Source organism: Manacus candei, unplaced genomic scaffold (genome assembly GCF_025592945.1).
Source record: "Manacus candei isolate 608988 ecotype Guabito, Panama unplaced genomic scaffold, ASM2559294v1 h1tg000043l, whole genome shotgun sequence".
NCBI classification, from domain to species: domain Eukaryota; kingdom Metazoa; phylum Chordata; class Aves; order Passeriformes; family Pipridae; genus Manacus; species Manacus candei.
The window spans coordinates 15,333,299-15,477,477 of record NW_026138091.1 but is presented as its reverse complement, the minus strand read 5'-3'; the positions used below and the strand labels follow the sequence as shown (position 1 = coordinate 15,477,477).

Genomic DNA, 144,179 nt, shown 5'->3' with positions numbered 1-144,179 from the left:
TACAATGCTGGAATACAGTTGGTATGGGCAGGTATGTATAACTCCACTTCAAACACTAATGTAGTAGCAGCATCTATATTCTGTTCCTTCAGCTGTAAGAAATGAATTAGAATTCCTGACATCATGTGTCACATGTACATGACATTATTTGCATACTAATGGCGACAGTTTGGAGGCTTTTCTCTCCCTGTTCGGAAGTATTGCAGTTAAAGGAAAATTAATTATTTTGAAGCCATAAAAATATTTTCATTATCCGCAAAATTTTACTTGGAGGTTTGAGGTTGGTTTTTTTCCATTAGAAATGGAATCTCCACTGTTCTGTTTTGTTTCTAGTGTAAATGCTGTCTTAAGATGACGATTTAGCTGATGAGGTGGTATTTAATTAATTAGAATGTCTTTTGATAAAGAGTAGAAGAAGGAGCAGGATATTAATCAGTTATCTTCAAAGAGTGAATGATGTGTATTTTTTCTCTGCTGTCATTTTGCCATTTTCTTCCTAGTGGATGCTGTTATCTTCTAACCATCACAGTAAATACAATTGCATTTATGCTTAAAATCTGAATGGCTCTACAGCTAAAAACTACCCTTTTGGTTTAGTATTTGAGAAATATGAGAAGTAGCTTAAATTCTAGAACCTTGCTTATAACCACAAATGGATGTAAAATTATTTTTCTTCTAGGTTAAGCAATGTCATTCTGAATTTCAGTTCATTACAAATATGCAAATATTTTAAATACCAAATTGTGCTCCTTATTCTTATGGACAACAATCTGAAAACTTCCCATTTCCTCTGACAGTCTGTTAGGACGTAGCTGCTGGTGCAACTATTTTCTGTCTAAGTGTTACAGGTCAGAGTCTGATCTCCATTATTTCACTGTCTTTTTGAAAGAGCTTGAACAAACTTTCTGCACAATTGCATTTAAAGGGGACTATATTTTGTAATTGTGAAAGTAGAATACTGAATAAAGTTACGTAAAAAGTTTCTGGCACAGCTTGTGGTATTTCATTTTGATTTTAGTCATCTTTCTGAAAATAGCAATTATGTACGAAATATTCAAATAAACATATGAATTACCAGTGTATAAATACAGCTATAAATACAGGTATTTATACAGCAGCCTCCCCCCAGCTGTTTAAATGCATTTATATTGTTTGAAATAATGATGTCACTGATCTATATGTAGTAGTTCTTTGTGGTCTTCTATTATGCAGATTCCTCCAGTAGGATATATACCTTATCCATAACTTTGTCTGTGCCATGGAAAAAATATTACAGTTCTGGAAAATCTTTATTAACATATATTATAAATTGCTTAGTCATTTTTTGATAAATTCTATGCAACATTTCTTAGATTTTTTAAAATTTTTAAATGTTTGTATTAGAACACTTCTTAGCACTGGGAATGGTGCTACAAGCCTAGTGTGACAAAGCTGTTACTCAGAATGTTTGCTTTCCCCTGTCCCTGATTCCAGGTGGTTTTGATAGAGATTTCTTTTGTAAATCTCAGCATAACTCAGATAATATATGAAAGAGAGAATTTCAGAATTGTCATTACTTTAAATTCAAATTCTAATTCTTTTGGAGGCTTTTTATAACACTGATATAGTCTTTTCCCTCTGTTCATATTGGGACATGAATGCCAAAAATTTAACATTTTCACAATAAAAACAGCTAAAGATGACAGAGTAAACTGTGATTTTTTTAGTCTTGCCACACCCATATGTTGTCAAAATAAATATTTAAAAACTACCTGCATTGTGAAAAGCCATACTCCAAGTGCCTTCTGTCACACATATAATTAAAGATCTTGAGTTCACAAAATACTGATTGATCTTGTCCCGGAGGTTCTTACACTTTTTCAGAAAGTTGCTCCTCTTTTTGTATAAGTTTACCTTTAGTGAATAACAAGAGAAGGAGAAGGAAAATCGTTATTAAAAATACACACAGACTTGATCAAAATAACTTTGATGGCTAGAATGACAAGAACAGTCATTCTCTTCCTTTGACAGATATTTTTTTGTCTGAGATTTGAGGGCACCAATATTGATTTAGAAAGCTCTGTGGCTCAATTTTAAGTGAAATGTAAAACTTTTCCATTTTCTCACCTATCAACCTCCATAAAAGAGCAACTGCTCTTACAGGGGAAAGTACTATTCTCACTTTGGATAGTACAATGCATTTATGATGTGGAGCTTAACTAAACAGCTCCCCTTATGTGACTAGGAAAGAAAGACTAAATTTATTTAGGGTTGGAGTTTTGACTGTAGCAGCTGGATACAAGTCTGGATGCTAGGCTGGAATGTGCAGTCTGGACCCCCTCGAGGGCATCCTTTCCAGCAGGTACCCTCTGCTTTTCTCCTCTCTGCTGGGAGACACAACAGTAGAAGGCTATTCCCTGCTCTCCCTCTCCTGCAAGAAGCTGCACCCCAGAGAAACAGCGGCAAGCTGCATGTGCAGGTGCAGCCGCCGGGATCCTTGTTGGACCACAGAAAGTTTCCCAGAAACACACAGGGAGCTCTTACTTTCTGCCTCGATTATCAATATTACTCTTATACACTGAAAATGGTTTGGGTGCGACAGCAGAACTAACTGTAAATGGGAAACACAAAGGAAGAGGAGCTGAGGGACAGTCGTGTCTCTCAAACATGCTCAGTTCCTGTCTTTTAGTGAGAACAAGAACGACTCCAGACTTTTAAGGACGTTTAGCAGATGAGAATTAGAATATAACTCATTGCATTACTTTCTAATAGAAAGTGCACAAAGCTTGCAAAGGAGAAGGGAGTCTTGGTTGATGAAGGTCAGTTCCTGTTTCAAAGGCTGACCTCGTTTGAAAAGGGTCTCTCTGCCTAATGTTCCCATAGGAAGGGACCCAGGGGCTGGATTCACTCTGGCCTACGGTCAGGGAAGTGCTGAGCTTCCGTTCAAATCACTGTTCCCTGTAAAAAAGGCATTCATAGTAACCTTAGATGTCTGACTAAGAACAGGATGCTTTCTAAAGCAGAGTCTTCATTTGGCTGATATTATGTGTTTGAATATCTCAAAGGCTGTAAACTTCACAAAATCTGGATTCTTCTTTGCTGTAATTTTTTTAATCTTAATTTGGTGTGGTTTCATTTGGTCTATTATCCACTACACAGTGCCTTACTGGGATTATTAGTAAAATATGGGATAAATTGGTTTGGGAGAGAAAATACTATTTTTTTCTCAAATTTTTAGGTGCCAGAAAGGGGAACATATAGGATGGCAGTAATTAGACTCAGGGAGTACAATCTGTGTTGCTGAGTTTATTCCTAACCTGTCGTATACCAACTTTATTACCAAGTCTTTCAAAGATAACAATACTCACCAGGACAAAGCCTTTTGAGATTCTTAGGTAAAAGGTTCATACAGCAGGGAAGTATTACAATAATGGCATTTAAATTTAATTATTTCTCGAACAGTGATTAAAGGAAATGTTCCTAGCTTGGGGAGGGAGCTGACCTTTGTAATCAATAATGTTTATACTTTCTCACAAAGTGAATTTCTTAAACAAACAGATAAGGAATTGTATCTGGATCTCAGGGAAAAGGATGGAAAAAGGAGGGAATAAGGATGCTGAAAAAAGAATCCTAACCAGACACTTCTTATGGAAATCACTGAGGTGGAAGCCAGAAACAGGGAATAACCAAGGAGAATGTATTAGATATTGCATCTGCTAACTTGTCTTGGCCTACCAAGCAGAGCGTGACTAGCCCATCTCTTCTCTCTCCCCCAGGGCCAGGACTTCCATTTTTGTCCCCTCTGCCATCCTGATCTCCTCCATGATGGTTTTTATATCATTTGCCAGAATTTTGTCTGACTGGAGGTTCAAATGGTTTTTTCATTAAAAAAACCCAAAAACTTCTGTGAATGTTGTGTTGTTTGTGGAGCTTTGAATACATCTCAGCATCTCAAGTACCCCATGGGGGGTTAGGGTGTCCTTGTTTAGAACAGAGCTCAGATGAAGGCAAGTGCATGCCCTATTATCTCTTTTTGTTTTGCATTGCTGTGAGGATAGCAATGGCATCTTCAGCACTTAAACAAGCAGCTCAGTTTCAGTGTCTGAGTGTTTTATCTGCATGATGGTTTTGTCCTTGTTCAACTTTTGGCATATCGGATCTCATCCTTGCTTGGAGAGATCAGAAACACTGTTAACTCCTTTCAGTGTTGTTACTAAAAATTGTTAACTGCTGTTTGAACCTCAACCTCCTTGCTTTTGGTCTTGTGCATGTAATAAAAACTTGTTTGTTAGTGTGAGACCATTACAAGTATTTTTGCAGCGTTCAAGTAAAGAACAATTAAAACAGGAAAATATGACACTCATTGTATCCATAATGTGTACCTCAATACTTGGCTCTCATGAAGGGTTAGATGAATCCTTTAACATTACACAGAGAATAATAGAATGTGAGAGAAAATGTGTGTTCCCCAAACAGGACTTGGGGATGTAACTCCCACCTTTGAAAGTATTTGAATCTGAAGATTCAAATATGCCCATAGCACTCACAGCAGTGATAAAACTAGACTTTAAAGAGACAAAATTGCCTCCTTGAAGGTTTTAGTATATAAGCATTACTGTAAGAATAAAAAAAAAGGCTAAGGAAACTTAGCGTGATTTCTAGTTATTCTTAATTTGGAGGAAATAATTCCATTATACGAGCCTATCCTGATTACAAAATTTTTTAATCTCAATCCAAGGTAAACACATCTTCAACACCACACACATCTGAGTTGCCCTATTAAATACTGAAAGCCTTGATCCATATTCAAGTTTTTTTTCCTTGAGTCTCCCTACTGTGATGAAAGTGTAATCTCATCGTGTATTAATTTTGTCTCAATACACAGAATATTATTATACTATAGTTTTTGGGGCAGGTTTACTCATATATGTTTGAGAATTTTAAAACTGCTAAAGTAATACCTAGAATTTCCAGCTCACGTCCAAAAACCATATTTGTTTGTGAGAGGAAGGTGGTGTTTTGCAAACTTTGCCCTGAGCAATTGTCTTTAAGAGCTGTCAAAAGTCAAATATAGAACCAAATTTCTGGTAGTTCCTTAAGAGGCAAACCCTGTCCCCACCCTTTATAGGAAGGGAAGCAGGAGCTGTGAAACCCCTGGTGCTTGCTTCCCTCAGCGTTACTGACATCCAGCTCTTCAGTCACGTCTGCCACTCATGATGTGGGTGAGGAGCTAGGGTGAGTACCTGGTGAGGCAATTATGCGCCTCCAGAGATCATTCTGCTTCTTGGTAGTGGGGACAACCAGCTGGCAGGGACTAACCTGGGTTCAGGGACTGTAGGAGAGCGTGTGGGGCCTTGCAGCAGTGGCAGCCACCCTGGGGAGAGCCCAAGCACCCATGCGAGCCTGGTGGGCAACACCCACTTCTCGAGTGGTTACATGCGAGAGCAGCAACTCCACAACAGGACTTAATTGTGCAGTCATTAATAATCGATTTTAATGCTTGTATCTTAACTGCCATTGAAGTTGCAGTGTATTTTTGTGGCAGGAACTGGTTGGTTAAAAAGATATTTTCAGTGCCATCTGCATTTGGACCATATTACAATTAAACTGTTGTACTTCTATAGTCGTAGCACTGCACCATAGTTAATCGGGTTTAAATTAGACCAGTAACTTAATAAACTTCTTTCTGAGGAGACAAGAAGACTTAATTTCGCTATTTTATATAATTAAGTTTGTTGTACTACATAAAAGAGCAGATACTTTTTATTGCTTTATAACACAAAGCTTCTGCCGAGTTCAGTGGAAGTTTTGCTGACAAATTCAGAGCAAGACTCTATTCAAAAAATATTTACATGACACCATACTTTTCCACTGTGCATTTCACTCATCCATTTTTTATTTAATTATTAAATAATTTTTAGAACTGTAGTGACTTTAACAATCATGTATGTACAGATATTAAGTCCATGTATATGGATGTATGGGCAGCTATATTCATTCACAGTTAAACTCTCTACCATAAAAGCCTGATTCTAAATATAAGCAATATATACCCAAGGGAAAGTAAAATAAAACCCACTGATCTAAGAAAAAAACCAATAACACTCCTCTGTCTCTTAAACCTATAATTATAATTTGGTATCTAAAGAATTTAATGGTACTTGGTCTTTTTGCCTCCGCAGTCATGGACAAATCTCTCAAATTTGGATATCCAAAATATAAATGAATTTTCAGAGCCTGAAAGTGACTTAAGAGCATGGTCTACAATAAGATCAGTGGAGACTGGCATTCTTCTGTCACTTTTGTGGTCCTCACAAGAATATCCTGAATGTATATTTTCACATCAAAGTCAATATGCTCCCTGCAATGCTGAGGGGAGCAATTGACTTTTGGAGAGCTATACTCAAAGGTATTCTGACACTACCATGTCAGCTGACAGGACTGAGTAGTAATTTAGATGCCCAATTTTAAATCAAGGTTAATTAAATAAAATCGATAGTTATTTATCCCATATCATATTACAAAGCTGCTTCTAGTTAGCTCATCTTATCTGTGTCATTCTAAAAGTTTGACATCTGGACTAAGGCAGTTGTAATTGTGGAGAACCAAGATCTAGCACAGAGCAATTCACCCACCTGTTTTAGACATAATCGGGACATAACTCTCTAATTTAATCCAAAACTTGTATTCTGGAACTGACATGCACTGGTATGAAAGAAACATGGAAAAAAATGGTAACAAGGTTAGATTTGAAGCCATTCTTTTCTCTTCATATTGGCCTTTTACATGGTCCTCAACCTTAAGAATGCCCAACACCTTTGCTGAGTAGGAGAAGAAAAATGTGACCAACAGCTGTGGGGAATGACATTTACTTACTAGAGATACACATATTCTTCTTCAGGGTAACTGGTTGTGTTGGGCAAAGGCAGATGCAAGAGTGTACACAATTGTAAATGGAAATGTATTTAAGAAAACAAAGGTACAAGTTAGAAGTTTCTAAACCAGATCAGGTAAGATTTCCCTTGAACTGTGTGTTACCCTGCTGTGTTGTGTTTTAATCCATCAATCTAAATTGCTTCACCTTTATAGAGTGTTACTCCCAGTGCACAAGACTGTAAACTTCCCCAAACAGTTGTTTTCCCTGCACCAAAAGAGAACAGAACACTGTGAGGATCATTTTGCACGAAGGCATAGGAGGGCTGTATCACTGGAGTGCTGCAAAACTACCTTGAAGCAGTCAGTGAGGAGCAAATGGACAGGGGACCAGGATTTGTTTCACAGTCATTCTGTTGCTCTGGGAGGCTTCTTGGGACTGTACCAGTATGTTGCCCATCCAGACGATAGGTAAACAGGGCTGGTCAAAGTTGTGGTTAGATCTGCCTGTAACTGGCCTTGTTTGGATGGCACAAATTCAGCTGAGCTGTGAAAACACAGGGCTGCAGGCTGTTGTCGGCACAAGGCTGGGAACTGAACAAACTCTTTTCTACAAGTGGTAATTATACCACGGTTCAGTAAAGGCATGCTTGCAAAACCCAGCACTGCGAAGCGCAAAATAACCTTGCTGATCAAGTAGCCATACCCATTGGGACCTATTAACTTTTCATTTGGCAGAGACTACATAGGTGTGTTCAAAACCTGTGAGATTGATGTTTATTTCTGGAAAAAATTATGTATAGGACAGGAGAAGCTGCTTCTCAAGTCTCAGGCTACACATGTTGTAAGGAAGTATTTGTTGTTTTCCTCAGTTTTGCATGATGTTTCTAAGCCTCACTTTTTCAGAGGGTGTTCAATCCAGCTTTCTGCCTTTGCATGAGTGGGATCCCCTCTTCACCTTCCTGCATGGCTGGATGTGCTACAAAGGATTTATGGGATGAAGTGATATATTGCAGTGCAAAATAATTCTCCCCTTTTTTGGCATTTTATGGATTGTGACTTTGAAATGAAGAGTAATTCTGCTCAACTAAAGCAAGTCCAACCAAACTCAGATAAAACTTTACTTAGGGATTTGTTAAGTGTCTAAATAGCCACACAGCTTGTATTAGAGGCACTTCATCTGCCACAGGGATCCCAATCCCTCAGTCATCGCATTAGAATACACCCTCACTGTCCTGAGATAAAGTTCTTCATCATATATCTTGGATCAATTTTAATCAAGTGTGTTATTGATTTTGTCCTACTTCTCTGAACTTCCTTGTTAAGTTAGAGTCTTAAGCAATAGCTGAAAGTTTGGGGTGGGGAAGGGGAGATAAAGGATGAGAGAAGACTTCTCAGACTTTACAGCCTATTCTGAAAAAGGAAGTGTTGAAGGTTTTGCAAGATAATCAGGCCCTCAAAAAAAAAAAATTTCAGCAAGTTTTAGAGCAAGTTTCAGTTTCAGAGCCAGTTTAAGGGTTGTGGTAAGCCAATTGCAATTCCACTGCAAACCAGTTCAACAACACACCAGGACTCTCTGTTGTACTGATTTGAAAATGGCCAAAGAAACAGGGGGAGAATTATTTTTTCTGATTATTATATAATCTGATGATGAAAGTGATCAGTGGAAATTACAATCTATAGCACATGAGTTATGGGTTGGAAATGCAGATGTACCTTTCAGATCACTTTCTGTTCTTTCTCTTCATAACTTCCATTGCCTAAATGTAATCAATATGCATGAGAAGTATGAAATATTCCTCTAGCCTTGATTTTTTCAGAAATGCAATTGCTTTAGCTGCATCCTAAATGGTGTGTAAATGTAAATACAAGCAGTCACTGGTCTATATTGACAGTAGTCAGCATAAAATGTGTTTCACACTGGGGAAAAAAAAAGAGGAAAAGCAGAAATAATGTGAAAATAGTTTGAAAGTCAGGGAGCTCACCATCCAACAAAAACATGGATGGGATGGCAAACTCAAAAAATGACAATTAGGAACAATTTGCAGAATAAAAAAGAAAGATGTTGATAAAATTTCATAACATCTGCACTCCAGATGTTTACTTACAGAAAATTTAAACTGTGAATTGAGTAAATGTTGCCTCCTTGTTCTAAAATGAGTGTTCTAATAAAAAATTTCAATGTTCTTTTTCATCTTAACTTTCTTAAATCTTCAGTCTCTTGGCTTGACATGTATTTAAAAAAAAAAAGTCTAAAAATAGGAAAGTGAAATGTAATGACTTTGAGCAATAATGGCATGACTCAGACTACTTTTTCTTGGACTCCACTGTCAACTCAAACTAAGGGTGGTCTCTGTTCAGTTTTAATTTCTAACATTAGGCTATCTTTCTTGCAAAACGTTGGTAGACACAGCTCAAATTTTTGTTGTATAAATTATGATGCTATATAAACTTCAGTTGAAGGGATTCAGTTACTCAGCTACCATATTTCAGTATTTAATGAAATGAGTTATAGTAAGTCATGATCTCAGACAGTGTGACCAGTGTACAGAGTTAAGGATGGTCATTTACCTTACACATGCGAGATAACTCCAAAACCATATAATTGACAGCATCTGTAGCTCATTGGCATTAGTACAGTTAACGATAATAAAAAAAAACCTTTCCACTGCATTTTGGGAAATTTTCAAGTTTTGTTTCTGGAAATGTTCCTGCTGCTGGTATCTGTGTGCTTAAGACCCTGCTCAAGGAGGAATGTCTTGAGATGGGTGGTGATAGGTGTGAAGCTGGTACCATAGTGAGAGTAGCTGTTTAGGGAGCCACACACAGCTGGGATTGACTTTGTCACATGTGTGCCAAATGTCTTGGGGTTGTTTTCTGCTCCCTCTCAGAGTAGATGATGTTGGGGTTGTTGCTCAGGGTACCCATGAGCCATTCAAAGAAAGTTACTCTTTCTGAAAAGAATCCTTGAGAAAAGACAGAACCTAATTATCAGTTTTATCCTCTTTGGAGTAAATCATTCTGGAAGTGCCTTTGCTCCCACAGGTAAAGGGAATGTCCTTAAGTGCTTACAGACGTTTGATCAGGTCTGCAGCTTCTCTTGCTTTGTAGTGAAGGCCTTGAAAAAAGATGTCTAACCAACTATAAACACCAACAGGAATTTTATTTTATAGTTACTAAAATGATAGCAAGTTGAAACACTCCCACTTTTTAACCAAACTGAATTAATCAAATTTATCTTTTTCTTTGATGCACATTTGTCCTGTTGGTTCTGTGAAATGCTCAAAGGGTTAAATTAGGGATGAAATAGAGTGCAGTACATGCAGGAACACCTACCCCTCCTTCAAATCATATTTAAATGATAAAAAGCCTTTCTATATGGTTAGAGTAAAACTGTAGATTTCCTGTTATATTTAATAATGTAACCTCATACATATTGATAAAACTTTACTCTTGTAAATTCAATTTTTGGATTTACCATAATTATGTATACCTGAAAATAATCAAAGCAATTTATTTTCTGTTTGTTTGAATATTGTTTAAAGTTGACTATTTTTTATGCATATTTTTCCATTAGTTTTATTCAAAGGATTTTAATTTTAAAGATTTTCTTTCAAGTTAATTCTATTGATTCATTATTCTTCTCCATATTGTTATTTCTGAATTCATACAATTTCAGTTAGATTTTATTTTAAGTTATGTTACATTTGCATGTTAGAGAGCTACTGAAAGTCTAGGTATACCATTGATGTTTGCTCCTTTTTGTCGAACAGATGCAAGGAAAAATGTCAAGGAAATTAAAAATATCATGTAAACATTGTTATTTAAGATTTTTGAACATCACTTTATATGCCTATAGATGTGCAGAATTTGTGCAAGAGAGGAATATTCATAACTGCATGTTATGGAACACTAACGTAAAACATCTTCAAAGAACTCCTATTCAGAACTTCCTGTACTACCATTACTAACTTCCAGCTGGAAGTTGCTAGTCACTAACTTTCAGCTCAGTGAATCCCATACTTATTTACATTGTCTGTATGGCTCTTCTCATGATCAAATAACTTTCCTGAACACCTGAAAATGGACACAATTTGAGCCAAGTAGATAAGCTGGACTCCTTTTCCTCATTGTTGTATTAGCTTAAGTCACCTAAGCTGAGCTGGATTTGTCCAAAACTCATAGGAACTCAAGTTTGAGTGACCAAACCAAACTCTGATTAGAGATGTCTGTATATATATATTTAATTAATTAAACAGGATTAAAATGCTGATCCACAATGATGCTTAGGGTATATTTAGGAACCAGTTTTTACTGACTTCCATAAAATTTAAGTATTTAAAAAGGAGTGATCCACCTGGAACATGGAATAGGGCTCTCTTTTTCTGCTGATGGGACATAACAAACACTCTGCCCTTTGAATTAAACTAATGTCTCTAGAAAATGAAATTAAAATTGGTGGAAGTAATGTTTCAACTACTTTTACAAAGACTAGAATAACATAATGTGATAATAACTAATAAAATGCTGAACTACTGCAATCTGCATAAAAACTGACAGTGGGATTGAGAGTATGCACAAGAGCTCAATGAAGCTAGGTGGTCATTGTAGTGTCCAAAGGAGCTCTCTCTGTCCTCATCACTCATATTTCCCTTTGCATGGTAAAGATCAATACCTGACTCCTCTTTCTGCTCACATTTCCTTAAAGTACTTGTGCCTGTACAGAGTGTGAAGCTGCTACCTGCATCCAGAACAGGAGATTCAGTGACTTTGTTCTGCTATAATTGCCTTTGTTCTCACACTTTTGTCAATGTTATGTTTCTTTGTTTTAAAGTGCACATATTTTTAGGTTTAGCAAGATTAAACCAAACCAAAATCAAATGAATACTATCATGCAATTCATGTTACAGGTCACTTGAATCTATGAGAGTTAGCAAGATTAATTAATTTAATTTTGATTAAGAAATTCAAAGCACACTTACTCCCCAAGACATGAACATGTCTAGGATAGCAGAGGCATGTATTTAATGCTAGCTATCTTTGTAGGTCATGTGTGCACATGACCTCTAATTCCTGAGTTAAGGTTGTCTTATGTTCAGTCGTCCCCCTAGATAAAAGTGCTCCTGAGATTGGCCATTGCCTATGGTATTTTGTAGCCCATGAAGCTTTCCACAGTGGTGATTCTCCATACTTGTAAGAAGCAGTTCACTTGCACTGAATGTCTTAAAGAAGTGAAACATAACTTTCAAAGTACATGAATTTAAATATTTTGCTCCATCATGTGTGTGAAGTGCATTGATCTGCAACTTCAGAAGTAGATGAGAAGCTGGACATGAGCCAGAAATGCATGCTCACAGCCCAGAAAGCCACCTCTATCCTGGGCTACATCAAAAGAAACATGACAAGCAGGTCAAGGGAGGTGATTCTGCCACTCTACTTGGTTCTGCTGAGACCCCACCTGTAGTACTGCATCCAGCTCTGGGTCCTTAGCACAGGAGAGTGGGACCAGAGGAGATTCCAGGGGGACCTTATTGTGGCCTTTTAGTAATTAAAGGGGGTTTATAAGGAAGATGGGGGCAGACTTTTTAGCAGGGCCTGTAATGAAACAAGGGGTAATGGTTTTAAACTAAAAGAGGATAGAAAGAGATTAGGTATAAGAAAGAAATTTTTTACAATGAGGGTGGTAAAATACTGGCACAGGTTGCCCCGAAAGACATGATAACATGTTAGGGCTGTACAGGAAGAATAATCAGATCAGATTAAGAGTCAAACTCACCAATAACAGACACTTCGATTTACAAAAAAATTTTTATTAGATTTTAATGCAATTTAACTCAGTTCACTCACTTATAAATGTGTAAGACCAAGTTAAAAAAAATTAAAGCAATAATCTGAATACTGCAAATGTCTGTCTGTCTTTACTTTGTGCTCAGGGACAGAGCTCTCATTTGGAAGAGAGAGTGGAGAGGCAAAGGAGTAGCGAAAAAACTTCACATAAAATTTTGGATCCAAACTAGCCTATAAATGGACAACATTAGTTTGTTTGGTCTCAATTTTATTGAGTATTATTGTTTTAAAATTCCTATATTGAAAGATGTGGGTCTACAAAACTGCTGTAGTTTTGAAAAATTGTTTGCATATGTTAACCAGCAAATTAGCCATGTAGTCCTGTTGTGCAAAAGCTGGATAACATTGTGTGGACTAAGTTAAGCCCCAGTAATTGGTGTTCCAGGTGGAGTCTGAGGTGGGATGCAAGTGTTAATTGTGTTTGCCTGACTTCTTCCTTCATCTGTCTCACTTTCATGAGCAAAACAATTCACACACAATTAATTTTTTCTGTTAGAAAAGTTGAATAGTTGGTGCCAGCCTACATAATGGTTGGCTGTTATACCTTCTTTTTTATTAACAAAAGTGCTCTGAATATTCGTAAAAAGTTGACATTATTTCATTAACTTTTGCAAGTCTATGAGTAAGCCTACTGAAAAGAGTATCATGTTCTCTGCTGGATATCTCTATGAATGTTTCTAAAACATGACTTCCCACAAGCATGGAGGACCATATAGCAAGGCAATTAATAGGACTGAATGTGTATTCCCTGTCTCTGTTCCTGCTCTCTTGTTAGTTCAGAGCTGTATTTATTATTATGTCTTTCATAAATATGTGAGGCCCTAATCAAGCACTCCAGTAGACAGACAGAAATGGGTGTTTGATGAATTTCTCAGCCCTTTTGACTTCCTCAGTTTTAACAAAGGGGCTTTTGTATGTTGGATTTTTACAATCCTTACAGAAACAAAACTTTCAGAGTTTATTCCAAAATCAGTTTCACTCTAGGAGTGCAAAAAATTCCAGTCATATTCAGAAAGCAGGAAACCTGACACATTGTCAGTCTGGTGGTCACAACAATTGGCTGCTTGTGTCTCCTGAGCAACCTGTGATGTGGGACAGAGCCTGAAATTTTATTCTGAGTTTGCAAAATGTATAGCGTGAGGGGCTTCTGGCATATCATAGGATCTTAAAAGTGACGTGACTACTGAGTGACAATGGGGTACAGATGTATGGATGAAGGAGGTGGCGGGTACTGGGCTGCCAAGACGGCAGAAAATAGGCATGAGGGGTATGATGGGCTGGAAGTGCATTTCATTCCTTTTGTGCACTCTACTCCTGCTTCGTTGTGCTGCTATAATGCAATTAATAAATAATAATAAGCTGTAATGGGCACATTTGGCCTGCTGACATTTTGAAGTAGTATAAATGGGTGAAGAACTTATGATGAGAGAGTTAGGATATGCAAAAAATCACTCTGTATTGGGCTCACAGAAGAGCTATTAGAAAGAAAGTTCCATAAATCTCTGCTGTAGTAAGCATTAATCAGTCTGGGGATCTGATGCATATAATCAGGTCTCCTGGTTTTCCCATGAACTCCAATGTTTTCAAGAATAATAACTACTTTCTAAATTTTGGCCTCCTACTCTGAAAGAGTCTTCTGGTCTCGACATTGCTGAAGGATTCAAATACACTCTAACTCTGTCACATCTATAATGAAAAAGTGAGTACCCATATACAAAAGCAAATAAAAATGACACAGTAAAGACAGAACATCAGACTTTTTCTTTTCTAAATTTTGCACTTTGCAATAAAACTCCAGCAGTTGAGGTTTGTGATTTCAAAGTCCCTATGCTAATTTTTATCCATTGCTTTTCACCTCCACATGGATTAGCATCTACCTGTGAACTTTCAGCCTACAGAGCCACAGAATATGTTGTAAGAGCTGCAAATCAATAGAAAGAAGCTGCTTTGCATCCCTACATCACCCTACTCAGAGCTACACACACTGGGGGAGGAAGCAGGCATGCAGAGGGAGTATAGTGATGTTGAACATTTGTTAGCTATTCCTTGGTCTTCTTGACCAGGATTCAAGGGTCATGGAAAACATAACTGCCATAATAATGATCCAGAAGGAATAATTTCTAACCGAACTAAACCCAGAACATTTTTTTACATGTACATGAACTAAATGGCCAGGTCTCTTATTAAGGAAATTATTTGTTCTGATGCCTCCCTGTATATTGTGTTGCTGCTGTGAAGGGCAGGCTTACTCCTAAATTTTCACTATAACACTGTGCTTAAGATTAGGCTTAAAAAATAATAAAAAAAATAAATATATATATATATATATGTATATGTATGTATATACACCCCCCCCCCCAATAACAAAACTAGGTTTTAATCTCAGGTGTATCTGAACTCACTCACTCATGGCTGGGCTTCGCGAACGAAGATTTGGGAAGGCTCTATCCACATTTCTTGCAGGCACGCTGGTGGCTTATGAGGCCAATACGAGACAGACATATCTGATTGCAAAAGGCACAGCAGAAAGACTCCTTAGATGGTATATTCTGCAAGACACGGTTCTTTCTGCATTGCCTTTTCTCCTCGAGAGTGATCCTGCGTGTGTTCTCAAAGGCATCAGCAGCGTTATAGATGGTGTGTCTCCAGACCTCCCAATTGGAGGCCAGAGTAGACCAGTTATGGTGACCAAGGCTGAGATGTTGTTTCAGGGAGTCCTTGTATCTTTTCTTTGGGGCTCCTCTCATGCGGCAGCCAGTGGCAAGTTCACCATAAAGCAAGATCTTAGGAAGGTGGTGGTCCTTCATCCTGGAGACGTGCCCTGCCCATTGCAGTTGTGTTCTCATCAACATGGCCTCAATGCTTGTGACAGCTGCTTGCTCTAGAACAGATGTATTGGTCACATAATCTGACCAGTGGATGTTTAGGATTGTACGGAGGCAGCGTTGATGGAAGCGTTCTAGGAGACGCAGGTGGTGGCGGTAGATGACCCGTGATTTGGAACCATACAGGAGAGTAGACAGCACAATGGCTTTGTAAACACTGATCTTGGTACTTTTCTTCAAGTGTTTATTACGCCATACTCTTTTGTGGAGTTTTCCAAAAGCATTATATGCCTTTGCTAACCTGTTGTCTATCTTTCCGTCAATCTTACCATCCGAGGAGATAAGGCTACCTAGGTAATTAAACTGCTGGAGTATCTGAACTAGTTTTGTAGGAACTACTAGTTATTTTAGTTGGAAAACTTGTGAATGTTTATTATCCATCAATGCACTGAGTATTTTTGTATATTAATGACAGTGAGCATTAGTGAAATATTAGGAGCAGCTGATGGACTTGCTGGAACCACAAGTTGCAGAGCCTGGTTCTGGGCTTATCTGGGGCTTGAAGCTGGCCACTACTGCAGAAACTGGGCTAGGAACCATGTCTTCCTACAGTAGATTCATAATGTGTATTTTTTCCTACAGCAGGCTGCAAAAGCCATGAATTTGAACAGAACGGGCAGCTGTGCTCTGCGCAGGGGTTGAGGGTCAAGTTTAGACTGTAAATCAGTTGTGGACTTGACCACGTGGTGCTGCTGCTTGTAGAAACAAAGCTTTTAAATTCAAGTTTTAGGGTTAAACAGGAAACAAAGAATGGCATTTTCCTAATAAGTGAAGTCAACTCAGAGATTTTTGAAACACTTTTGGGAAACAGGGTTGACAGAAAGATATTTTGTGGACATGCTCCACCATTTCATAACAGACTTGTTCTGAGCTAAAAGAACTATCTACATTTCTTATTTATGAGGCCAAGTCTCAGTACTCTGTTACACAGCTCTCATATAGGTACAAAAGTGAAGACGAATAAAAAGCCCAAAATATATTTGTGTGTGTGTGTTGAAGACACTGATCTTGAAAAATAAAAAAGTGTAACTTGTCATGAGGTAAGTGGGCTTGGCTCCACTGTAGCTGCATTGAATGACACAACCTAAAGACCTGAGTGTAATTTTTTTTTCCTCTCATAGTTTTGAAAGCAAAATCACTGTTCAAGTCTTTCTTTTAAAACAAAGAATGCATGTAAAAACATGTCCTCTATATTCATCAGACATTTGAATTTGTTAGACTTATCATTTGTACGCTACATATATTGTTGCTTTAATGCATTCCCTCACTACTTTGATAAAAACCTGTTGCCACTAGCCCTTTGATGTTTTCTTCTGATGTTACAGTACCTCTTTTTTTTAATTTTTTTTTCTTCTCTTCCAAAAAATCTGTTTTGCATAAACATGAGCAGGAAAGACATTTCTAGTTAAGGATAGAAACATCAAGTTCTATCAATAAAAGGACAAAACAAGAAACTATATCCAGACCATTACATGCTCTTGTGAAGCCCTTGTAGAGGAAAAACATTGTAAATATTTTAGAACAAATATGTTTCATTAGTAAAAAAAAAAGGCAATTTTCTTGTGATACAACAATTCACTTTCTAATAACCAGGGAGAATCAGTCTTACAATGGTAAGAAAACCATTGCATTTCTAGTTTTGCCTATGAATTCCAGTCTATTAACAGAGATTGATTGGTTGTCATACAAGAGAAAAGACTGAATTTTTATATTTAGTCTCAAAGTCTTATGCTGTATTTTGAAAAATACAGTTGGTTAGTCTGGTTTTTTTAACTGCAAATAAATAAAATACTGTTGTTATTATTGCTAGTAGTAGTAATAGTAGTAGTAGTAGAAGAAGTGTTTCAACTCAAGTTCCCAGTGAAGAGGTGGTGCCATTTTCCCAAGGGGACTGGAATAATCCTTGCCCTCAAAATTTTCCAAGATGAAAAAACATACTAACAGTGATAAATAGATGTTATTACTCAAATTTATTGAGGAAAGTAGATTAAATGTTTTGCTTAAGGCCATATAAGGAAAATTTAGCAAGGGCAGGGAATATATAGCACTTCTGAATGCCAATCCGCTGTAATTTAAATTATTGACAAGTGTTGTGGAAACAGTGGTTTTCCTATGAATGGCATGACTGTTTTGGTACATTCAGGAAGAATGTAGCATAGTGGAGCCACAACAAGGTCTGGTGATTAAAGAATGTTAACTTAAACCAAGAAATGCCAGTTTGTCATCTTACTTCTTGCACGACATACATATCCTTTGGCTAGTCAAAATTTTACAATCAATTCTCAGTAATGTAAATAGGCATAAAATATTACTTTATCAAACAGCTGAAGCATGGCACCTTCTTAAAGACTTTTTTCGTAGCTCACTAATGTAGGATGCCCTTGACAACTGCTGATTAAAGTTCCAGTCCTACAAGCAATTGTCCATGTGACTATTTCCCTGAAATCAGTGAAAGCCCTTCATAGAATACAATGGAAAAAGTCTGAGAAGATGCAGGATCAGGGCCTAGAAGGGCATTCTTGTACCTATGAGCAATGATTAAACAAAACCAAACACTTTCACCATCCCACCTCCACTGAGATGGATGAAAGTAGACAAAAATTAATTGCTACTTAACTAAAGGAAAATTTGAGAGTTAGAAATAAGTAGGTTAAAAACCCCTCCTATTTACCTGTGGAATCAAAAACTATGCAACTACAAAAAGTTTCAGAGGAACAGAAAAATGGAAGGAATTCTTGAGAATTAATGTTTATTAAATATATCTTTTTCATCCCCCTTCCTCAAATCACCTGCTGCTTTTGTGTCTACCTTCTGTATTTACTGTGTTGCTAAAACTATTGAGTTCAGACTTGGGAGGATGGAGACACGGCCCATGGCCTTCAACTTCCACTGGTCACTAGTAGAGAACACCTACAAACACCCCCCTCCCTTTTTTTTTTTAATCTGCAATACTCTACATACTCTATTTTAATACCGATTGATTTTACTGTTCAACTATAAAACAGAATCTGGAATTTATATCGTTGATGAGACTGTGAACAATCTCTGTATATGAAGGCTTATATATAGATTTCTTTTTCCTACTGCTGTGCAGGCTACTTCTTGCCGCAATCCTCTTCCTGTCAGACTTTCTCTTTTGTTTACCCTTCACACATTTGCTTCAGAGACAGTGTCCAGATATGAAGCCTACAGTAAAATGACTTAGAATTTTACTATACGGCAGCCACTGGTACCATGAATCATTTTAACTTGTCTTGGTTCTATGCAAAGACTTTTTCCTCTCTCATATCAAAGGAATCCCAGAGTTTCTTATATCAGACCTCCCAGACAGTGGGCTTTAAAAGTAGGTTTAGGAAACAACTAAAGCTTCTACTCTACTAAATTCTACTCTTCTACTAAATTCTACTTTCTTCTAACACATACTTCTCATTACTGAAATCTAAATCCTAGGACTACTGGAATTGAGATCCGTGTACAGGAATTGAGAGAAAAAAATGTTTATTATGAAATTTTCTGTGGTAATGAATTCTCAGACAAAAAAAATAAAAAATCCTGTGTTCCTCACTGCTCAGTATTTGAAGTATGGTTAGTAACCAAATTAGCTGCTGTCCAGGGCTTCTCTTCCATGAGACACCTTTCCCCTCCCAACCATGGCACTTTTTGCACAGTGAACACACACTTGTCACACTTTGACATAAAATCTATTTCAAATAAGGTTCTGTGTACATCATCTACACAGTGAAACTGTACTACTGGTACTCCTCCTTGTCTGTGAGGGAACACTGGGATTTACTTTAATGAAACAATAAAAGCTTTAAATTATTTGCCTGCCTATCTACTGTCTGTTCCAAAATTTACCATCTTGAAGAAAATCCTAGCAACAAAACAACCATATCTTGTTTGGATCCATAAAATGATAAAAAACCCTGCTGAGAGTATTACTGTTTCTTGTTTTGCAGGTAGTCTTTTGTATCATTTCCAGCTCATGCTGGCAAAGAACTTTCTGGCTTATGAACTTCTGCGGTGTCTTGAGTTTCACATCTAACATTAGGATCCTTTGTTCTGTGCAAATACACAGAATTCTTCTCTTCTCAAGTTTTCCTTTTATTTTGTTAAGGCTGTTTAGTTTTCATTATGATGATGGACTAATCTTTCTTTTCCTTTACAGTTATTGTTGTTCAACCCCAGCAGGCAACTAAGTACCATGCAGCCACTTGTTCACTTCACCTTCTCTGCCATCCACTGATGGGATGGGGAGGAGAATCAGGAAAGAAAAGAAAATACAACTCATGGGTTGAGATAAGAATAGTTTAATAACTGAAACAAAGTATAAGATCATATTAATAACAACAACAATACTAATAGTACTTTTAATAATTGTAATAGAAAAGAGAGGGAGAGAGGGAGATAAAACTCAAGAAAGACAAGTAATGCACAAAACAATTGCTCACCACCTGCTGAACAGTGCCAAGCCCATCTCTGAGCCACAACTGGCCCTTCTCTGCAGGTAACTCTCCCCAGTTTATATGTTGGGCATGACATTCTGTGATGTGGAATATCCCTTTGACCATTTCAGGTTAGCTATCCCGGCCATGCTCCCTCCCAGCTTCTTGTTCAGCTCCTCACTGGCAGAGCATGACCCACTGAAAAGTCCTTGACTTAGATGACAGCTAAAACATCAGTGTGTTCTCAACATTATTCTCACACTGAATCCAAAACACAGCACTGGACCAACCACTGAGAAGAACATTAACTCTCTCTCAACTGTAGCCAGGACAGTAGTTTTATTCCAGATATTTTCTTTTCAAAGGCTTTATTTTTGCTTTCAAGTATTATGGCTAGGAATAGAGGGATACTCAAAATACCTTTGAAGTAGAAACTGAACTTAATGTTTTTTTCTGTTGCTTCATATTCTGATGGCTTTTTATCAAGACATTTTTTTCTAGTTACATTATTATAGTGTTTTCCTCTTTCATAATGGTATTAAACTCAGTTCTTGTTTGTACCTATTCATCCTGAGTCAGCATATTCTGCTCCTCCCACTACTCTGAACCTTGTCTCAAAGCTTTCCAGTAAATAGGAGGATAATATTATCTGCAAATCTCAGGTGACTTGAGTATTCTCTGTTGATAGTGCTATGCTTAGTTTCTTGCTCAAGGTTTGCAGTGACCTTCATGCAGGAGAAAAGTGGGTTGGTGACATAATTGGAAAGGACCTTTTCATTTACCTTGGTAAATGTAAATTTCAACTGAACTGCACTATAAAAGTTTTAGAAGAGAGAAATTCTACAATAATGTAAAATGTGTCTTTAGAATTGAATATGAAGCTTTAGTAGTCTATATGAAAATCTTACTTCAGGAATTGAAAATGCAGGTTAAATTAGCTGGGCTGGAGACTCATGGATTACTGTGACAAGCTAAATTCTTCTACTGGAGATCCAGCTGTGAGGATGGACAGCAGCAATTTTACACTTCAGGTAGTAGGATTTTCTAATCTTTAGGAAGGGATACTCCTGACCAATAAAGACACCATTCTGACTGTAACAGTGGGCTGTGCACTTGTGCATGTGTGGTCAAAGGAGGAACAAGGCAAAAAACCATCTCAGAGACCAGCACAGCTACAGTCTGAGGTCATGTTTACCTATGCTGTCCTTTGTGCTAGTTTACTGTAAGAAAGCCTTCCCCACTCTGGCAAGCATTTATGCATCTGTTAATTCAGTGGGATGGTCCTGAGGGCCACTAACGTAAGGATAAAATCTGGACCTGACTGAGAAAAAGAAGAGTGTTACCAAATAACAGCTGTCTTATACATATGCTCTGCATAGAGCTAATAAAAAGGTGACAAGCTTGAGTAAATCTCAGTTAATTGTGTTGTTAAACTACTTTGAGATATTGCTGAATAAACTTTGCCTGTGAACTGGGTGGAACCTAGTGTTTTATGTTGGAGATAATTATCTCATTTCAGAATAAAATAATAATAAGACTGCATTATGAAGAATTCTGCATCTGGGTTTAGCCTTTGTGGTCTTTTGTATGGCAACAGTGCTGACAGAGTGACAAAATGATTGAAGAAAACTGCTAACATGGTCATACTATTATGCTATTGATTTCTTTCAGCATCTATTCTTCAGTTAATAATGCATTTAAGACACAGATAGAAAGTTTCTTTCCTTAGAAGTGCTGTATCGTTTCTTCTTCTTTAACTGCAATTCCAACCAGAGTTAAGGAAATGCCCTTATGGACCATTTCTCCTTTCTCTCCCTTGAACAGACTGAATATACACAGACATACATTATTCATGGCCAGATTTGTACTAGTCTTTTCTTGTTTGCCCTACTGTGTTTGGGTACCCAGGCTATGGGGTGATGCTGTTGTGTAGAGGTGATAAAACTGATAGAAATCCAGCTACTGCAGGTAAGTAATGATGCTGTCAAACCAGTATTTTTGTACTTTATATTGTGTGATAAAAATTCAAGCTATTAGGTTCTTGCTTTATTTTGTGATGGAATCATAGTTTTGTCTCCCAACTTCTTAAGCCAGACCAAAGAGACCAGCACTTGCTTTCTCTCTGTAACATGGCCTACTGATTATGCTGCTAAATGCTAATTAACTCACTTGATAATTAAATAAATTTGTTAATATTAGTAAACTCACTTACTAAATCTTACCATTAACATTCACAGTACAGCACTTTGTTGCAGTACAAACACTGTGAGGTTTCCCTGCTGAAAGTTCTGTGGCAAAATACTAAAGACTCTTTAAAATAGCTATCATTATTAAATATTCTTACTTTCAACTAAAATTATTTCATGCATATATAGGTATCACAATTATTTTCCAGGCAATTCTAGCAACCTCTTTTTAACTTGTACATTCCTTTTCACATGAGGACCATTTCATTTGAAAGACTTGTTCTGTACAATACAGCTTATAAATAATGCTCTTAGTAATGGCTTACTATTAGTAAGCTTTAATTCCATATTCACACAGAACTCTCATTTAAACTAAATGGGAATTTCTCTTGATCAATCCCAGTAAAATCAATCATCTTTTGTTAACGTTTTTATTTAGTGGCTGTTAGCTGAAAACTGTTAAGTAGTTTGAGCTTAGTCTAATATCACTCCTCTGGCTCCTATTCTGTAGTGTCTACTAAGTGCACAAATGTTTGTTGTACCTAACTTGAAATGGAAATGCTGCAGAATACAACTCTAACACTGAAGGATGTGTGCTTGTTTCTGCTAGGCTGCCTTTTGATTCTATTTATGCTGCTTTTACAGCAGTTCTTTTTCTAAGAAATTTTTAAAGGCTGATTTCAGAATTTAAATAATTTTAAAAGGCATTGAATTTTGATCTGTTGCATATTAGAAATGATATAATCTTTCTTTACTTTTTTTTTTTCCTAATTGAGTCAGTACTGAATGGAACATATTGTGAACTAACATTAGTTTAAATACACGTCAAAAGGCAAGACTGCTTTCCCAGTTCAGTACTGAAAGTACCAATTATGCTATTTTTGTGAGATTTCCCATCAACTGTGGAGTACAGCAAAATATAAATATTTAGAGTTTTGCATGCTGTAAGTGTTCCCTGAATGAATTGTTGGCTTCCCTTCTCTTCAGCAGATGTTTGTCAGTGTTAGACTGAAATGTGTATTTCCAGGCTCAAATATAAAAAAAACCCCTACAGTTCAGAAAATATTCCTCAAAATAAATTAAATTTTTTTAATTAAACATTTATATTCATTATAGTTTCTTGTTATATTAGGTGTTTTTTCACTGACAGACAGGTTCCTTATTTAACACTTATTTGTAAGAATAGTGGTAAACTTAAGTGCTATGAAACTATTAAAATATTTCAAGGGTCACATAATTGATGTACTGTAAATCCACTGCTACTACTCTCAGAACGTAAGTGGAAGTGTATTGCCAAAAGATTACACCGATTCGTAGCTGTTGTTCACATACTAAAGGTAATGTTTGCAAACCCCATGAACAGCATGACAGCAGCATCCTGAAGCATGAACATGCTCAAACTCATTGCTGCTTACATCCATAACATATATTTGGACACAAAATGGATCAGGTAGATTTTTTTAAAAATGCTCTTAACGACTAATAGGAAATATTTTTGTTACTTTTTTCCCATATAGTTATCCTTGAAGTGCCATTCTTATTTTTGATGGAAACGTCACCTACTGCTTCCAGCTAACCTAATCTGCTTGCCTTGTATGAAAGCATACTTTGTGGACAGATCCTAGGCTGGCTGAAAATTATGTTGCTACCTTGATTTCACAAAAATCGTGTTGTGAAGCTGAACCTAAGATACCTGCTTTGAAGGCTTCCCCCCTTGCCCTCTTTATCATTCTGAGATTGAGGAAATAGAAATAGAAAGCACATTTCTCAGGCTGAAGCTGGTTTTGTCTGTGCCTTTACAGGAGCTATAACCCTTCACAGACTTAAAGTATCTTGTCTAACAGATTAGCCTCCCTGATGTGACTGTCTCACCATCTTATGCCTCTGGCTTTGTTTCCTCTGTTCTTGCCGTACATGGGCTCGGGGGTGCATACCCCTTTACAGTTAGTTTTCAAAATGAGGGAGGACTGAAACACACAAAAAAAAGGTTAGTAATGAGCAGTGCTGTCATCTGGTGGCGAAATTCCCACTTTGAACAAACTGACTATGCTTTTCAACGAATGGGTTTCAGTTTTGGGGGATGTTGATATAGTCTCCTTGGCATACAGACATGAATCTTGTATATTAGAAATAGGCAAAAACAGTGATTTTGCCCAAATTCACTAAGCCTTTTGAACTTCATTTTTGAAGAAGAATAGCACCCCAGAGGTAGGTTCACTGTGTTCAGGCTTTGAATTTTTCTTCAACTTCTGCAGCCAAAACATGACAATGTTATTGCAACATGCATTATAAATGTTACTTGTTGTGTGCAAATAGTAATGGAATGGAACACTAATGGTCAAATGGAATAAAATAAGTGCAAAAAGAAATTTCTCCGAGAAATATATTAAATGTCAAAGTACTATTTACTACTCTTACAGTTTTACCATTAGTACTTTTTTGCCACATTATACTTGATGTCCATACCTTTACATACCAGGAAAATACACTTTTTAGATCTAGCTTCAAAGGTTGTTTGTCTGTCTGTAACAGAACTGTAACAGTAACTGTATTACTGCCATAATTTAATCTCAAATAATACAGTGTCTGCTCACCTGGGGAGTCAGAAAAAGTGTACAGCAGTGACAAAATTGTTGCCTAATAATCCCTCTTCATACTTTTTAAGGCTGACTTCTTTTTGAGTTCTCTTAACCTTTAAAGTTAGACACAAGTGAAGAAAACAATCAGAAATCAAAGAACAGACCAAAATATTTTGCAATTATTCTTATCTACACATAAAGGTAGTATACCTGCCAACTGGTTTTCTCTGATATTAGACTTTTATTACAAACTTTATGAATGGATAACAAAATAGACTATGTGGATTTCATAATATAGTCATCTTTTGTCTTTTCTGAGTGCTTTCGTCTGAAGCTAAATGGTTAAAAATGCTGAAATTAAAATATAAGCTTTCATGTCTGCAAGAATTTTCCTTATTGCTGATCCATGTATCAGTCTGTGTTATGTACATCCTATATTTTGGAGTAGATTTCTTTTAGATGTATGGCACTTGTCAGAAAATCTTAACTTGCTGAATAAAATGCATCATTCTAGTTATGGATTTCCCATGCTGCTATAACTGTAATTTCTATGGGTCTGTGCTAATTATTGCAGTTGATAAATATGGAACATAGCTAACCATACAAAAAGTTTCTTTACATTCTTGAAATGCAAGAGTCATATTCACTGTCCTGTAATAACACCAGCAATAAAGAGGAAGTGAAACAGTAAAGATTTATTGTATTAAACAGATCTCAAGAATCAGTGAGAGTATGGACAGGGTAACTGTTCAGAGTCAAAGTAAAGGTATTAGCTGGGGTTTCATAATTTGATTGCAACCCATTGTTACACTTGTGTGGTCTATTAACTGTAGTGGTTGGTTTTCTTCACAGTTTAGATTTGCAGCTTAAATTCCAACTTAAATCAAAGGGATAGTTTTGTAAAAATACTTCCTGTAGTTTGCTTTGCTTAACTTTATAACCTGTTTTTATAGTTCAGTGTTAAAAAACTTGATTCTTTTCTGCCACTGAAGACCACAAAGTCATTGAGACTCATTGTTATTTTAAAACATGACAAGCTGGCCTTAAGACCTTAGGGATCCTTTCTTCAGAAGTCAAGCTGGTGATGGATAAGGAGCCATCAGAGCTATGTGTATCTTAACTGCAGGAGTTCAATTAAGAAGCCAAGAGTGTCTCAGGTATGCTGGCACAAATGGAAGCACTTGCTTTGATAATGTCTCTGTAGTTGCTCATTGCAGGTAGTTGGCTTCCCCCAACTCATTTCTGATTGCACAAGGAGGTTAGCCCAGAGGAATAACTGAAAGGACTGAGCTCCATCAATGCTCAGTGAGTGCTAGAGAATACTACAATGGGGAAATGCTATCAAAATCCTTGTGCCTGCATGAGGATTTGTCAGGAAATGGTGAGCTGTAAGATCTAGCATCTATTAGCCACAGCCCTGAGAGCTCTGCTGCCTTTCTCCTCCTTAGAGAAACACTGTTCTGCTGCCTATGCTGTGCAAAGAAAGTTTCCTTAGCCAGCGTTGATTTCTGCAAAGTCTGTTTTGCAGTTATTTTGCTACCTCATTCCTCTTGGTTTCCATAATGTTTGGCAGTATGATGGAGAATTTCCAATTGCTCCCACTTTACCCTACATCTATACTTATCAGCTCTTTTTAGATATTGAGATACCAAAACACACAAGTAATAGCCATTCTTGAAGACATGGCCTTTGTCAATGAACTTTTGAATATTTCTTCTTCAGTCCCTTCACCCTTGAAAGAATATTCACAAGTTCCTGATGGATATGATGTCAAAGATTAAATAAGATGAAAAATAGTGCATTAGAGTCACATGAGAATTTTTTCTTAACTTGAAAGCTATTCTAAGGCATCAACCAAACACAGCTGTAAGTTTCCAGACTGGATGTCTTTTACTTTGTATTTTCTCTTCATGCATATTAATAGGAAGGTCTTATCTAGTCAGATCAAAGTTCCTATAGGAAAAATACTCACATTTAAAAATTAATTACTGTGTTTAGCTTAAGTAATTAATTGGCATAATCACACATGCTTTTATAAACTAAACATTAACGTGAATATTGTATTTGGTGATAGTTCTTAAGATAGAACAGAAGTGTATAATTCCTAAGTTAAATTGAATTTTCATTTTATTATGAAATAGTTTTACAAATAGTGTTTCCTGAAAAAGTTTAATAAAAAGAGTAGGACAAACAAACAACTGACATTCATTTGTAATAAATTAAAAAGGGTTATTTCATAACTAAAAATGCTTTTTTCCTAACCCTTAAAACATGTTTGAAAGCCCTCGGAAATAGACCAAAAATTGTGTTGTGACTGTGTTTCATATCCTAAAATGGAATTAGACTTTTCGGGTGCTTGGAGAACATTTTAATAATTAAAAGTTCATAATTAGATGCTTATTTTCTGATACAGTGGTTGAAAAGAACATGAAACCCCATAACTCATTTGCAGAGAAGTGTTGCATTCAGGACTGATGATAAATGACACGATCCCCTCAGGATGAGAAATTTTGCTTCAGAAGCTATTAAAAACACTGGAACAAATTAACATTCAGCATAAATGGCAAACTATAGTGAAGTCTGCTGAGTTCTGTCCAGTATATTATGATCATCTTTAAGTGTATTATTTTGTAGCAGAGATTTAAACATTTATTACATTCAGAGTAAATTTTCATCAAAGAAAATTTTGCTATTAAAATAACTATTTCTCAGATCTCAAAATCCATAAAATCTTTACACAGAAAGGGTTATTAGACCACTCATTCTAATTCTTCTAAAATCACAGACTTTCGTGTTCCATTCAACTATTATCCTAGTACTCAACTTTGAGTCCGAGAATGTCTACGATAAAAATATATTTTGGATTTGGCTACTATATCTCTTCCAGAAAGTCATCATTCCTCAGTTTGAAGAAAACAGCAGTTAGAACATTTCCTTTTGAGTGTTTCAGTGTTTATGCACACAATTTCTGATATGTGCTTGTCTAGCATCAGCTGGTGGCCAGTGGCTCTTACCACAGCTCTTCTGTGCTTGCTGAAAGTCCCTTTTACATTCAGGATCTCTCAAGATTTTCACAATTTTTTTTCACAAATTGACAAGAACATAGCTGAGTTTCTTTAGCTTTCATTCAAACACCCTTTTCTCAGCCTACAATTACTTCCATAGTTCTTTTCTACATACTTTCTATTTTTCAATATCTATGTTTCAAATATGTTTAGAGTATTTAGGCTTCCATTATTGATCTCTCCTGAGCCATAAATAAAAAGCAGAGTTAAGCCAGGATCCTATTCACTACTTCCTTTATGTTATTTTCCCTTTCTTCCTATAGTATCAGAGGGACACTCCTGCTGAGTTGCTGGTTTGTTATGATGCCAAATTCTTTACAGACAGACTTATTGCTTGAAGTGTTTTTGTCATTGATGGCTCCTGTATTTCTTCCTCCAGCATATGCAGATTTGTATTTTTCTGACTGGGAACACTGCTCTAAAAATATTTATTCTTTTTAATCTGTTATATTTTCCATTGGTCCCAAATCTCTGATGGTTAAATTGAGTAGTACAAGACTGAACAGCCCCACTTTCTGATGCCAAGCTAATCACTTTCTTATGCATGTTTGCTAGCCAGTGTTTAAACTGGTTAAAACACGCTTTATTGATATTGTGTAGTGCTATATTTTTAATTAGAATATTGAATGATGCTAAGTCAAAAGGCACACAAAAGTTGAAGTGTATTATACCTACATCGTTACCTTTGGCAATCTAACTTAAAATCTCATCAAAGAGCAGAAGTAGATTTGTTTGACAAGGCTTATTTTGCACAGAACTATGTTGACTAGCATTAATTATATTCCTATCTTTTAATAATTTATTAATTAAATCTCTTTCCAGTTTTCCTATTATTTCTCTTGGGACTGATGGTGGGCGAAGCAGCCTGGGAGTACAGATATCATCTGTTTGTTCTTAGTGGAACGCCAAAAAAGATGTAGCACTGCTGCTAACTGGAAAATCAGTGACACTGTTCATGCCTCCTTTAGGTCCCCTAAATATGTCCTCTTTCTTACTTTTGACATGTTACATATTCTTTTACTAGCAGAAAAAAATCCCATCAGAAAATGTTGAAGGCCTAGTTATGCCATTGTGCAACATATTAGAAACAAAAGTAAACTTAGTGTGACTGTGGGAAAAGACATTGCACAACTCTACCACAGTTTTACAACATGATGATGTGTACTCAAGTTAGAAAGAGCAGTTGAAGAAGCTTGAATATGCATCTGTAACTCTTAAAGGCTGCTATGTTCTTGTTCCCAGAACAGACTTGTCAATGAGGTATAAAACAGAAAGGGGTACAGTCAGTTACATGTGCATTGGGATCTTTTTCTGGATTACAAAATCCATCTCAGAGTGTTCATTTCTGTTTCAGCTTTGTGGTACTGGTGGAGTTATACTTACATTTGTGTTGGATGCTTTCGGCTTCATACTTGGTGTTTCTGGTTCTGAATAGACTTTAAATTCATTGTGATTAGGAAAGCCAGGTAATAGACTACAGAAGTGCCTAGGAGGGGATGGATAATCTACTAACCATTAGATTTTATGATGTCCTTCACTCCTCAATTAATCTGAAATAATGTCTGCTGCTGTTGATATCATTTGAAGTTGGATTATATTTTATTATATTATATTTATTGGTTGGATTATATTTTTCTTCATGCATTTATTTACTCTTTCATGTACAAAAGAGTAAATACATTGTGGTATTAATTTTAGAGTACATATATGCTTGTAGATATGATTGTAGTAATCTCAAGAAAGATAATTTTTAAATTAGAAGAGAAAAATGTGTAGCATATTTCTGGTCTTTTCTCAGGATCATGGTTATCTTTTCTAATTATATTTTTCTTTATAATTATTCAGAGGGTTTGCTCAGCTGTGTAAGGGGAAAATGGTACACAAATAGGAAATGTGTGTGTAAAACTGAAAAAAAGATTAAGGTTGTTAATTCTATCCAAGTGTTATTAAAACTGAATCTATTGTTTTGAAGTGTTGTTAAGTAAGCATATTGGGAAATACTGATACTAGCAACTTGAAAATTCAGCAATTATTTCTATTCCTCCCCAGGTACAAACACACTTGGAAAATCAGTCTAGATACCACATACAGCAGAGCCAGAGGCACCAAGTGAAGCAGTACTTGACCCTTGATACCAAGCTGTCCAGCCAGACACTTTCCCTCTCCCACTCTCACACAATCCAGCCTGTGGGAGTGACCTCTATTCTCAGAAACGGACACATGCCTCCAGTCAGTGATATTGGCACACCGGAAAGCCCCGTTACCAAGCTGCTGGCCCTTGGAGGCGAACACGAAAATGCGGTAGGGCAGGGCCGGTGAAAGGAAAGGGGAACTGGGCTTTGTCTACTTCTACAGAAACATCACATGACCCATCTTGTACTAGTAGTGGGCAAGAGATGACTTTCTTTACTTTCATGGGGCCTTTGGTTACAGCACTTGCTTCCTGCATTCTTTTGGATTATGTGGGTTATTCCCTTGAATGCCTGTGAATAGCTTATTGCATGGTCAAGTTTTTAAGCTGCTGCCATCTAAAATGTACTGTAGCATCTTTTAATATATGTGTTATATGTTACTATATGTTTTCTGAATATGGACTTTGCAAAGGAAAACTTTTATTCCAGATGAGAGTTATTTCTGTCTAAAACTATTATTCTAGCTAAAAAGTTAAATACTAATTACCTTCAAGATGTAACTGAAAGAATCACTCATTCATTTTTCAGTTAGCTGATATATTTATACATGGGTTATCTTGAATAAATTGACATATATATGCTAACTTTAATGCCACCATTGACTTTAATAGAGGGACAGCTATTATACAATATTACATTCTCAGCCAGTGTGAGATGTAGATCGTTATGTCCTTTAGTACTTCAGTAGATTTCAAAAAAGACTGCTTATTAGGTAAAGGGGGAATTCCTACAGAAATGATACATGGAGATGTGTATTATATCTTGGACTCTAACAGAATAGAAGAATCTTACAAATACATTGTGACTCATCTGAGCATTTGGATGTTATGCAGCTAAGCATGAAGGAGCTGAAAAAATCCACAAAACTTCCTGGAGAGTTCTTCTGGGACCTCTCCATTCCTTCTGCATTGACAACCGATATTTTAAGCCAGGTTTATGGACTACTGGAGCTACTAGTCTGCAAAGATTATTTTAAATGGCCTCTGTGGAGGCCTTTATGGTCACTTCTGTGCTGGCAAGTGCAGTTGCTGGAACTACTGTCAGGTATTTTGGGTATCTGACCAGGAATAACTGGAGCCTACCCTTGTACCACTCTCTGTCCTGGCAAGCAAGATGACTGCTTGCAAATCCCTCTCCAGACCTGTGCCAGGTGAAGACTGAGTGATAGTTGGCACTGGCCAAAATTCTCATGGACATCTTCTTGATGATTTGAATAATCCCATCCCAGAGTCTCAGGGAGATGACTGGTACAGTGTAATTTCCTAATGTGGATATGCCTTGTGGTTGAGAGTAGGCTAGTGTTACATTAGTAAATAATATAGAGCCAACACCCAGGTGATGCAGTAAACAGTAGTCATTCCCATTGTCTAATTGCTGACATTTCTTGGCATCCTTTTGGCCTTGACAATGCTTTCCTAGGTAAGTCTGGGCACAACTCCTGGCAGAGCACTTCTCTGGTTTTAGAGAGGGAGGTAGAACCTCCATTTATATCATGGTTTGAGAGCCCTAAAATCCAATTCTTGAGTCCAGGCCCCTCTCCCACAACTCAGAGCAGTGTGAGATGGGTTTTCCAGACAGAAACATGAGACTCAATATGGGGGAAAGGGAATTATATTACAAATACTGTACAAATAAATATTATAATCATCATATACAGTCTTAACTATCTCTCCTATAATAAATCAGTGGATCCATTACAATAAATCAATCTCTTCTCCCTTCAATAAAAGTCCAGAAGGGAAAAGGAAAGATCCTCTCTACTCTCAGAGCAGCAGTCTCTCTAGGGCAGTAGTCTCCCTTCCTCCATGCAGCAGCTGTAGCTGGATTTCTTTTCATTACACATGAGGGGGGTCTCCAAGCCCCTCACAGCCCTTCGATTCCAGGCGAGGGTCTTTCTCTTCTGTGCGTTGTGTTCACTGGGACAAAGGTCACTTCACCACATCATATCATGAAGTGCAGGAGTCTCTGTGACAGTCCCTATCCTCAGGGGATTCAAGCTCCCTTGCAGAGTTCCCATGCTCTGTCATCAGGCTGCTAGCTTAGCAGTGGCAGCAGGGCGGGGGGTGAAGCCCTCCTCCGCATTCCTTTTGGCCGTCCCAGTCCAGCTTTCCAGGACTCCTGAGCTTCTTCGCTCTTCTCCGTCTCTCTGGTGCTGTATTTTAGGACTCCTCTCAAGTGCGAGTCCAGCACCCCTCCTCTCTAGGAGAGGTCTCCAAGGAGTTTGGGGAGTTTGTTTCAGTTATTACCCAAACTCTCTCTCTCTGTAGAGCTTAGTCCTGCTCTGTCTCCATCAGACATTTCTCTGTGTCTCTCCTCCTTGGCTGCAATGCCAGCTTTGCTGCTTCTTCAGTTTTTATCTCTTGGCTTTCAGCCATAGTCTCCGTTCACTGCTGTTTCTGTTGCTGCTTCTGCTGCTGCTTACAGTGGAGAAACATCCCCCAGCTCTTAGCTACAGATACTTAGCCCAGTCTAACACTGTTCCAAGTCCCTGTAGCCACCCAGCCAGGGGCTGGGGGGGGCCCAGTCCCCAGTGCAGTTCCGGGCCCCTTCTCCTCGTGGCCTCAGAACATGGCCACCTCTCCAACAACAACTATAACATCACCTTCTTTTCTGGTCTGCTTGTGATATGTTTATATTTTGCAGGAGCGCTGATTGGGTCAACCTCAAGAGAGACGCCACTCCCCTCGGGGATTACCACTTTTTATAACTCCAGGGGGGAAAATGTTTTTCCCCCACCACAGCTGTGCTGGGCCATGTGGCCTAAAAGTCTGTGTCAAAATGTCTCATGGCTGTGTGATACTTTCTTTTGTTGCAGAGGACCCTCTACACTTCCTTCAGCTCCCAAGAGCTGCACACAATAGAGTTAAAAGCGACATGTTCAGCATGGGATCTTTCCCAAAGTGATTTTTGTGAATGGAACCAGACCACAATTATCATTGAAAACTCGTGCTTTACTTTGTCCAAATCTGTATAAGTCTATGAGTCTGCAAACTATTCACGTTTCATCCCAAGTAATTAATGAGCTATTCCATCTGCTTCGGTAGTTTTTAACTCAGATTAGAGCAAAAATGGGAGCAGAAAATGTCTGGAAAAGTATCCAGTGTAAACACAACACAAACCTCTGCCTGCTAAATCTTGAGATCAGCATCTAACACCAAACCTTGAGAGACTCACACTCTTGCAGAACCACAGGTTCCTTTCAGCCTTCCTGCACTGTTGCAGAAATGCACTGTGGATATGATGCATTTGATCGAGATGACAGGTCACAGTGACAACATAGCAGTGCACTCCTGTCATCTGGTCATGATGTTGAAATAAGGGGTTAAAATAGGAGAATAGACTGATGCTTAAGAGGAAAGATGTGACTTGTTAAACCACAGCTGTTTTCATAAGAAGTAAAAAATGTGAATGTTGTGTAGACCTGTTTGAATTATTTGAATTTTAAGATATAAACTTCTAAAATTCAGTTTCATTGATGTAATAAATACTCAAGATTAATTCCTCTATATTTTCAAAATAACTTTTTTCCATTATTATTTGTAATGATTTGTCTTAAAATATTATTTTATCAGATGGAAGAGGTGATTGAAGACATAATCAATATGGAATCAAATTTTAATGATGAAGGCATAGGTTGTTCTGAAACTCCTTTACTAATGCAAAGAACTGTAAGTATTTTGTTGAATTCGTCTTGCTGTTTATACTAGAAAAAATTTTTGAGTGATTTAAGCACATCACAGTTCAGAAACTAAGGCATAGTATCAGTGGACTATTCTCATTTCTATTCAGTTGTTTGTCCTTTTGTCAATGTTAGAAAAGTTAGAAATGTAGAATGCTAGAAAAAGGGCTTCAGTGTGGTGTGACACAGCTGTTTTAATTGGTTTGAATAGCATTTAGGGTTCTAGCCCAGGAAAGATCTGGTGCATAAGCCATTGGAGTTACTAATTCCTATGCAGGACCATGGATAAAAGGAGTCTCTGAACACTATAAGACCTTTTAGAGTCTTGCTGAAAGATCCTTCTACCTTGACTAAAACAAAAGTCAGATCTTCCCCATGTAACAGTTTCTATGGTACAATGTCTTATGCTGAAGCAAGGATGGGCTCTATTTCTTGATTTTCATACAGACAAGCTGCATTTAGTCAAATAAATTCAAGGAAAAATAAGAGAAATGTAACTTTTCAAATGAAGTACTTTATGGGAATTAATGTAACAAACTTTAATTTTGTAATGTCTTTTTGTAAAGAAATGGCAGAGGACTAACAAAGGCTACTTATGTTTCCATAAATGTTACATCTTTGAAGAGGAAGGATGGACCTTTTCTGGACACAACAAAACCAGAGCATTATTATTTATGAAAGTAATACCTATCAATAACTGTAATGCACTTTATAGAAGGATGTACCCTGTACTCTCAACCCTAATTTAAAATGTACACTGATGTACACAGGGTTTTAAAATGTACACTGATAAAGGGAGACTTGAAACTTCACTCTGGTGAAGGCTGAAGGCTTTGACAATCTACCAAGTTAATTTCAGAATACGGTGTCAGGTGCTTGCTCTTAATCACCCTCTGGAGGAACATCTTTTTCTGACTACAGAACATCACTGGCTACAAATATACCTTAGGAGATAAGATCTCTACTGCTCTGTGTTACCCACCATACAGTCCAGTATTGATGCCAATTAATAGTTCCATGAACACCTTATATTTGCATGCCAGCTAGAGAACTAATACAGCTTGACTGATTTATACATATCTCAGTACAGAACATAGCAAAGAAATACCCCCTGGGAGTGAATTAATATTTTGTCTCAAATTAATGTGAGGCAGGGGAGGATTCTTTCGGGTGTGGTACTGTGGGATGGTGATGAGAGGCATGAATTCTGAGTTTTGGATTGAAGTCATACTCCCTTAATACCTTTTAAAATTGGATGATGTTAATCTATGCTAATTCCAGGCTCATTAGCCTTTATCTTCAGCCATGAAGGACATATCTCTCTAAAATATATTGAATATCCTATTCTTGATGAGCAAGGAAATATGCAATGACTTTTAGGCCTTGCTGATATTGTATTTGCAAAGATTTGGGACTCCTGCAGTGCCTTTGGTCCAAGCAGTGGTATTTGGATTTTTGTTTGTGCTGAGGAAATCATCAGGTAGGCAGGTAAGTCGGGGAATAGCATGCATTTCCCAATCTCTCTGTTCAATAATACGGCAAAATAAAGCCTGCCTTCAACAAGGCAAGTGAACTGTACCAGTGTGGAACAAATTGAGCAGTGCCTCTGCCTCTTCTGTCTTGTTTTTCGGTATTGTGTACTCCAAAAATATACTAAAGAAATATGCATACAGAGGTGATCTCAGGCATTTAGTTCATGGCACATGGTTTTATGGCACCTTTCAGGCAACATTCTAAATTTGCCTGCAAAATTTTGGTCATAAGCTGTGCAATAGAGAATGATAGAGAAGCAGGTGAAAAGTAAGTTTTTTAGATACAGTTTTTCATTATCACATTAAGCATAATGAAGTTTTCTTTGTCTGAGCTAAAAATGTACCAATTACAAGAGTGTTGGACTAGGAGACATGATCAGGAATAAGAGAACATCTAATTTCCCTGAGAAGGCATGCTGGGTTTGAGCTGTACTTAAGCAAAGACTTAAATTAGCTCTTATGTACTTCTGCACAAGCGCCTTGCTGTGGTGGCTGCCATCAATGTAGAGTGAGTGAGACGATAGGTGAGATTGAGTTGCTTGTGCAACTGTCTGATTTGGTGTTTGCTTTCTCTTTACACTTCTCCAGTGTAATGCTTAAGTATTTTTAGAGTTTCATCTTATATTTTCCTTACTTTGGATTGTCTTGATTTTTCAAACTCTGCAGAGTAGTCACCCTGAAGTTCTGAAATAATCTGACTGTCTTTCAGAATGTGTTACAAGACTCGGGTGTTCCAAATTCACAAAACCATTTTCTTTTCTCATTGTTCTCAATAGACAGTGGCTGACTAATCTTTCCATTTTTTACAGTACTACTTGTTGTGTGTTGCAGTGAATTAATGTTGCTTTAGTTAGATGCACCCATGTACCATTTTAATGGCACATTAAATGAGGACATTGAGTTCTGTGAGACCACTCATGTGAATAATTGCTCAAAGGCTCATTGTCTGACCCTGAATTAATGAATTACAGTTATGTATTAGTAGAATCAGAGAAGTGAAAACAAGAACATTCCTCCATCTCTCATTAAAATAATTACAGCTTCTAAAGCTGTAATTCTGGATTATGTGGCTTTTATTGTCTTTGGACCCAAATTTATAATTTCATAAAACTGTCTGGTCTTGGGTGGTGTGGCAGTTTGAGCCACATTAGAAATCCAAAATCCAATTTCCAGGCTTCCCCCACCCCTTCCCACAATTTATCTCAACACTGAAGAGAAAACTTTCAGGCAAGAGGCTTCTACAGGGGAAGGGGGAAGCATATATACATTTTATTTACACAAATAAATACTATACAAGCTAAAAGCAACTATATATATATTATTATACATTTCTATCAGTCCCTTCAAAGCTTCTCCCTCAATTAGTCCACAAAAAGCCTTTTCAGGCTGATAGGTAACCAGTCTCTCTCTTGTGGGAGTGTTCGGGGCCGCTGAACACTCCCCCACCAACCTTCAGCTGTTTGCTGCAGTTCTTTCTTCTTCATGAAGTCCAAGAAGATAGCTTTGAGTCTGTCCTCTCATACCTCGGTTCGTAGGCTGCTGTAGTGTAGTCAGTTTATCAAGTGTCCTCCAAGTCAGTTTTCGGCTGCCCTCGGTCAAACCTCGGCAGGGCAACTCCTGAGCCTCTCTTTCTGGCCCGTCTCCAATTTCGCCTGGGATTCTTCTCCCTGGCACCGAGCTCCATTCAGCCCGTCCACTTTGGCTCCGCTTCAGTGCTGAGCCTTGCATCCACTCGCTCCTAACAGTGAGAGAGGAAAGCCCCCTAGCCTTGGCCACAGGCAGCTCGGTCCAGTTATACACTGTCCCAAGCGTCCCACAGCTGCAGGGGCGGGGAAGAGGGCCTGGCCTCCTCCCTCTTACCTCAGGTGTTGTGAGTCGCGTCCCTCACAAACACTCACTCCAAATGCTGCCTCTAATTCTGGCTTAGGCAGAATTGGGCAGGGCTCCCCTCCCGCAAAGGGGGGAAGAAGGAGGCCCAGCCACCCCCTACACCTTCTACACCTACACGCAGCAGCAGACACAGACAGAAAATTGCCAACAGTTTCCAGTGGCTCTGTATATATGACTTTTTTCAGCAGAAGCGAACAAGATGAGTGGTGACTGGCTGTCCAGGGAACACTGCCCTGGCACCCAGTCACCTCTGAGCCCCCCGGCTCTCAGGGGGGCCAATCTCAACCCATGACAGGTGACAACTTAAGAATTGTTTAAAATAGGGAATTCTCTGTCTGTGTTTCTGTTTCTCTTCACAGTACACTAATGGCAGAAACCTACTTTTTATAACAAGTTTTTAGAAGTTCAGTTAAAATATAAGACCAGGTCCTCCCTATATGCAAGAGTTCTTGATTCCTCTGAAAGTATAACCCCCATGAAGATGACACCAATTTAAAGCCATTTTTCCTTGTTGTAATAATTACTTTCATGATACTTTTATTAACAGACAGAAGCATATTTATCTATATTATAAGAAATTAATTTTTTTTCTAAATATCAAATTAGGAGGAACATATTTATTCCCAACCTTATATCAATCATTAGAAAAATGAAAGAAAGAATATATGAGTGAATTTTAGAAGTGAACTAATGCCATGTGTGTCAGCTATGGTGACAGACATTTGAAAAGCAAATACTTTTCATTTTTATCAGAATTTCATTTTTATTCAAAATCTTTACTGTCTATTCAATATTTGGTAGTGAATTTAAAGTTTATTAACTTTCAAATGTTCAGAACATAGTAAATTTAGATATTTAGGTTAATGTAAAGTGTATATTACACCATCATCAAAAGTTCAGGGCAGGTATTAAAAAGCTGTGCTCTACATTGCTTTTAGTATCTGAAAAAGAGAAATTTAAGAACCATGCTGTATTAAAGCAGATTTGGAGAGCACTAGTCACAGTGAAGAGAAACAGAAAAGGGCAAAGTTGAAAAATAGGATCTCTGTTTTTCAGGGTGTGATTTAACAGTGTGTGACTTTGTGAACCACTTCTTGGCACTAAATGTTGTTTTGTTTTGACAGTATATGTATACAGGCCTAGGACTCACCAGAAAACCCAGTAATCTAGCAAGCACAGTGGAGATCTGTATGAAAACAGTTGGCCTTTTACCAGTACTTTCATTCAGAAATAACTGTTGCAGCCCAGATAATCACTGTAAAACTGTGATAATGTCCTCTGCTTGACATGCAGTCCACTAAAACTTACATCAACAGTATTAGGAGATTGACTGGCTAGGAATAAGAATGAAAGGAGAGGATATTAATGTTTTGCAAGGGCACAGGCCTCTCTTGCACAGTACTGGGTGGGACCAGCCAGGAAAACAATTTAATTTTGTGAACATTTTCAAGGATTCTAAGTTGTCATTTTTCTGGCAGACAAAAAAACATAAGCTTTCAGTAGTATTCTTGAAGAAGCCTGAGGGGAGAGGCTCTGTAGCAGGTAGATGGCTGGTGATGAGAGCTAAGGAGTAGTTGCAGAGCAGTGCTTTGGGCAGAGCACTACCATGAAACTGGACTTCAAGAAATTGAAAAGGAGCAGGTTCTTTCAGATTGCTTGGTAGAAAATTGAAAGCTTCTCTATGGAAAACCTTTTTGTTGATTTTTTTTAACATGTCCAGTACTAAATAGAGCCAAGAAAAAGTGTTTTCATGTTGATATAGGAAGAAATTCTTTACTTTGAGGGTGCTGAGACACTGGAACAGGCAGCTGTGGATGCCTCAACCCTGGCAGCGTTCAATGCCAGGTTGGATAAGGACTTAAGCAGCCAGGTCTAGTAGGCGATGTCCCTGCCCATGGCAGGGAGGGTTGAGACTACATGATCTTTAAGGTTCATACCAACCCCTTAGCATTCTACGATTCTATGATTTATTTGTAATATATGTTATTTAATTACCTCCTTGAATGAGCTTTCTAGCAGGAATGTTTCCTGAAAGCAATGGCTTCTATCCACTAGAAACGGGATATTGTTATTATATATATATAAATGCACCATAAGTATGATCCGAAGAATTATTCTCAGTCAGGAAGCAGAATAGCCTTAGCCCGAGACAAAGGTAGAGCATATATCATTTAAAAAAAGTTATTTAAAAAAAAACTCTCCAAAATATTTTCCAAAAAATGATTCTTTTCTTTAAAGGAAATAAATACTTAGAGATTTGAAACAGCATTAATTCCTCCAACGGTTCCAGCTATAACAGTGTATTGAAGTCATTATGGTGATATAGGTGCTTTGAAGTTTGCATCACCTCAGATATTTAGAGCTATCACAAACAACGAATCTTTTGTTGAGAACTTTGTCTATTTGTAAAGCTAACCAAATTTCTTTAGTCCTCATTTGCATCTGACTTGATGTATGTGGTATTTATAAGCTGGGAAAAGAAGAATTAAATCACTAACAGAGAAAGGAAGCAAAAGCACCTGAGCATGCTGAAAGGCAGGAGTTGTGCCAGCTGTGAGCTGGGGGGCCCACTGGGCAGGGGGAAGGGTGGCAGAGAGGGGAGCACAATGCTGTGGGAAGGTGATGCCTTGCAATGAGTCAACTCTTGAGGGGTCCTGTGAGGCTTCACTGCTTCACTTCCATGACTTCATTTCATACACTTATAGTTTAGTATTTCACTAAGATTGCGAGCTACTGTCTGCTTCCAGTCCACTTGGGAGTCAAGTCAGTGGGATTGCTTCACTTTTGTCACTCCTGCAGGAAAAGTTGCAGAGAAAATCTTCAGTTGCCCTGCGGCTTGCTTGTCTGTTTTGCTCCTATGGCATTTGAAAAAAATCTTGTGTTGTACAGGCATGGAGTAGAAGTTAGATCAGGACAAGACAGGATAGATATTTTCCTTCTTTAATTTTTATGATTCTATTAACTACAGTTGGTATAAAGTCCTGGTAAATCTGTTAACTCTACCTTTGATTTTATGAAGACACTATTTATTGGTAAAACACGGTTCACTCAGTCTGCAAATCTCACTGCCATTACAAGGTCTTTGAGGTCACAGTTTCTCATCATGACATTAATAATTTGTATTTGTATTAATTATTTGTCAAATACTGATGGTTACCATCTGGATGGATTACAAAAATTGCCGTCTCTCCTATTCTCAGAAATCATACAGAAAGAAGAAATCCAAGTAGGAATGCTCTAAAGTATTTTATTCAATAATTGCTGTGATTATTCAATCATGAAGTAAACCTGGCTTTGCTTTAGAGGTGCATATAGTATTGCTGATCTAGGCAGTCCCCTGCTGCATAATCATAAGTATATTTTATTTAGTGAATACTGATGTCATTTGGCAAACTTTATAAATTGATAACATCTGCTAAAGTTCAAAACCATTATAGAGAAAGGGACAGAGTAAACATTAACAACCTCGTTTGCTTAGGTTGGGTAACTTGAAGAGGCTGCATAACATCCATGAAAATGCTTTGTCAGTCACAGTCTACACTAGATTAGTCTTAAAGTCCAAGGAAGCATCAAAGTTCACCTACATATAGAAACTTCTTTCTAGCACTCTCTGGCATAATTTCCAAGTTTAATGAAAAAGAAAAATGAAGGAGAAGGAACAGTCAGTAGCTATTGAGAAAATAATAGACTCCTCAAAAATAAAACTGGTGAGCAAATATTTTGTTTGTCTTTCTTCAATGCTATAAAGATACTAGTTAGGAAATTGTGTCTTTCAGTTGCTTCAGTTGCAAAAAACTAACAATGAAAGGCACAAGTGGAGAATTCAGGCTAGTTTCCTGCAACTGGAGGTGTCTTTTGTTAACACTGCCTCTGCAGTTTTGAATGTCATATGAATGTCAGATAAAGGTTTTCTTTTGATATTTCACACAATTTAGTAGTTTGAGGCTGAAATGGGCAGTGTACAGCTCTCATGCCTGCTCTAAATTCTCCAAATAGATTAGGTATGAGTGTCTGAAATTTACCTTATGGTGTAGAAAAGGTATTCATAGCACACAGCATACATTACTTTGGGTCAGGAGAAGAACTGTGGTCCACTTTTACATAGCTGCAGCACTCAACAGCTATGCAAAATGCCCAAATACTTAATCTCTCTCTCTAACACTCTAACATGGCCAATGTCTACTAACCCTTCTCTATTTTGGGGGTAGAAGTCTCTGGCTAAAGGGAGACAAGACTCCATAACTCTGAACTGAAGGGAAAATTCCTCTTTGGTTTTCTCTTTTTAGAAGGTAAATAGACAGAAATGAAAGTATTATTCTAAAATATACAGTTGTTTGTATACAAGTATCTCTTATAAACATGGTCTTTATCTCAGACCTTAATGTTTATTGGACAGAGGTAAGTGAAAAGGATAGTTAAAACAAATTTCTAATTCTCCTAATATTCATACCTTACTAATTCTAAGCAAATTCCTGCTGTTTGGGGCCACCAAGCAGATTCTGTCATATCCCAAAGCCTCTGCTGCATGTCTCATGCTGTTGTCTGCATACAGCAATGCAAGACTTGAAGTCCCTAGGAGACAACAGGGAATAAAGAAGGCTACATTAAGCTCATTGGGGTCCTCAGTGCATAGGTTACAGTCACTTCTGGAAATAAACTTTATGAATTTCTGTCAATGGCATTTATATAGGTTGAATAAAAGACTGAATACTCAGAGGTAACAACAATGGCCATTTTGTTCTCCAAGTGCAGTCAAGCTTTTTACTGCAAGATAAAGCTAACTTGCAGAAAAATCCAGATTTTTTGAAGTCCATTTTGAGAAGCAAACTTCTGAAAAATACAATAGGTTTTCTTAGCACTTCCTTCTCTATCAGCCTAGGCCTTCTACGACCTTTAATATATGTGTGCAGTAGTTTATGAAGTATTTGACTATTATATTTATACTAGAAATAAGCATTTGTGAAAATATCTGAAATCAACCACTACACCAAGGAGTTTCAATCAAAACTGAACTCTGCATGGTACATCCATGTGAACACACTGGGTCGTTAAAATCAGTAAATACCTTACTGTAATATATTCAGATATTTAGATGATAAGTGAAATCTAAGAGGATATAATATAAAGCATATATATATATTATAAATACTGGCAATAGAGATATTAACACACACATACATATATATATATATATGAGCAAATGCCTCATATTCTAATTCTGAAAAAAAATCTCTTTTTCCCTTCTTCCTCAGCCTCAATTTTTCACTTTTTTTGTATTTTCGTGCTTATGTTAGGTCATTGTTTTTAGAGGAAGAATTTGAATGGTTTGGTATATGCATTTATGTATGGTATCCAGCAAAATTGAAGTCAGATGGAACCAGGAATTAGTACATTAGCTGGTGTTACTAGTGAAACAATCTTAGTAAAACAGGTAACAGATCTGTCATTTAATTGTCATCTTTAGGTTTCAGAACCTGGGGGTTAGTGGGTAGTACTCCCATTTCCAGCTGGATGTTGGATGATGACATAATCAGAGCATCACTTTACTTCTGGACTGTGTGTTATGCTAATTTTATAATCAGAAATGCCAAGAATATCTAAAAACATACGATTAAGAGATAATAATTGAAAGAGAAGATATCTCCTGCAAAGGGTTGATTCTCCAGAAAATTCCTTTGCATGGTCATATTTGATCAGACATTTATCTAGACAATGGACTTGTACGTATATGATCAGGGCAGGAAGGTACTGTGACTGGGAATATGAACAGAGTTCATTTTTCTCTGATGAATAATGAACCAGCTTGATGATCATTATTTGAAGATAAAAAATGAACCAGTTTTCATGCATAATATATAATATGTAATATAATATATCTGAACATTAAGTCCCTGGTTGAGGAGTCTGTAATTATGAACCATGTTAAAGATAAATATAGAAGAAGATACAATTTATTCAAATGAAAACAAGCCTGAGAAGGCTAGAATATTCTGCTGTTCTCCTTAGATAATAAAAAGAGAAACTAGAACATTTGAGTATTTGTTACTGAAAACCATATATTCTCAAATATAAGTATTTCGTATTGCAATTACAAAAGGACCTAAAACATTTAGCTGTGAATGATATCTTCTTGTTCTAGACTTCAAAACCAGTGTACTACAACTTCTTTGGCAACTGAGAGTGTAAACAAATCCTTGCAAATAGAAAGGATAACAGAGCTTATGTTCAGCTTTCTTCAAGTAGCACAGCAACTGAAAAAGAAAGCCAGAGGCTGAACCCTAGTCTTCTCAGCACAGGACTTGCATTGACTCACAAGTTTGCACATCCTGTCTGCAATATCTTTGAAAAGATGAAAATCACAATTTACTGGAACACACATTAAAGATACAAGAATTACCCCAGTTTTCCTACTGTTTAAACTTGGAAACACCCTCTATACCATATCTTGCTATTTAGCAAATGGATTTTCGATGGATGGATTAATATACGCTTATTGATCAACCACTATTTGGTCAAATTCAGTGCACATTTTGATGTCAATCTGTGAACTTGAAAGACAGAAAAAATGTTTTGTTTACCTATCATGAATAAATAGCAAAGCCATGAAAAGCAATTAACTGTGTTCTTATGTTTTGTACCCCAGTAACACAAATACTGAACAAACTTTTACTCGATGCGTAAAATGAACTGTGGACACTATTCCAAGTTTAGATTTTTATATTTGGGATGCATATATGGGATAAGAATATAAAAAATTTACAAAATCCTTTTTTTTTTTTTTTAATGAATGAGAAAGAACCACATTGAAATAGATGGGTGCTAACATATTTTGGGGCTAAGAAGAGGAAGCAGCCTCATTTTACAAAACCGTTCTTGGAACTGATGCTATCAACTAAGCTCATGAAAACATGATTGAAGTTGGGATGTATTTAGGGGTGGGAAATGATGAAGTATTGCACTAATCTTGTTTTTGATGCAGTCTGAGCAAGTACCAATTTTTATCTAGCACAGAAAGAAATTTTCTCTTGCAGATGCAGTACTCAGCCTTTCAGAGTAGGCAGCTGCATAGTCTCAACTTGTGACAAGTAAAGCAGCATGTGTTGTGGTTCACTGTTACTTGAGTTTGCTGAGTCTGCTGGTGCAGTACAGGCAATCTGATCAAGTGTAATAGGGTCAATGATGCTCAGAATGGTCTGTACTGCACTGCAGCTGCTGTGGATGCGTGCCATACTTCTCTTACTGCAGGAAACATAGGCATGCAGGCACACATCGTAGGTTGTGTGTCTGCAGTTATTAGGACTGGAAAAGAGAGTAGCAAAGGAAGTTTCTGCAGGACTATTTCTGCAATATGCTTCCCACTTGTTTTTTTCATGGACACTTCTGACCTGGGCAGAATGAAGACCTCTGATAGAGACAGTCTGGTCCTTACCTCTGTAGCTGGCACATCTTGACCCTTCTGATCTTACATGTGGGCTTTTGAGTGGAACTGTGAAGAAGTAAGGCTCTGGGAGAAACGGTAGAGGAAATAAGCCTCCACTAATAGGACAGTCCATTCTGCTGTATGTTCGCAGGTTCCTCAAGGGAAAGCAGGCTAGCTGATGAACTGTTTTGACCTGTTAGGACAGTCCAGATACCTTTGGTGAAAAGCTCTTGCTATCCTAGAGTTTAGCCATTTTTGACAACTAGGAGACATGTGGTGTCTGCTCTTTAAAAATGTACACCCTCCATCATCCTTGATTACTGGCATCCTTTGGATATATGGAGAGCTGTTTCCTACTGGAATTAGTCTTTCTTGTTAGTCCTGCACATCCAAGGTTTGTTGATTGTAACCTTCTTGTATGAATGAATATTAGTAAAATTCAACACAGATTATCTAAAAAGTAACCGAACAGAATTGTTTTTAGGTTAAGGAGCAAGATAAAGAGATTATAAAGATTTTTTTCTGCAAATAAAAGATATTAACGAAGTGCACCAACAATCAATCCTCGGCCTCAGTTTATTTAATATTTTTACTAGTGATATAAAAATACATTTATGCTGATGAAATTCACTGAGGTAGCAAAAGTAGGAAGTATTGCCAATACAAAGGAGGATGAGGATATCATAGGGGAAGAATTATGTAAGAATATAAGACTGTGATGACAGAATGGTCTAAATGGAAGGAGTGTAATAGTATTGAGTGCAAGGTCATTTATTCAAATACTAATAACAGAAATGTCTGCAGTAAGCTGAGAGCTCATTAACTGGAGATGACAGAAAAAGATCTGGTTATATTAGTTGCCCAGAGGATAACTGTAAGCCATCAAAATGATGGGAGTGCAAAACACAGATAAATATGATCTTAGTATCCATCATGAGACATATTTCCAAGAGACATAAGGAAATATTCACTGTGGGATTCACTGAGCACAAAACTTCTGGAATGTTCTAGACAGATAAAGGTGTCCACCCTTCAGAAAAACTAATTCAAAGCAGGAAAGGTAGAGAGAGGCTTGTTAGTACATATAATATCATGGGAATTCTGTCTAAAGGAGCATGACCTGTTTTATTTAGCAAAGCAAACTCTTAAGGGAGCTATGTTCACTCACAGTAGTCACATGGGGATGTTGAACAATGAACTATATGTCTTAAAGGAACACAAAACCAAAACAAAATTTGTCTGCAAATGGAAATAAAGGGAAAGCTTTCTGACAATAACTTCCAATCATTCAACTTTTGTAACATACTCAAATTAAAAATATTTGAGATGTAAAACCTAATTGATCTTAGAATATTATTGTCTTATGAAATAGATTATGTGATAACACATTAAATGAACCCAATATCCATGAAATGTTTTCTAGTCCAGACTGGGCATTACCACATTCAACAGAATTTTTAAATTAAGAAAAGTCTAACTGACTTTGGAAAAGGGTTGGACTGATATTCTCTAGCTGTGCCACACTGATTCTGATAGAGCTATGATCCTTACAGACTTGAATGCTAGCGTGAGGCAAACACATCATATAAAGATTAGCCAAAACGGAAAAATACTTAAATAATATGTGATCATGCAAGTGAACACTGTTGAAACATAGAGCTCTAGGGGCTACAGATGAACAGGCACAGACAACTTGTATCCATAGGTCTTATCATCACATTAAGAATCCTTCTCTTGGAAGGTATGGAAATGGCTTAAATCTTCCTGGAAATAACATGATGTTTACCAACAGCTATCATGCTATGGGATTTGGAATACTACATTATTTACCTTAATAAGGTAGTATGTTTCATATCTTAGTAATGGTTTCCTTCAAAGAAAAAACCCCAAAACTTGGTATTAGAGACTGCATACTGTGATCACAATTGTCCATTGGCAATTATCCATACTAACAAACCCTTAGTATTTGCTACACTTTCCTGCCTGCATAGCAGTTCAGACCCAAGTATGAACGTAACAACCTTCTTTCAACTAGACCTTCATAGTACTTGCCTTGAACACTGCCAGCAAGCACAAGGTCACAGGCTCTTGTGAGGTGTACTCACTCAGGTACTGCAGCTGAAGTTTGCTTTTATAATTGGTCTAAGCTTCAAAATTGAGCATCTTTCAGGACTGAGCCCCATAAATGGAAATTCTCATGTTCCAGTCTTTGCACACAGGAATTGAAGATCCCATGACACTTTATACAAAAGGAAGAATGTTAACCCCAGTGTCCTTGCCAAATGCTAACTTTGTTAATTACAGTCTTTAATTCTCCTTGCAGTTTTAATTAGATATGGTATTATTCTCTTCCTATACCACATTGTAACTGGTTATTCCCACTTGACCATTTGCTGTGCTAAAGGTAGTTGATCTTTTCTCCAAAGCTGGCTGTATTTTAGAAGTAGGAAAGATGCCTTATTATATTCTGTTATTTTTAATATTTGTCTACTCATCCCTTACAAGCTGCTAGCATCTAAATTCTCAGATCCATATACATAAATATATGTATCATGAATTCAAAGTTTGGAAATTATGTGACTTACCAGGACTTCTCAAAACAACACAGGTGTGAATCAATACAGGTTATGACACCTGCGGGGTAATTTCCTGGGACTTATGAATTTTCATACCCAAATGTCTGTTTTCACATCTCTAAACTGAAAGCAAGAACATGCTTTTGATGCAGTAGAATCAGCTGGAATTTTAAAGTGTTTTGGGATTCATCAGTTTTGACAGTGCTATAGAATTTATTGTAAGATCTTCACTGTACACATATCATATAATTGTGCCATTGCAAATGATTTGTACTTGTAGTAAGATTGTGTTGGATCTTTGTGAGATTATGTACACATATATACAGATAGATAGATAGATAGATATAGATATATCCTGTAATGTGAGACTGGAAGCTATTTGAAGCCTCAATACTACAAAAACTTTCCCCATTTAAATGACACTGTAAGAAATAAATTGCATTATGGTGTATGAGTTTTAGTGCACATCCAAACAACTAGATAGCACATTTTTCATGCTGGCTAACTGTGAATGAAGACTGTATCAAAGGGATATAGTGGCCCTATCCACAAATCCACTTATCCTTCATAGTGTCCACTACAATATACTTGATTTCTACTAAATTTGCAAAAGAAAGAGGCAGTTGATAGTGCAATTGGCACTAACTTTCTATAGCATTTCCTGTCACTTAGGTCAGGATGATAGGCCTGTAGTTCCTCCATCCTCCTTCTGGCCCTTCTTGTAGATGCGTGTCACGTTTGCTAGCCTACAGTCAACTGGCACCTCCTCAGTTAGTCAGGACTGCTGATAAATGATTGAAAGCAGCTCAGTGAGCTCTTCTGCCAGCTCCCTCAGTGCCTTTGGGTGCATCTCATCCGGCCTCATAAATCTGTGTGTGTCTAAGTGGTATAACCATTTTCCTTGGATTATGAGGTCTTCGTTTTGCTCTCTGTCTTCCAGCTGAGGCAAAAAAGGCATTAAGCACCTCAGTCTTTTCCTCATCCTTTGTCACTGTGTTTCCACCCACTTCCAATAAACCATGGAAATTCTCCTTAACCCTCCTTTTGTTGCTGATATATCTATAGAAACACTTTTAATTGTCTTTTACAATTAATTTCTAGTTGCAGCCCCTGCCCCAGTGGTTTTGCTGATGGAAGAGGGTATATGAACTGTTATCACTTCAGACAATGGCAGCAGTTACATGCAATTGCTTTCATCAACTGTGTAATCAAATTTATCTGAAATGTCTACCTGTGGTTTTAGGTTGAATTTACTCATGTTCTTTTGAATGCTCACATAATTCTGAACTTTCAGGTGTGTTGGTTTTGTTTTTTTTTCATTAACAGTTAAGTAGGCCTTTCATGACCTTTCGTCTTGGATTTGGACATTGTCATTTAAATTCACACCTTTGTGAACAGACTGTTGAGATTTAACTATCTTTCAAGGATAAATGTGAACTATAGTTTGAAAATTAGAAATGAAATATGCAAAATACGATAGATATGCATTTCTTATTTGTTAGATTATTTATTAGGTTATATTATTTTCAGGGGTTACTATTTCCTAGCATTTCACAAAAACAGTAGCCTAAGTCATATAACAACCCTATTGGAAGTCCACTGGAATGAGTGTAGTGGTCACATTGACTCTCAGTTTTTTATGTCATTCTGTTTTCATATCATTTCAATAAGCCAAATTCATTTACATGACTGTAGGAAGTAACTAAATATGTGTCTAGAGCTAATATCCTATCACTGGAACAAAGGAAATGCAAAGGTAAAGCTGCAGTGAATTCTGTAATACTTGTCAGTTTACCCCTCTGGAATGAAACAAAGGTGCTTAATGTGTGAATACTCTTAGCATTCAAATCCTACCTATTGCACATTGCTTGTTCTTGAGTAATACTCATCTGAATTCCAAACATTCTTTTAAAAAATATTTTCATTGAGAGGTCAAATATGTAAGCAGATTTTTAAAACTGACTTAGTGTTGTGATTTTTAATGGTATTCAAGAATTATCAGTTTTCTTAAGTAATAAACATCTACTTAAAAATAGCATGCTATTTATGTACATTCAAAAAGAATTCTGATTGCTTCATTTAATTGCATGAAATAGAACTGGGGGAATTTAAACTAGGATCTCAGATGGTCTAGTAAAGTTATTAGTTAATTTAATAAAATCATTATTTAAAATTAAAACATTTAAAATTTCAGATTTAATATAAAAATACAGGCAGAACTGCTGTAGAACAATTTCACACTAAGTAACTGGGAAATTGTCTCCATTCAAAATAACTTGTGGTGAAGCTCACAGTCTCTACAAAAAAATAAATTATCAGTATAAAATAAGCTAATTACCAATATAATTATGTTTGGTGTCTTGGTGTCCTGCCTGGAAAATTCCGGTGTGTTTCAGGATCCATGGCTGTAGGGCATATCTTTAACAACGTTTGCTTGTCTATGAAAAACTATTTCCTTTACTAGCTCATAATTTCCTTTCACGCCTTTCTGTCTAAAGTCAGTAGTTTTACCCACATTTTTTCACCCACTTTTTTCACCCACTTTTTAATCCTTTTTCTTTTTTTTCCTGTTGTCTTGGCCAGCTGGACCTAAATTCAATTTCTGAGTCCACGTGTGTTGGCCACAAAAGAAAACAAATATGTCATCACAAATTTTATATGCATGATAAAATAAAATTGTCATAGAAGACAAGAAGAATACAAATCAATTTTTTGTGAATCTGGACTTGGATGTTTTCATATAGTTGTTTTCACAAGAACTTACAGAAATAATAAGATATATAAGATAATGATCAATGCTGAAAACTTAATTATAGGGTCATTGAAACTGAGCAAAGCCTGAGCTGTTCTTTACTAAACTTTTACATATTTTACAGTTATTATATATATGTAAAAATATTCAAGTAAAGGTAATATTTATGTAATTATCTGAAATCCGTAGAAACATACTTTAGCCTTACTTCTCTTTGGGTGCATTCTATGGGTTTATTAAATAATGTTATATTAAAATTTTGAAGGTAATAAGGATACTGGTATACGTGGTTGAGTATGTTATGCATGTTAAAACCATCAGGTTATCTGGCCTATCCTGACAACAGCACAGTTTCTTTCCTTAAAGCATATTCTTCGATGTTCTGTCTACTCTAATTTTAACTATTGCATATAACTGGGTCCCTGAGTCTTTATACTGCTAAACCAGGCACAGTATGAAGTACTAATTCAGAGTTTAGTGATGTGGTGAAAAATCACTGAGGAGTATGTCAAAATCAGCAAGGTGATTTTGACTTTCAACCTAATTCATGTTTGAAATGCAGTCATGGTTTTAGAGAATATAGTATAGAAACAATTGAAAAGCAGAGATGGGAGCCTATATCTTGCCATCACTTTGCATCTGAAACCCACTCACAACACCTAGAAAGCTGCTTGTGGATCAGTGGCAGGCTGTGATCCTTTGCTTTCAATTTTATACCACAGAATGGTATATAATTTATACTTAATACCACAGAATGGTAAACTTTCTCTTTAGACACATATATACATCTCCTTCTATAGAGCACCAGACTCACATCCAAAGATGTTTGCTCCTTGAATTTATGTGGTTTTTTTTTTAATCTTTTAAGTCTTTAACTTATTTTAATATTATCTTATTTTTCTTATTCTTCTTTCCTTCTATACTCCTCAAGCTATCTAGCAGCATTTTGGATATATATAACAGTGACCAGGGAATGGCACCAGCTAATATGAGTCTCACAAATGCTTCTTGCCCAGCTAATCTACCAGTAAAAAGGGAACTCACAGGTAAAAGAACTCTGTGATTTTAGTATTTTATAATTGCAAAAGTGATAGTGTGTCTCTTAAAAGTTGCATAAATCTTACCCATGAAAAAGATATCCATAATTAAATTCCTGAGAATTTTGCACTTTGTAGTTTTGTTTAAGAGAAAGAACAAAGAGCAAGAAGAAATGTTTTCTTTCTGTTCTTGTGTTTAGAAGCTCAGAAACCAGGTTTTTCTTCTGTTTTTTTTATGAACATTATACTTCTAATAAACCTTAATATTTAGAAAACATAGTATATTCTTCCACATGTTGGCTCCTGACCCAGAGTATAAATAAATTATCATCCTTTTAATTTGTTCTAGGGTAGAACAAATGATTCTTTTAAAACTTTACAATAAGTCTATTCAAGGTAAATCTATATTAGTGGATTAAGAACTTTAAAAGTTGCATTCAATTAATCCAAAGAATGCTAAAAATCATGTACAGTTTATTAGTGTCACTCAGAGGAAACAGTGAGTTTGTTCAATATCTTACAAATCTGATTAACTCTTGCATTATGGGATATAGAAAATCCATATTCACATTAGTGTATTGTAAGTTTATCTTGATGTAAAATAGAGCAAATTGGAGAAAAATACCCCTCCATGATATTTCTATGTTCCTAAATAAAAAATATTGTGCAATAAAAAGAGCTTAAGCACCCTGCTAGCTTGTGCAAAATTTAGTATTGGTAGAATATAGATTTGCCTATTATCTGCTTTAATAATAGTAATGTAGTAAAAGGACTGGAAGTCTGGTCTTTGTGACAAGAGGCCATTTTGGAAAGGTGAAAGAAGTACTGAAATTTCATCTTAAGAACTATTTTAATAAATGTTACTTTCTGTCAGAAGCAGATACAAGAGCAATGGCAAAGGAGAGACAAAAAAAGGATAACCACAATCTCAGTAAGTATATGTTAATCTTCCATCTCATTAATTGGAATGTATGGAGAATGCAAAAATATTAGACATTAGCTACCCCATTTCTGCTCATCTTCTAGATCAGCATATTACTAGGCTAATCAAATTGAACTCAGACTCCAAACACAGCCAACCACAGAGCTTTCTTTCCTGAAATTAGTTTCATTCTTTGAATATTGTAATTTATTTATTTCCATATAATCGCCTGCTATTATGTTTTTATCCTATGACTGTACACTTGATGTTGTCTCTAAGAATTACAGTGCAAAACAGACAAGAAAGGAGAGAGATGATGAGAAAAACAACAGTGAACATCAAGTCTTCATACATTATTTACTGAAATGTACAAGAAAGAGGCTCTATCTCTCGATGGGTGATATGGAGGGAAAAAAAATTGCATAGTATATCAGATAATTACGAATGGTTGTTAAGCACTTAAAGTTACGGAAATTGTACGTCACAAAAGGAGATCAGGGTAGGACTGGGTGAGACTCACAGTGTTCTGACTGACACAAAACCCCTGTAACCTCTGTAATCTGGGATACACTTCTGTTTCCTTTGTGGAGAGCAGTGCATCCAGGTATGGATGTTAGGTGTTTTGATTTAGAGGAATTGTGTTCTTAGAACATAGTGAAATTCATAGTTTAGTGTCTAAATACAGTTTATACAGAATAGAAGAAAAAAATCAGTTTTATTATTGAGAGAAGATTGCCTATAAAGTTAGGCAACTTTTCCCTCTAAAGGATAATTTGAAACAAAAAGCCTGAAGGATTCTTTTTGGAAATTTGGAAATTTCTGTTGAATAAAGTAGTTACATTTCCCAGTTCTCCTTTCCACTTTTTCCAGCAGAAATATTATAGGAGTTGCATTTGATGATCCTTTTGAATCACTTCCCACTCAAGATATTCTATGATTCTATGAATTTAAATCCAAATTAGTAATTACTTAATAGCCACTATTTATATCTTTATTCTCTTATTTATATCTTAGTTCTCTGGCCATTCCAGTAATCTTAGAGGCTTTACTTGCATGAAATTACATGCCTAAAAGTGCACATCCACTGGCATAATGTGCTAGCAACCACTGTGGACAACTTTCTGCTACTCAAAATATCTGGAAGGCATCCTTATGTCTGTCTGTAATTTTTTTGTGTACTACAGACAGACCATGTAGATTGTTAGAACTGTTGCTAGCACGTAATCTCTGAAATACTAATGCAGCTGCTCTCTGTCTTGTTTGGGCAGGAATGGGGAGTTTTTGCTGGTCTAGGAAAGGTGGTGGGTAGGAGTTGTCTGGAACTACAAGGGGAAAGACAGGCTCATACGTACATTAGGGATGGCTGGTCCTACCATTTCCTCCATTGTTTATTTTGGCTCTGAGGTCTTCCTTCCTAATCTCAGGAGAAATGTCTGAGAACTTTCCCTCACTACTGGTGACTAAGCTGAAGGCAGTATGCCATGATGATAGCATCGCAGACAGGCAGCGTCTGTTTTGGTTTAGCTCCAGTCATACACTTCAGAGCTCAAAGTCTCTCTGGAGATAGCTGTACTATCTAATGGCTTGGACATAATAATGTGTTGCATATAAAGGCTTTATTAGTGTAATTTACTCTTTTATAAGGACCAGGTTTCTTAGACATGATCTGAAAAATCTGTTTGTAGAACTTGATTGGAACTATACAAACATTCAATATTCAGGTTGAATTTAAGTCCACATTTTGCAAAAATGTTCTTGTACATTCTCATACCAAGGAGAACAAAGGAACTACAAAAAATTTCCCGTTGAAAGGTTATATCCTCAATGAAACCATGAGAAGGGATTTAGATTTAGGAAATTGAACCACGTCACACAACAGCAAGAGTTTAAACCATTAGAAAACACTTCCTTTTTTTTTTTTCTTCCAAGTAAAGAATGTTTTATTGTCATCCTGTCCATGTAGTTTGAAAAATCATTTTCTGGTTTGGTTTATGTATAATTTTGACCCTTGAAATATTATTGATAACTCAGGATATCACTGGAACTCTAGTAGACATATATCAGGAAAACTCTATTGAAACATGTTTCCAAGTTTCAAAATTTCCCCCTAACTCATTAGCACAACCACTGAAAGTTTCTTTTCAGGAAAACATAAAAAAGAATAGAAATAAAAAAAATTCTGTAGGTGTCCACTTGTAAAGATAATTTTTTTTTACCTTGTTTTTTAGCCAATATTTAGTTGACCATTTTTTGATGAGTATCTTGCAGAGCTTTTCCACATTGTAAATATTAATGAAACAACAGCTATTATGCCATAGGACTTTATAGCTAAGGCACATTCCTTAACTCTGTTTGCCCTGCCATTATTTTGCCAACATAACTGAAATATATATTTTAATTTTTTCAGTTGCTATGTGCTTTTGTACACTGTGCTCTCCTACAAGATCCAGCACATTCATGTCAATGGGATACAAGAGTTCACTTAGCAGTACACTCAGGAGGATTATATTATCTGTCTTCTGCACGTGTGAATCATGACTGCAAAACCTGAGATGCTTTAATTTGTTGAGTGAAATTCCTATTTCTAGAGAGATCAAGACAAAATACATCCCACCAAGGTAGAACACTTCATCAGAATAAATAACAACACTCAGGGAGTTCCTGGAGCTGTAATCAGCTAGGGAGGAAACAACAGACTACTGCACAAATCTAAGAGCCTCACAGGGACAGGAAGAAAACACTTTTATGTACTGGAAGAAGTAAAGGACTAAAAGTGATCTAAGTGGTGGGTCTGAGACTGGAAGCAACATGCTCATGTGACCCTGAGAAGACTGAAGTCAGCCTTGAAAGACCAGCTAGAATGCCCTTGGTTGAACACGTATACTTTAGCTCTACTGGGCTTTTTGTATTTATATTTAAAATTAGGACATTAAATTTTAAGTGAACATCTCCATATGTGGAGCACTGATCTGTTTTGCCCATGTTCTAAGCTGGACAGGGCTGGTCTGACAGAGGACAGTGGCACTAGCATATTGAGCCCAAGGTAAGGTCTTCCAAGATGAAAAGGATGAAAGGAGCAGCTCAATGTGATGTTAGTGATGGTCCAAAACTGAATCCTGCTCATTCAGTGAGATTTGGATTGAGTTAAAGTATAAAGTGGAGGGAAGGGACAAAAATGCGAGTTCACGTCAGTAGAGACTGCTGGTCTTTGACAGCCAGCAGTACCCCAATGGGACTATATTCTCACTGAATATACTTACCATGTCACAATTATATACAATTAATCCCCCAAAGTGTTGAGATGTCCTTTGTACCTATACATTAGAAAATGTTAAGTTTCTCAAGGTCACATACTCCAGCCTGGATACCAGTACAATGCTGGTAAAGTGAACTGAGAGCACAGAGAGTCAGACACAATTTTAAGATGCTTATCTTGTGTTTTTCTCTTTCTAACTAAACTACAAAGTAACCTGAGATATCCTACATAGTTTGTCTTAGAAGAAGCATAAATTTAAATCCATAAAATATATATTTATTATTTAAACTGTGTTTTTATTCATTTTCTGTGTGTTTTAAAAGTTATTGTAAACATGCTTCTGCTTTCCATACCCAAAGGAAAGAGATGTGCTGGGGATGAAGTGTTTCTGAAACGCAATATTTCTCTGTTTCAGTGAGGGGATATGGTTGCAGTTATGTCCTCTTTCTGATCTGAAATGCTGGCAACTGTAAATAAGGGATAGTGGAGCTCTTACCTGCGATCTGTAACATGAGTTCTGCCAAACTATGAATTGCTAGATGAGTTGTCTTGTGACCCTGTTGAAGTCACCAGCAAAACTGCCAAACTGAAATCTCTGTTCTGTACAAGCATGGTGGAGAAAGGCTACAGAAACATTAGGAAAAGGAAGTGTTAGCTCACATTTAGACAATATGCGACTATTTAATTCTCTAGAAGTCTAGCGGCTAATGGAGGAAAAAACTGATAGGTAAGGTAAGATACAGATGGTACTAATCAGGCGGTTTGTCCTGAGAATAAGTCAGAGACAGGTAGGAGCTCATGTTGGGACTGCTATTTGAGGAAGAAATTTTCTGTGCATCAACTGACTGACTTGTTTAGAACTAATTAAAATGTTCTATGTTGAATTTCACCAAGAATATTTCACTATAAATGTAGTAACTGTTTCTTTTTAACAGTTGAGAGAAGAAGAAGGTATAATATTAACTACCGAATCAAGGAGCTTGGCACCCTCATCCCCAAGTCCAATGATCCGTGAGTTCAACAGTCTTTCCTAAAATAACGTTTATAGTTTAAATACAAGAATAAAAGAGACAGTAGTATATACTGGCTATAGGATTGAGTAATGGGATACAAAATCTTCCATGCCAGATCAGGCTGTTAAAGTAACAAGCCTTTGACAGATTTTTGGTGCCTGTCGGAAAAACTCATCTGAAATGATAATAAAATGAAAAAAATTCCAGGGTGTTTAAGAGTGACTGCCACATCAAGGGAATACAAGCAAACAAATTAAAACCAAACAAAACCAAAAATAGAAAAGAAAAAAAGATAAGCCAAACAGCAGAAAGTCCATCTCTCTGTCCCTGGGCACAATTGTGTGGTGTCTCTGGAGAAGGAAGGAGTGATGCTTTCAGCCCTTGCTATGGCCCTCTAGTGGGATAACTCAAAATTCACGTTGTCACTGTCTGCCCGTTGACTAAGGCAAAAAAAATCAGTACAAGAGTCTGTAGACTGAGCATTTTTCAAAAGTCCTGCACTCAGTGCAGGGAAAAACACCAGTCCTAAAATGCAAGGATTAAAGTAATAATTGATACAATTGCTATAATAATATCATATTATACTAATGTATACACTTACAGTAACTCAAAATGCATATTGCTTGACCGCTACCTGGATTCCCTTAAAGCTTATATTTGTCATCAATATGAAAAAGGTTGTCTAGTAGAAAAGCCCACTGCAGGATTAGCAATAACAGTTCAGTGTGATATTTAAAGTTGAACTTTAGCCTTAGATTTCTCACGTCACTCGGGGAAGACTTAAGACCATGCACTACCATGATTGTGACTTGCATAAAATTGATTATACAGATTTTGTCTTTATCATTTACATGTCAATACAGACATGCGTGATACTTCAAATGAAAACATCTATTTCAGCCTTTTTTTTCCTTAGCACTAAGAAACTTTTGTTTCTGTTAAGGATTTCTGGAACAATATAAAGCTATGTGAGACTTACAAAAGTGCAAGATTAGCTTCACTTGGAGTGAAATCGCCAGAGAGAAAGCTAACATACTGCATCCATTTTAGAGAATTCACCAACCTGGCTCCTTCTATAGCATTCACCCGAGATTAGATAAATGGGCATGTTTTTGTTATTAATATAGAATTAGGTATTACAGCTGAGTTAAAATAAAAAGGGCTTTAAGTACCTAAAAAAAGTTTGGGCTGTATTGCAAGCACAGACTGGTAGAAGCATTTTAATTTTGCTGATGCATCTTTCGGTATCAATACTATTTGGGCAAATAATTGAAAGATTTCTCAGATAAACAGTGGATGGCACTGTTGGTTTGCAGCTATAAAGCAATAACAGAAGGCAGTTAGACTGCAATTAGAGATGAGCATGAGGTACAAATTCCAGTTGCGATTTTTGGTTGCCTACAGAGGTGTTTCAGTTACATGTTTTGTTCTGGATTCAGGTTTAGTTTGTGAACTTAATCAAAACATTAATACCAAGAGCAATCACTTAGGTTGTTCTTGAAATGAATTATCTGGGCCTGCAGTTTTGCTCCAGCAAGTGGATGGTGGACTTTACCCACAGATTCTGGTGGTGCTGCCTGATGAAAAAGTCTCAGGTATAGATTCTGCAGTCATTGCCTTATCTTGTTTTAATCTGCAAACCCATGACTGAGTTCAACAGTGTGACAGACCCAGAGTGGTTTATGTTTACAAAAACACAAGGTAAACTTAAGTATCTCACATTCTGAAGACTACTGTCTTCAAAAGGCTGGTAATCAGTACTCCTTTTGAAAGTAAGCCTATTTAAAAGTTTTCAAGTTGGTGTTAAGAAAAGAAAGGCATCAAAAAGTGCAGGGCTTTTGAAACACTAGCTTGCAACATTACTATAGCTTTGTGCCAGGATAAATTAATCCAAAGTGTAAAACACTTTTTTTTGTATTTGTATTTTTAGATGGAAATATATAATTCGAGTATGTTGTTTTGTCGGCTAAGCAGATTAAAGTTACTACTATTTCCTTTAGGTTTGGTCCTGTGTTGCCAAATCATAACTCAATGTCCTTACCCTCTCTTTCAGTTCTTGCTTTTCCCTTCATAACACCTTACTGTGCCCCCAATCTCCCCCTCTTCTTTGAAAGAAAGAGATTTATCATGTCTTACAATACTTCATCTGTAGCATTTTATCACATATAGCATTTTTACTCTTATATTGATTTTAGAAAATTCTTCTTATAGTGGAAACTTAGCTGTATAAGGAGAAGCCTAACTGATGCTTAGACTAATGACAGTGAGAAAAATCAGCCTTTGCATTGAAGAGCAAATATTGCTATAACTAAGCCATTGTGGTTAGCATGCCTGTCCCAGATGGCTTGCTTCAAGAAGATTACATTCAGAGTCAGGAACAGAAAAGGACATTTTTTTATGCCATTTGGAAACCTTTTATGATTTATATTTCTTAGAAGTGCTTTGTGGGGTTTTTATTTCACTTTTGTTTTGTTAGTTATATAGTGAACTTGTTTGGCTCCTGTAGAGCTTCTGCAGGGACTTTCTTTTGACTGGCTTAAACCCCTATCCTTTTCACTTTTTCTTTTTTTTTTTTTTTTTTTTTTTTAATTTAACAATAAAAGTGTGGATTACATTGCTTAAATGAATGGGTATTTTAAGTTCACTTCATCAGCATTAGAAAATGGACATAAGTATGAGTTAAAAAGAACTTTGACTCTTTTGTTTAATCTTCAATGCTTAGATATCCAAGTGCTAGATAATTCAGAAATGCAAATCAGTTATACAGAAGAATTCCAAAAATAGACTTTTAAAAATGCCAGAAATAGTCATATTTTGTTGGAAAGCTCATAAAATACTCCTTTAATATACTCACTTTTCCATTTGTGTTCAGCCTTTCGGAATCCACCTTTTGGGTGGTTAACAGGACTTCACACTGTGATGGAGTCTGAAAGTGCCTACACAAGAATGGTTTTATGGTAGACAGACTTCAATTATCAGAAAACCAAAGAAGAAAAAAACCCCTTCCTTCAAGAATTCTAGTCATTTTACAGACCTAGGATGTTAGGAAAACCACTGAGGATTTGGGCATAAGCAGTGGTTTGCTCTCACTCTCTCCTCTCTTCTCTCTGCATCTGCCTGAGCCTGACCTTCTCTCTGCTCTCTGGTTGCTCCAGCAGCCAGCACAGCCACATTTCTTGTACAGGAAAAGCTTATGTATGCTCCTGCTATTACAAAGTGGAAACTTACTGCCTCTTTCAGAATACACTTTGCAATTGTGCAAGTCATCAAAACAAGTACAAAGTCCTTCAAAGTATTTTTTCGAGGAAGCACACGTTACCGTAAATTTCTCAAGAAACAGGGAAAGAAATGGTCTGCAAACATGGTTTCAACTTTGCAAATGTCTTTGTTATTAGTAACTGTCCTGTGCCTGGCAAACCCTGTGACTATCACACTCTCACAAATGCTGTTTTTGTTATTTAGTTCTAATCTTAGATGACCAAATGCTCTGGTTCTTCCTACAGGAGTTCAACTTCTTTAAATTAGTGAAGCTCCTTTGACTTAACAAAGTTAAATTAACGGAAATGAGTTGAAGATCAATCTCTTGTGTATATTTTGTTTCTCCAAAATGGGAAACTCTCCTAGGTGAGAGTTACATGTTTTGTTCTGAGCATTTGAGTTTTCTAGAGAGATTCAGATCTTAAAGTTAGGAGGAGCCAGGGTTCAGAGACAATAAAACATGGGTTTTTACTTATTTTTTACTTTTCCATGCAAATCTTCTGAAGTGTGGTAGACCTCTGTTAGTTAAACTCAAGAACACATGTAGCTTGCTAAAAATTTCAAATTATTGCACCACATGCACACACAGAAACAAAAATGAAATCTTCCTTTGCAGAGGCCATTGCTGATGACCAGACCTGCAAAAGTTCTTACTGTTTTCAAATGACTTTATTCACATGTAGAATTTCCCATGTGTTTCAATATCTACAGAACGAAGTATTATATGCATTCAATAAAAATGAAGGCTAAGAAAAACAAAAGCAAAGCAAAACAAACCAACAACAAATAAAACCGCACACACAACCCCCTAAAAAAAAATCCCCCCGCCCAAAAAAAGAAAACCAAACAAGAAAGGAAGTAATAGACAGTGAAAGAGTAAAATGGAAAAAAATTCCTGCCATCTCCAAGACTCAGTAGATCTATATCTTACTTTGTAGATTCAAACCAGTTAAGAATGTAAGTATTTTTTTTATTTTTTCTGTTTTTATAAAGTGGTTTCCAATTAAATGAGTAACAACTGCCAATGATTGTTTAGATTTTAAAGGTTCTCAAATGGGTTTGTAAGCCTTTTCATTTCAATTTTTATCTCTATTATATATAAGCACAATATATAAATCTCTAAAAGCAAATCCCATAATTTCCTAGTGCCCCTTTTATAATTTTTTGGATAGCTTTCTTTATTTGCACCCAATTTAGAAAGCATTGTTTTCAGAGAAATAACAGAAACCTAATAACCAATCACAGAATTCCTGAATTCTTCTTACACATTTTGTGCTTTGAGATAATCCCTTTTCAAATGCTAGGTTGTTTTTATTTCCCATCATAGATTGCATTTCTCCACAGTATGTACTCGAGGCATTCTTACTCCTCTAGTGCTTTTCAAAGTTGCCATGAGCTGCTGATGGCAGTCAAAGATTTGTCCAGAAAATATGCATTATTATGCATACTAAAAACTTCCTTAACATTTACAGTTTGAATGTAAACCACATGCGAGAAGAAAGTCCTCTGCTACGAGGGAGCCCATGGGATGCTGACAGGGAAATGTTCTGTCCTCCCACCTGGGCAAGAAATTCAGGGAGAAGAAGGAAGGGGTAGAGGAACTGCCAAGATATGACTCAGCTGTCATGAGGGAGACATGTTCTGTTCTTGGCTCCCAGTCATCTCTCTGTTCTAGCGTTTTTGACCATGGAATGTCTAAATAAGAATACACACCCACTTCAGTGAGCAGCTTCTGATGTTTTGGCTTTGCAGACAGCAGGATCTGAGACAATAATTATTTTCTCTCTGACCTCCTCACCTTCTAATCCCAAAAAGCTGTGCATTCTTGGCACACATACTGAGGTGAGGGGAGGTCCTATATGCTGAAGCCCCACACTTTGTGTGCTTCCCAGAGTGAACAGACATGAGTTTGAGCACTCTTGGACCAAAAAATGTTTCTCCCAAATCTCTAGCAAATTGTCTGAATTTTATGATATGGTTAAACACTGTAACACTTTATCACAAATAATTTTGTGTATTCTTGTGAGTGCCTTAAAGCTACCAGCTCTGTAAGGTTTTATCCCTAGTAAAGTGCATCAGGAAAAGCTGAGTAGCCTGGATCCCTAAATCCTGTACTTGCCTGGCTTTTGCCCTATATATTCAGTAGAAAAACAACTGCATTGGCAGAAGTCTATAAGGGTGCTTAGCCTTGGGGTAAGGGTGAAAGGTTCCTTAGGCACTTACTCTGAGAAGCTGAACACAAAACATCTGCAATAATTTTATTCACCACAGGTGAACACAAGAGTAGGGGCAAATCTCATTAACTGAAACAACCAAAGACAATAGAAAAAAAACCCAAAACAATAAGCTATTAGAGAATGTCTGAAGGAGGGCCATGAGAATGGGGAAGGGACTAGAGGGGAAACCTTATGAGGGGCAGCTGAAGTCAATTGGTTTGTTCAGCCTGGAGGAGACTGAATGGAGACCTCACTGTAGTCTACAACTTCCTTGTGAGGGGAAGTGGAGGGGCAGGTACCAATCTCTTCACTCTGTTGGCCAGTGACAGGATCCAAAGAAACAACATGAAGCTGAGTCAGGAGATGTTTAGGTTGGGTGTCAGGAAAAAGTTTTTCACCCAGAGGTTGGTTGAACACCCAGGGATGTGGTCACAGCACCAAGCCTGTCTGAGTTCAAGAAGCATTTGGACAATGCTCTCAGGCACATGGTGTGATTCTGTGCAAGGCCAGGAGTTGGACTCGATGGTCCTGATGGATCCCTTCCAACTCAGCATATTCTATGATTCTATGATTTTATGAATAAGGGAAAGTGATGATAGACTGGAATATAATTTATATTTCTTTTTGCCTCTATAAATGCCAGCAAGTAAATATATGGTATTGTAGATATTAAAAAAATACTTGCCCCTCCCAGTGTCAGATTCTTAGTTGCAAAAATAACTTTTCCTTCTCAGGGTTGTGTTATAGGGCCAGAACCTTGGCCAACCTTGTGCTCAGCCTAAGCAGTCTTGCAGTGAATTAGATAGTTTGGATAAACCCGTATATCTGTGTATTTAATGCAGCAGATGAATTCTGTATCTTAGAATATTGAAATGTATTAGAAAGTAAACATTTTCCACAAATTTCATTCCTGTTCCAAGGCCTCCAAGACCTGAGTTAAAGGAATACATGAAAAGTTGATAAATGCATACATGAAAATCCTTGAACAGATGCATTTAAACAAGTGTTTTATTGCTGTAAGGTTGCTTGTAAGCTGGAAGTTAAACCACTATTTCCTGAATGATGGGCAGATTTAATCTAATTTTTTTGCAAGGCTTTTATTTTGAGTTAGGGTCTGCATGTAGCTGCGTATTTTATGTTGTTTCAAGATTTTTGAACATGATTTGTGTCATTCCCTAGTCATTATGGTTAAAGAAGTGTGATTTTTCTGGTCTGTCATCAATGAGGAGTGGCATTCAGCACAGATAATATTTTTCTCTACAAGCATAAAAGCAACCTCATTAGTAAGTCAGGTAAAAGGAGTAGTATATTCAAAATGATCTTTAAAAATTTAGGTTTAAGTCCTCAGTAATGTATATTTCCTAGTTCATTAATGCAGAAATACTGCACATAGATTTTAATCTTAGAGTTAATAATAAAAGCAATTTTCACTAAAAATATAAAAACTGTAATGGTAGAATCATGATATTGCATTTAGCTCTCCCACAAAAAGTCACTTTATTACTTTCTTTTGACACTTATTTTCATTCTGGGATTAATTTTACTATATAAGGGCTTCTTAACTATTCTATTAAAATTTCCATTCAGAAGCAATAATATCTAAGAGTGAATAATAGTCATGTAAATCATTATTTCATATTAATGTAAAAGATTTTGTAAGTTCTTATGAATTCTGCTGACATGTACAATTGTGAAAAGGTTATCTCTACATTCTACAGTGATATGCGCTGGAACAAAGGGACTATTTTAAAAGCATCAGTGGAGTACATCAAGTGGCTACAGAAAGAACAACAGAGAGCCAGAGAATTAGAACATAGGCAAAAGAAATTAGAGCATGCTAACAGAAGACTCCTACTCCGAATTCAGGTTTGTATAACTGTTGCCATGAACTACAAAGCTTTCTTAGTACTTATCCCTCATCAAATTTTATTAATCTATGTAATTTTTCCCCAAATGACATTTATTAAAAATGAATTGGCTTTCCTATTTATTTTTGTGTGTATTGGAGAGGGGGTATTTTTTAGGTTTCTAGGAAATTTCTTTGATAATTATACCTTACATAAAGGAATTCACGGAAAGTTAATAAAGTATTTGTACAAACAGTTTCATTATGTATGTGTTAGAGCGAGAGAAAGACAAAAAAGATAAGGAAAAAAATGTGTCCCTGTAGCCAAAAATCAATACTGGACACAAAATTCCCTTCAGTATTTTCATTTTCCCTTTGTAGCCATTTCACACATTACACTTCCTTGGTTATAGTGTGCTATATTATATCTACTTTTTACAAGAAGAGATGGAATACAGCCCTTCATAGCTTGAAAGGCAAGATTCTAATATAGACACACACGTATGAAAATGGGATGAATGGATAGGTAGATAGATAGACAGACATAAAATCGATCATCTTACATATGCTGATTTACTTATATAACTGTATATCATAAGCATCACCAAGTAAAGACTCTTCTGTTTCTCTGGATAGCAGTGGATAACAAATTTTCAAGTTGCAACATTTTTCTACCATTTTCATTGGATTCAGTATGCAGTGGGTGTAGAAGGTGTCCTATCTCTTATGTTCCTGTAGGATAGTTGCTTAAAGACAGAGGGGGAGATGAAAACACTTGAGTGGCAAATTTTCATAGACTAATTTAATATTTTAAAATGTAGTCTCACAACTGGATAAAAAGTATAATTAATTTGCATGCATGATTCCTGTACTTACTGCAATAGTTCTGAAGAAACTCTGTCTTTTAAAGTTGTTGTCTAATCATTTTCATTTGAAATGTTAGGAACTGGAGATCCAGGCACGTGCACATGGCCTCCCAGTCATGTCTTCACTCACTGCTGTCGATTTAGCTGCACAGGTCATCAAGCAACAGTCTTATCCAGAGGAGAACTCTGTAGACTACTCTCAACAAATGCCTCTGGTACATGGACAAAATTCTGATGTTTGTGATGGATCTACAGCCTTTTCTGATCCACTTTCACACTTCACGGATTTGTCCTTCAGTGCAGCTTTAAAAGAAGAACAACGTCTAGAGGAAATTTTATTGGATGACACAGTGTCGCCATTTGGAACAGATCCGCTCTTGTCCTCCACGTCCCCAGCTGCATCAAAAGAGAGCAGCAGGAGAAGCAGCTTTAGCACAGATGATGGAGATGATTTATAAAAACAGAAGTGGTCTCATACTTCTGTAAACCACTTGCTAAAAGACCGCGTTGAATGTAAGCATGTTGTTTGTTCTTACTTTAAATACTTATAAGGAGAGACACTGTGAAGATGTTACTACATGACAAAGGTTTAAATCAGCCCTTACTTCACAGGAAAATGAGATGGACATGAACTCATATCACTTTGGCCCAAATTTACCTTCTGTTCACAGCTGACATTTGCATAAATGTTTCTTCACTGGGAATATTTCTACTATCATTTCATGACTTACAGTACTACAAAAGTGGTTACCACAAAAGGAATACCCATGTTACAAAACTGTATTCAAACTCTTTTCAATCTACTTACACTTTTTCTGCTAAAAACATGAGTTTTAGTAATTTGCTAATTTCTTTCTTTTATACCACTAAAAATTCTACAAAATGTGAAGCAACAGAGAACTATTTAAGCTGGGAACTGCAGAGATGTTATAGATTTTAAAATTTAAAAATAAAGGTGGTAATGCTTTCACACAAGTAAAGTAAGCATGCAGTTTAAACTGTGTAGGCTTCTCTTTAAAAGGAGAAAATCCATTAAGCTTTCCATGGAATGCCATTAATTGTTTTTTTTTATTTCATTTGTAGAAAAAGAACACTCTTTTAATATATATTTTAATGACACAGAAGAAAAATGAAAGCTAACATAATGACGGAGACTCAAATGAACTGAGACAGAAAAAGATATGGCATTGCAGCAGAAAGGCTGTATGGATGTACAAGACAGCACAGACACTCCATGTTACAATTAGCACAATTTAAAACTACTGGTAATAGTGCTATGTCAGCTGCTTATTTCAAGAATATTCAAACTGTGTCCTTTTTTATGTAGAAGAGATTGGAATTCAGAGATATAATCCTGTGCTTTTAGATGATGCTTTCAATTCCTTTGGCAGCACAGTGAGGTTTTTCCAAAGGGACTCTATCCATATGCCTTTGATCCATTTGGACTCAGAGGTAAATGACAAGATTCCCATTCCATACACTTGAAACAAAGATAATGTAATTTCAAATTTGGCTTTAGATTCACCACAGAAAAGCTGAAAAGGAAGACTTTTCAAACTAAAGGGGATATTCAGAAACACTGACGTGATGCACTGCCTCTCATAACTGGCTTGCTAGGAGGGGGCATTCAGAAAACCTGTTCTGATGACTCAGTAAAGACTTGTCAGTTAGAGGGCAGGTAGAAGTCATATCACTTCTATACACAGTGAAATTCTGGAGAGTGATGTATGTTCCTGGAGGACATTAAGTGTAATCATTCTAATTGTAATATTAATAAATGGGAAAATAAACTGGCACAGGTCTTCAAAGCTCTTCCTCAACCAAAGCCAAAAGATCACATCAGGGAATTCTCTAATGATTCAAAATATGTTTCAAAAGTGTGTATTAATTTTACCACAACTGAGCCCGCCTCACAGCCCAGAAATGCCACAGGTTTGGAAACATTAAGAAAAAATTAAAGTGGATGGCTGTTTGTGTTAACATTTTATGTCTTTAAACTCATTAACAAAAACCAGAGCAATTGTTTCTTACTTTTCTGTTATGGGTATCTGGGTCCTCCTCACAGTCCTTGTGAGGTTCGTGTTCCTCCCATGTCATAGCACGTTCCTGACCAACACAGTTAGTGTCATGATAGTTTCATAATTGTAAATTTAGAAGCTGGATAATAAATGACATCCAGATGGCTATGAAAGATGATGGAGTGTCCTATTTCAGAAGAATATTTATAATTTTAGGAAACTCAAGGTCTTCTATGAGCCTGTGCAAACTACGTGGATATAAGCTGGTCTGTAAGCACAGATCTGACCATTAGAAGAGGTTATGATATGCTCCCACTTCATGGTTAAAAATAATAACAACAAAAAACAGGATTCTTGCAAGTTTTTTGGTTTTTTGTTTGGGGGTTTTGTGTTTGTTTGTTTGTTTTTTGGTTTTGTAGTATGTAGGAAAGGACTACAAAAGACAGATGAGTATTACCCAAAGATAATTGGATGTAGGACTGAACACCATCTTAATTGGAGTGCTTCTATAAATTGGATTAATTAAAAGAGGAAGCTTTTTGTCATAGTTTTCCCAAAGACTAGCTAATATTGACATCTGAATACAAAACATGATGAATTAAAAGTAACATTTAGGAGCATATTATGTCTAGTATAGTATGAGTATTTCCATTTAATCTGAGTATTGTCCATATTCAGGAAGGGATATTTGGTTGATATCAAATGCCATTTGTCCTTGTACTGCAGTTTCTACTACATTAGTTTTAAATACACCAGTGTGGATTGCTCATAATGGAGAAAAAGAAATTAAATATGAATGTATTACATGATTTTCCCATTGAACTTTTACATGTGAGTTAGACCATACTTCTGAACTATATTGACTTTAAATAACTCCTGAATTTCATCACTTTTATAAGCACTGTTCTAAAAAAAACATTATAGTGCACCCATTAAATTTTTTAAAGTTGATTTTCATTCTTCTGACAATTGCTTCAGTTTAAAGCACCAGAATTTTTCTCTCTCTTCTTGCATGAGAAACTTGACAAAAGATAGTGAATGTTCTTTTTGCAATATACTGTATTTCATCTATCCTCAGACATATTCAAGCTGTCTTTCTTCACACAAAATCCCCAGCCCCCTTGCTTTAAACACAAAATGCATCAATATCTGCAGGTGTTTATTATGGCAATGGTGTTTCACCAACGCTGCATTTTTTTCTAGTAGAAAGTCATCATAATTAGTGTGTTAGCTAATGGCTATGGGCTGGCTTACAGCTTCACCTTTGAAATTAAGTGGTGGTACAGGGTGCAAAACTAATCTAGGACATTCTGGGGATTAATAGGTGCCACTGAAGGTATTTAGGAGATGTGTGTGCTGGCAGCCACATCCCAGACTTTTTAGAGTAAGCCCTCCCTCTCCCATCGCAGGTTCGGTGATGCTACTGTGAAGTTGAGAGGACTGCTATGGCAGAGCTGAGTACATTCCTAATAGCTTCCACAGAGGAAAGGGATTTCATGACTATCGGGACAAATCTTGACATTCTTGATCAGGCAGAATTTCTTTGCTGTCCATGCAAGTATTATTGGGCTGAAACACGGTGCAAGTGAAATACACTCTTTGGCTATTTCCTACAGAGATCTATTCAGTGAAATCTTGTGAAAGACATGCATAATGTCTGTGGCTCTGGGACTAGAAAAGAATTTAAAGTCTTACAGAGCTTGACCTCCAGCTGGGCAGGGGGTAGGAAAACTGGATATTTTTGTCAAGATGTATTAAATGAGAAGTTCTTGCTTTTGTTTTCAGTAGCAGCTATTCAAAGTTGGTGGACATGTTCCTACAAAATACACAAAACAACAGACTGATAATTACAAAAAAGGAAAGGGACTCACAATATTAACATCTTGTTTAATTCGTGAGATGCATATAGAGCTATACTAAGAACAGAAAACTAAACTATTTCATTGTGCATAGTGTGGATTCTGTGAAAAGCTACAGTAAGTGCAAATAGTTTTAACAAACAGGAACAGTTGCTCTATATAGTAAAATAACTATAGTTCCTTCACTTAATCTTAATATGACCATTGCTATTATAATACCTTTTGAATTTAATAGGATTGTATATATGAATGGAGGATGTAAAATTATTGTAATTTAAAATTATGTTGTCTCTCATATAAGTAAAAGCATTTACATTAGTATTATGAGACTGTAGAATATTTTTATAATAATTGCCATTTTTCATTGTTAACCATATAGTATCTTGTTTTCCAAGTCATTTTATGCAGACAGAATGTACTTTATTACACACTGTACATGCAATCTTTTTACAGTTATGTTTTATATATGCTGGTATTTTATGTTTATTATATGAATATAATTAAAGGACTGAAATTAAAACATCTCTTTATATGCTGTTTATGAAACTTCACTGTCCAGACCCTCAAAAATGCTGTCACAAGACATTATAGTAACATCCACTAAGAACATCTAAGATATCTAACAGACAAAACACTTCACAACTGTTAAACATTTAGACCATTATGATAGATCATGATCCAGTAGCATCCCATTAATAAAAATAATTGATACATTCTTTAATATGGTCTCCAGCCATCTGCTTATTCCTGCTGCTAAAGCTTTGATTTATGGAAAGTGTTTTCAGAATGTTGCAAAATTGCTAGCAGGCATGATGATATCAGTTAAATCACTAAGAAGCTCTACAAAAACCTTTTAATGTACTAGATGTTCCCCAGACAATCTAGAATAAACAGAATATTGTATTTTAAGATATAAAGCATTTTTAAAGCTGATAATTAGGTAGCATTTGGTACTAAAAAATACTTTTACTTAATGAAGTAAGGATTCTGATTTCATTTTGAATTCCTAATATCAAGAGTGCTGCTTTCTTTGGAAGATATTTGGTGCTTTCTGTGCATGAAAAGTTGTACAGTTTGTTGAGTAATATTATGCATTTAATCTATCGTTTTGTAATAGTTCATTGTTTCTTATAAAATAGTACTCATTATTTGTATACATCAGATAAACATTCTATTTGTAATAAAGATTTTTCCAGGCTCTTTATTTTGACAAATCATTAAGACACCCGCATCAGTACTAAAATTGAATATTATTTTAAATATTATTTAAAGTTCAGTGATTAGTTATATAAAGAAGCTTTACTCTTTTGCATATTTTTTATGAACTTAGGATTTGACCATAAAAGGTACTCAGTTCCTTTGTGATGGACTGAGAGCCCTCCGTTTCCTTTGTAGAAAGGAAATGCTCAGCCTGTTGCAGACTCAGACACTTAATGATTAAATAAACAGCATCAGGAAATAAAATCAGAAGTTATTTCAGAGATTAGAAAAGCCTTTTTGATATACTGCTTGATTAAAAGTAGTGATGTTTGCAATTGACAGACAAACAGATTTAATGTCAGCATCATTTGTGCTGACAACCAATGGGAGATTAGAGAAAAATACATGAAGTTGTGATAATAATCAGATCAAAGGTCTAATTATAAAGGAGACGGCAGTAGTGAAGTATGCTAAGGCTTATTGGTTAAATCACTGGTACCCATCAAGTTAAATATATATCAGTTTCATTAATTGGCAACCACAAGACAAGTGTTTTATATTCAGGGCGGTGATGATTTTGATATAATCCACCACATTGTGGTTAAGTATATGATTCATGTAATAAGAAAAAGGTGCCTCCAGGCTATTGTTCCTAGCATGGATTAAAATTTACATATTGCTTCTCCTTATGTCAAAACATCTGGTGCCTGCAAATGCTAACATTTCGTTAAAAAGTTTCACAAGATAGGAAAAGTGGATTGGAAATATTGCATGTGAATCATTCAAGCATTATAATGGAATAAGAGGCTGAGTTATGAACAGGCATATTGAACAGTAGTCAAAGAAATTCATATGCTTACGAGTTTGATAGACAACACTTTGTTGAAGAAGGGGAAATGCCTCAAATCATAAGAAATAAGCAATGGGTTATTTCAAATGTCTTTGAAATATACCATCTCGGTTGCTATCCAAACTGCATTTTCCCCCCAAATAAAATCCCTGTACCTAAGTACATGTGCTAAAGTGCTAAGACTCTGTTTGATACATTAATTTAATTCATGCACTTTCAGATGTTGGCATCCCTACCTGCCATGTAGTTTCCCCAGAAAATTTCATGACTCTTATTTTTACTTTCTTATTTTACAGCAGTATATCAGTGTATAGCAGGGTAAATCTCAAAAGATTTCAATGGCCAGTTATCCTAATTATCTTGCTTCCTTGGAAAACCTATCAGTCCTTGCATTAGCACCTAGACCTAGACTTGTGACCTTTTTCCCTTTGATTTCCAGGGGGGTTGTAAGATGTTAATTTTCAATTATTAAAAAATTTACTTTTTTTGCTGCAAGGTTATCAAGAAAGCTACACGTCACAGATTGCTACGATTAGCTGATACATTACTGTTGGAAACTTTCCTCTTTTTGAATGGAGGAAATAAGCAGTGTTTTCTGTGAAGTTCCTTGATTCAAGTGAGGTATCTATTAATTTTCTGGAATTCATAAATAAACATTCCTACATGGGCATTGTGTTTGCAACAGAGAAACTACTCAGAAAATAATGGTTCCTCCAAAGTGCTTTTGCATTTTTAAAACATACTCCTTGGATTACAAATTTACTTTCCCTTTTAGGCCTCCGGAGTTCTAGCATGTAACATTTGTGTGCCCTAAATCACCACACGATGAGGCCCCAGAGATGTCTCAGGACCATGTGCCTGTGCAACTCAGACAGCAGTCACTCTATTCGGCAACCAACCCCACTGCCAGCAGATTCAAATGAACCTAGCCTCTAGTGGTGAGCCCCATCCTCCCATCTCTCTAAGGAGGGACACCTCTTCCCAGCCTCACTTTCCACCTGGATTTCTTCCTCAGGGCTGGCAGAAGTCTCCTAGTCATTCTGCCTCAAATCCAGACCTGGATCATCTTTCAACCCTGCTTACAGCCAAGAGGTTCAAAATCAGTAAGTATAAAACTGACGTAACACAGCTTGGTATTGGTCCATCAAAGCAAGCCAGGATTTGGGAACATGCTTGAGCTCTTCTGCAGACCCCCCAGACTTCTGAGCCTGAGGACATTTGAACAAGAGGGCTGCTAAACCCTAGCTCTGACCAAGAGCTGTCCCTAGTACAAACCCTGTGAGAACATTAATTCTGTGGATGGTGGTTAACAGGACTTTTGTTTATGGTTTGTTGGTTTTTTTTATCACTTTGCATAAAAACATGTTTGTACATTGTATTGACTTGTAATGGACTTGTCTTCAGTTACCAAAGATTCCTAATTATTTAAGTTTAATATTCAGAGTTGGACAAAAATCTGTTAGCTAAAGTATTTTATATACTCTTCCAGAAGTAGGTTGAGTTAAAGAAAATGTTTCTTTTTAAAACATAAAATGACAACCTTAAAAATTCTTTATGTTATGTCTTTTTATCAATTAGTTAATCTGTAACATGGGCACCTCCTGTCATCATTAAGGAGAGGAACATCAAGAAGAAAAAATCTTGTATTGCTGCAGAGTCATTTGGAAAGTAAAGTGAATAATGAAAATCGTTGCAGAAATACCATTCCATCATATTCACTGGAAAATAGTTTCTACTGTAGAACAGTTAATATACACAGCTGGCTTGCTATAAAAACAAATTGACACAAAACAATTTAGTCTTACTGCAAAGTAAAGTAAGTATGGTCAATTGTAAGCACGGACCAGAGAACTGACTTCTACAATAAACACCCAAGAGGCATTGTCTCCATTTGAGAATTTACAATCCAACTTACACTAAATTTAACTTGCTCTTTTGCAGTAGGCAGAGCATCCTTTGAGCAAGTAAAAGCACAGTATGGGACAACTCAGGTTAAGGGGCAAGAAAAAAAAGAAGGTACATTCTTGATCCCAAAATGTTACAAATGGGATCTGGGACACCCAAAGCAAGATCTCTGCTCAAAGGCAAATATCAGCCTGAAAAGCAGGCAGAGGAGTACCGGGCTGGGCTCTGGCAGAGCCTGTCCCTTCCCAAAGGAAAAGAAATGAGTTTATTTTGTGGTATTCCCAGCTTCTGGTGGGTTGTGAGTACCCTTGCTCATCCATCTCTTTCACATTATTCTCTCACTTTTCAAACTCTGCCAAATTCTGAAAGACAAAACAAAAAAATCTGCACTCCCTTGCTCACTGCTCTTCCTTCTCCAGAGGTTGGTGAAAGCGTGAGGAGCATCAGCTCCTCCTGCTTGTCAGGGACCAGCTGCAGCCTCAGTTGAACCTGGCAGACCAGTCAGTGGTTTAACAGGCTGGTAGCTGGGAAACAGCACCAATGTATGTGAAACACTGGATCAATAAAGTATTATTGAGTTGGAACCAACTTGTGTGTGTTTGAGGAAGGGCAGCCCCAGAACACATATGGAGCAGCTGTCAGCCAAAAGGGCAGCCTGGGAGCCTGTCCACACCCCCTGGAACTCCTAATCCAGCCTCTGATTGCTTACACCACCCCTCACTCTGGCTTGGAGGCACTGAGTAGTCAGTGAGCCAGCCGTTCCACCTGGGAGGAGAGAACATAGTGGTTAAAGCACACAAATACAGGAGCACATAAGCTCCATCTTGCCTTTTCTCTTGGGACCTGCCAGCGCCCTGTGGAGCCGGACCACCATAGGACTCTTTGGTGGTAGCTATTTAATCTAGTTTTCTCTTATTCCCCTCTCTTCTTCTCTTTCTTTACTTCTGTTTCTTCACTTAATCTCTTTCTTGACTCTTTTCTTAATCTCCGGGTAACTTAAAACCAGTGGGTTGGATTCTGCCAAGTTGTACGAGCTGGTGCGTGTTGGATCGGTGCTTTGTAGAATACTCTACCTTGGCTGTATATTACCCCTTTTAAAATTTTAAACTTTTGCCAAGATCCTTACTTCCTCCCATATTAAAAGTGTCTCCTGACAATAGTGTGTAGCTTCTTCTCTTGAAGTTCTCTATCAACCTGCACCTCAGAAAGTCTTCCATCATCCCCATATCACCACTGGCGAATCAGAGCTCAAATCAGTCCAGCAGTTTAGTTACCTTGGTAGCCTCATCTCCTCAGATGGTAAGATTGACAGAGAGATAGACAACAGGTTAGCAAAGGCATATAGTGCTTTTGGAAGACTCCATAAAAGGGTTTGGTGAAATAAAGTACAAAGATCAATGTTTACAGAGCCATTGTGCTATCTACTCTTGTATATGGATCCAAATCATGGGTCATCTACCACCACCACCTGCGACTCCTAGAACGCTTCCATCAACGCTGTCTCCGTACAATACATGCCATGGATTACTTCATTTTGGGGAACTAAATTCTTAAGCGAATTGAGAACAAATGATTTGAGACCATTCATAGGTTGTTTCAGTTAGACTGTAACTTTCTTATTATTCTTTCTCTCTTTGCTCAACGGTGTTCTTAAAGTGCTTGTGCTAGCCAGTAGTAGCCAGAAAATTTGAAAGTAGAAACAGAGACAGTGATCTGATTGACAGCCAAATAAGACTTTCTGTATGTACTCTGAAATAGGGACACAGATTTTGTGTACAGAAATAGTAAAGGTCCTAAGCATACTCCTCATATTCAATATGATGGTATTTTGGAGCTAAGACACTACTCAGAGAGTGGCATGAGGGACTGATCTTGTAGAAAGCATTGCAGTGCTATCATACTTTCCAAGACTTAGAGACCTACATTTCTTTCCTCCTTTATGAAGTAACTTTATAAACATCAATTCTATTCTGTTTTTGGAGCACATCTGCTATCAAGAAGGATGGAAAAGCCCTGTCCTACTTAGTACAAGGTCCTACATTATTTTCCGTGTCAATAAAATACAGGGATACTTAGGTCTGTATTATAAATAATAATACATGTATGCGATGCATGATTCTAATAGTGTAATTCAGTTTCAGGTTTTTACTGCCATTCATAAACTGCTTCAGCAGACTTCTTGTAATTTATGATATCAATAGAGCCCCTTAAATTACATCCTAGATTCTGCCAGGTATCGTCCTGTGAAAGAAAATGGTTTTATATCCAATATCACTGTAAGAGGAGTGCTAAAGGGAGAACGAACCAAAAGTCAAGTGCCCTTTGTTGAGAGTGAATATTGCTGTCATGGTGTGCAATATGTGAGAACTGAGCACTTGGAAACAACTGCTGTAATCCTCAATTTAATTGTTTGTTTTGCAACTATGTGTAGCTCCCTAAAACTAGTTTGAAATAAGATTGTCAGGATCATAAGTAAGGTGAGGGCATCTTTCACTGTGTTGTACTTTTTGGATCTGCAGCTTTTATCTCTGAGAATGTCAGGGCCAAAATACCTGCTGCAATATTTTTGCATTGTCCAGTTTGACTTGGAGTTTCTATGTCTTGCCAGGGACTGTGTACCATACCAGGACCTGTTGGGGGAGAGTAGAGCTCCCAGGCTGAAAATATTAATCATGAAACCTGCATTGCCCAGAGTAGTGATTGCACTTGTACAAGAATCAAATATTCTTGGCTGTAGCAAGAATCTGCACTGACAGTTTTGAGTATTTCCAGTCTTAACCCATGTAGAAGTTGTCTCATCTGCCTTTGTTAGGCAAGGGGATAAATCCCAATGCACCCATTAGAAGGTGAATCACAGCATGGTAGGCTATTGCCTCCACAGCTTTTTTTCCCCTTTATTCATCTTCCCCCTATAAAACCCTCTAAGGAGGTCAAGAACTGCAGGTAGTGAGGGGACTCTTCAAAACTAACTAGAGAGAACTGGCCAATTTAGCACTGAGTTATTTTAATTCAGGTGCTTTCTTCCTCTGCAATGTGTAAACCTTCCTTGAGCAGAGCACTCCTGGGGGCAGTGGCTGGAGGGGATCCATCACTGCCTTGGCTCCATCAAAGCCCTTCTGGGGACCGGGTGATGGTGAGAAGGCACTGAACCTTGCTGGGGGACAGCTCATGCCATTCTCCACCACATGAATGCTTTTATTCCTGCCTGAGTAATTATATTCTACTGTTAAAAATCATCATAAAATGAAGTTTTATAGAAGCTATACTTGTAGAATCAGACAAGCTTCTGATTTCAGAACAGTAAGCACATTCAATTGTTTGCTGTGTTTCAGCAACAAAAACTATTTGTATAAGACATTAAAACTGGATTCAGAAGAAACACTGTATGCAGGATACTGGCTAAAATATTTGAAATGTTAATAGGATTTTTATTAGGCTATTTTTACTACTTGCATGTCCCTCTGATTTTTCAAGGTATTTAAATGGAGTTTGACCTTTATTGTTACCTCTTAGGAAAGGTGGCTTTACGGCTGTTCCCTTGCAGAAGGTGCAAAACACACTCTTAGCTGGTTTTACATATGGATGGAAACTCTTGTAGTTTTTAAGACTGTTCAGCTGACATCAGGGGAGAACTATCAGTTTTATTTTGTCTAAAAAACAAAGGAAACATGAAGAAAAGACTTGTTCTGAATGCCCAGTATAAGTTGAAAAGACTTGATCTTGGACTTAACTTTGAGTATTAGATTTACTGGCACCTGGAAACCTAGAAATGCAGGAGGAAAACAAGACATAGCATGTGAAAATTTCTTGGCTTTTTAGATAGTCCTCTAATCTTATTTTACCTAAAAATTTATATAGGACAACATACCAACTCATAGGAATGTTATCTAGACTACTTTTTATTGCATTTACTGTTTTATTTTTTATTTTTATTTTTCCAGTGCAATTTGATTCAAGTGACATTGTGTAATTTTCACCAACGAAAGACATTAAATGTATACCGTAGAAAATGGATCCTGTTTTAAAATGCTCAGACCTGTCAGATGTCCATTAATCTACATATATTCTATGTAGGAAGTAGAATGCAATGTATGTTTTTGTATCCTTTGTATTTAATATTTACCTGTGGGCACATATAAAAAAAATCTAATAAATCCACAGCTACTTACAATTTACAGAATGGGACTAATGCTGGCAGTTGATCCTAAACTGACACAAACCAGATATTCTCTTAACATTACTCCAAGGAATTTTAAACTGACTCTGTTAAAGCCAAGGTTATTTGCCTTGGGGATGCCTAATGGAAGGGTTATTATAACACTGTCCACAAATAGGTGTCTTGAGAGAGCCAGGGCCATAATACTTCATTGACAGCTAATAGATTGTGCTATTGCTGTATCATAGTCATCTTTGAGGCCAAAGGTCACACCTCTTCCTTAATATTTAAATAAAGATACTTGACTAGAGCAGAAAACAGCTTATTGCCAGTGATGGCTGCTGCTCAATTTACAAGAACCTTTACAAAGTCATGCTAATTCCTGGCCTCCTTAGAATGTACGATAACCTTTCATAAATCCATCTTTTCCAGATGTCCTTGGAAATGACAGTTATAAAAGTACAAATGATTTGTAATGCAAAATGGGACTGACAGACTTGGAGATTACTTCTCAACGTACTAAAATGACTAAAGACTATTGCTAACAGAAGACTTAAACTGCATCAGTAAGTATCTGCCGAAACAGCTCATGAGTATCTTGAACATATTCAGTAACAGCCGGAAAATAAAGAATACTCATGATTGCAATATGACAAGAGGTTATTTTCCCTCTAAGGATTTCAGAGCAGAACTTTGTTTCTGTGGGTCAGTTTGGGAGGCAGACTTTGAACTGCTCATGCTTGAAATTCAGCATTTTATTTGTCTGTATCGTCGTCTTCATGAACAGGACTGTTGGTTCATGAAGCAAACAGTCATTTATGAGGTTTAAATTCTGTTTAGACTTACACTCATCACAGTTTGAATCATTTATAGAGTGTATTTAAATTTAGAAAGTCCTCCGGAAAATACAGTTGCTTAAAAAAGAAATACTCCTTCCACATTTAGGGAAAATGCCCTCTTCAAGATTTTGAAAGGGTATATGACCAAGTTTCACTAAAAACATACACTATAATTCACTATAATTTGTATTTATGGATAATTTTGTTTTCTGTTACTCCAGGGGATGTTTATAATTCAGAAAAATATTAGGAATTTTTAAATATATTTTTATAAATTATCTATGTATTCTTCAATATTTCCAAAAGTCTATAGAAATCAAAAGAAATAAGAGTTGTTGACAGGGATTCCTAGAAGTGCAGTCTTCTAGCAAAGGCAAAAACTACTTTCTAATACTAAAGAACAATAAGAAGAACGCCCCCCCCGAGGCAGGTAAAGCATTAGGGTGATGGCAACAGCTCATGGAACCAGCCTGACCTGCTATAGGAGAGCATCCTGCATTATGGCTTGTATTCATGACCTCTTTCTTCCTTGATTTTCTCTCTTAGTTTCAATGTACTTTTTTCTCAGATCCTTTGTCTAAAAGGCTTTAACCCTGCCAAGTGTTATTTTTGGAACTTGGAAGTATTCCTTGAATTAATGAATCATAGAATCATAGAATCAACTGGGCTGGAAAAGACACCTCTGAGATCATCAAGTCCAACTCTTGATCCAACAGCACCATGGTTACTAGACCATGACACTAAGTGCCACATCCAATCTCATCTTAAAAACCTCCAGGGATGGTGAATCCACCACCTCCCTGGGCAGCCCATTCCAATGTCTGATTACTCTCTCTGTAAAAAATTTCTCCCTAATATCTAACCTAAACCTCCCCTGGCAGAGCTTAAGACCATGCCCTCTTGTCCTACTGCTGGTTGCCTGGGAGAAGAGACCGATGCCAACCTGGCTACGGCCTCCTTTCAGGGAGTTGTAGAGAGTGATGAGGTCTCCCCTGAGCCTCCTCTTCTCCAGGCTGAACAACCACAGCTCCCTCAGCCTCTCCTCATAGGACTTGTGCTTCAGTCCCTTCACCAGCCTTGTTGCTCTTCTCTGGACCTGCTCCAGCACCTCAATATCCTTCCTGAACTGAGGGGCCCAGAACTGGACACAGTACTCAAGGTGTGGCCCCACCAGCGCTGAGTACAGAGGAAAAATCACTTCCCTGGTCCTGTTGGCCACACTGTTCCTGATCCAGGCCAGGATGCCATTGGCCTTCTTGGCCACCTGGGCACACTGCTGGCTTGTGTTCCGCCTGCTGTCAATCAGTACTTCCAGGTCCCTTTCTACCTGGTTGCTCTCCAACCACTCTGTCCCCAGCCTGGGTTGTTGTGGCCAAAGTGGAGGACTTGGCACTTGGCCTTGTTGAACCTCATCCTGTTGGAATGAGACACTCTCTCCAGCTTGTCCAGGTCCCTCTGCAGAGTCCTCCTGCCTTCCAGCAGATCAACACTCCCTTCCAACTTGGTGTCATCTGCAAATTTGCTAATTGTTCACTCAATCCCCTCATCCAGATCATCAATAAAGATATTAAACAGGACTGGGCCCAACACTGATCCCTGGGGGACACCACTAGTGACCGGCTGCCAACTGGATGCAGCACCGTTCACTCCCACCACTCTCTGGGCCCGACCCTCCAGCCAGTTCCATACCCAGCACAGAGTGCCCCTGTCCAAGCCTTGGGCTGCAGCTTTTCCAGGAGTGTGCTGTGGGAGATGGTGTCAAAGGCTTTGCTGAAGTCCAGATAGACACATCCACAGCCTTCCCCTCATCCACCAGGTGGGTCACCTGATCATAAAAAGAGATCAGATTGGTCAGACAGGACCTGCCCTTCCTAAACCCATGCTGGCCGGGTCTGATCCCTTGTCCATCCTGTAGGTGTTGTGTGATTGCACTTAGGATGATCTACTCCATAACCTTGCCAGGCACTGAGGTCAGGCTGACAGGTCAGTAGTTTCCTGGGTCCTCCTTACAACCCTTTTTGTGGATTGGTGTGAGATTCGTCAACTTCCAGTCATCTGGGACCCCCCCAGTGAGCCAGGACTGTTGGTAAATGATGGAGAGCGACTTGGTGAGCTCTTCTGCCAGTTCCCTCATCACCCTAGAAAGGATCCCATTTGGTCCCATAGACTTGTGAGGATCCAAGTGGCTCAGCAGGTTGCTGACTGTTTCCTCCTGGATTACAGGGGGGCTATTCGGCTTCCTGTCTCTGTCTACCAGCTCCAGAGGCCAATTGTCCTGAGGACAACCTGTCTTACTGTTGAAAACTGAGGCAAAGAAGGTGTTAAGTACCTCACCTCATCTTTGGTGACTATGTTCCTCCCCATATCCAACAAAGAATGGAGGTTTTCCTTGCCTCTCCTTTAACTATTGACGTATTTGTAGAAGCACGTCTTGTTATCCTTAACAGAAGTGGCTAGATTGAATTAAAATTGTGCCTTTGTCTCTCTAATTTTCTTTCTACATGACCTAACTATATTCCCAAACTCTTTATGAGTAGCCAGCCCTTTCTTCCATAGTCAGTAAGCTCTCTTTTTCCCCCTAATTTCCTTCAGAATCTCCCTGTTCAGCCAGACCGGTCGTCTTCCCTATCGACTTGCCTTTAGCACAGTGGGACAGCCTGCTCCTGTGCATTCAAGACTTCCTCCTTGAAGCATGTCCATCCCTCCTGGACCCCTTTGTTTTCAAGGGCTGTTTCCCAAGGTACCCGATGAACCATTCTTCTGAATAGGCCAAAATCTGCCCTGTGGAAGTCCAGAGCAGAAGTTTTATTGATGACCCTCTTTGCATCCCTGAGTATTGAATACTCTACTGTTTCACGGTCACTGTGCCCCAGACGGCCTCCGACCACGACATCTCCCACCAGCCCCTCTCTGTTTGTGAACAGCAGGTCTAGCAGGGCCCCATCCCTGGTAGGTTCATTTACCAGCTGGAGCAGGAAATTATCCTCTATACACTCTAGGAATCTCCTAGGCTGCCTTTTCTCTGCTATGTTGAGTTTCCAGCAGACATCCAGCAGGTTAAAATGAAGTATTAGATGAAACAAATAATAAATGTTATCCAGGATGCTAAGGATGTATGTTATTATGAAAGTAATTTTGTTCATATTTTCATACTTTTAAAGCTACTTGGGAAAATGATAATGTATATATTAGAACAAGTCATATAGCTTAGTTGGTCACAAAATATGTTCCTAGCTTTTGCTCATTTGGGAATTATTTCACAGTCCTTGTTTCTGCAGAGCTATTTGTAATTGCCAAGTTTTATATGGATTATCAGAACATATTTGAGCCAATTTTCTTTTCACAGACATTTTACCTCATCTGTATAGCCTTTCTTTCATGGCAATGATTGTTTGCCAAGTCATAATGATGTTGTTCCTGCTCCCAGATTGAAATAGTGAAAGTTATTAATCAGTCTTTAGTTATGAAAAACCCTATTTGTATAGATATTAAGGAATGGCATTAATAAAGAAATCCACTTAAAAAGTAGTTCTTCAGCCTTCAGTCTATTGTTGTGAGGCATGATCTTATTTTCCTCCTAGCTCTGTTTTGTTTATTTTCATAAAAAGTCTGTATTTTGAAACTCAGACACCAGCTCTGTGATGTCATTTGTTGTGATAAGTCAAGGAGATAAGGGAATAAAGCCTTGGTCCTCACTGCACCCCTGTGCAGTAATGACTTTGTCACATCTTTTCCTTTTATGGGATATGTTGATCCAGCTGGGAGGTTTTTCTCAGCTGTCACTGTTTGTTCATTCTTAATGCATATCCTTTCTTCTCTCTCTCTGGGACCTTCCAACTTGCCTTTCCACATAATTTTATTGCAAACCATAGCTAAACCAACATTGCCAAGAGGAGGGGGACATGGATTTTGAGAGAATCTGATGCTCTGTCTGAGGACCACCATGAATTTGGTAGGTGTGTGCATGTTCATGAAAAGACAGCTGGCTTAACCTTTTTTGCAAAAGAGCTACAGCTATGTGAAATGAAACCACACTTCAGACACTGGTTGTCATCCTTTGGGTTTCTGAACGTGAAGAGAAGCGGAACCCTCCAATAGTGGAGTCCAGTGAGAGGAAAACCAGGCTCACCTGAGTCAAGCTCTGTAGAGGCTGTAGTGAAGGTGACCAGCAATAGCCTCAGAGCAGCTACACATACTTTGCAAGCAAATGTCTCACCAGTGTGGTGCAAACATGTGAAGCACGTACAGACCAGGGCGACAGAGGTTTGTGAATGCCACAAAATGTTGCCCAGATGTTCAAAGAGAATTTTAGATGCCCAGTAACACTAATGTAAATTCAGTGATGACTGAGGTGTTCTTTCATATATACACTGGAATATTTGTGTCTGGTGTTTTTTAATAGTGATAAAAGGGATTAAAATGTTTTCTAGGTGTTTTCCCTGACAATTGAAGTAACGATGACATATGTTGTTAACCTAATTCCCCCCAAAAAGCATACTTCTACACATATTCTTCTCCTTTGGGGAACACAGGAACAAAGTGTTTGTCTGCATAGATGTTTAAGAAAAATATACTCAAAAAGTGAGGAAAATAATTCTCTGATATTTTAAGTTTAGAAAGTCCTATCTCTGTATTATCAGAAAGTGAAAAAGGAAAAGAGTGAAAAAATATCACAGTGTGAGACTCCTTTGGTTTGGGATTCCTTGACTCCAGAAAACAACCTCTGAATTTGCCAGATATATTTGGAGAAAGGGAGGGATGATTGGGTGGCTACATACGGAAACAGTTTTACTCTGCCAAACTGTTTTAAACTAATAATTCAATTTCAATAAGAAAATTGAAACCATGTGTCTCTTTATAGGAATGATTGTTAAATTGCATTTGGTTAACAATTTTCTTCCTACTTGTTCCCAATATGGTGTTCTTCCTCAATTTTTTTTTACCTTTTTTGCAGGATTAGCAATGAATCTTTTCATGTTTAAAAGATCAGCACATGTTTTATGCACAAAGATCACAGCGCCAAATACATTTCTGCAATAGACTACCTCCAGCAATACTCTAAATAATATTTAGAGAGTAGTCCACCTACAGGGGAAAAGTAGTCCAGACACCTATCTGATCAGAGATGATGAGGCAAAGATGATGAAGTTATTCACTAAAGTAGACTCCATAGTTCTTCTGCCACCAGCAATATATTCAAGGAACTTATTGATAAGACTTGTTTTCATGCAATAAACATTTGAAGGATGAAGAGTGAAAATTGAAGATACACCATGTAAGAGTAAATGTGATTGGAACACAAAAACAGGTGGCTCAGAGGAGATAATACAGCATATGAACTGTACCATTAACCTGTGTTTTGTCTTTCGTCTTTCAAAGGGAAAGAGAAAACAAGAAGTAAAAAAAAGGTAAAAAGAAAAAAGTTAATGCAGAAAGAAAAAAATCAAGATTTTATTCCCTTTTTAATGTCATTGCTAACTTAAACTACTATGTACTTATTCCTTTCCCTAGTGATGTACTATTTTCACCTAGAAAACAAAGCTGTATGAAGAAGCTTTATGCTTATAAAACTGAATCAATTGGAAAAGATAAATGCTCTCACTGCAAATTCCAAACTGCCAGTTGTCCAATTCCTGGGCTTGCTGAAATACTCACACACAAGTAACAAATGGGTTGTCTGGGCAAATTGCTGAGAACTGCTGGTAAAATTCCTGAAAGAACTGTGAATAACCTATGTAATGAATGGGGTCGAGAAATCTCATCGTCTTCATATATCTGAGGAGAGCTTAATTAATTCAAATGAAGAAATTAAAGGTGTATGAAGGGGATTAAAGCAAAAGCTGAAAATAAAAATAGATCTGCAAAATGTTAGATCTCTCCTAGCCTCAAAAGAGATCAATTAAATCTCTACAAGAGAAAAGGCACTGAAGAGGTCTCCTCTGGGGCCAGCAAAAGTCTAATGTGTAATGTTTTGGAAATGATGTAATTTAAGGAGAATACAATGTGTTATTTTTATATGCTGCAGAACCCACAACTCCACTTCCCTGTCCTGTTGAAAATGCTACCCAACTAGCTTAATACTGAAAACTCTTTGACAGAGTATCCTGGATTTTAACACTTTCTGTCTATTTTATTTTCCAGATCTGCAACAGTTCCACAAGTCAGTCACCTCAGTGTTATTATTCTCCATAAATCAGAGATGAGTGATTGATTCCTTTATAAATTATGTGTGCCATATGGGAGACTGGCTGGTAAACACTGCGATAGTAAACAGGCCTTCCCTTTATACCTATATTTTTGAGAACCCTGAACAAAGAGGTTAAATTTCTGATGAACTGCTTGTTCCATCTCTAATTAGCATTAAGACTAAAAGCACTATTCACTATTCATATTTGCTCATCTCCTTATCTTAGATTAACCACTGTTTAATATGTGGTTAAAATTATTCTGCACATCATCAACTGATCAATGTGAAACAGCACAGAGAACAAAAGAAGCCTAATCTTCCATGAAGCTTCAGTCAAGTGAAACTGTACATAATCCAGAGACAGTTTCTTTTTGATAACCTGCACCTAATACACACTTCATGTCTCCCCCCTCTCTCTCCCTCCATTATTTCGAATCTGCTTATTAACACAAAAAATAGCCCTGATTATTATTATTATTAATTTGCTAGATCCCACATGCTTTGGACCTAATTGTGCAAACTCTTTGCATCAGGTATGATGGTTGAGCTGTCCTAGGGACACGACTACATGTTAACAGACATGACATCAGCAGGACCACTACATCCAGGAAGAAAGAGAGATAAGACTTTCAATAGTGACTGTAGTTGCAAATGACTTAAGACAATTAGTTGTTGTTTGAGCTGGTAAAATGAAATACAAATTAAAAAAATAAACAAGATGCTTCACATAACAAGTAAAGCAACAGGATATCAATATATGGAATTGTTAAGATGCGACGGCAGAGGGTAGCCTCTTGTTAGCAAGAACACAAATTGCATCACTGAATTCTGCGTTTTTCCAAATTACTCACTTAAGTAAGTCTAAGACAGTTCAACAAACAGGTGGAGTAAAACAACTCAATTTTTCTGTAACTTGAAGTATTTTATATTTTAAAAAAAAGTCACATTAGATTTATAGCAACACTTTAATTTTTACTATCACGTCCCGCAGTGCACTGCTGCATAACACGCTAAACTAAAGGCTGCAAAGGAGTGAAAGGCAGTTCTGTCCCTTTAGCCGAACCCTCCTCTGGCAGGAACAGGACGCCGGCGGGCAGTACCGCAGAGAAGCGGGAAGCCCTTCCCACGCAGCCCCTGCCCCGCAGCCCTTCCTCCGCACAGGGGCGAGCTCTGGCGGGGCGAGGCGCGCTGCGCGATGGTGCGGTGCGCGATGCGGTGCGATGTGGGGCGGTGCGGGACGGGGCGGTGCGGAGCCAGGACAAGAAGCTCCGTCCCGTCCCGGGCGCGGGGCTCCCGCCGCTAGAGGTCTCTCTTGTTACAGCTTTCTCGCTCCTGCACCGCTAATTATTTTACTCAAAGGAACAATTCTGCCTCTTAGATTGGAATGCCTCACTTTAAGTGGTGTGCTAGAGAAAGATATAATGCCTCCTTAGCTTGTTCTCCTGCTGATGAGTAGATGTTGGGTTGACTGAATGAATCATCCTGGGTATTTTAATACACAATGGATATACTTTAGCAAAGAAGTCTGAGTTTCACCTTGGCTTCCAAAAGGTTGAAAATTTGACCAGACAAAACAATATATCCTCGGAAAAAGGGCATATTAAGAGACAGGCAGCATGATACTTCAAACTCTCATGAGAACACCTAGGATCTGGTATATACTTAGATCCCATAATTGCAAATGTGAACCCTTTTAGAGTTATTTCTATTCCTTTTTTTGGGGAAAAAAAAGGGCATGTTTTTCCCTATGAGTGACAGTAAACTTATAGTGTATGACTACTTCAACTTTCTCATGCATTTTTCTTTTATTAAAATTTTTCTTTTATATAATAAAAATTTTCTTTATTATAATTTTTCTTTTAGTAAAAAGTGGGATATTATAATTTTTTTAAATTGTAAACTTATTATGAAAAAAAGCCCTGTCAAATTTCTTTGTTTATTGTGTTCTTACTGTTTTCAATGCTTGTAGGATTTTGCTTCCCTGATGCTTGCTACACAGATGAAGCACATAATCCAACTTACAAAAAGTTATGTTATTCTGATTAATAAAAGCTAAGGACAAGAAAAAACCTGAATGAAATGCAAACAGAACCCCATCCCCATAATCAAGGCAAATCATGTTTGAAGAAAGCTCAGCAAAGCTCGTTGATGTCAACTATAAGGGAATATAAAGATCCATGGGATAGAAGAATCTTGTGATTTCCAAGGACAGTAGAGGAAGACAGATGGAGACCATTTTAGCACAGGGTGGGGAATGTAGGTGGTAAAGATGAACATACTGCAGCAATCCTTGACAGTATCGTGCTGGAGGAAGTCAGAATAAGGAAGGAGATTTCTCTGTTAAACAAAGAAGTAGGCATTGTAAAACAGCAGGAGGAAACAAAAAGGGCTTGAATTAGCAGCAGTAAGGTGATACAACTTGGTCAAAATTAGGAGACAAAAAGAAGCCAGAAAGTTATGGAAAAAGATATTGTATCAAAAATTACTGTGAACTGAGTAAGAAAGTACTATAAGGAAACCTTATGAGGCCATAATCATACCATTTGGGCTGTACTGAAAGACTCAAGCTGAAGGCTATTTCCTACTAACAAACTGATAAGTGGAGTTACAGCATGAATACATACTCCCCACAAAATCTTATTGGGATTGTTAAAATGATAGTGTAGGTCTGGATTCTGATTTCACTTACACTACTTTCACTGTAGTGCAGCTGGAAATCTCAGTGGAGTTACTGCTTGTTTACAGTCCTGTGAGATCACACTCAGTGTCTTAAAAAGCAAAGATGTTCTCAATACTCCTTTTATGATTTCAAATTGCTTGTTCAGTAAAAATAAATACCTTTCTCCTAAATATTTTAAAGGGCCTCATTTTCCATTTCCATCTCCCTCACTGTTCCCACTTTTCCAGAGTGAGTGGAGAATACTACCTGCCCAATGTTAACTCTTGGCACTATGTTTGCCTAAGCACATAAAGCTATGCAGGTGCTAGGCAGTAGAAAATCATACAGTCATAATTCTTATGTAATTGTGGTGTTTAAATGTTTAATAGACCAAACTCTGGACCGTGATACTCCTACTACAAGAGTTATGCAGAGCCGGACACCCTGATTAGGTTATATACATATTGTGAGGCTATTGGCTTGCTTTAAGGAAGCTGATGGTACCTGGGGAGATGCTATTTTACCTCTGCAGAGGGGAATGGGATTTTGCAGATGCCAACTTGTGTATTTAAATTTTGTTGTTCAAGTGAGGAAAAAGTAGGTTTTTGAAACCAGAGAGGACAAAGTTGAGAGTAAAACCAGTAGCCTGTATCACTAAACTCAGAGTTTTCCCGCAGTGAGCATGTTTTGACTCATTGTGGAGAGGTAAATCCCTCCTTCTCTGACTAATGGAAATCCTGAGGAGCTGAGAAGTTTTCAGTCCTCTGAACCTAGTGTCTGCAAGTGTCTTTCCATTACATAGGAGGAAGATGGTGGTAAGAAACCTTCTTCGTCCTCTCCTTCTGCATGAGGAGGCCATTTTTGTTTTGAAATCCTGGTAGACGTTCAATGCAGTTAATTTCACCATCATTTACAGTAGCTCCACACGGATTGTTGTAGCCTGAGGGCTATCATTACTGGTAGGGTTTACAGAAGGGGAAAGAAAGACCAGATTCATTATTCATCTGTACTGAAGGGAGAGGGAATGAATCCAGAGAGACAGAGTGGTCATATGCAGAACCTGTTTTTTCCCATTCAGTGTATCCACTGGGTTATGCTCTTTTTGGCATGCATCAGGGTAAGAAACACATTAAGTACAAGTGTCTGCTCAAAAAGCTGTGTGCCCATCTGCTGGGGCAGAGCAGCCCCACTACTGCTTTGGAGTAGGGACTGCAAAGTGGTGGTTCAGGCTTAGAGCCCAGTCCTCACCTGCTTGGGGAAACATCCCAGCCTAGTAAGTGATGGGGAAGGGCTGCCACATCTTAGCCAGAGCTGGACACAGCTGCAATGGTGACACAGAGAGAGCAGCATTTTCTTCAGCTCATGACCCAGAGTATGTGCCCCTTATTTTCTCCCATAAATCCATTGCTGTTAACTGCTGCATTAAATAGACCCATGACCTCAATATTTTTAGTTCATCTTTTCCTGGACTCTGACTTGGCTATTACTATAAATTAAGAAAATAAGAAAGGATTGGATTATCTCTGGAAGTGTCCTTGTTCTGCAGACTGCTCACCTACTGACAGTAGTAGCTACAGCTTTCAATTAGCCTACTGTGATTTTCACGGTTGTGGGGGGATTTTTGTTTGTTTGTTTGTGGCTTTTGTTAGTGTTTGGTTTTTTTTTTGGCTGCGTTTTCTTTTTACATTCATATAGGGTGAAAAATACAGGGTCAGCATGGGATGTTTATAGGTTGTGTTCTTGAACAGCAGTACTAACCAAATCATTATCCTATGTTACTTCTTTGAGAAGGTATTTCTCTACATGTTGGACTTCACAGTAGCTTCTATGATGCTTCCTCAGGAGGATATTTTTCTGAATGCTAAATCCCACAATGGCTTTGGTGGAACTTATGGGAAAGGTTGTGACTCAGAAAATCCAGTATCCAAGGATGTACTACAATAAAGTCACTTTACCCAGAGCAGAAGGGATGTCTCTTCTCAAGGTGCTGTGGAGAACATGTGTGGTCTGGAGACATGTTTTCATCTCGTAAAATAAAAAAGAAGAAAGAAGTTTGCAAATTAAAAAGCTCAAATGAGAATAGTATTTGCTAGGGAAAAACTTCCTTGTATTTTGATGCAGAGGAATTAACTCCAGAGATTTCACGCGGCTCTTTGGTAGAGCTTGGTGCTCTCTGATCCAAGTTGGTAGCCTACTCACTGCTGTACGAACTGGTAGAGTTGCTGGTCTCGACACTGGTTTGGTAGGATCAGGTCAGGTATCCATCACTGACTTTCTTATTGAAATATGGATTAAGATTTACAATTGCCAGCCTAGAAAAGAGAAAAGTCTATGTGTATATTAACTTCTTTGCCTGGGAAACACTAGATGTAATAGCTCATGTGTAATCGCCAAAAGTCCAGAATACAATACCTATGGAGAGCTTGAGAGAAAGTCCATTTTCATCCCATTTGCTGAAAGCATTACAAATTTTCTCACTAAGAAACCAGATTTTTTTCATTGCCATTCATTGTTAATGGAAGCTACCCATTCTGCCTCTGCAAAGCAGAATGTTGCCTTATGGTCACATAGTTAAGATTTTGCAGCAAATTAAAAGGATTTTGAACTTTATGACTCTGCTTCAGTAGGACATCAACACCAACTATCAGTCAGTTTATGTATAGGTCTGAATAGGTAATAAGAGAATACTATTAGGTATATATAGAGAATACTATTACAGCTGAGGTCCATTGTGAGTTTAAGGAATAAGAATTCTCTCTCTGATAATATTAATCCTGACTTAAAGGAAATATTTGGAGATGGCTTATTTCCCGGTATGAATTGTACTATTGAGACTCCTTACCCATCACATTCGCATTGTTTTCATGTTTGGGATATTAACAGTCTGTTGGGTTGGCATTAAATTTATCCTTATGAAGAAAGAGAATCAGACAAATAGAACTGCTGAACTGCTATAGAAACATCTCTCTTCAGTTTCATTTCAACCCCAAAAAATATAAAGAATGCCAGCATACTTATTTAAACTGTAGATATATGTCTGCACATTTGTTGGGACTGAGCTTTCAAAACACTCTGTCAGTAGCCATCTGATACATAAATGGCTTTGTTTACAGCAAAATGCTGGCATGAATAAATAGAAATATTGAACCAGAACAATTGCCTTTAACAGCCAGTGCTGTAAATCATACACAAGCTGTCATCATGAGTTGAAACACATCTACATACTTAGTACCATGTTTAGCTTGCTTAATCAGAACAATATGTAAACCGTTAGTGCATGATAGCTTGCCAAGTCAAAAATTATTTACAAGTTGCATTTTGTGTTTCTGGAAATTTTCAATGAAAGAGAGGAGGGGACGGGGGGGCAGGGGAGGGGAGGGAGGGGAGGGGAGGGGAGGGGAGGGGAGGGGAGGGGAGGGGAGGGGAGGGGAGGGGAGGGGAGGGGAGGGGAGGGGAGGGGAGGGGAGGGAAGGGAAGGGAAGGGAAGGGAAGGGAAGGGAAGGGAAGGGAAGGGAAGGGAAGGGAAGGGAAGGGAAGGGAAGGGAAGGGAAGGGAAGGGAAGGGAAGGGAAGGGAAGGGAAGGGAAGGGAAGGGAAGGGAAGGGAAGGGAAGGGAAGGGAAGGGAAGGGAAGGGAAGGGAAGGGAAGGGAAGGGAAGGGAAGGAATTTGTTTTGATATTATAAAAAATACATTGCATATAGCAATCAAGCAAACACAAAATGTTTTCCTTGACAATGCAAGAGTGTGGGCCAGATCCCAGCTGATATAAATCAGAACAGGCAGTGAAGCTGTACAGATTTATACCAGCTATAATTCTGCTTGTTAAATTTTTACTTTCGGTTAAATTCAGAGGAGTATAAACAAATAGTTAAAAGCCACATGTATTTTTCTTCTTGATTCCATTTATCAGACTATGGTACCTTAATGATATGTATTCTGACCCTAACAGTCTTTTAACCTGTGGGTGGGTGTAGCCTTTAAAGAATACGTATGCTGGAGCAGATTCTCAACTGTATAAACTGGATGTTTGATTTAAATTTCAGTTACTCTAGTTTGTATTCCTAAGTCTCTGTTTACAAGAAGCAGTAAAGTTCTTTTATATAACTGAGAGTAATAGGAAGCATGGGTTGCCCATGTTCCTCTCTGTACAGCCCTTGGATGTCATCTTAAACGCTTGGCCCTGACTAGGCATTAGGAATATATGGATTTACCTGGAGACCCTTGTGTTGCTGTTGATGAGAACATTTTACAGGGAAATAGCTCCAGTCACACAAGATTGTGCTTTTAGCATTGCTGGGTGACAGTGATAAGGAGTAAGTATGCTATTAATGGCAACGCATGAGGCAACATTTGTCTACAGTAGTTTTTGATAGCCCTTCAGAATCTATGTTAAAGGCCTAATTTGTTGCCTGTAGCACCAGAAGATCAGGTAGGATCTTGGATCAGGCAGGAGCTGTTCTCCCAAGAGAAGATGCTGCGATGCTGCAGACAGGCTATAGAGCAGGCCTGCCACTGGTAAAGCTGTGTAGGGAAAATGGGCAACAGATATCCACAGTGTGTGTTCTGGCTGTTCAGCTGTTGAATAGGGAGAGGCAAAACCATCAAATCTAGGGAAGATGGGATGATAATATGTACTAGTTGGGCCTTTGGAGGAGTAACATATATTCCTCTGTACAGCCAGGTCAACAAGAGGAAAGAGGCTTCAGATTGGTTTGCCTGGTGTTGGAGCTTGGAAAGAAGTACAAGAAAGGGAGAGGAAACCGTTGCCTTAAGGTTTTTGATTTTTTTTGAATTTTCTAATTTTTATAAGTTTTAGAAGTAGTTATATAGCAAATGTAGATTTTTAAAACAGCTGCATTCATTCCCTCACCCTTTAGCACAGTAGCTACACAGATTCCCCAACTCTCTTACCCCATTCCATGTTCCCCATATCAATCCCTGCCCTTAAATTCCATTTGGCCTGTTTAGTCTGTCTCCTAGGTAGGCCTTCTACTGTTTAAGAACATTTGTTCTCTAGCCTGAACTGCAAGATATGACCAAGAACTGGGTGACTGTGTGCACTCTGTACTCCGAAGAAGACCAAGATGAGGAAGAAAATGACCTCAGACCCAATTCCCAGGGGGTGGGCCAGGGGTGGACCGGGGTAAAGGCTGGGGGGTGGATAAAATCAGGGATTGGACAGACAATATTATAAAATTGAAACACTGGATTGGAGAGCTGTGCATGTCTTGTAACCCCATTGCCTTAGATGCATCATTAAACCTTCCCTCACCTTACCTCCAAAAGTTAAGTTGCCTCTGAGTTTTTTTCTCCCTGAGTTTTCTTTTAGGCATCAAAACTTTCCTGCTGTCATCATCTGACACAAGGATCAGTCATTTATCACTACACAAAACACCATGATCAAGTACACAATTACCACTGCTATGTGACCTGAAGAAAATTTCAATAACCACTCTCATTTTCATATGTTAACTCTTTATCTATTTTTATGGACTATAAAGAACACAGAATTGCAGTACATATTCCTGCCTTGAGTATTTGTTGTTTACAGATCAGATTTTCTTTTTTTTCTGAGCATGCTGTTTCAGCAGAGAATCCTTTGTAAATGTCTAATTGCTTTTTAGGCCACACACTATCTGATCCTGGTGGTCTATGAAGAACAATATAAGTAGACTTACAATAGCCCTCTTTAAATCATGCTTGGCACTTGACCATGAACATGCATGTATTCTGAGGTTTCCATTTATTAAAAATCTAGCACTTTTTATTGAGCAAATTAATGGTTCAAAATCACAATGAAATACCAATATTATAGCTGATCTCCTAGAAAAATATGGTACTAAACCTAACAAGAATGAACTGTTCTCTCTCCATTTTACATACACTCTCGACATCCATATGGGGTGTTACAAAAACTGTCTTTGGCCTTTTTAGAAAAATCTTAACGTGTATTTAAATGAAAACATAAGTGGGTTACAATCCTCTGAAGTACTTTATACAGTTAACTCTTTTTTTCTTTCCTCAGTAGAAAGATTTGAGTTATTTTATATTGTTTTGCTCCCTGAAAATATCTAGTGCGATTACTATGATGATGCCATTTGTGCCACTCTGGGTACATTTATGTCATACTTTTCATTTATAACTCCTCGTTTCAGATTTTTATGATTAAACCGTTAAGAGTCCAGTCCTGTAAAAAAGACTTAGACCTAAGTCCTGGAGAAAAACATATACATATGCTTAATTTGACTGCTCATAATAGTCCTGGTAGCAAAGTTAAGCATGGTTCATGAATGTAATACTGGGGCTTTCTCTGTTTCATTAGCCCTGCCAGTTGCAATGGGACAATTTGGCTCATAGAATTAAGGCTGGGCATATTGTATAAGTCCAAGGTAATAGTTTTCTCTAGAATGAAACCATAGGATCTTAAGTTCAAATGCAGCTGATTTAAAGAAAAAAACCTGACGTAAATTGTTTCAGTTGTTATGATGTTGCATAAATGAAAGATTCAGGAATGGTGTGATATTAGATACCTTTTTTAGCTCATGAAACTAAAAAAAAAAAATTGAAATTAAATTTTGCAGGTCATTAGTCTTTAAAAGGCATAGAAGTATTAAGGGCTATTGTGAAAATGACAGATAACTCATATTTTTTTTCAACTGGTCATTCATACACACATACACTCACAATGAAATTTTTAAAATAATATATTTCATAACTGCTCACAGATTTTTCTGTATGTGAAGCAGCCAAATAGACATGAAATGCTGAAACAGATTTAATGGAGCAGTTGTAGTCTATTGGGGTTAAAAATCTCCTGTCTACAGGAATTTAAATATGCATTTAAGTAATAGCCCATAGTAATTCAAAGAACTCCTATGCTGTACGGAAGAAATAGAATAGTTGCTAATAGAAAGTCAGCCAAGTTATCATAAAGATATTTGAAAAGCTCCGTGGCATGAGGGTTCGTAGGTCAAGGAACAATGCCATGGACAGCCAAGGTTCTTACTTAACCAGGCTGTCCACTTGGCTTACAAAGAGGAGATTCAGCAGCCAGATTTTGAATCTCCAGCTCACATTCCTCTGCGATTATTCATTCATACAGTGAGTCCTATTAAAACCAAAGGGACTCTTGGGAGAATAGCATTACTTGCCTATGGGCAATAGGTTCTTGATTTGACTCCAAGAAAGTAAGATTTAGCAACACTGTGCTGCCCAGCTGTGGTAAAGCATTTTGGCAAATTGGTTTATACTCTAGGCAAATGAGACATTCTGAAAAACATTTACACTTCTTCCAAATTAGCACATGCTTGATTCTCTCTGTTTACCAAAGAGACTGTCCTCAGTGGGGCAAATGTATCAAACAGGAGGTCATAATTCTTGCCAGAATTTTGGGATGCAGTTTTTGTAGGTTAATAGTCCCATTTGCTCCTGTTTTCTCCTCTTTGGTATATTACATTATTTAATGACATCTGGGAGCTTCTGTGTATTTTCTATTCTCCTGTACTGAAGACTTGAGCTTGCTAATAAACAGTCACACAAACGTTTCCTTGATTACAAAGATGTTAGTCACAACAGTAAAGTTATTCATAAGTTTAAACTCATGAAGAACTGTGCCTGTAGGATTAGTGCCTTAATTTAATTTTCTTTTTTTTGTTGTTGTTTGTTGAATGTTTATAATTGATTTAAGTAGTTTTTGTCATTATAATTAAACACAGGTGAAGAGAAGCATTTTTGGATACTTATCTTCCTTTCATCTTTATTAAAGTTTTTCTGTTATTGAACTCAAAGAATATTAAACTTTTCACCTTAGACAGCAGATTGAAGTATGACATTGTAATCCAGATGGGAAGCACAGGAAGACTTGGACAAAAGAAAATGAGCTGCAAAGGGGCTCAAGCCGATGAAGTTGACAATACTGTAATACCACCCTCAACTTAGTTTCAAGCTGTTTGTTTTTGCAATGAACACAAGTTTCCATTGTAACATTTTCCTGTATGAAAAACTATGGCAAGACTTTGGTTTCCATGGTGACACTTCTCTTTTTCATACATATTTATCTTTAAAAAGCAGGAAGCCCACCCTTTTCTCTCGGAGAATGTTACTTTTAGCACTTAATAATTGAAGTCAAAGCTGATTTATTTTTTATGTCAGGATGTCTTAAACACATTCCTCTATCAGTGAAAACTCCCACAGTATTACAGTCATTTACTGTAAGTAGTTCATTCCAAACATTACTTCAGAAAACATTCTCAGGTTTTAAAAGTTGAAGGTGTCCTGCCTTTCCTCTCTCAGCTTCAACAGACACCACGGGGTATCAGGGCTAAGCTTTCAAACTATTTCAGGGCACACCGCCCTACACACAAAGCTTTTGGCTTCATTAATATGACATGAAAGAGATGCAGCATTTTTGTTTCTTGCCAGTGACCAGAGAATACTTGGAAGAGCAATATGTTTTTTGAAATTAACCTTTTTGGAAACAGGAGTGCTCTGTCTTCACCTGGCTGGCAGCCTCTTGGATTTGCACAGCAACATTGCTATTTTTAACTCCTCCACAAAACAGCTGAAAATAACAAATAAGCTAGGATGGCCACAGTGTCAGTTTTTCTATTCTTCAGATTCATACTTCAGCTGGTAATTTGCTAACATTTCTCAAGTGAAAAAAGTTAGAAACTCAATCCAAAACAATTTTTCCATTCTCAGGTTCCCAAGCTGATCCCTTTTATTAGCAGAGCTTTGTATGGTGGAGGAAAGATACCCTGGTGAAATATGTTGTCTAATTAGTTTTGAATTTAAAGGCACCAAGGATATGTGACATAATTAAATATACAAATGCTACTTGAACCTAAACAGTTCTTACAGAAATTGAGGTAATATCAGAATGATACCTTCAGAAATGTGTTAAGTGGCAATGAGAATGGTCTGTGTGCTATATATAGTATCAGGAGTGGATGGAACCCCTTACATTCTTTAGCATGTCCTTAGTATTTACAGTGTTCTGTGTGATTCCCAGTGTTTCCCAGCAAACCTGAAAAAAGGATCCTCTAAATCCATTACAAACTGGTACCATAAACCCATGCTGAAATGTTTGGCCAAACTGGTGGAAGAGACTATGATTTGGGATAATGTCACCATGCAGTTATGGTGATGAGTGTGGTAATCAAATGCAGCTATTTTTAAACTTAATTACTGTGAATTATTAAGGCATTACTCAATAGTCAATAGGCATTGCAAGTGCAATGCAGCTGCAGATGAGTATTAGGGAAACGAGTATTAAAAAGGCCTTAGGAAGAGTTTTCACATGTGAAAAATCAAGGGTACTTCTGTCACTGTTTTCTTTCTGGCTTAAATCTAGACTACCTGTCTGTTCATCAGAGCTGAGCTGAGTGATAGCCAGGACACCAACAGCATGAGGGCTGCAGGGCTGTGCACACTGAGGGCTCCTCACCATGATGGGAAGGGCATGGATAGTGCAGCAGGTTCTCTGGACAAGGGCCTGTTTCACCATCTCATGTCAATTCCATCAGACCTCTGGAGACGGGAATTACATGTGGATGAGAAGAAAGCAGCAATGCAATGCTGACATCTGCACTGAACAGATGGAACTGTGCTGCCTGTGCAGAAATGAAGGAGGATGAGACATCTTTGTTTTTCTCCTCAAATATCTCCTTCCAGGTGTAGGATACTGGGAGGAGCTCCTTTTCCTGAGTGGCCTCTGTGAGGACCCTGACCCCTGATGTTGCAGCTGTCCTTAGAGTCTCCTTAGAGTAGTTTCCCCCTTCTTTAGAGGATCAGATATTGTAATTTAAATATTTGTTTTCTTTGTGATTTTTTTTTGGATGAGAGGGAGTGTGGGGGGGCTGAAATTGTATACTCTTATGCATATATTATTAAAGAAATAAAAGCTATTGGAAAAATAAATCAATCTTCAGACAGCTAGACAGATGCGCATACACATATACATACTTCCCACCCATATTGGTGGCAATATATTGGTGGGCAATGAAGAATTATGAAATATCAATAAACTTATTAATATTGGACCAACCAAACTCAGGATTAAATATACATATATTCATCTATGTGTAAAAACTCTAGAATTTGCACATATGTGAATTCAGCAGTTGAGGTTTTCGAAAGCAGTATCTAGGTTAAATTTTATAAAACATTTTTTAACTATTCCATGTTCTTACTTTAACTCTCTCCATTCTTTTGTTTTTGTATAACCCAGTAAAGACAATCTTTTTGCTTTATGGAAACTTGTTTGCCAACACCACATTCAGCTGGTTCAGTCTAGGCCTTTGTCCTTCCTTCTGGATTTGTTTATCTTCCATTGTAGAACAGAGGCGGTCTTTCATATATGCACTAATAATGTTTACATTTCTAGAATGGAACACAGACTTTCACTTGAGGTAAAAGATCACAAGGTCAAGGAAACTCAGAGATTGGGTCTTCTGCCTAATCAGGCTGCAGTGTAGTAATACTTAGGAGATCCTGATGGCTAATGCTCTCTCAGAGCTAGAGGCCAAGGCCTTTTGTGCACCAGCATTTTTCATAAAATTGCCTTGTAAAATTTCTTTTAGTAACCCACTTACACCAGTAAAACCACAACTAACATAACTAGCAATTGGGAGCATGAGCTCCCAATATTTCAGCTTCATGCTACAGCTACAGCCTGATCCAGACTTTGCAGAGAGGGATGCCATTCCACCAGCTGCCCACTCACACCTCCTGCCCACTGCTAATGGAAGTGCTCTGGTGGCCATGAAACAAGACATGTTATTAAACTCACTAGTACTGTAGGCAGGTCAAGCGTGATGATGATTTTTAGTAGAACAAATGCACCTATCAACAGCTTGGAAATGAAGAAAGTAAAAGTAAACACCTTGGAGACTGGGCTGTTTGGGTAGCAATGTCCCTAAACAATTAAGTCTGACGAGCTGCAGAAATTCTCTAGAGGTAGACTAACTCATAAGTTTTGAATTAATTGGTGGTTACACTTAATTCATTCAGATATGATGAGACTAAATTAGTAAAAATACTGAGGCTAATGTTCAAGTAGATTTTCCTAGGAAGACTTTTTATCCCGTATAAACATTAAGCATCATCTCCATAATGTGCATGTCATTTCCACAAGCAGTCCAAGTATCCCTCTCGTTTTCCTCTCAGCCCCCACAGAGTACTTTGGGATAGAAACTTGTAGGCCCTATTCAGCCTAGTTTAGTTTTTATGCTTGTGTCTAAGTCAAGAACTTGAGTTTAACCTTCTCTGTTGGACTGTTGTATCTATAATAATTTAAGACTATAAGAGAGGCAAAGTAAATGGAAAAGATAGTGTCTGTTGTTAGAGAATCTAAGATAGTTGAAAGATACAGAGAATGTAGAATAATTCCTGCTACTTTTAGTTTATTTCTTAAAAAAAACCCAAACAAGCAACCAATGAAAATGAAAAGTTTTGCCTAAATTATCATTTTTTTTTTTACTGAAGAATTTTGATGTAATTTTTACCTGAAGTAGTATTTCTAGTTTGTAAGCTGGTAACAAATGTTTCGTTTGGGCAATATCAATCTGCTTCATATTTTGAGTGCCTCATGGGAATGATAGTTCTTAGATTCTTACACCCTCTTTTTTCCCTTGCTCGTGGTTCACAGACCACTACTCTCGTCAGCAGTGACTGAATTATTACAATTCTCAAGAGGGAGAATTTGTAAATTCCCCTACTGGCAAAAAGCCCCTGTTGCTGGGCTTTGTGTAGGAATTTTTTTTTTTTGCAATGCTGAGAAAGGAAAACATTTCCTTTCCTGTGGTTAGGTCTGCAAAATTACTTGGCCATTCCCCTGAACTTTCCTCTCCCTCTTTGCAAAAAGATCTGCCTTTGTCTTGCCAGGTGCTATGTGTTTTGTGTGGTCCCTTCGTATCCCTGAAATCTAAAAGCACCTTTCTTTTTTCCTGAAGCACATGTAAGAGATACTGTGTGTGGATGTTCTAGCTGTATAACTCTATGCAGATCACAGAGGTGTCATCCAAACTTGCAGCCATTTATTGGCTAAACAGGAGAAAGTGGCTTCTGTAGGTTGTGAATGAAATGGGAACTATTAACCTTCCTGGAACCAAGTCCATGGCTACAGAATGTGTGCAGGCTGATGGAGATGAGAAAGACAGAATGGATGCCTGAGCAGAATCAGAGGCATTCATCAGTTGCAACTGATGAAAATGGAGCTGGTCACTGAAAACTCAGACAACTTCAGAATAGAGTTCTGACTCCAGCCAGTTTCTAAAAATAACATGAAAGCTGTGGTGAAAACTGATAAAAGCTTGGAAATACCAAGCTACAGCTGGTCACCGGGCTTGATTAACTGCTATATTAAAGCCCCTTTAAACATCTTTGGCAGGGCAAAGGGGCTTTACAGTGAGTGTGAATTGTGTGGTTAAATACTTGCAGGTGATTTATCATAACTTGTGTTGCTGTATAGAGGTATGAAATTAATGTTTTCTAGTCCCGTTGTCCTGACCTGTGTAGGTCTAAGGAACTCATGTATTTGCAGGATAGCTGCAGCTGGAACACAGAGAATGCAGCATGATGTGGGGAGCTCAAGCTTGAAACAAAAGCTCACACTACTCAGTATAGAAGGTTGTAATATGCCCAATTATATCAATATTTACACGAACTTATCTGTATTAAGTACAAATTAAAAATGTTAAGAAATTTAGACCTCATTCTATGTAAGTTGCTAAATCTGGCTATAGTAATTGTACATATATATGTAAAATTCAAGACATATATCATACTCTTCAGGAAGCTCTCTTTTAAAGATGGTAAAAGCCTAAATTTCACTCTGTAAATGCCATCTAATTAAATGATTTCACCTTAGTTTTAACATGATTATGCAAATTGCCCAGGCAATATTTTTCTTCGTGTTCCACATAATCTAATTGAATCTGTTTTAAATAGCTATAATTGGTGATTTTCTAGATCAAGGGTCGTACTCAGATCAATGACAATAACTTGTGTATATTGATTACTAACCATGCCTATGAAAATATCATTTGTTACCTTGGGAATGATAGTGGAATGAACAAGCTAACTCCAAATTGGAAGGGGATCAATGTGTTGCACGTAGATAAAAAGAAGCATGTTACCTGCGAGAGCATCAGTTTTTTATGGGCTGTGGACAAAACACAAAAGAAAAAGGAATTCTCCAAGTCAGACCCTTAATTACTGAGGGCTTGTACTATTTTCTTCTACCATAAGGGTGATTCAAGTTAATTTTTTCTGTCACAAAGAAGATGGAAATTCTCTAAACCATGATAAAATACATGGGGCATATCCATTAAAAGTGAAGATACATGCATTACAATCACACTCAGTGGTTTAGAAAGAGAGACTAGTGTATCATCTCATAATAAGTACTCCTAGGCAGACATGCTTAACCAGCCAGGGATGAACATAAACATCCCAGTTGTGTCCAGGCCTCCAAGAGAAGCTCACTTCCTGTTTTCCTCAGACATTTGAACTTAGGAGTAAAGTATATCATATTCAAAAAGTACACCTAATGCAAAAGTGTAACATACTGGAATGATAATCACAAATATGCTTCCTTGCAAGCAAATATTTCAGATTATTTCTTCCTTTCCTTCCGACTTTACACTGAGGTGAATTGGTAGATCATGGTATATCAGCTTTTTTGCAGTAAATGTGCAACAGAAGAAACTTAGTCCACATCTCATCAGCACCTTCTGCAGTTTCAGGGAGGATGAGATGTTCTACAAGGGAAATGGTTGTGAGGGACAAAATGCATGTTGTACAGAGTTGCTCCGCTGAAGTGCAGAACAATCCAGAGGCAGAGGAAATGAGTTTGCCTAGGAGAGGAGTTGCAGATGTCCTAGATACATGATGGAGGATACCCAGCCTGCAGACAGGTCCATGCTGCCTGCTGGCTCCGGGCAGTCACTGGGAAAGTCCACTGCTTGCTCTATAGTGAAGGGGAGAGAAGGAAGAAGTGACCTCATGTACCTGGGGAGACATCTGATGGGAACATCCCAAAGGCAAATTCTTTAGTGTTTTGGCTGTCTTGGTTGTCCTTTCCGGTACAGAGATGGCAAACACCTATTTGTTAGGCTGTGTTACTAGACTCAGGAGAGGGTAATTATTCCTTCTTCTGTGGCATTAATAAAGGTACCAGGGACTTAGCTCACCTGTGAAAATCATAATCCCCTGATGCATTGCAGATCTACCTAGTGGGATCTGTAGGAAGTTACTCATGTCTAAAGTAACACAATTTTTATGTGGTGTTTTAATTTTGACAAAAAACAATGCAGATACTGTAATCAGTGAAGAAGAGTCATGAACTGAGAAAGAGTCTAAATTGATAGCCTGTTTTCCATTACTTTTCTACCTGATCCCCAGTCTGTGACACTTCCATAACATTTCTTTCACTATTGGTGTTGAGAAATGTGTGGAATATACTGGCAAAAGATCTGTTTTCTTATTTTTGCATGAATATTCAGTTATTTTTCCCCTCCAAACAGAAAAGAGGAAGGGAAGAGGAGAGAAGGGAAGGGGAGAGAAGGGAAAAGCTTTCCAGAGTGAATTTAGAAATATTGACTATTCTCTGAGCCTAAGGTGCAAGACAAAAAAAGAAAATCTTCTATTAATTCCACATTATTATTTGCTCCTGTGATTCTGGAACCCTACTTGTAGTATTTTACTTAATTTGGAAATTTGACAATAATCAGTGAAATTATAGGCGCTATTAAAATCAGGAAAAATTGCATAGATTTCAGTCATATTAGCTTGAAGGATTTCCACTCTACAAGCTGACATAATCCTAAACAGCCTGAACCTCTTCTCAGATTTGCTTTTGACAGTGACAAAATAAATACAGAAAACAAATGAATACATGTCTTCTATTTTATTAGGGAAGGGTATCATGTAGACAGAGAGTTTGAAGATTATTCGCTACCACTTCAAATAAACAGTCTTCCACAGTGTTACTTCCCTAAAATATTTTTAGATGGATGAAACAACTCAACTACATTCATCCACTGATATAAAAGCATAAGAAGTTGAAAACACAAGTATTAACTGTGGCTCAGAGAATTTATATCTTAAAGTAAGCAAGCTAACTCCAATGTTAGTTAATCTTTTATTTGTTTTTAAAAATTGAAGAAAGTCATAAAAACAACTCACAAAGAGGAATTTGGCATCTGGGCATAGTGAATGAGATACTCATCAGAAAAGAAAGAAGTGTTGATATTAGCCAGATAAACTGGATTCATGCTGGTTTATGTTTCTGCTGCTGTTGTTTTTCCTTTGCTTCCAAGCATTAGACAAATGCTAGCTTTCTGCTTTGTTTCAGGCAAGATGATTAAATGTAGACACTGGCTAGCTTGCTAAAGGAAAGATTGTCTCAGACAATTAGCACCCTTATTATATGGTTCAGATTTTAAACCAAAATTAGAAATAAGACTGTCGTGCTATTGTATGTGAACCATAGGGCAATTTTTACATGTATAAACACTGATTAGCATTTCACTTCAATCATTAATTTAATTAAGTATTTTCAGATAGTTTAAATACTGTTTGAGTAGAGGCCTTGTATTTAAAGCTTTTATATGAAGGTCATATGGGCAAATCATGTTTTGCCAGGTGGACTGTCTACAGTGTTCAGAGTCTTGATAAAAACCAGCTGCAGTGGCCTGATACTGGTTAAGACTCAAAAATCAGACTATGCAAACAAATATATCTTGGCCCTAGATACTTGCCACATCTGCCAACAATTAGTCATATATCAGGACTAGAAAGGGGCACAGAATAAACAAGATCTGATTTCAGAATAAGCAAATAAACAAGGAATTCTGCATCATTATTCATCAAGTGGATGTGGAATTATCTAAGTTGTAGGCTTAGGTTCAGAGCTGTCAATCCTTGAGGTTTAGCTGAAAGTATTAGGTAACAAAAGATCTGATTGAAAAATACTTTGCAGATGCTCTGGGAGCACATTATCCCACCTGCTTGCCTGCTCCAGAGTGCCACCCAAACACTCATCCAGGGTGGTTCTGGGAAAGGGATGCTAGGGGCCAACTGGCTGTGGGAGCAGAATGAGCCACTTCTAAAGAGCTTCTTATGATGATTGTTTGGGTTTCCACAAATAGTGGGGACATTATGCCACTAGTGCTGCAATATCTTGCAATATCTGTCTGCTCAGAATTAGATGGGAATCTAAAACAATTGAATAGTAACATTTTGGAGCCAAAAGGAGTGTTTTAAACCGTGTTTTATGAGGATTGAAGGAGGGAGGGAAGCTGAAAATACTGATGTTTCCTGGCTTGCAAAGTTAAGTTGCTATGTAAAGAAATCCTGATTCTCATCTTGCAGGCAAACTGTTCCAAGTTTTTGAAAATTTTCCAAAACATTTTGATCGGTTACTGGAAAGCATGAAAATGAAACAATGTTGAGTTTATGTAACAAAGAAGTATTTAATGACAATAAAATTGACAGTAATAGGCCACATTTACTTTACTATCTAGACAAAGCAAGGCTTTCTGATATCATGTTTCACTTGAAAGATTGTATTCAATTAAAATCAAAGCAGGACAGGAATTTTATTACCTGCATGTAACGTGGGATATGATATAATGACCTCGATTCAAACTCGCAATCATTAAAACTCTCTAACTGGTGACCAGGGAGGACTTCAGATGCAGGTCCAATAGCTGCAAAATATGAATAAAAGCTATAGCTTAATTGAATCAGTGATTCTAAATGTTAATATACAAATGACATGAGAAAATCAGGCATGTGGAAAAATAAGATTTCGCTCTAATATATTACATTTTATTTTGAATAATTCTTAAGCTGAGTTGTGCTGGATAAAACATAGTAAGACACTGCACACTATCAGATCTCTCTGATACCCCAACTTTATTCTCTCTAGTGAATCCTCTGATGGCAACAAGCAGTAGCATGCCAACAACAAAGAGCGAACTACTGCTCCACTGCACAATGCAATTCCTGCAGTGGACCAGGACCAAAGCTTAATTATGCCAGAGCAAATCAAGAGTAAATATTGTTCTGATGCCTAATCTGAATGGCATATGAAAAAAAGCACTTTTGTGTCTATGGAATGGGAATTAATGAGCAGGTTTTTTTTATTACTAGGTTGATAATGGTCATATAATTACACAGTCAAAGACCTTGATCACATCTTCCATTGAAATCAGCTTCATGATTTCAGCTGATTCTGGCCAGTTTTCAGTCCAGTTTGCAGACAGAAAACAGGCTGAGGTGAGTAGGGTATAAGTTATTTTTGCTAAGCTTTGGGGAAATCAAATTATGTTCAGAGTATCTATGAATTAGGACATAAGCCTTAAAGGGACCACAAAAATAATTTCCTGTCCTTTTGTACAATGTTAGAGTCAATGCAGAAGCTCATAATGACCCATTTAGATTTTATGGGATAACCAGGCTGAAGGATTGCAATCATTTTGCTTTCTCATGGATCAGAAAGAAGAACATGTCCTAGTCAATAATACTGCAGTCATGTTCAAAAGGAAAACTAAGAACTTTCCTCAGAAACACGCAGAGGAGGAGATGATACCTCTCCTCCACACCTCAGGGTGCTGTATTCAAAGTTCTGAGCTCACAAGGAGATGAAACAGAATAAAACCTAAATTCTAATCTTATCCCACATTTCCTTAAAAACTCACACATATACAATGGAATATTTTGACTGAGTTAATTAAAAAACACTCTTTTCATCTTATTAACCATATTTAACCAAACCAGCGGAAAGTTGCTTAAAAAAATTTGAAACTGGAAAGAACTCATTAAAAAGTGAATTAGCATTTCACTGATTTGAGTTTAATATGATTGCATTTATACAGTACAGAAAAATTACCACTTTATTAGAAGTCATTTGTATACTTAACTGCTGTATGAATTCACCTTTGATGTAGTGGAATAGTATTTATATCAACTGTTAAGTATTACAAGGTAATTAGTCTTGCTCTGTTCTGCTTCTAAATAGTAAGTTATTAGATGAACGTGATATGATACAAGTCTTATGATTTCTGGTCCCCAAATCTCCATTAATCTATTGAGATATGCCTATGTAGTGGCTTGTCCTTATTCCAGGGAAATGATTACTTTAGGAAAAGTCTTACAAACAATGCTGATCTGGCAGGACCCTAAAGCCCAGTTTTTCTCTCTGACCAGTCAAAGAATTTGGAGGTTGTCTGCAAGAAGCTTGGCACAGTGGTTCTTCTGAGAAAAACACTGAGGCAGAGTAACTGTGCACAGAAGCCACTCCAAATCCTGAATGCTTCAGGGAAGTTCCTTTCTGAATTTAGCGTCCTAAAATAAAAGTGTAGTAGGAAAAGAAGAGTATAAATATATGTTCCATAAATCTAAATAATATGTGATCGACTTTGTGTTCTAGTTCTTCCTGATTCTTGAAAATGTAGAAGAATAACATCAAACCACATTTCAAAGTCAACTTTTCTCTTATTCAGGACTTCAAGTGGTGCCAGAGCAAAGTGCTCCAGCCTGATATAACTGTGCCTTTTAAAGTGAAGCCAGAATTTTCCATTGAGCCCTACTATCATTCATTTCAACACCACAGCATCTTCCTATAAATTCAAAGTGAAGAAAGATGGATGGAAGGAAGGAAGGAAGGAAGGAAGGAAGGAAGGAAGGAAGGAAGGAAGGAAGGAGGGAATGAAGGAGGGAAGGAAGGAAGGAATTGAAAGAGGGAAGGAGAGTGGAAGAGAAAGAGGGAAGGAGAGTGGAAGAGAAAGGGAGGGAGGAAGAGAGGGAGGGAAAGAAAAAAAAAATTTCACAATACTTTTTCTCTATGAACTACTGGGGAAAGGCTGATAAATCAGCAAATTTTCTACTGGGATTGTCTGTCTAAAAATTCATATTATTATGAATGACACAAGCAAAAATCTTGTTCAGAGATGTTGTATACTTTTCTCTGAACAGCACCACAACCTCTTAAAGGCTTCTTATTTCACTTCATGTCTATGGTTAAGGACTTTGAAAGATGCTCAACAGTGACTATTTATCTTAGGTGAAGTTCATACTGTTGCCTTAAGAAAGACCACGGAGAAAAAGACTCCAGGTCAATTTAGTGTATAAGAAAGACAAAGAGAGTAGGTCCTTTAACTAGGCCTCAGGCCAGGGGAATACACATGATGCTTGCACCTGCCCAGACAGTGGTTCTATCCTTTTATAATAAGGTCCATCCAATCCCAGATCTGTCCACACTCCGGTTCTGTCCCATTCTGCCCCCCAACATGCCCCTTCTGGAATTGAGTCTAGGGGTGTGTGGGACCCCTTCTTCCTCATCTTCATCTTCTTCCCAGCACATACAGTCCTTGGAGCTCCTCCAAAGTTCTGGGCTTGAAGGTCACTGTGTTTGTGTGATATCTTCTGGTCCAGGCTTTTCTACAATTCTACCTGGAAAAGAAGACTAAACACATTAACGGAACTTAGAGAGCTTGATAAGGAATGGGATAATAGGATTAGGTATGTGTAAACATTATGCTTACAGGGTAAGGGATATAATACAGATACATTAAAATCTGCATTTACTACAGAACTACTTCTAAAATCTACAAAAGTTAAAAAAATCCAAAAAGCTCTGAGGCATCAATACAGAAGAGCATGCTTCCCAAATGATCTTTCAAATGCATGTTTTAGTCTGAATTTACAAGGAATTGAAGCATTAGAAGCTAATGTCCATTCTCATTCACTCTTTTTTCCCATAGAATTTAATCTAAATTTTACCAGGTTTCATTTGCACCATATTAATTTTACCATGTGCCTTCTTTATAAGGAAATGTGATAGGGAATAGTAACTCATTCCTACAAGTCATGCAAAAAAATGAGCTTTTAAAAGCTCTCAATCCTCAGCAATATTTAGCCAGTTTCCGAAAGACAATTTACAGGGGAAAATCCCAAACATTACTTCTCACCTGAGCAATTTTTTTTTTAATTCAAGACTTATATTTTAAGATTTTCAAGACCTATATTTTAGAAGCAGGTAGTGGTGTGATCAGTTGCAACTACTATCATATTCTGAATTTCAACAAAGTTTGGCATTTTAAACAGTGTTTTCTTGTTTGCAAGAAAAAGAGAAAGCACCAGGGATATTATCTAACTAGAAAACAAGTCTATTGGTCTATGTCGGTGCTTATGGCTCATAGGTCTCTGAGGATCTCTTTTAGCTATTTAAAAAAAGGCAAAGATCCCAAACTTCTGCTATCTTTTTTTTTCCTCAGTCTTGAAGCAGTTGACAAGTTTTTGTGTGTCTGTGTACATTATTCAGCTATGGATGCATACTTTTGTAAAATAATGGGTTCATAAAGGACAGCTGAATTGTAAAGGTATGTGCACTTTGTTATTAAAGCCCCCCTATGTTTCCATGCTTGTTGTGAATGAATTCACAGAATCTTTCATGATCCCTTAAGACCTGAGTTTCCAGGGATTGCAAGTATGTAGTATGAGAGCTTTATTTCCGAAGGAGAAAGCAGAATCTCTCAGGTAACTATTACCAAATTCCTATAGGAAACTGTAACTCTCAGAGTGGGCTTTTATCTTTGATTTTTGTCTTAGGATGGAGAGTGGCAGCATGCAAAGTAGATCACCAGTTGTATTCACAGGGAACCACCTTGTCTAAAAGACGACCTGCTGTCTTCTGCCACAAGAGACCCTTCATGGAGAGGCCATGTTGTCTTCTCCCTGGCTTTTAAGGAATAACAAAGCCTGTGGAGTTACTGTGCACCCCATTCTATGGCAGGTTCAAACATGAGGTTTAACATGAGTCTCAAATTTCTGGTACTAATAGATGTGATGCATGTATATATATATATATATATACATGTGTATATAAAACTATAAAATTTTTGATAGCCAACAGTGGTGAGTATTCTGAGGTTGAAGATTAACTAAATCAAAGGCATATTACTTCAGTAGTGAGATGTGCTGCAGAAGAAGCAAACGCACATGTCTTTCTATGAGTTTGCCTCTTGGCATACTATCAAGTACAATGAGAGGGAAAAAATCTCTGTGTAAAGAATAAAAAGCTTGCACCCCCTGCCCCCTGGCCCCCCAGCATTCCCCACTGTCCAAACCATCTTTTACTACTTAAATATGGAAAAGCAAAATTCTGAATACATTCTAAAAGAAGGTGTTGAAAGAAGATTAATAAAATGTGTATCATCTTTTGCATTCATTCAGGGGGATCTGCAAAGACTGTAGTGCACACCTCTGTCATCTTTTCCCTAGACGTAAAAGTGTAAGGAAGACATAGATTAGAATTGAACATGTTTCAATTCTTGTCACTCGCATACAAATACATGTTGATGACATAGCACTGCTTAGAGTGAATCTGTTACAGATTTAACTTTCCTGTTTCATACTGATTTCAGCTCTACTTGTTACTGGTTTAGAGATAATAGATGTGTGTTAAACAGAAATAAGTCAAGGTCATTGTTTTGAAGCATTAGCAAAATTCACCAGACTGAGTCCATCTTCTAATACTGTCTTTGATTTGTACCAAAACTTTTCTTTTTAAATTACTTTTGTGAAGAATTCTTATAGTGTTCCAGCAGTATACTCCCATATGATATTCAGAACCCCTTAATAAGGAATCTATAGTACCTGTCAAATTGATGTTCAAACACCTTGTGCTTCTGTGAGATAGTTTTCATTTACTTCATTATTTTTTGTTTCCAAAGGGGAAGACACACTTGTATCAAGTTGAACTAAAGATATTTATTATCAAGGTATGTTAAGTAAAACAATCAGAGTATATAAAGACTGATTATTGGCTGATTATTTTGCAATAAATTTACATCTCAAAGTGAAATATTTTTTCCCTTTTCAATTCTTTGTAAAGCCATTTGTAATAAACTTGTTTTCTGAAAAGCATATGCTGACAGTTACAAGTGTGATAATGTATTATTAATGTAACTAAGCTCAAAACCAGTCACTTGTTTAATTCTTTCTTCCATTGTGGGCTGCTTTGTCTAGGATGTGGATGGAGGCTGACTGCTGCATCTATGCACAACCAGCTCTCTGACACTGCTCACTTGTCTTTAGAAGCCTAAAAATCGTTACTGGTTGATGCTTGGGCAGGGAAGGACCATGTTTAACCCAGGTGTTTCAAACAGATAGTAATAGCAGATATTCTAAGTTCATTGCTTGCGCTCCTGATTCTGAACTTGCTTTGCTTGTTCTTGACCTGCCACCTCCTATATGTTGGAACTGAGACTCAGGAGGTGTCATTCTGCTCTTCAATCTCATTAGCACAAGTATGGAGGCATTTTAACAGACATGGAGCTTTACTTTATAGACAGAGACTATTCACCTCTCTTTAATTCTTTTATTCTTCCAAAAGACATTAATAAGACTTCACATATGAAAATTATATAAAATTAAAAGGTGTTGCAAGTAAGTGTAAGGACAGAAAAATAATATGGGGTATGCATACTTTGGTAATATGCAGTGAAAATAACTTCACATAGGTGAGAATCAAAGTAGAAAAATACAAAAAACATATTAAGAGATGAAGATTATATGAAATGGAGATATGCACCAGGAGGATAATATTTGAAAAGCGACTGGGTCACAAGGACCTATTCTGGTTGAATTTACAATATGGCACAATGGAAAAAGCATCCAAAGCATAGTTGTTGCAGTGAAACTGATTTTGATAGCAGAAAATCCTTATCTGCCCTTTTGCACCTGCAGAATATCTTGAGGCAAAGCCACTGTCTCTTGTTAAGTATTTTATTCTATCTCAATTAAAACCTCAGATTTTCCACAAAAGAGGAACTTTTTAGTACTCTACATAAGAAAAGGAATAAAACATGTACCATTGTTCTTCCTGCCAGCATGTACAGCTACTACTCTTCTGAGAATTTTTAACTGCTTTGTTTGCTTATGTAATAAAGGTCTTATCAAGAATGGCTTGAAGATAAAAGTGCTAGTTTACCACTTTAGAAAGTCCAGTCTGAATCAGCATAAAACGGACTGTTTTAACCTTAATATCTTGGTGATCTGAATGTAAGATGCAATATACAGCTGGCCCAGCATGATCCATCTATAGGTTCTGTATAGTATCCAACAAATCTCAGAGATGACCCTATAGTAGAGATTTATCAATATGATTTTTTTTTTCAATCTGAACAGGTAAAATGATCTTGCCAACTGGTTTTGTTTTGTCAGATCTGATCCCATTTGCAGCCGCAATCAGATGAGATCTTTCCTGACAGAAGAAAAAGTAAATACTTTCATTCCATATGATTCATATGGGTCTGCAACGGAGAAGTAGAAATTGGGTAAGCAGTAAAAAATGTCAAGCTGTTTCAAATACAGGAGTCTATGAAAGTAATGATCAAAATGAGGTCACTGAATTATCTGATTTTGAAAACAATTGCATTTTTCAGCACTGGAGCTTGAGGGTCATAGATTATTAAAATGAAAGCAGGAACGAATACGACTGGACACCATGAGCAGCACTTGAACTTGCAGCTCCTGTGATCTTTGATTTTGGAATATTTTCCTTGAAAGTGATACTTCAAGGATTGGCATCAGAAGTCCTAATCAAAATGATTGTTTCTTTGACAAAAATCAGTTTATTTCTCCTCCCATAGCTGTTACTTCTGATTATATTTTTATGAGTCCCATCAAGAATGCAATTATTTGTAAGGTGTCTGTGCGTACTACGTACTTCAGTTTGAATACTCTCAGAGCAACACTTTTTCTAGAGTATTAAACAGTTTTAAAAGCACTGTAAAATAAAATTAAAAAAATATATGAATGAAACACTTAAAACACTCGAAGCCCCACATTTTCAACCTTTTAATTCTTCATCAGTGTAAGTGAAAATGTCTGTCACAGCTGTCTTGACTCATTTACTCCTTTATTTTTGAAATGGTGTGTGACTTCTGACATTGTGGCACTTCTGTGTGGCTATGTATGGGTAGATGGAGAGAAATTTAATCACCTTTACTGAGTTTTATCTGTTAACTTTCAATGAGACTTTCTTCTTTCCTCCTGCATTGTGAATGCAGAGACAACTGAGAAATCTCACTGACTGGGTTTTAGTTGTCCACAGTCCCACAACCTAATGAATCACAGCTGTTTCCAATGGAGCAGTTCCTGTGTGCACAGATATTCTTAAGAAGAGAGTTGTGGAAGAGGCTGGGGCAAGAGTTCCCAATACCAGAGTCTCAGGTTTTTCTTTCATTGCTGAAAGGCAGTGACGTACGTATTATGTATGGAGCTGCTGTGTAACTTCTCTGAATACATAATCTTTTAAAATCCATTAAATGCTTTCTGTAAATGAAGGAAAATACCTTGAGAAAGCACGCAAGCTCACTGAATCAGGTCTTCCAAACTGTGTTTTGGAACCTACTTGTGCTCCTCAGCACAGTGGTGAATGATGCATGTTAGCAAATCAGACCTTCAGAAAGTGAGTTGAAGGGAGCAATAATGCATGAATGAACCAGTGGTATGAACTTTCATAGTTACCACAGGTTAGGGGGTACACAGGAATTTGTTAACCTTAGCTGATTTGTTTATATGTCTAGGAACTTAATCTTTCATTTGAACTATCTGAGTACAAAGACACCCTCTGACCTCCACATTATTATTTGAAACCAAGATCAGAACTGAGGTCCCAATTCCTAATAAATGTAAAATGTATTTGTTTTTGTTTTCTTTCCTCATATGAACTGTAATGAGGTATTACTTATCCTTCAGATGGATTAGTGAAAAGACAGGTGATCATTTCCATTGGCCAATAAATTACCTAATTTAGGACCCAATTTGAAGCTAATTAAAAGGTCAAATCTGATTTTTTTTTTTATTAGTTTAATGACTCTAGTGGAGTGGTTTCTAATTTAAATGAGAAAGGAGTGAAGCCAACAGTTCTGTCAGAGGAAATAGATTTGAATCACCTGGTCTTGTTAGGCACTTTCTCTGTTCTGAGTCCCTTGCCTTCACTGACTTCTAAACTGCTTGGCTTCGCTCTAAGTCCTTCTTTCAACTGTCAGTTTTGAGGAGAAAGATGGGCTCAGATTTTCTTGCCAGGCTCCCACTGCTTACATGGAATTGATTTGCATTGTCACATACCAGAACAGGTGTATAGGTAAATTAGATGTTATTAAGTGAGCAAAGCATGAAGTTTAAAATATTATTGCTAGGCTACTCACAGATGACCTCCAGAGGACATGAACAAGCAGTTTAAGAAGGAGTACACGAACTACAGTGATTATCTTACTGAATATAAAGCTTTTTACTACAACACGTTATTTCTTTTTATTTAATTTTCAGTTTATTAAACAGCCTTAATTCCGGTGCAGGTGATCTTCTGCTGGCAAAATGATGAAACCACTTCAGTTGGACATGAAAATTCAGGTATTAGATTAGAATAAAGAATAATTTCCACCAATACTAAAAAACATGGGTGCAAATATAAAGTCATCATCAGTGTCCAAAATTAAATGTATGAAACAGCTGGTGGTACCTATGTACTGGCACCTGAATTGAGTTCCTAGTCAAAAAAATCCGTAAAGCCTATTAGACACTCTATCCACCCTGCAACCTCATTTGGAGAGCTCAACTGTTCTCTTGAATCCGTTGGCTGCAACAGGACATGATCACAGAATCAGAATATGCTGAGTTGGAAGGGACCCACAAGGATCACTGAGTCCGACTCCTGCCCTGCACAGGACCATCCCTGAGAGTCACACCATGTGCCTTAGAGTATTGTCCAAACATTTCTTGAACTCTGTCATCTACCAAGCTCACATAAGATCATATTTCTGTGAAAACCACAATTCGGTATCTTCATCCAGATGACAAATCCCACTTGAATCTCACCCTGGGCTTAAAATTCAGTTGACTTATCAGAAGGTGTTTCCATCATTATAAATAATGTGGAGTTAAGCAGTTTCTCAGCATAAACTTCTGATCAGGTGGTGTAGAGAAGAACAGCTCTAATATGACTTTTTTCAGCCTTGAATGTCTCAGTTAATCCAGGGTGTTTCAAAAAGCAGTAGATGCCTGCATGGTGACAACTGCAACAAATCTTACCAAGGACACATCTACAGCTGTGGGAGAGACTTAGAGACTTATACTGGAAACCATTGCACTCAGGTAATTGCAGCTTCAATTGAAAAACACAACACTTTTCACTTGGTCATTTACAGGTTGTTTCCGGGCTCACTCTAGTCCCAGGTGTACCTTGGGCCTGGTGTTTGTATCACATGGTAATAGAGAGAATATAATTTCTCTGCCACTTCTTAGGAACACCAGCATGCCAAAAAAATATTGATCAGGTTTGTAAAATTCCAAAGGTTATAAGAAGCCATTGTCATTTACAGACTGAGAATATGGTACATTACTGCAAACTACTTTCTATTAGTGACATTTCTGCTTATGATTCAGAGGCTTCCCAACAACTTCACAAAACTAGGGCTGAAACTTTACCAAACAACTTGTGTATGTGTCTTATTTTGAATTATGATTGACTTCATATTATGCTGTGTGAAATCTGCCACATCATACTAAGGGGATATGCTGGAAGTGGTATATATCTGCAGTCTTTCTGTTCATACAAGTACACTGTAGGAATCAATGCCATACCCTTTAACATTCCTGAAATTTTTCACCTGTAGTCTCTGGAGCTGACTTAGGTTCTTCTTTACCAAGTAGAAGAGTATAAAAATTCAGCTGCCTGGAAATTCATACCTCATTGAAGTAGGAATCTTGAAAAATCTTTCCTTCTCTAAATATACCTAGTAAGCGGCCTCATGAAAAAAAAATCCATTATTTCATTTCCTTCATTGAGAAAGAAAGAATCCCTTGAAGTGGCCTTAGGACTGTGTATTGGGTCTGGCTGAGCTAGAGTTCATTTCCCCGTAGCAGCCCTCAATGTACTGTGCTTTGCATTGGTAGCCAGAAGGGTGTTGGTAACACACCGGTGTTTTGGCTGAGCACAGCACCAACACTGTAACATTCCTTCCTCAGTTGAGGGCAAGATCCTGGGAGGGGGCACAAGTAGGCCAGCTGACCCAAGCTGACCAAAGGGATATTCCATACCACAGCTCAGATATAAGAGCTAAGACAGGCAGCAGCAAAGCAGGCACTCATTGTCTCCAATGGCTGCCTGCTGAGGAACTGTTACGCGTGTTGAAGCCCTGCTGCTTGGGAGTGGCCGACCATGGCTGGTGATGGGAAGCAAAGAATAAATTGTGTTACCTTTTGCTTTGCTTTTGCGCACGCAATCTTCTGCTTTGCTTCTGCTGTAATAAACTGCCTTATCCTAATCCATGAGTTGTTTTCCATCTTACTCTCTCCCCTGTCCGGCTGGGAAGGGGAGTGATAGTGTGGCTGGGCAGGCACCCAGTGTCCAGCCAAGGTCAACCCATCACAGGCTGTATGACACTTCAGCCCTCATATGGAGTTCAGTGACAAAACTGAAAGCCAGCTACCACTAATCAAAGAAAACCTGTACTTGAAATAACAAAAGAGGGAAAATATATCTACCAATAGATGTAGTTACAGCAATCCAGCCCCAAATTATATCAAGTTGGGCTTGGCATCATATTTGAGAGATTTTAAAGGATACTAAGTCAGAAATCTTTGTGAAGGTTTTCTACTGTTTGTATGGTTTCTTCATAAAGAATTCTATGAAAGATTAAAAAAAGTCCCAAAAAGGAAAAATATAGTAACAGATAATTTAAAACACCCCTTTTTTTTAATAATCAAGGATTTCAGAGGACAAATTCATCTGGGATTTCAGAGGAAGAATTCATTTGGAGAAAATAACTGGTTTTTTTTAGTGTAAACTGTACTAGGTTCTGTGAAATTAATTCATTTTTTATTTTATATACAGTAGAAAATACAGTAAGTGTGCATTCATTCTAATTAGTATCGTTTGTCACTGAGGGTTATTTTTACACAAAATGCATTATTCAAAATAACCAAATCCAAACGGCAGTTTCTGACAAATACGTAACTTTCTCCAATCATTAAATGTGAACCTGCAGATGATAGTACCAAACAATAATAGACATCTACTTTTTTATGTTTTCATGGTACTTCATACACCCAGCATATGATATATGGATCGCTGTTACTACTAATAACCTCAAAAACCTATTCAGGTACTTAGAGTGTACTTATTTACTGAATTCATATTTTGATAAAAATGTTAAAAAATAGATTTAGGTACTGAAGACATAAAATAAAACTTTTATTTAAAAAATTTCATACAATATGGCAGTATCAAAAAGATGGTAAAAAGATTTTAATCATGTCAAGTAGAGTGAGCCAAGGGAATATTGCAAGTTATGACAAAGTAAGTTTAAAAAAAAAAATTCTTATTATTTTCATTTTTTATCCTAAACTTTATCCTTGGAATGCATTATTTATTCTCTTTTCTATTTATGTCCCAATTTTTAAGCACTAGACAAATTAAAATTTTGCCTTCTCTCAAAGAATTACAGCCATCTTTTATAGTACATATTTTGTACTCTTAAATATCTGTATTTTGATTGTATTGCAATTCCACCTTTGTCTGAAAGGTTATTGAGGCTGTCAACAGGAAAAGGACTAGAATTACCAGCCAATCAAATTACAGAATACTTAAAAGGTCAAAGTAGTACAGCACACTAACATAATTCACAGAATATATGAGGCATTAAAATCCTAATACCTCATTCTCGTAACAAAGGTTGTAATGAGAGCAAGAAATGGCACAACATGAATTCAGTCACGTGACCGCGATTATAACAAGAACCCAAAATGCAATAAACTTAACCCATTCTTGCTGCTAAGCTAAGAGTGTAATTTACATTTGTTTCAGGATACCTTGAAAATTACTTGGAAGTTTATCTTGAAAGATAAACTTTAAGCAAGATACTAGGTAGTAAGTTTTGCTCATGCATCACCTCAAGGTAATTGTTAATCACAGTTTTTAAGTTGTTTTCCATGGCATATTATGCAAAAAAAGCCCCAACCCAAACCAGAAATTATTATTGGATGATCTTTTCAAGTTTTTTTGTTCAGCAAGGAGGTTTTGATATCACGGGTGGGGAAATGTTACATATGTTTCTAGTTTGCTAGTATTAACCTGAAGTTGTGTTGTCTAACTAATTCCCCCGTACAGCAACACTACAGAAATGCCACTCACACAGACATGGCAGATGTAGAGTAAAATTCATGTGTTGCAGAGTTTCACAGGAAGGAGACTTGCTTTTATAGGAATCTTTAGTATCTGTGTCATTGCAGTTATTAGAACATGTAAAATCTTAACAAGTCTTTTTTTCCTGATAAAATGTTCAGCTTTAGATCACAAATTCTGTCAAGGCAAAGAAGGCTGGCAATGACAAGCAGGCCAACCCCTAATTTCCCACCATTTTTTGGGGGGAGAGCATAACAGTAAAAAACATTTTTATTTTAAATTTCTTTTCCTCAGTGACATGTGAAGTGTAATCCATTAAGTAGTACTAACTACAGAGAGGAAATAAAAACAGATTTAACCTACAGGCCTTTGGTTAACTTCTTCCTAAACTAAATATAAATGTTACCTCATCTTGCTCGGATTAAAAGCGGAGAGGGGGAACTCCCCCCTTCACCACACATTCCCTTATTGAGAATCTCTTCTATAGAAAAAGAAGAGTCTGCATATAAAAGACAATCCAGAGACATCTTTGAAGGTTCTCTTTCAAAGCGTCTCTACTTCCCTGAGCGTCTGGGGATTTCTGTTATTAATTGAAGTTAATTTTCTAGGATATCAGTTTGCCATGCACGTGGGAAAGATTGATAGCCTCTTCGATTCTCAAGAGTGTTGAAAATGACACTGTTCCATCACCGGGTGTCTTCACTTTTATCATCACAAATCAAATTATAAACATCGGGGCAACCTTGCTGGAATCTGGCTTCGGGAGATTTCCATAAGATTAATTAGGCGGCCAAAGCAAAGATGGTAAAATCTAAGGGGGGGAGGAGGCCGGGGGAAGGGGGGGAGAGAGGCACCATTCACTCCTTGTAGAATGGGAAGTCAATTCAACAATGGGTAATTAGCGTGGGCCATGGATTCTCAAAGGCACTGAGGACACTGGACTCTTTCTCTCACTCTGATGTTTAGCGCGGTATTGTGGACCCCTCATTTAATTAGTGCACTTTGATACCCACAGGAGCTTGAAGCTCCAGGGCATGCTAAACACAGACTGACACCAGCAAGCTTCTGCCTCCTTCCAGTCTAATTAGAGACACAATGAGCTGCAAAGACAATGTTTTACTCCAAGATTTCTTCTGCAGATACCTCTGGCAGGAAACAATCGTTTATTTTGTGTCTATATTGGTATTCAGATTAAATTGTTAGCATGCAAAAGATGAGCTAAGGGCACATATCTATTAAAAATGCTTAGCAGAGTTCAGAAATGATGGAAGCAATTTGTGGGGAAAAAAAAGTATTTTCCCCTTTGGAATTTTCTTTTTTTTTTTTTTTTTTTGTTCTCTTATCTAATTAGAAGTAAATGATTTGAGTAAAAAAACTAAAATAGGCTGGACTCCATAGAATCTCTTATGAAATGAGAGATTTCATTTCTCTCTTTGCATTAATAGTTTCTATCTCTCAGACATGAGATTTTTTAACTTGAGTGTTTGCAAAAGTGGAAGGGAGGGAAAAAAAGAAATAAAACAAGTACTTCTGTTCCAATTGTCTATTGAAATGAACACCCACCTACCTTAACAGGTCATTGTGCAGAGAAAATGTTACTTGTATTTGCAACTCTTAAAGAAGAAAACCCCCAAAGTTTGACTCTGTGTGTGTGTGTGTGTGTGTGCTGTGCAGGTATATATAAATTTACTTTTGATGGACAGTTCTATGCTTATTGGAAGAATATAAATATCCCAAGGGAAACTATGTATTGGAAATTAATCTCAGCATACACAAAACACTTGTATGTGCTGCTTAACCATAGGTTGGAGAAGCAGTACTCCTAAAAATTCAGCATCTTCTATATTTATAGTATCATTACTTTTCTTTTTCTCAGGTAATTAAAGAGAAACAGACTAACATGTATCAGTGTGTCAACTCTTACAATAGAATGGTACTCTATGGTTAAATTATGGTGATCTAGACAGTTATACAATATAGTATGTGGTTATAAGGGGAGAGGGAATGGATGTGAAAGCATAGGAAAAGAAAATGTAAACAAATATTTCTATTCATATTTTAGATCTATGAATCTAATTGTGGGCAGGTTGGGCTGAGGAGCAGCCAGGAGAAGAGTCTTGGTCTGTTTCCTGATGTCAGGTACAAGATCCTTGCTGCTCTTACCTGTCCTTATTTTGGTACCCCTTGCCTGCTGTTCCTGCTGCATGGGGATCACAGGAGGGTTACAGAGGTCCTGCTATCCCCCTGTATTCCTCTGCAATGTCTGTTCCAATAAAAAGAGTCGTCACCACCCCTCACAATCTGAAACCCAAAATGAGCTAAGGGCATATATCTATTAAAATGTGCAGAGAATTATGGTGAATGGAGTTAAATACAGCTAATGGCTAAGCACCAGTTGTGTTCTCCAGGACTCAGTATTGGTGCCAGTCTTGTTTAATAGCCTTATCAATTATCTGGATGAGGAGACTCAGTCAGTTTGCAGATGACACCAAATTGGCAGGAGTAAGAAGACTCTTCAGAGGGATCTGGACAGGCTGGATTGATGGACTGATGCCAGCAGTAGGATGTTCAATTAGGCAAAGTACTGAGTCCTGTAGCACTACAAGCTGAGACACACGTGGCTGGAAAGCTGCCTGGTGGAAAAGGACCTGAAAGTGCTGGTTGACAACACGCTGACCATGAGCCAGCAGTGTGCCCAGGTGACCAAGAAGATCAATGGCATCATAGCTCATATCAGAAATTGTGTGGACAGCAGGACTAGGGAAATGGCTGTCCCCCTGCACTTGGCACTAGTGAGGCCACATCTTGAATTTTGAGTTCAGTTTTGGACTTTTCACTACAAGAAAGACATTATTTAGACTGGAGAAAAGGAGGAGACTTTATCTCTCTCTCTCTCTAACCTGAGGGGAGGTTGTAGCAAGTTGGGTGTCTCCCCGAGTAACAAATGGTAAGACAAGAGGAAATGGCCTCAAGTTACAAATGGGAAGGTTTAGATTGCATATTAGGAAAAAATTCTTCACAGAAAGGGTTGTCAAGCACTGGAACAGACTGCCCAGAGAAGTGGTGGAGTCACCATCCTGTGGGTATTTAAAAAAACTTCTGGTATGGCACTTAGGGATATAGTTTAGTGGTAGACTTGGCAGTATTAGGTTTACGGTTGGACTTGGTGACCTTAAATGTCTTTTCCAACCTTAATAATTCTATGGTTCTATGATCAACATGCTGTGAGATCTATCAGACTCCACCCTCTAGCCAGGGAAAAAAACAGGCACCAGTCCTGACCCAAAAACCCCTGGCCAAATTTGGACAGATTTCTGGTCAGAATAACCAGAGCACTGAAGAGGGATTTTTCCTCCATCGAAACTCACATCCCAAACTCAGAGGCTGTCTATCCTATTAAGCCAAATGTAAGGGACACAGTTGCTATAAATCAGATATAGATATGTTTTAACAGCCTGAGACACCAGCATAATTGATTAATAAAACTTACAATGCTTGCTTTCTTTCACAGCTATTTAACCAAAATACCTCAATCAAGCTTGTGGTGACGCACTACTGCACACTGACGTAAGTTGGAAAGTAGGATATCCAGAAATATTCCAGGAAAACGTTTAGTAAGCTTGGTTTTATGGCAGAACCTGCTATATTAGGTCCAGCTCACAGACTTAAGTTGTGGCCTAACATCATTCATGGCATTGATTGTTAGCAGACTCTCATATACACTTTCGACTTTTGCCACCTAGCGCTTTCCCAGGTATCTCCAGACACTTCTTCGGGAAGAGCACATAAGAGAGACTACTCAGAAAAGAGAGTACGAAAAAGTTTATAACATGATAGCTTCTTCTGGATGGCACAGTCCTCCAACACAATCCCAACAGTCTTTGTACTCTCCAAACTCCCACGTATTCTAATCCCACACATAAAGGTTTGCAAACAAGTCATCGGTTTGGGATGAAAAACCCACTGGTCAGCCAGGCTGCAGAGGAGTATTCATATTATTTCATGAACTTTGAACGGAGGAAGACACTCTCCAAATAATCAGCATGTTTTATGACTATGATATTCAGTGACCCCAGAGGACATCCAGAGGCTATAGTGGAAATGGAATCAGGGGGCACCACTTTAACCAAGGACCTGCGGCTGGACCCTGGTCCACATTCTTTTCTCTTCCTGGCTGAGCAGCGGAGAGGACACAACATGAGCTGTCCATTACAAGAGTTGTGAGGGTTGCTGTCTCTGTCATTTGACATTCCTTTTCTCATAATGAAAGAATCCAATAGGATTGTTGTTGGACAGAGTTTAAATGTGTGTTACTTCTCATTTAGCAGTTTTGCAACAGGATTACCTGGATGGCTTACTGTCGTGGGAGGGAATTCCCAAAGGCTGTCACCAACGACATAACCACATGAAAGTTAATTTTTCTTGGTACTTCTGGCCCTGGAGAACTTGCTATTGGGGTATGACTGATGAAGTTTCGGGATATTCCCTCACAGGCCTAAACTGTGCCAGATATCCAACTTGTTGTCCAGGAGATCACCGAAGACCAGAGAAGATGGGGTCGAGAAAGACCCTGAAGTGTAAAATAGATAGGAAAGAGCAAATGAATTTCCTTTTCCTCTGTGCCCAGCATGAGGTGGGGTCAACATCTGATGGCTGTAAAACCTTCTGTACTGCAGAGACCTAACTTTTGTTTTGTTTTGGATTTTCTTTTTTTAATTTTACCACTTTGCTTCCATCTTCAAACAGAGAAAGAAATAGCAATGACTATACGCAGTGGATATCTTCTAGTAATAATCCTTTACTATAGCTAGATTTCCTTTAAAAGCAGGATCTGTTCTCCCCAAGGCTACTTATTCCCTATCTGAAACATTAAAGTAACTGCTGAATAATTAGCTGTTGATACCTTGGAAATTAATGTTTAAAATGCAGAGGAAAAAAACTGTACATTTCCTTCAAGAAAAAAATTCAAGCTGTAAGTTGAAAGAAACTGCCTAATCCTTTCAAACATCCCCCACTTCCCAAGAAAACAAAAAAGAGGATATTATTACTATTTATCATATATACCAAGCTTTTTGTCATTTTTAGTCTATTTCTGAAAGCTATAAGGCAATTAATTGGGCAAACTGTAGGATTTTAGTGTGTTATTGTTACATGCTGGTTTTTTGACATGATAACGTGTATTATGTATAAAAATTATAAACAGGTAAAGGAGACTAGAAGCAAATAGAGCAACTGAGTAATAATTAGGTTTTAAATATTTAATATTGTTGAGAAATAATTAGATTTCAAAAGTGGACACAGGTATCAGTCAACGACGAAACCCAAGAAGCTTTCTCTGGTGCACATGAGCTTTTCAGCCATTCATTCCTGTGTAATTAAAGCTGTCATTCTGAATATACCTGTCTGAAAGTAAATCAATGGAATCTTGTCTTCCTGGGTATGTACAGCTTCAGAGCCTTTGCTATTTCTTATTGGTTTTCGCAGTTACAGGAAAATTAAAAAAACATATATAGTCAGAATCTGTAAAATCACCTCAAACTTCTGCTGCTGCTTCTTGGGAATACAGTAAATTATGATGTGGGGCCTGGAATGAGTAGCTGTGGTTGGAAACTGGAATTTCATAAATTGGTTTTTTCACTAGAGCAAATCTTCATGTAACGGCATCCTCTGTGTCTATTAGTAAAAGAAAGCTCTGAGAACTCCAAGACCTAAGCAGACCGATACTCCAGAAACAGGGTACTGGGTATTCCAATAACTTGCATTTGACAGCAGTAGATGGAATTCTGGGAGGGGAAAGACCTTCTGATCAGTTTGCACAACCATGTCTCTTTGACAGGGTTTTCCTTGATGTATAGTTGTCCAGTATGACTAAATAGGCTAAAGTCAGTAACCACTTCATTTTCAAGACATGATCAAAGATGACATAGTCCAAAATCTAGGAACCCCTAAATTACACAAAAAAAATCTCTGAAAAAAGATTGACTGACTTGTACCAGGAGGCTGTTGCATTATTTTAGATAATAGTAAATCAATACCCAAAGAAAGTGGCAGCAATAAGAACCACAGAAATAAGAGGAAAAGGGTCTTATGCTCCTCTTGCTTCTTCCTTATTGTCTCCTTTATTTTCATTTGAATATTTTCTCTGCCACCCCTCTATCTGCTCCTTTTGTTTAGAAATTCATCTCATTCCCTCTTGAATTCCATGATGCTTCTTGCTTCAGGGGCCCTTTATAGTAATTTATTCCATATCCTTCTAATCCTTCTGTGTAAAATAGTTATGCCTATTTCTTTTCTTGTTCCCAACTTTCTAATTTTTAGATCATGTCTTCAAGCTTCTGTGGTCTTACAAGTGTAAAGAGCTTGCTTTTTTGGATCAATTTGATCAGTCCTCTTCATAATTTTTAAAACTTCAATTGGGTTACAAGAAGCCTATTCTTTTCCACTGAGAATATGCTCAACTTTCTCTGTCTTTCCTTATAACAAATCGTTGATAGCTGGTATCATTTGTATAACTGCTCTACACTGCTCCTCTGAAGAGCAATTAAACCTTTACAAAGATATAGTGTCCAGCACTGTATAAACTGCTCAAGGTAAGGGTCTGAAAAGTAAAATTATTCTTAAATAAAAATAATTCTGATTATTTTGATTTAGATGTATGTTCCTCTAGCATCACTGTTCAGATTCCAATTCAGTTTGCTATATTTTTAATTTCAGCTACATAATGGAATGAAAAACAATTTAAAATTATTTCCTATGTATAACAGGTAAAACAAAGGGGGATAAACAGTTTTCTGCTATAAAAATGATATAGCAAGAAGAGGAAGGAAAAACTGGAGAACAAAAATGTTAGGACCCGATTGCGATCCACTCTAAGGGCATATATGCCCTTATAGGGATCAAAGACTCTCAAATATAGTTCTAGGTGGAAAAAAAGCACCCAAATTACAAAACCTTGGAAAGAGAACACTTCCAGAGCTTGACACTGTCTGTACCTCATCCTCATTGTCCAGTGCATTTGACCTTAGGTATAGGGGAAAATAACTGTGCTCAAACCTGGCTATAGTCAATGTACTGACTCAGACACATTTCTCTTAGTAAGCACAAGCAATAGCTTTACCATCAAACATTTTTTTTCCCTCCTCTTATCTGTGAGGCTTAGACTTGTTCTCAGTCATCCTTATTTTACTGTGTTAAGTACATGTCATCTGTGACAGAGGCTGAAACTTCTAGAGAGCACAGTAGTACACTTACATGTTTATTCTCTGTTGAATATAAATATAAGAATCTCACTTTAACTAACCACACATGCTACAATGCTGTCTCAAAGTACAAGGTACATTTCAAAAATGCTCATTCACACTTTTTCCTAAGTTAAAATTGTTTAAAACTTCCTAAAAAACCTCTACTAATCACCATTTTCTACAAAAGAAAATAAAATACTTATTTTTCAAAGCCCTTTGTTGACCCACATTTCTTTAGAACACTGAAGAGGCTGGGTCGCCTTGGAGGACTTCACTCAATTTTGTGAAAGCATAAGCTCTTTATTGTTTTCATATTTATGGAAGATAAAACGGATCTTTAAATGTCCTCCTCATATGCCTGGAAAATGCTTCAAGTACAAATAGAAAGCCATTGTAGTACTGTGTATATTGCTGTTGTTCTGACATTTCAACTGGCTCTTTGAGATACTGTTTAAGTAATATCCTGAATAAGCAATAACATTGTCATTGATGTCTTGTGCCACTCCCAAATATGGGATATTTTTATGAACTTCAATGTTGTGTTCTTACATTCCTGCCATCTAACAGGTTAGATTTTATACTGCAGTAAATCAGCGTATCTCCAGGAATATGGAAAGGTGTTTGTCATATAAAACTACTGAGGATCTTTGCCTCTAAATAAACCATATCTTGCCTAGGCATTTATATACAGAAACTACTCAAGTCAGAGGGACAGGTGTTCTGCCCTGTAGTAGAATCTGGGTCAAAATCTGTAGACTCCTTTATACAATTCTGTGAAGAAAGTGTTATGGTGATCCTCTCAGAGAGATAAAAGGCTATGTAATGAAAGAATTTTTCAGAGAAGAGTGAAAAGCTTTGGAAAACACTTCTCTTGTAGTTCTCAAGATTTCCCAAATTAATTGTTTTCTTGAAGTAGGAGAGATTCATTAAAAGCTGTTTTCAGGAAACTGAGATCTTTATGGTAGGATGATATTGATATTATTTCTGTATCATCCACACTCTTAAATTACTGCTTTCCTATATATGCAGTCCCATCATCTGTTTTCCTGTAATAAGTAATCTAGTTTCTTTATTAGTTGCAAATTATCTATTACCCACAGGCTGCATGCATCCTACACAGCTATTTTGAAAAAATTCCTCCTTCCTCCCAAAATCATGATTAGTTTGTCACCCTGCAGTTGCCACTGTGTCTCAGAATTATGCAAACTAAGAATCTTTCCTCTTTTATGCCACTGATACCTACCAACAGGTATGCCTCTTATGGTATATTCTATGTGTATACATCTATTCTGTTACAGTTAACTATAACTGTATTTCTGGCAGAAAAGTCAGGATAAGAAAAAGTACCCATAAAAAGTGCATTTTCCAAGATGTCTCCATTTGCGAGGCTGTTATTCCCATTGCCATCATTATTGTGCACTCACGTTTCTGTGATTTGATGCTCTGTCAGCTACGGTTTGCCACAAGCTCTGCAGAATCCTGTTTGTGTTGTGCATTTCCTTTTCCTTGCCATTCACTTTAACTGTCTCTTTACGTACCTCACTTAAGTCTTTTTTTCTCTTCCTCTTCTTCCTCTCTATGTTCTCAGCTGTCTTCTTGACCTCCTTGCTGCTTCTCATTTTCTGTATTTAAAACAAACCATGTTTCATTGATACACTCATTTAACCTCTTGAGGACCTCTGTTTCTCTTCCCAGCTCCTCCACATTCAACTTAAGATTCTTAATTGTTAAACATTCATCACATATACAGTCCTCTTTAAGTCCCTCAGTGTTCACAGCTGAATGCAAATCACATCTCCAGCAATTGATGGCAGCACTATATTCACTTCAGAACACCGTGTTTCATACAAAAGTGGACAAAGGACACTTCCTGCTAGCACAATACAACTATTTTACAGAAATCATGCAAGTAAAAGAAAGTTATGTGAGTCTGGTGGTGATAACAAACTTGGAGTGAGTGGAACAATGTTCAAAAAGGAAGATACACTGTCCATTTGCAGATGAAGTTCTTTGGTGGGTGCACAGCCCTGTTTAAGAATGCCCAGATTCAGAAAAAGCCTTTCCCTAAAGCTTCACAGTGAATGAAACAATGAAGGTTTCAATTCCATGCACCTACCTACACAGCAAACTCAAAAACAGCTACACTCCCTGTGAAATTTTGTTGAAAGGAAACTTTTGGAAATCATGACCAGGATCAAGAGGAGAAAATTAAATTATAATATTTGTTAATATTTTCTATTGTTTGATTTATCTGAATTTTGGAATGTCCAAATTTGAATAAACTTTATTTTTTTTCCTTTAGAGTCCTGTGCAGACATAAATCATAGTTTCTACAAACAGTTTTTCTAATATATGACAATGCTAAGATAAATTGACAAGCTTTATCCATTAGAAGCCTTACTCCTGACTTACCTGGGAGACCTCATGGTACCATAGCAGAGTAGGAAGGTGTGTTATGATACATGTGCTAATAGGAGGAATTACTGGTGTACGTTTGCAGTCTCCTGGAATATAGAATCAGCTCTTCTATTACCATTTCTAACAGTAATATTCTTATATTCCCCGTGGACTGGAATACAGAGACTTTAACATAGTTGGGTCTACTCAGACCTATGAAAATTTCTATCTGTTGAGATACTAAAACTTTACTGCCCTTTCCCAGTACCTCACAGGATCAGCCTAAAAGGGAATATCTGTTTCATCCCCAAATCTAAGACTTTTTTTCATTGCCTCTAGTCTAATATTTTTCTGCCATAACTGTTTTCTCTTTTGACACAAAAAATTAGACCTTACAATACTGTCAGTAATTCTATTTGGAATATATATTTTTTAATATTAGTTTGTGCATAATATGTTAGTATTTTCTTACTCTATGTTTTTTTAATTGATTCTATCATATTCTCACCAAGAATCTAAAAAATTTCTACTGCCGGGTACTACAAGTTGTTTCAAATTGGTACAGAATTACATTTGGTAATGACCCAGAGTAAATACTTCATATTAACATTGTATAATGGAATTGTGCTAAGAGGCCTCAGTAAGAATGAACCCAGTTGTGATGTACAATTGATGGTAAGTGGTAACTCCTGCCCACCAAAGAAGGGCTAAGTAGAGGAGAAAAGAGAAGAAACAGGTCTTCCAGAATAAAAAACCAAAGTTTTGCTGTGTAAAATAACAGGGATGGTCAAGGAGTTGTCTCAGCCTTCTCCTTCTAGATTATTCACAGCTGTAAGGAGCAATGCTGTTTCTTATTCTGATCTTAGAAGTATCACTAATAAATAGCGTCATTACACTAAAAACTCAACATTTATTCCTATTGCTGCCTTCCCATTTTTAAAGCAATTTTTAATCCATGACAGCACTGCATTTCTAACCCCGTGGTTATCAAGTTCTTAACGGACTCTTATGAGGTACTTTATCCAAAGGCTTTTGAGATCAAATGTCAATTTGTTTTACTTGTTCAAATTTTAAGAGCGTGTATAGAATTTGTAATTTTTTTTATTACAATATAGATGGTTTCATTATTTTGCAGGCCTTATAGAGATTTTTTTTTAATTAAAAGTATTCAATTGCCATTAATTATTTTTATTTATTGCGGCATATTATCCCTCCAACACATTTCTCTATTATTTGCCTAGGACTAACAATGTCAAAAGTAACTGAAATCGTGGTGAAAAGTGATATGAAATCTCAATGAATGACAGCGTCAACCTCTTGGTCTGCCAACACCTAGGAAATAAATACAATATACTGATAGAAGAGACTAATACAGCAGATATTACTGGGCAATCTGCAGCCTTGGAAATGCAGACTTTCTTGCGTATACTGGTAAGATATGACATCTTATTCAAATAAGGGAAATGTATGTTACTGAAGTCACTCTTGAACAATGAAGTTGTTGACATGAAAAATAAGAATGACAAACTTGTGGCAAATAATTTACTTTCTGTACTATTTATTGTTAGAGTAATTTCTCCCCTATACAACTTGTCCAACAAAAGCATCCTGAATTATTTAAACAAAAAATTTGGTCATGAGGGCTGTTTTTATTTTTATTCTTTTGAATGAGTATTCTGTGTCTGTTGTTCTATTGTCAGAGGATGGAAAGCATCTCAGATTCATTCTGTCAAGAAAAATTCTAGAGTGCTTAAGTTCAAGTAATTAAGGTTCCTGGAAGAGAGAAATATAAATGTTACCCTTTCAAGCTGAGAGGGCTTATATACACAGTAGTCATCCATTCTTTTTTCTTATGATTTGAGATTCCTGACACTCCTGATAGATAGGTAGATGCACTGGCTTGACTTTTTAACTTCTGTTGATCCTTTCCTTTTCTTTCTTCCTTCCTTTCTTTCTCTCTTTTTCTTCTCAACACTTTATTCTTTCATTCTTTCTCTTTCTTCCTCACTTTCTTTCTCTCCTCTCTGGCTCTTTCTTTATTGATCTCTTTCTCCTTTCACATCTTTTCTCTTTCACAGAGAGTACACTTGGGATTTAATGTAGTTTTTCTTATTTTCTTGATCAAAATTATTAAAAAAACCCCAAAATACTTTCAAATAAAGTTTGGGAAAAGACTTTTCTCACTGTGCTTTAAGGCCAAGAATTTCCAGTGAAATCTCCTTCCTCCTCCACCCATAATTGTATTATTATGTCAAACTTACTTAATAGGTAACAATGACGGAATTTTGATTTGAGAATTATTTTCTTATTTACATGATAAGCTATTTATATTGGATTAGAATTAGGATGGAAAAGACCTCTGAGATTATCGAGTCCAAATTACAGTAATTCTGGGTCTTTTTTGTTTAGTCATTGTGTTTGTGTCACAAAATCTATGTTTTCATAAGGTTATGCCCAAAAAAGACAAAAGCAGTGTAAGAGGTGAATGAATCATCGTACCTATTTTACAAAAAATAGTGTCCTGCTTACCAAAATCAAGGTAAATCTCAGGTCTCTACTTTTGGTTATGCTTAATATGTTAGCAGCCTTTCCTCACTGCTTCCTGGATTTTGATGGAGGGTGAAACCAATCAGTTGCTAAGGAAGCAAAGTCCAGAGCTGCTCCGAAGAGATCTGCGCGATAAGACCCTACATAATGCTGTTGTAAACAAAGCTCAATACCAAGGAACCATTAACAAATTTAGCTCTGTGGGTCTGAGCAACTTTGGTGTCAGACATGTTTGAAGTCTGGCTGACCAATACACTTGTCATGACAAATAACTTTTCCAAGCTAAAATGGGAAGTTATTTTAAACTGACTTATGCTCTTGGTCAGGCAGCAAGTTCCTTTTTCATCTCCATCTGATATGTGTAGCCACTTCACACACATAAAATACTAAGACACCAATTGATTTCAGTGAGACCCGCATTTTATTAATCTACAGTGTGATACAGAATTAAGAAACCACCATGCAGCGCAGATTTAATCCAGGATATTCTGGGGCCTGCTCGCTTGGGTAATGCTCTGAAATTTTGAAACTGTTGCTGTGAATCTGCATCACATTTACAAAAATGACCAAAGGTGCATATGCATTTGGCACATGCTGATTTTTAGGGGAAAAAGGATTGTTCTGAAAAAAACCAGAAGAGAAAACCTTACAGCAACTTTGGGAACAATCACCTGTCATCTTAAAACAGGGTACATAATGGACAATCTGCGTCAAGTCCTTTGTCATTTTCCCTGAATTTAAATTCAAAGGTAAAATATAACAATGTTATTCCTTTTTGCTGCATAAAGACTTCTTTCCACTCATAACAAAAATAAGAAAAGATGGTTATTACATGCATCACTTTGGCAATTTTAATCTACTTTCAATTTTCCTTCCATATCTAGAGGGCTATTGTATGTCCAGTGGTTTCAACGTATATACCACTGAACAGAAAGAAAGAAACATACATTGTGCCAAAATCATTTAGTTTTTTATTACAACTTTTTCCTTCCAATTTTCTACTTATAATGAGTGCATAAAAGACCCCTTTTCACCCTATTGTTTTTAGTCTAAAAGCCACTTTATTCTTAATAAAAGGAATAATAAGTGCCAGTTGTAAAATACTCTGTCAATCACTCCAGCACTTTACAATTGTGTAACACCTTTCTTTAGGACCTCTTAGAGTGCTTTAGAAAAGATAAAAACAAATAAAATAAAATTACAATTACATTTAAACTCAGAATTAAACTATCAGTTTTAGATCACTTGAATTTTGTTACTAAAGATTGAAAAGAGACAATGTGCCCCTGAATACCCTGCAAGTAGCTGAAACCTGCAGTAGCCTTGTCCATGCTGATCTTTGAATGAGTTATTTCACAAGACCCTAATTAAAAGCAGCCTGAATTCTAACAGGAAACATCTTCTTGTGCCCTGGTTCCCCATAGCTGATAGTCTTCATCTTACATTATTTCTATTTTCCAGGTTTTTTGCTGCATATTGTTTTCTCTGTGTGCACTGGTGGTGGTGGTAGATTTCTTAAGATAAAAAGGTAAAATTTGTATCCCTCAATAAATCCCACATTCAGGTTAATTGGGAAGGAGGAGGAGTGAAAACTAACTGGGATGAAAGCTCAGTATCCTGGGACCATTGCTTAGCTTCTGTACTGCGGATATTTAATTTTTGAGATTAATATAGTTCATCAGGAAAACAAAAAATTAGTTAGGATAAACATTATCCAGTGACCAAAAATGCTGGCTCCTTTTGCAGACACTAGTTAAACATGTTTGAGACATTTAAATTAAGATACCTATAGGACGTTTTTCCATGTCTATTCAAAGGAATCAGTGCACCTGTGGGTCCTCAGAAAGGCTTGTCAATGGTTCATCATTTAGTTACCCTTTTTTGCAGTTATTTTTGGTAGCAGAGGTCTCATTACACGGAGATCATAATCCATGGGTTTATGAAACTACTTGTTATAGGTAATGGGAAGGTGACAAAACTACTCTGCTTTTTTTTTATTTATTTTTTTTATTTTGTTTTTACTAGACAACAAATCAGATCCTCAAGATACGCTGTCTTCTTCTCTAAGGGCTCCTTCAGACTATAAAGAAATGACGATCATCTTAATTTAATGGTAAGAAAGGTTGTGAAACAGATTATATCTATTTCCTTTCTTATGTCTTAAAGTACAGCAAGTCTGGGGGGAATTTTTCAGTGCTCTTTCAATGAAACACACAAAACACTGATGAAGGCTAAGATGTCCTAGGACTTCCTATCTGACCTCCACTCTTCAAAAAAGTACAGGTATTCCCTAGTTCCTATGGAGAATTTGCCAGCCCCATAAAAAAATCTCAGGCACTTCAAAAATCAGCTGATCCTTATGCTTAGGCAATGGAATGGTGCTATTACCTCATGGCAGTTTCCACCTCTAGATATCTAATTAAAAAGTTCTGTTTAGGTATCTTGGTGCCACCTTGGGACCTTAATTCAGCTGCACAAACAGAGATGACTACTGCCATTTGAGGATCCTTTCAGTGCCTGAGACATCCAGAGAGGGCTGGTATATGTGGCATGGTGGACCTACACTCTTCTGGAGCTAGCTGGTGGAGTCCAAGCATGTTATCTTCGGCATTTTCAAATGACAGTTAGAGGCCTACATTTCAGAAACTGAAAAAATTCCTACATCTCTGTTGATTACAACAGCAACCGAGAAAACTAACTTCCAAGCTGTAAGTACTGAATGCTGATTCATGTGCCTTAATCTCAAGAAAAATAAAAAAGAAGAAAGACACACTATCAGTGAGGGGGCAATGTGCTGGATGTGTGACCATGCACACTTTTCTCAGTCCAAGAATGGAACCCCCCTGTGTTGCTTATAGGCCCTCCTTCCCCAGCTTCTCCTCTCCTCAGCTGCATAGTCCTGTTTCCATGTCACAACCTCTGCTATGCCAGCATAACCAGTTGTGGGACTCTGAAGTAAATTATAAAGGGGACTGATGCATTTCTGATGGGTCATTTTTTACTGGGTCCAGGTCCCTAACTGTGTTCACCATACAGCTGTACAAACAGTGGTGCCAGCACAGGGAAGGGGAGGAGGGAGTGAATGAGGGACTGCATGAACTAAGTAGGCTGAAGCACCCCTGCCAATGTGTGTGTAACTACAGCCTTGGTGGCTCTCTGATCATGACTCCGCTCTGAATGATTTCCTTTTGAAACTTTCCTTTTGCCCATTTACCTGCAGATGCAGAATAGCTACTTGGCACCTGTGTTTGCTTCCTGCATTTCTGCTTCTATTTTTCCTCATGGTCAGTGACTGAGCTGTACCATCACTCTGGCAGCAACAAAAAATTGTTATTGGAATTCCTCCAAAAAAAGAGCCAGTTGGTGCTTTCAGTTTGGCGTATTCTGGGGGTTTGCTCTTGTTGCTCTTTACCATCTTTTCTCTCTTTCAGTCAGTTGGTGCTTAAGATAGCTGTTGCCTGGCGAATAAACACTTTCCCCGTTGCAAGATTCCAGCATAGAGATGAAATTAACATTTGTCTTCCATGCAAATGGGCTCATTGTGTCATCAGTTCATTTTCATTATTTCCTTTGGCTTTAATAGAGACTAATTGTTTATACAGACATAGTCACCCTGTATGAAGATGCAAATTAATTTATGACTTATTGCAGTGAAGCTCTTGAAAACCCATGCAGGATTCTCAGAGTAGGAGTCAATGAAATTTAAACATGTACTTAAGAGAAAGCATCTACTTAATTCCTTTGTAAACAGGTCTTTAGTGAAAAACACCAATACCCACTGTTTATTCAGCACTAGGACATCAAAATTTTAATTCTTTCAGATCTTTCCTATACAAAATGTGATATCAAAACTTGCCTCAAAACTTAATGAACTATAGTAGATTACGAGGAAAAAAATTCCCACAGAAATAGTCTATTTTTGAAGGGAGGGAGTTAAATTCTCAACAAACCCTTTAACCAGAAAAAGTTTAAAAGATCCACTATTTAAGAAAGGTTTTCTAAGATTACAACATTCCTCTACATTAATGTTTACTATTCAAAAAATACTTTAGAGCTGTCAATGTACACATCTTAAAAGTACTCAGTGTGCAAGCTATTAATGTGCTAACGTTTAAATAGTAAATGTGTCTGTGTACAGCAATCTTCAAGTTTGACTCTGTAGGAAACAAAAAAGTTAAAAGTTGATGAAAAAAGTCAGCCAGTGGAGAAGATAAGCACTAACCTGAAAAAAAAAAAGAAAAGAAAAGATACATATGATATGGATCTAAAAACCCACGAACTTAAACCCTAGGATACTTTTGACAACAAAGAGTCATCTTTAAAGATGCATCTCCACTGTTTTTAACATAGAGAAGTTAAAGATTATTTTCTTTAAAAAAGTACTATATCATATTTGCAATTCTATACAACTTCACAGTATTTAGTAAAACATTTAAAACTTTAAACATGCCACTTTTATTAATGGTCCATTTTAAAACCACAAAATATTTTGATGTCAATTACTAAAACAAGGTTTAATGTTGCCAAAAAGCATTACTGCTAAAAACAGTCCTCTTCTCAGTGTTTTCATCTGCAAAGTATTACAGTGTATAAAACAATTTTAACTTGCAATACGTAAGTCTCTACACGAAGGTTCCCATATGTTAAAAATTTTATTTGTGTGTTTGATTTTAAATTTCTTTGGAAAAACAGACAGTTGAGGTTTATAGAAAGGAATCTTTCTTCTAGGAAATAAATGTCTCAAAAGTACAGGGCACCAGCAGTAAAAACATTCTTACCACAAATCAGAAACACATTGAGAAGTGTTTGTTGAGTACACCTTCTGAAACCAGAATTTGTTTCTATTTGCCGGAAAATTGAAAAATCCATCGTATCTTGGCATGCTTGTTTGGCCCCATCCCAGGCTGTTCATGCAGTAGTGGCATTATTGTGCAGTAAGGCTTTCAGGACTTAGAAAGCTTTCAAGTTTCTTTTCCATTTAATTTCTAAAACACAATATATCTGCCAATGGTCTGCACAGAACCAGTCAACACTGTTGTTTTTTGAGGTGAAAAGCAAAAGTGAGTATTCCATGATATTTTATTTTTAATAAAATGTGAGTTATTTTTAAGAAATGAAGACAATTAATCAGTGTATCAGCTTCTGCATGGCCAGATGCCACCAAGCAGACAGCTGAAGTTTAGAGATTGTTTTTGCAAGGCTAATTTAAGGTGAATTTAGATGGATTCAAGATTTATAAGCACTACAAAGTCTTGACTGGAGCAAAGTTCAGCTAAGTAATCCACAGCTTACTCTGCACACAAAGTGCTGCAGCCGAACTTCCCTGTGATTTAGTCTACAGTCAATGAGAATTTTCAAAACAGGCGGAAGGAGTGAGTTTCACTGTTTCACTTCAAAGGTCTCCTAATAGTTGAGAGGATTAAACTCTTTTAACCAGTTAAGAAGGCTAGATGATTTTGAGTGAGTAGCTTTACATCCATCAATATTTCTAAGTTGAAAATTTAAATATATTGTACACATGTACGTCCTTTAACTACTTCAGGGTTGCAGTGCAACAATGCACCTGTTTTGTAACCCATCCAAATTGCTAAATACGTGACAGCTGTTTTTCAATTGCTCTACTGAAGTCAAGTTATTCGTAAGAAGATTAATTAAAACGCTTTACTGAAACATATAGTAAAATAAGGATCCTTTAAACTGCTTCTAATAGACTACCTTCTTTCCCTGCTAAATAAATATATAATGCCCATTTAAAATCATTCTAATGTGAGCTGTGCAGACTTTGATGTTAGTACCTTTTACCTCAAGCATACTAATGCAATATGTATATTTTATCAAATTAGAAAGAAGTTTCAAATGCTCAGTTCTAATGACAAAGGTACTGCTGAAGTAAAAAAGCTGAGGATTGTCAAACTGAAATGCAAAAGGTACTTTCAGGAAATGGCTATAAATTTCTTCTTTTTACAGGGGAAGACAGGAAATTATACATGATAATAGTAAAAGAACTATCCTTTATCATATCAAGTGGTTCTTCTTAAGTTCTTTTTGCTCACGTATACCATTATTAGTGCAACCAGAGAGCCTGGTTAATAAAGAATTACTTCTGCATTATATGACTGTACCTCAAATCTTCTGCAAAGAAGTTTGGGTACCGTGAATTCTTAAAGAATGGGTGATTATTCATTGTGAGTTTTACACAACCTATATTAGCATTAGTCCACAGAACTACCACTAAATTATTTTTTAAAAACTCTAAATTTAAAGAGAGAGAGGTAATGAAGAAGTGAAGAAAAGACCATATAGGATTTCCTACACTGTATCCAAAATCCCATTAGTATTATTATTAACAATAAAAACAACCATCATGGTATTAGTGTAATGCCTAGGAGTTATAATACTTTTTGAATAAAATATCAGAGACAATTGGGAAGAGTAATTACAACTTTGATTGATAGAAGGACCACCCGTATCTTCTATCTACCCAGTAAGATATAATACAAAGGGACTTAATTTCTCAAATGGAAAGTTGAAGGAGTGTGAAATTAGTCAAATCTGCTATGATGGATTTTAGAAATGACTGAAAAGAGGAAACATTTTCTCTTGGAATGTCTTAGACACAGCCACATCCTGCTTTATCAGCATCACTAGCCTTCTTTATATTCTCACATACATGAAATACAAAAAAATACATCTGAAAAATGGGAACTATGCTTTAAAAAATCAGAATGCTAAAAATATCTGATGGAATACATCACCAACTTTTCTTTCTTGACCATCAAAAAGAATGGAAAAATGTTGATTTTTTATTTGTTTTGTACATGTAAGCTTTCAGGGCACTGACTATCTTATCGATGTGTGTTAGTGAAAAGCTAATAGATATTTGACTGGAAACTGTGATCGCATAGTAATTCAAATAAAACTTAGAACATAATGTCATCAGAAATTCCTCTCTGCATTTCTTTAAGCACTCAAAGCTACCTTTTAGCTTCTATACAAATTACATAGTGGGAAGCTGAATAAGTTTTCATGTTCGTAATTAGAAAAAGCAGTTTTGCACTGTGCAATGGCTCCAGAAACTTGATCAGAGCAACATATTTGTAACAGTGTTGATAGCAATTGCATAAAACATGTTTCCAAGTATTTATTTTAAATATCTTGCAATTAGACTTAATGAAGTCATGCTCGGTTTTATTTGTTCCCTTGCTTGCTCTATGAATCTTACATTTTTAACTTCTCTGTGTCCCTATCTAAGTGCTATGGTACCTTTGTGGATTTTGCCCTTAATTTTACATTGCTCCGAGGTTTTCCATAGTTTACTGAAACACTGTTGAAATAAATACGTTAAAGATTGAGAGACACAATGGGCTGTAGCCTAAGCATTATGGGTATACAGTAGTGCTGGCTGATTTCCATTGAACTGATAGGAGATACGATTCAGTGAGATTAGGGAGATTTTTGCCTTGTCTGATGCTTTGCAGGAGTGACAGCTTATCATCTTGAAGTGTACCTATTGTGCATTGAAGCTTAGAGTATGTTCCTTGGGTCTGCCTTTTTGGGGATACATTTCATCCTGGATAGGTTACTCGTATTTTAAATGTTTTGATAATTATATGCATCTCCTTCCAGAACCTTTAAAGAGAATTTGAGATTTCATTTTCCTTAATGATGTGCACAAAAATAAACTGAGCTGCTAGATGGGTAAATGGGATGTGCAGGGGAAGCAACAAAAAAAGACAAAATTGTCTGGGTGAACAAATCTGAAGGTAGCGACTCAATACACATACCTTAGTGCATCATAATGAACAAACACATCATGGAGGTGTTTGTTCAATTTCATTATTATTTTCCACATGGCTATATATGGGGTTTTCAGTTTAACTGGGACAAAACCAGTACTTCATTGAGAAATCATTTACAAAGTCTGGGTCATTTGTTGGTCCAGCTGAAAGATCTCTTCTAGGAGGCATAATGTGATGTGGATCCTCAAGGGTGCACTTCAATTACTCACAGAGAGGGGAGTTTTAGGCTGGGTGAATGGGAGTCCCTGTGAGCAGAACTACGAATTTTGCTCATCAGAAGAGTGGATAGTGTGGTTTTTCATCTGAGATTTCTCAGTCATTCGTTACTTTTTAATCAGTAGGTGGTTCAGCCTGCCTGGTAATGCAGTTGCTTCACTAACCAATGCCTGACTGCATCACACAAGGGCTGGGGGTTTTGTATTATTAACACAGTCCTGCATGGCACTAAGCAAGACAGCCACATTGGCAATGCTGGGCACTTCATGAGATGTGCTCAGTACCTTCCAGTACTGAGGTCTAAATAACCGTCTGGAATTAAAGCAGCATATTAAATTCCACAGTCTTTTCATAATCATTTATATGTATGAAAAGCAAAAAAATATAGTTAAGAAATGTACTTTAAAAAATTGATCTAAGGACTTCAAAAGCACTCAAAAGTCTTTTAATATGTATTCTTTTGCAAAAGTGGTTTATAAAACACATATAGCTAAGAACAGAATGTATATAATAATTTATCTATGGCATGTTAATCTGAAATGAGAAATTTTCTCATCTTTTTAATGCAAATGAAACAATCAATCTATGGGAGAAAAATATTTCAATCTTTTCACAAGGAATTGCGAGTATACTGTGGTACCTGGTCAGTGATTATTTCAATGCTCTAAATAATGTTCTTTCCATACTGTTTTCATATTTAGAATGAACAGGTATGGACTGAGGCATGGAGGAATTTGGCCCAGTGTCTTTATGACAGTACAATCCTGACCAGCCACACATGTACTCATTTCAAATTGCTGTCTGCATTGCTGAAAAGTAGTGTAGTGTTTTGAGCTCTTAAGCTCTTTTCCAGATTTAATACCAGATATTAGTCCTACCGAAATGGATGGGGAATGAGAAAAAGTATGGTTACCTCTTTTAAAAGGGCACATCTCAATTCCTTCTACAATGTTCACCAACTTTTAAGAGTGAAAAAAGAAGAAAAGCTTTAATAAGCGGCTATAAGGTTTTCCCACACCAAATAAAATTCTTTAGAAATATACAATATATTTGGAAACCTTAGATATGTTATAAATGTTTTTCCTCTCTAGCTTTTATCTCTTTCAACTGTCTCCAGCACTGTGGTTGCATTATATCTGGTGAGACTAGAGGGTTTACTGATGCTTGGGACAGGTGAGTATTTCATACCTGGACTTCTCTACAAACAATCCGCAAAAAATTAAAATGAAAGAAAACCCGCTGTTGCCATTCAGCAAGAAGTCTATTACGAATCCCTAGGTGGCATGGAAAGCATTTAGACTCATTTCATTCACATGTCAGGTAAAGACTTTCATTTAGAAGTGAGATGAATGCTGAATAATGGATCTTTTGAATAATATAATTAAGAATTCATTAAAGCAGCCCTTAAAATAAAATCTCAAAAATGCAATGCATGTATACTTCCCCCCTGTAATGTATTAGAGGATCAAATGAATGAATGGAACATAATATAATACTAATGTTTACAAAATTTTTGCATTTAAATTAGATGAACTCTCAATATACTGCAATTTATAATTTTTAATGGCTTCTGAGTAGGAACAAATAAGATTCTTGAAAGAGAATTGTGTCCTTGTTAGGAGGAAAATGAACATATGCAGACTAGTGTTAATCTCTCTAAGTCTGGCTTTTGCAATACATGTTTACTTGAAAAATCTTGACTCCACTGAAGTCTATGGAAACTCTCACCCGGACAGTTTTGTTTCCTTCAACATTTATGGAACTTTTTTGAGCAAGCAAGAAAAATAAAATCTGATATAGATTTGCGTCTCAGCCTTCTGATTTCCAGCAAAGCAGCTCTCTCCTGTGTCCACCAAGGTGTTCTCTACATTCCACCTAGTCATTGAAAAGATTTTGTCTTAACTGCACACCAAATAGGAAAATGCAGAATGTGCTCACAAGCTGGTATTCAAACCGGCACTGAGTTATACACCCAACATCCATGTAGGGTGAAGCCTAACCAGAGAAAAAAATAGTCATCTGAGTGCTCTGGGAATTTATTTCCAATTCTTGTCAGTGGGAAATCTGGGATGAGAATTGCTGAGGGTAGGATGATCCCAGCAAAAATCAGACTCTTTCCTGCATCATCCTTTGTCTGGTCCAAAAGCAGAACAATATCAAACATTAGGAGTTCGAAGTGAAGCCTTTTTTTTTTTTTTTCATACTCAGCTTTAATTTGAAGGTGAACATGGATTGTTAGAGGGTAAAGACTTGATCCAATTTGTGCACATGGCTATGTGCAGAGGGACAGGAGTGGTTTCATGGGCCTTGACCTCTGGCATTCAAGAATAAGAGCGTCAAGAAAAAGATAAATTTTTAAGGATTTAATGATGACAGAAGCCCTTGATTATGCATAAGTGACTAAAATCAGGTTGCAAGTTAAATGTCTGACTAAGAATCTAAGCACACAAGACATTTATGTTACTGTTGAATGGCTTAGACTTCATTCCTAACTTTTAAACAGCCAGTGTTAGTTAAGATGAATTTCATTTAGATTTGCCTTCAAATAAGAGAAAAAAGGGTGAAGAGTGGATTAAAGAAGTTGTTATCTTGACAGGAACAGTAGTACCCCAAGATAAAATGTGGAAAGATAACTGTCTTGACTACATTTAGACTTATTAATGTAAATGTCCTTCCTGGTACTCAAACCACTTTCTGGGTTTTTTTGAAGAAAATGTAATTTATAGAAAGCAGGCACACTGTTCATTGTTTTGGATACTTGGCAAAACATTAGAGGTCCTCAGCAATTCAGAGACTATTGACCTGCATTTCAAAAACTGGAGTATTAAGGTCTGACAGGTGTTTTCACCTTTCCTCAGGCCCAATTTTAAAAATGTGTCTCTACCACAACAAGAATATAATCACAGTTCTGGAGGCTTCAGATGATGGATGTGGTGACATCTTTACTCATTTTTCTCCTTATGGAAACATATTCAGAGATGTAGGAGGCAAGTCCATCCTGATGTTTGTACTTGTAGTGATGCTGAATGAAAAACCTGCCCCTTTAACAACCTCTGACAATATTGCCCATCAAGTTTCTTGAACTTGAGAAGTCCCCATATAGACAACACACAGATCACACAGACAGCACAAATGGAAAAAGAGAATGGAATAGGTTTGAGTAGTCCACAGCCAGACGCTTATTTTTAAAGAACCAAACTTGGTAAAAGGAGATTTTATCACACTTGTTGCTGGAAAAAAACTGAGAGGCTTCAAGTACACAAATCTTTTCCTGGGCCTTCAGGAAAAAGCCACACAAAATCAAACTAACATAAGCTGACATTATTACTAAACTGCTTTACTCTGTGTGTCAATAAGTGGCTTCCTGAATGTTTCCAAAAGGCTCATTCAATTGTTTACAAGGAAGACAGTTTTCACTCTCACAGGATGCAGATCAGTGGAAGTCCTAAGCTGATGTACTCATGTGTGAAATCTCCTGAACCTTACTTTCCTCCATACCTTTAAGTTTCTGGCATGTATCAGTTGACTGTGCTTAACATTGACCCCCAAATTTAAAATAATCTATTTTATCCACATTGCAAGAGACTAGGAGCACTCATGAAAATGACAATTACATATGTGGAAATTTCCAGCAGTCACTTTTAAATAATTTTAACTCAGTATCTTTCAATTATATGCCCATATTCAGCTTTTCTGCTTTCTGAGCTGAGCATGTAAGCACGCTGCAATGCAAAATTCACTACTTTTCGTAAAGCGGCTTATAAAGTCAATCTGAGAGAAGATACTACAGAAACCAAAAGTGTTCCTGTTGCAACAGAACACTTTTGGCTGGGCAGAATGATTGTGCTCTGAGAAATTTAAGGGGAGGAGCAGAAGTGTCAGAAGGAAGGTAGTCAGCTGTCAACAACACAAGCACTTCCAAATTGCTCTTGTAAGTAAGACAAAGCAGGTCATTTCTTTAAATCATTTGTCTCACAGGGAAGTCTCTGTCATTGCTTTGTAAGAAGGTTATTACACTGCTACATGTGAACCTACAGAGCCTTCAGCTCAGGCCACATGGGCCTAATGGATGATTCTGCCCTGAAGGGGAGAGTCCATTGTTTCATTAGGAACTTAGAAAAAAGGCAGTATTCGATGACAGTCCCCCAGTGTCACTTGTAGTTAATCAATTGCCACGTGTGCCAATCAGGTTAGGTAGAGCTACAGGCAACTCTTTTTATTTATGGCTAAGAGACTGGGAATAGCCTATGCAGCTGGGAAGCCAAGCAGACCAAAGGATTTTCCACAAGCCAGCAGTCAAGGAGGCAGTTTATTGAGGGAGAAACCCCAGAGCAAGAAATTAAAAAAAAATAAAATAAGGCAGTGATATGTTTTACATTACAGAATTTCTCTTGGTATGGGTACCAGCTTCTGAATATTTCAGCAACATTGCATCTCATCTCTCATCTACATATCCATTGAGAAGTGTTCAGCAGAAATTGCCCTTTGTTCTGCAGCACAGAATTAAACTGACTTGCAACTCACTGCCATACGTGGGTCATGAAAACTGAATACACTTTGTGATGATTTTAGAATGGTCTAATCTTTACTCTTGTCAAACTAAACTGCAGCATTATCATAAGAAACTTTTTCAAATGTCCAGATTAATCACACACGACAATCAATCTTTTTTTCTACCCAATAGGGACAATATGTTTTGTGTATTTTTTGCGATGAAGGGATTATTTAGTAATTGAATTCTATGATTTGTGATACTGTTTTGAATTACACATCATCTTGTCCTAACCACTAAAAATAAGACATGGTGCTGTCTCCTCCAGAGGCATCCACTTTTGCCTCCCTCTTGTGCACGCATAGCTATATAAATAGCTATGTTTATATATACATATCTAGATAAAGGAATATACATTTTCCTTTTTTTACTCAAGACTAGTTTACTCATCTAGGGAATAAGAAGTATGCAACGCATTTGATATTGTCTTGATGTTGTGATACAGCATAAGTTGCAGCTAAGTGCTCATATCAAGAACAAGGCACGTCCAACTGTTCATGTCAGTAGTCATATCGGTTGAAAAACATAAGGTAAGTGCTGCTTGCGTTTTATACTGCTCTTGCATTAGAAATATGGATGACAGTTCCCACCATTAAACTGACAGGGTTCTACACCAAGTTCTTCATACACTGAGGACTGAATCTTTAAGTTTAGGTTTATGGGGATTTGATCTTGACTGGATGCCAAGTGCCCACCAAAGCTGCTCTATCACTCACCTCCTTAGCTGGTCAGAGGGGAGAAAATATGACAAAAGGTTCAGGAGTTGAGATAAGGACAGCAAGAGATCACTCACTATTACAATCAGGGACAAAACCAAAAAGAAAGTCTCAACTTGGGGAAGTTACTTGAATTTATTACTAATCAAAATCAGAGTAGGACAATGAGAAATTAAAAAAATCTTAAACACTTTCTCCTCACCCCTCCCTCCTTCCTGGCCTTAGTTTTACTCTCTATTCCCTATCTCCTCTCCCCCAGCATCACAGGAAGACTGGGAATGGGGATTATGGTCAGTTCATTACATGTTGTTTCTGCTGCTGCTTTCTCCTCAGGGAGAGGAGTCCTTCCCTTGTTCCAGCATGGGGTCCATCTTTTTCCACGAGGTGCAGTCCTTTAGAAACAGGCTGCTTCCACTTGGAGTCATAAGTTCTCACAGTAAACCTGCTTCAGTGCGGGCTTCTCTCTCCACAAGGCCACAAGTCCTTCCAGGAACCTGCTCTAGTGTGAGCTTCCCATGGGATGCAGGTGAATATCTGCTCCCTCATGGACCTCCACAGGCTTCAGGGGGATAGCCTGTCTCATCATGGTCTTCCTCATGGACTGCTCCAGTGCCTTGAGTACCTCTTCTCCCTCCTTCTCCACCATCCTTGGTGCCTGCAGGGTTGCTCCTCCCACATATTCTCACACCTCTCTTCTCTGGCTGTAGATGCCTCTGTGCAATAATTTTTTCTTCTTCCTAAATACATTATCCCAGACGTGCTACCACTGTCACCGATGGGCTTGGCCTTGGCCAGTGGCAGGTCTGCCTTGAAGCCACATGGCATTGGCTCTGGTAGACATGGGGGAAGCTTCTGGCAACTTCTCACAGAAGCCACCCCTGTAGCGTCCCCCACCAGCAAAACCTTGCTGCACTATGACAGTACAAAGCTATACTCTATAATACAGATAAAACAAAAGCTATAGTAATGGTGGAAATGGTTCCCTATGTTTCTAAAGACCATTTTAATTCCCCGGTAGCAAAGATTCTTCTTCCTTCACCACTCTAGGATATGTTAAAAGACAGGAGACTGTCTGGCCTGGACAAGTCACAGCTAAAACACCTCTGAAAAGAGATTTAGGACTGAGAATATTTATATATTACATATTATGGAATTAGTTACTGCATGTATACCCATGCATCTTGTTTGACTGTCTGTTAGATTTCTTTTTCTTCTTTATTTAAATATATGGTATGATGCACCAAAGCAAAGAACCCATACCCATCTTTAAATTGTTTGTTCTGTGCAATAGAAAAGGCTACTTTAATCTTTTAGCAGTTTATAAATCACTGAAAATTCTGAATCATCAAGTGCTGAGCTCTATTTCATCTGCTTAAGTAGTGGTATTTTGAAAGATGCAGACCAACACATCACTTCAATATGACTGCTCTTTAACCATCAAGGAGAACAAACTATTCAACCGCTAATTGTCTTTGTAAATGTTACCAGTTCATTTCGACAAAGAGTCATGAATCACAATAGAGACTGTGGAACTTTTTCTGGATAATTAATCCTTCCCTTAAATTATCTTAGCTACATTTAAGACCTCTTTGCTCTCATTCAGACAATATACTTTTAGTATAAGGAGTATGGTTTATTGCAACAAGCTCCTTAAAGAAAAAGTGAAGAAATACTTAAATATTTGCTGTAGGTGATGAGGATTGCCAAGGAAACAAAATGGTTATTCCTAGACAAGAGGCTGAAAACCTTAACAATCTTATGAAACATTGTTTTCTTCTGATTTTTTTCCCGGTAACCTCATTTTCTACACCTTCTTCATTTCTCAGTTGTTGAAAAGAAAATACAAAAGAAATGTTCATATAGATAACCAGTAGGACGCCAGAAAGGGCCTTTTTCAGTCAGAAATGATGTGTTGCCCTCTGGATAATCAATTGTCCCTGCCACACTTTAGGATTTTTCATACACTGAGATGCAAACTGAGCAATTTCTTCTTTTTTTTTCCTCTCTCTATATTTTGTTAATACTGGAAAGGCAATTGGACAGTGGGGCCTCCTCATTCTTGGTACTATTTCAAAAGCAACTTGAAATGCCCTGACAGCAGTTCTTCTCACAAAGTAACGTGAAGGTTGTGACACGGACCAACAAAAGGCTGACACACTGTCGTTATCTCACCCTGTTGTGCTTAGGTAATGGTGGAGCCTCAGATCTGTGTGTGATGTTAGCATTATATGTTCTTCAATAACAGGCTGCCAGAGGATGAATTGAATGTAGAATGTCATCTTTAACTTTGAATTTCTAAGTTTAGACTAGATCTTTCTTTAATATTAAAGACTGACTCTGCATTAATTATACAAAACCATTGGTAATAAACAGATCAGTTCCTCGGAGATGGCTAGTATTTAAGCATAATATTTTCAAAATGAGTATGTTCTGCAAAAAAATGCAGCAATAAAGTTGCTGAAATGTTCTTCTACACAGTAATCCCAATGTATTAAAAATCTTAGCCACAAGCTTCATCTACAGATTTTCCACCTGTCCAGCAGTGTTCAAAACTGGGATTTTGTTTTAAGCACATTTCTGGTTTTAACTGACCAAAACCCCACTGTAAAATATTTCCCTTATAAATTTCCTGGGACTGTTTATCTGGATCTGAGATTTTGGGGCTGAATTTCACCACAACCATGGTAAAATAATAAAAATAATTAGATGGTGTACAGCACAAGTAGTGCCCTCATATTTTTGTAAAATTGGCTAATATCAATCACTGTATAAACCGCTCTTGCCTGTTAATGCTTAGTAATTTCCAATGTCTGTAAAAAGAGAACTCACATATTTCTCTGTAAAGCCAAAAAAAAATTGGCTCCTCAAAGATAACAAATTCGGTATTCTTAGACACTCCAGTTACTTTAAATGAAAGTATTAATTGTGCTTCTCTTCTTACATTCACTGTGTTAGTGTGTTAAGGTTTTGGTTTTTTTTGCCAAAATCTTTAACAGTTATTTTTTTATGTTATTATATAAACATATTCAACAAATGCAGTTTTGCAATATTTTAGCTGAACTGGTTGCTTTGAGACTAGGATCACATATAGACTTAAAAATTTTCTGGATTGTATAATGATAGAAATAAAAGATAGATAGACTAGACAAAGATAAACATAGAACACAAATGTGTTGTTTTTCAAAAAGGGGAAAGATGCCATTCATTTTACTCCCTGGTCTTAGGTGATTTAATAGTCATTTGAGGTCATGTGTCTGGGAAGAGCTAGGATCTTTCAGGATCACTTTCGTCGAACTTTCTTCTCATGTTAACGTTACATTATGTGAATGAGGTATAAGCTTTAATTCCTGGAGTAGGTATGCATTGTTCAGAAAATTTGTGGGCAGAACAAGTAAAATTTGCTTTGTGAGCTCTCTGTGGGAACCAAATGACAAGCTCTGTCTTCTCCACGAGAGGAAATAGCTGGCATGGTATTATCCAGCTCCTGAGACAACATTTTTCACCCTTTTCTTTTATCTCTTTAC

At 37.3% G+C, this 144,179-nt stretch overlaps 1 protein-coding gene across 3 annotated transcripts; it reads left to right on the top strand.

The window, feature by feature from the left end:
• The first annotated feature begins 29,880 nt into the window (after positions 1-29,880).
• Positions 29,881-68,713, top strand: TFEC (transcription factor EC). Of its 3 annotated transcripts, none has more exons than XM_051795586.1 (7): positions 29,881-30,160; positions 33,624-33,719; positions 50,832-50,946; positions 51,815-51,868; positions 56,051-56,126; positions 63,321-63,468; positions 64,392-68,713. In XM_051795586.1, exons 1-7 carry the CDS (start codon positions 30,080-30,082, stop codon positions 64,770-64,772), a joined length of 951 nt encoding a protein of 316 aa, XP_051651546.1. In that variant the 5' UTR covers positions 29,881-30,079; the 3' UTR covers positions 64,773-68,713. The 3 variants fall into 3 exon arrangements, with proteins under 3 accessions (XP_051651546.1, XP_051651547.1, XP_051651545.1); XM_051795587.1 differs by having other exon boundaries at positions 51,812-51,868; XM_051795585.1 differs by lacking the exons at positions 29,881-30,160; positions 33,624-33,719 and adding an exon at positions 40,791-40,859 and having other exon boundaries at positions 51,812-51,868.
• Positions 68,714-144,179: the final 75,466 nt, after the last annotated feature.

Coding starts and splice junctions, on each gene's coding strand:
- TFEC (XM_051795587.1), top strand. CDS start 30,080: ATGCCTCCAGTCAGTGATATTGGCACACCGGAAAGCCCCGTTACCAAG. Junction 33,720..50,831: donor CTTTACTAATGCAAAGAACT/GTAAGTATTTTG, acceptor ATACTCCTCAAG/CTATCTAGCAGCATTTTGGA. Junction 50,947..51,811: donor AGTAAAAAGGGAACTCACAG/GTAAAAGAACTC, acceptor ACTTTCTGTCAG/AAGCAGATACAAGAGCAATG.